This window comes from Myodes glareolus, chromosome 10, assembly GCF_982192425.1.
Source record: "Myodes glareolus chromosome 10, mMyoGla1.1, whole genome shotgun sequence".
Taxonomy (NCBI): Eukaryota; Metazoa; Chordata; class Mammalia; order Rodentia; family Cricetidae; genus Myodes; species Myodes glareolus.
This window is the reverse complement of record NC_142035.1, coordinates 8,540,278-8,683,992: the sequence shown is the minus strand read 5'-3', so window position 1 is coordinate 8,683,992 and position 143,715 is coordinate 8,540,278. Positions and strand designations below refer to the sequence as shown.

Below are 143,715 nucleotides of genomic sequence, written 5' to 3'. Positions count from 1 at the left end.
TCTTGTTTGTATTTTAGCCTGGAGACGGCAGGAGGGAAAGACAATTTGGCAACTGTGTAATGATAAAGGAGACATTTGGTTTAAACACTCTCACCAACCAGCTTCTCATTGTTCTCAACTTCCAGACCCTCACTGCTTTGGGGGGCGGGTACAAATGGGGGAGGGGTGTATGGGGGGAGACCTTTTGAGTTTTAGAGATAGAAAAGAAATAAAAAAGCAATAAGTTTCTGCCTTTGAGTTAGGAACTATCTTTAAAAGGCATCCAAAGAAAGTTGGCTCTGTCTGAATTGGGAGAGGAAAGGAGCCAGGGAAAGTTTGATTTGACTCTCTCTACCCTTTACAGCCAGCGTTGGAGCAGAAGGGTTCGGAGGCAGAGCCCTCCGTGATCCACTTCCTGAAAGCAGGGGCAGTCTCAGATGCGCGCGGGTGTCGAATTCACCGCGTGTAAGCGACCAGCAAAAATTCTGAGCGATCCGGGCCCAGAGGAAGTTTCTCAATTCGGTTAAGATCTGACAAGAGAGCCAAGTACTCCCCCGCCCTTTCCCCGTGGCCACAGAGAGGTCCGATGGGGGTGGACAGGGCAGTGGGTCCAGCCTGTTGCCATGGAGGCGGCTTAATCCAAAGACAGTGGATTCAAAGGCTGCAGCAGAAAGGATGGGATAGCATTGAAATGATGACCGTTTACTTAGAAGAATGCCCAAGTTGCAGCTCGCAGAGATAAGCTGCCGCTGACTTCTCTCCAGCCTGCAGGAGCAGCCAAACCGGTTGGGCAACTTTGTTTCTTTCGCTTGTTTCTTTTTTCTTTTTTTTGGTCAGGCCAATACTGAACAGTAAGCAGCAACTTGGGACTTTAGGAAAAGGATTCCCCCCACCCACCTAGGTTCTCCTGGGCAGAATGCCTGTAGTAGCTTTTCACGGTTTAAAAAACAAACGTGTGTGTGTGTGTGTGTGTGTGTGTGTGTGTGTGTGTGTGTGTGACAGAGAGAGAGAGAGAGAGAGAGAGAGAGAGAGAGAGAGAGAGAGAGAGAGAGAGAGAGAGAGAAGAACTGATTAGTGCTCCTGGTGTTTGGAGCGGGAGAAAGGGGAGGCCTAGGGATTTAAGTAGTAATTTAAAAAATCTGACTTCTCCCCTAGCTAGTTCGCCAGCCTTGCTGTTTTCAGCTTGGCTTTGGTATTTTCTTATTTCTGACAAAGCTCTCCATCCACTCGGTGTCTGCCATGGCGGTTTGTTGAGGAGAGGACTGAGGTTGGTGGGTAGAAGGGCCAAGGAAGAGAAAAATACAGTGCAGCAGAGAATTCATTAGCTTCCTCAGGGAGACACTCAGCTGGCCCCGGAACACCAGAGGGGATTGGGCAGGGTTGAGATAGATTGCGAGATAGATATGCCAGGGTCAGAACGGAGAGATAAAGGGAACTGGGGTGGGGGGTGGAGCTTGATTCTCTTTCTTCCTTGGGTACCTCTGTTTGATACCAAAGCCCTCTTGTGTTTGTATACCAACCGCCATGGCAGTTCAGAGTCTGGGGAAAGAGGAGAAACAGTAGAATAAACCCAGAGGCCATTTGAAGGGGTGTAGGGTAGCATGCGGGAACCCCAAACTTCCCAGGTGAGCATCTGACGCGCTGCTAACTTGGAGATCAGGGTGCTATCAATTCTCTTGCCTATCACCTGCTTCCTGCCAGGCTGTGTGCCCTTGGTGTTTTGCAGAAGAAATCGGGATTTGAATGCTTCAAACCCTCAGTGTTCAGTTAACTCTCCTTTGAATCTGCCCCGATGGTGGCTGAAAAAAATGACCCCCAAAAAATCATGGTTCATGTTGGGTGGAAGTGACGCTGGGGCCAGGCAACCGTCTGCAGGGATAAGAAGCCGAGCAGCGATGTTCCTGGAAGACTCAGGAATTGCGAGGTATCCGGCCCTTCCCTCTTCGATTCTGTTTTACAGAGAGATGAACATTTAAAAACACAAAGGCCTATTTTATAAAGAGGATATTTGGCTAGTCTTCATAAAATCTCTCTTGTACTTTTACAGAATGCTTAAAGGGTTCCTAAGTGTGCGTTTCCGTCACTGTACATTTTAAATGACCCATCTTCTATTTGAGAAGCAACGGGACTGCTTCAATGGGGCAGGCCTCGCCTTTGTTTCCCATTGATCTGGAAAGAAAAGGTTCAGGGGAGAAGTTTACTTTGTTCCTGAATGCTATATGCAGATGAGCCTCCTGCTAATAAATTAAGTCAAGGATTTGAGGCCTTTCCAAGTCTTACATTCTTGGGGTTGTGCATCAAGGTTGAGCCGGCTTCCAGCTTCCCTGGATCTCATTGTGCAGTGGTATGAGGTGGGGCTGCTGAAGTCACACCCCCAGAATTAAAGAGCCATAGAGAGTAACAATAGCTGAGGGCTGGCATCAACATGTACATGTCATCATGATGCTTCTAGGTAGTAGGAACCCACAGACATTTTAGACACATAAGAAATGCGCTTAAGCCGGGTGGTGCTGGTACATGCCTTTAATTTCAGAACTCAGGGAAGCAGAGGCAGGTGGATCTCTGTGAGTTGGAAACCCTGTCTCAAAAAACAAAACCAAAAAAAAAAAATCAAACAAAAAAAAGAAATGTCCTTAATACTCCTCTTCCTTCTCCATTTCTACCAATTCTTCTACACCCAGGATTCTCACTGTTGGTAGCGTAAATATCATGGGGTTGACAGTTCTTTTGGTGGTGGGGAGCAGCGCCCATCTCTGCATTGATCAGTATACTCCCTACTCGCACTAGGCATCAGTAGTTGTTGTAACAATAATCAGAACAATTAAAAAAAAATGACTCTCAGCACAGCCAAACATCCCTGAGAATGTCAGCTGACAGGTCGCCACCTGAGGCTGAACACCTGTGATCTAGAACATTCTGCCCTCAGGTCCCTTAAAAAGAAAGAAGACATTCTTCTGGTGTTCAGTCAGGCATGGGGGGAGGGGGAATGGCCTGCTCTAAAACAGGTATTTTAAGCAGAATCCGTAGGGTGTGAACTGAAAACGTGAAAGTCAAGGGGGAGGCAGAATGAGGTTGCAGGGGCAGTTTAGCCAGCAGCCCCTCAGGTTCCAGGCCGGAGGTTCAGAGCTGTCTGGGGAGCCAACATACACGGTGATTTTTTCCCCTTCCTGATCCTATGTTCTTCCTTAGCACAGTGCGCCCCCTACTGGTGACTGTTTTAGAGGCAGCGGGAAAATTAGTCGCAATGTCTTCCTGGTCTTCCTCGAACTCCGTTTACTTACTAATTTCCAACCGACTAAAGTGATTGCACACCACAGTAGCATCAATATGTATTTCACGAGGCACTTTTAGAACCATAAATACAATTTCTGTAATGACTGAATATACCTCTCTAAGAATTTACTTTTACATTTTATTTTATTTCTTGGTGCTGAGGCTTATGTAAACAAAACTCATTTTCTCCCACTACCTATACCCCAGGTGCCCCCCTCCTGCTTTTTGATATGTAAAAAAAAAATTCTGTGTTTGGGAGGCCGGGGATATCTTGGACAATAAACGTAAGCACAAGGATTAGAGTTTGATCCCCAGAAGTCACATAAAAAAAGCGGGGCTTGGTGGTGTGTGTTTTAAACGGCAGTGCTGGAGAGGAGACAGGCAGGTATTCCCTTGCGCTCACTGGTCACCCAGGCTAGCCAATCCAGCCAGCATAGCCAATCCAGGGGTTCAAGGGCAAGTGAGAGACTCTACCTCATAAAACTAGAGAAACCTCACCTAAAGAAGGACCTCAGTTACGCATGTACCAGCATTTGTGTGCACACATACCCCTGCACACATATAATCTATGGCCTATGATCAGAAAGATAATCAATCAGTAGTGATTTGATTGATTGATTTGTTGATTGATTTCAGTACTGGGCATGGAACCCAACGCCTTTTGCATACCAGGAAAACCTTCTGTATGTATTGAACTTTTAAACTGTGAAGTGTTTGGAACCATGGGAGGAGTGGACTGGCAAGTCTAAAAAGCTGTGCAGGGCTCAGGGATCTTGCTGTTCTGCTGATGGGGAATGTTCTTAGCTCCTGTGCCTGCCTGACTTCTTCCTTCCTTCCTGGAGACTGACGCTGAGTCAGTTCCTCTGCAGGGTTCTCTGTGAATGTCTAAAATAGAGACTGTGTAGCCAAAACAAAGCCAACAGAGAGGGCTCAGCCATCTCTCCGGATCATTCTCCGTGGCACTTGCTAAAGATTTCCAGAGAAGAAATATTATACATTTGCTTTATTATTTATGTAAATAAAAGTTTTAAATCCTATTATTTTGCTTGAGAGCTTTATTTTAACTACCAGTTCCCAGAACACTGCCTGGTATACTGCCGGCAGTTAATAAATGCCCGCTGAAGGGAAGCATTGCTCTTGTCAAAGTGTGCGGGAGGGAAGGCTGGCAACAATTAGCAAGGCGTCAGGAATTCTTTTACTACTGTAAACGGTCTTCTGTCTTCTCGAGTTTAAGCTTATATTTAATATTTAATTAGCTCAGCCTGACAAGTATTTCCAACGGACAATCATTTGTTTACGTTAACTGACAGGTTTTTTGTTCACAGTAAGGAAAGTTCTTTGAAAATAACAATGGCCTCTCGGTTCACAGTCAGGAAAAGCCAGGGTGACATTTAAGACACTTAGGAAGCACACGCTTCTCTTAGCGACCTCTGATTTCACACGGTCCCACGAAGTTGACTGTGGCGGCCTTTCCTGTGCCTGTTCCCCGTTCATATCACACGTGAAACCTCTGCAACCAAGCTTTCACAGAGTGTTACAGAATAAAATTCAGTGCCCCTATGCATGACTCTACCAGCAATAAATATATATTCTCTTCGATTGCATCACACACACACACACACACACACACACACACACACACTTACTTCTGAGGTGCCTTGCGCAACTGACATGACCTGCAATCACGTGTCTATCTGCATAGTCATGTATGGAATATCTGGCTCTCTCCAGCCTGACTCACCCTGCCAGTCCACAGTTCCGTCTTGTCGACACAGCAAACCTTGCCACCTCTCCATGGAGGGCATAAACAAATGGTGCTCATTTTTCTAGCTGCTAGCACCGGGCTTTTCTTTATGCACATCAACGGTAACATAATTCTTATGCCGCCAGAGAAGTTCTTCAAGACTCATGGTCGACGAACATTTACAGTTGTCTGCTTTTAACTGAGTGTGTTTCAGGGGGCTTGTCTGTGAAGTAATCCGCCCCCCCCGCCCCAGCTAATCTCCTAAAGTGGTCATTTTAATTCCTGTTCTTCAAGTGAGGAAGCAGAGACTCAAAGATGTTAAAGCCGAAGGCCACACTATGATTTTAATGTCTAGAGGAAACTGTGGCCGTCTTTACCCAGTACTGAGGTTCCTTTAATCAACTGCAAGGCAGACGGCCGTGGAAGTGTGAGCCTAGCTCTCAACAGCAGACACTGCCCTGCCTGTTGCTCTGCCACCGCCTGTACCGTTCACATCTCTCAAATCAGCCCAGATGATGAAGTCACAAACTGAAGGCACCAAATAAACACTCACAAAACCCTGGGCCAAATCCACCGCCACCACCACCACCACCACCACCACCAACAACAACAAAAATGCCAACACATAGGAGAAAAAAAACCCACAAAAAACCTGGCTGCCAGGGAAACTGACCCATTGGCTTCTAAGAACCTACTTAGAATCACAGCACAGGAAGCAAGCTGTCAATAGCAAGCGTTGAACACAGCTGCGATTTGGTGGAGGTGGTGGCGGTTGTGAAACAGAAACTGATTATTATAGGTCTCTTTGCAAAGTAGATGGAGGGCTGGGGTTACAGTGCTCACCCTGTGGCCCCATTTACAAAAAGAAATAGCTAGGGAAAATTTTTCTTTTAAATTAAAAGTCACTGAATTGCACAGTTAAAGTGGTGTGTAAATTGAGAGAGAGAATATGAAATGCTAGTCTGTATTTTGCTGGAAGGCAGCCAGTATACATGGAGAGAGACAAAGAGAGAGAGGCAGAGACAGAGAGAGTAAAACAAACCAGATACCTCTGCCAGGATGTGGGAGACTCGGGTTATCAGCCCGGTGTTACTATAGAAAGCCTGTGTCTAGTAGAGCTTAAAGGGAAAAGACCACAGGCGGGGATTTAGGCTGAGAGCTGAGAAGGAAGCCTTTTGTCCCTCAGGCCTGGAGAGGCCTTCCTTACCTGTACCTTGTTCTATTCATTTAGCCTGGCAGCTGGGTTCCAGCTACGTGGGGCTTGGGGATTCACAGAGCTTGTGTGACAAGGGGAATATTACGAGAGAAATACTCCTGGGAACGGGTGTGGAGGGGATGGGGGTCAGGACTGCTTGTTTTCGGAGAGAATAAAGCTGACCGTGCCTCATCCAATAGCAAGGCTGAACACCAGGAAAGTTATAAATGGAACTGAAAAAGTGTCCTGAGAGAGGGTGGCAGGGATGGACAAGGAGAGACCTTGCTTCCGAGAGGAGCAGGGTGTAGCGGGGATTTTCCCCACATCAGTGAGAGGTAGCTCCATTTGGAAGAACTGGGAAGGCTTTTAACTGAGGATGGCTTCAGGCCCTAGAACTGGAAACACGTGGGTTCTGAGCCTTTATGCGGCTCTCCAGGACCCTCAGGAGATTTGAGAGGTTTTAAAGATGTTTCTATTAGCAATATTAATTTATACATACTAATGGGCTTCATTATGACATTCTACACATGCATATAAACTATTTGGACTCTATTCACCCCATTAGCCTCTCTTGTCCCTTCCCATGTCCACTGGTTCTTTCCCTTTCCCCAATTAGACCTTCTAGTTTCATGTCTCCCTTTGAATTCCCTAGGTGTGGTGGTTTGAATGCAAATGGCATCCGCAGGCTCATGTGTTTGACTGTCTGGTGCCCAGCTGGTGGGACTGTTTGGGAGGGATTAGGAGGTGTGGCCTTGTAGGAGAAGGTGCGTCACTGGAGGTGGGCTCTGAGGCTTAAAAAGCCTCCCATCTTCCGCAGTAAATTCTCTGTTTCCTGTTTATGGAGCAAGGGGTGAGCTCTCAGCTGTTCCTCCACCTTGCCTGTATGTCACCATCATGGACTCTAACCCTCTGGCACTGTGAGCCCCAAATAAACCATTTCTTCCATAAGTCTCCTTGGCCCTGGTGTTTTGTCACAGCATTAGAAACTAATACACTAGGGCTGCTTACAGGAGCGTGGGCCATACCACTGAAGAAACTGTCTCTGCTTCCCCAGCAGCTATTAACGCTGACAGTGTCTCAGGGAGGGGTAGGGCTTCACGAGTCCTTTTCCTTGCCAAGCATCACCTGCCTATAATTTCTTAAGGAGAGGTGGGGCTTCATGATTCCCCCTCCTCCCACACACACTATATCTGTTTTCTGGCGGTCCCTATTATTTAACTTCATTTTTTTAGCTGCTGGTGGAATGCTGAGGATGAGTCTGAGTCGTTCTCGAGGAGACAGGACATGGTTCCATTTCAGCATCCTGGGCCAACCTTGTGGACCGCAGAGTTCCTGCAGCCTGTGGTGCAACTTTACGTCAATGCCGTTGTTTTCCTTTCTTTGGAGTCCTTGATCTGGTGAGTCAATAAAATTTATAGCTCGTCATGGGCTAAGTGGACCATTTCCTGGAAAACAGCTGGTTAAACATCTTCCAAGTAAACATCTTCTCCAGAGAAGGTCTTCTTCAGAACCACCCGGCTCAGCAGCATCGTTTCTGCAATCCATCGTCCTGTCTGTTGCTCAGAAGATTCTGGAAGAATCAGGAGTGAAATGAGAGCCAAGCTTTATCCTGCGAGTTCTGGGAGGTTCTTTTAGGACCCTCTGTTCATCTAGGAGGTGGGGTCTCAATATATTCCACATCAGTCAGTAACTTAAACAACGACAGAGATGGGTTTAAGCCAGGCTGCCTGATTCAAGAGCACATGGGTTTTAGGCACAGAGCCATCAGGTCTCCTTGACCCCAAAGTCAAAAGTCTCCCTTTAATTTCAATCTCTGTAGCTGTTATCCAAGGATACTGAGTCCAGTATTCCAATACAGGTAGTATGTAGATTCCAAACTTGTGTTTTCTTCTGTAAAGTGATCTGTGTTATCATCTATCTATCTATCTATCTATCTATCTATCTATCTATCTATCTATCTATCTATCTATCCATCTATCTATCATCTATCTATATCTATCTATCTATCGTCTATATATTTCTTCCTGAATGGGTATAATGGAGTGATATTGATTCACAGATTGAGAAAGAAAGACAAAGAAAGAAAAAGACAAATAGAGAAATAGGAAGAGACAGGAAGGGAAACAAATGAACTGAAGAACTCAGCCATTCACGGGGAGTGAGAAGACTCAAGAATCTTCTTCAGCTGAAGAGACATGAGACAGGCAGACAGGTCCCACAAGATCTGACTCACATGTGGGAACTGGGAAAGTTGAGAACAGTGGTCGCCAGCTGCTGGGAAGGGAGCCAGTGGGACTCGAGAACCACTGCTTTTGGGTGCAAAGCTGCAATTAGGCAGGAATAAGTCTAAGGGCTCTGGAATGCCCGAGGGTGACTCACAGTGATTTGTAGTTTATTTCAAAACAGCTAGAAGGAAGGATTTTGGACCTCTTCAATAGAAGGAATGGCCATGCTCTCAGGTGGCCACATGGTAACTCACTGCCCCATCTGATAAAAACGTGCTGTGCACATGCATCTGTTTCACATCCTACTCTGTGTGTAATTATTATACGTCAATTAAATTCAAGAATGACACGGGCTGGAGAGATAGGTGTCTCAGTGGTTAAGAGCATTTATTGATCTTGCAGAGGACCTGGGTTTGGTTCCCAGCACGATCAGGTGGTTCACAAGTAACTAACTCCAGTTCAAAGCAATCTGACCTCCCTTTGGTCTTCATGGGGTCCTGCATTCATTCGGTGTACATAAATTCACTTGGACACACACATGTGTACAAATAAATAATAGTAAGTGAAACCTAAGAAAACAATAATAGCTCAGTTGGTAGAGTGCTTGCCCTCCGTGCACAGACCCTGGGTTCCATCGTGAGCCTAGCATAAACTGCTTATGGTAATGATATGTCTAATATGGATCCAGGATGGACCTAACTGGGGGTGATGAGGGAAAGAAGAAAATACAGACAGATGTAGTGTGGGACAATTCTGTATTCTGTCAATTGTGTTTTAAATAAACACTGATTGGCCAGTAGCCAGGCAGGAAGTATAGGCAGGACAATCAGACAGGAAGTAGAGATGGGTCAATGAGAACAGGAGTATTCTGGGAAGAAAGAAGCTCTTTCCCCAGTCCTGCCCAGATACAGAAGAAGGAAGATGTGACCTGCCCCGCTGAAAAAGGTACCGAGCCATGTGGCTAACATATACTAGAATAATGGGCTAATATACATTATAAGAGCTAATATGAAGCCTGAGCTAATGGGCCAATCAGTTTATATCTAATGTAGACCTCTATGTGATTTTCTTTGGAACATAACAACTGCATGAACCAGAAAGGACAGAAACCTCAACAAGCAGGCCCTCATGTTTCACAGATGGACATACATAAAAGCCGGGGCTGGGCGCACTAGGCTCTCTACTGGAGAAACCCCAGCCCAGCATATTGGTTACATAGAGATGAAGTCGGGGAGGTATTTTGTACAGCCCAAAGAGGAGGCAGTAGGATGGCTGCAATCAGATAAACAAGGAGGCAGGGTTTAGGGCGTACAGCTGGATCATGCAGACAGGTTCATCTAAACTCTGTGGAGCAGTCGCTATAGGGGAGCAGACTCTAGGCCATAGACATCCTGGGGTAGAAAGCTATGGTGAACATTTCCTGTACTTGCTATTCTGTCAGCATTCACACTCAGACCTGAGGAAGGATTTGTCATCTCTCTGGGTCTGTGACACAGTGGTGGCCATGACATGGTAGTACCTGTGACAACAGTACACATTCACTCAGGACTACACTCATTCAAGGCGGAGATTCAGACAGTACAGAGTTCAAGGCCACCCTAAGATGCACAGTGAATTCACGGCCAGCCTGAGTCACTTGAAACTGTGTTTAAATAAGAAAGTGACACAAATCAAAGTAAGGTGAAAGGAAAAGGAAGAGAATCCCACTGCGGTGGATGAGCCGTAGTTATTTTTAATCACTTGTGGACTCACCATCCCACACACCTGGAGTCACGTGGTGTATTCCAGCTGTAAGCTCATCTCTCAACAAGGGGAAAGGGTAGCTCAGCTGGAGCCCCACTAAAATAGCTCCTAACAGTTTGTGCAGGGTGCTTCCAAGAAAAACCCTGCAGATGCACCTGCCAACAATAGAGCATGCAAGGGACACGTTCTTTCTGAGCATGCAAGGGGCATGCGATAGAGCGTCCATTTACCAACCAGACAGATTGCCCCTCCTCTCCCAGCATGCTGTTGGTGATGGACAGAATGAGGCCAGGTGTAGACAGAAGCTTCTGTCCTGCCCAGTCCTGCAACTGTTCAGTCCCAAATAAACACACAGAGGCTTATATTAATTACAAAATGTTTAGCATCCTCTTAGTTCAGGCTTATTATTAACTGGCTCTTACAATTTAAATTAACCCCTAATTCTTATCTATGTACACATGACTTGGTACCTTTTTTCAGTTAGGCATTCTCATCTTGCTTCCTCTACATCTGGCTGGTGACTACATCACTGTCTTTCCTCTTCCCAGAAAAGACTTCTCCTAGTCTGGTCGCCCTGCCTATACTTCCTGCCTGGCTACTGGCCAATCTGCATTTTATTAAACCAATAAGTGCAACAAATCTTTACAGTGTACAAGAGCATTATTCCACAGCAGCCAGGGCTTTGGAGGTTGGGCTGACACTTGGGGCAGGAGACACGAGAGTGTGGGTGACACCTTTCCTTGCCTCCAGCCTGGACCTGTGGGGTCTGGGGACAAGGAGAGGAAGCATTGGCCCTTCACTGACTGTGTGTTCTTCGACTGTCTACCAATTCCTTTTCACTGCTTGAGATTAGAAAGTTTTCCATCACTTGAGACACGATGGCAAAACTGCTGGTTCTGAAAACTGGGAAATTTTGCCAAAGAACTGTTAGTCCAGTAAATAGAAAACCTAAAAACTTTCAGGAAAGTGAGGTTCAATGATAATTATGATGGCATCCTCCATGACAGGCCTGGTCGCTGTGGCTGTGATTCATCAGAACAGTTCTTAGTTCCAGAGTCCCAGACTGACCTCGAACCTCTACTCCTTCCCTGTAGGCTGTGTGCACGGAGGCTTTCAGAGATCCCCATGCAGCAATCACCATGGGCAATCGATGTGTTCAGTCAATGCTCTTCAAAGTCATGGGCCAGACTCTGGCCAATGGGAGCTCATCTTACATGTTAGTAAATTGTTAGGCTTCCTGTCATTGGTGGTGTGGTCTTTGGCGCAACAAGAAATATAGACCGCTCGCTTGTATTAAGTTCTGGCCTTCCATTTGCTAATGCCCTGTAGAAGAAGCCCTTGGGGAAGAATCTGGGAGGCTCAAGGTCAATCCAGCTTTGGCACAGTTTGGCTTTATGGTAGTAATTGACTAAGTCACTATGCCTCTCTGAGCTTCAGGTTCATCACAGTGGAAAGAGGTAACAGCAAAACTCAAGTGTGGTCCAAGCATGGACTTGGGCTCCTTGGAGCATTCTTTCTCCACCTGACACCTTGTAGAGTGAGTCACCGTTCAGATTGGGATCTCAGGCCTCAGGTGTCTGCAGGGGAGCCTCTCCCTCAAGCACATTACATATTTCACACGTGTCCCATAATTTGATGGGCAGTTTTCTCAGCACACAGCTTTCTAAGTGGGCATGATGTGCAAATAAACATGGTCTTGGGTGTAGGCAGACTTTTCTGTCCCGCCAGCCCCTCCCCAAATAACCATACAGAGACTTTATATTAATTAAAAATGCTCGGCCAACAGTTTCAGCTTGTTTTTAGCTAGCTCTTATAACTTAAATCAACCCATTTCTATTAATCTATGTGCTGCCTGAGGTTTGTTTACCTCACGTAGGTTCTTCCCATCCCGCCTGCTCTGCATCTCATGGCATTTCCTACATGTCTTCCCATCGTTCTCTTTGCCCCAGAAATCCTGCCCAGTCAGCTCTTTATTAACTAATGAGAGTAAATACATATTTGAAGTGAACAACAGGGTTATTACACAGCCCTTGGGTGTTCAGAATTAGAGGAAAATTCCAAAGGATTTAACCACAATCTCGTGCCCCAGGGACCCTTCCCCTCAGGCCTTTGATAGTCTGTAGCCCTTGTGATTTATTAATATTTGCTCCCCTGCCCTAACAAAACAGGAATGGAGCCAAAGCAACCCAAGTGGACAAGTCCCTTCCTTCCTTCCTCAGCTGCCTATGGCAGAAGGTAAGGAGCTGGTCCCCTGCAGGCAGCTGGCGCCTCCTCTGCTCGGATGGGCTGGTGGCGTTTAGCCCACAAGATGAGATGAGAACATTGACTGTCGCACCCAGGGCACGGTGTTCAACCGATCATCGCTATTAGGACGCATGTCATCTTCTTACACAGAAAAAAGGCTGGTGACTTTGGGCAAAAACACGTGGCTAAGAAAATGGACGGACTCTGTGACCCTTCCCCTGACCCCATCTCCAGCGCACATGACCTGTTCCTGGCATTTTCCTGGTAGAGGCTCAAGTGTCACTCCACCACAGTGGCTTGAAAGCACATTGGAAACACACAGCAGCTTTTCCTAGCGCTGAGGCTGCCTTCATTATTGTTGCCTTAACATGAAGACTTTAAACGCTCCTCAAATATTCTAGCCTTTGGCTGGTGATGAAAAATCCCTGTTTTTGTCAGTGATGGGTGAAGGGTGAGTGATGGGAAAGAGAGACGAGGTCTTATGCGCCTTGCTAAATTGCTGAGGACGGTCTCGAACTTCTGATCCTCTGGCCTCCTCCACCTGAGTGTTGACATTACAGGCCTGCACACTTCCTCTGGTCTATACAGCTCTGGGGATCGAAACCAGGTCTAGACTGCTAGCCCAGAATCTCTATTTACAGGCGGGGCCACACGTGAGTCAGGTGGCTGTTTGTTCATTTGTTTTTTGGAGAGCTTGGAGGTGGAATCTAGGGCCTCAGGCATGCCCAGTAAGTTCCCCTACTGCTGAGCCACATCTCCAGCCTCAGAATGTAATCCTATGATTTATTAGTCGAGTGACTTTGGGTAAGATAGGAAACACTTGTGCCTCAGTTTCCTCATTTGTAAGATGGGTACAAAGAAAGCTGACCTCATAGTCTCATGAGCCTTAGCTGAGGCTGGTCTCACCATTATTTATCTACTGAGCCATCTCACTGGCCCAGTGTTTGTGAATCAGTTTTAACAGTGGCTGCACCATTTTCTATTCCCATGAGCAATACACAAATGTTCCAACTCTTCCACAGTCACCCCAGTAGTTATTTTCTGTTTTCCAGCCTCCTCCTGTCTTGCTAGCAGCCATCCTAACGGATGTGAGGTGGGTGTTGATTCCTTTTGATCCCGGCCATGGCAGATCACCACTGTCTGTTCTTCTCTTCCTCACAGAACACACTCTTTACTCTCCTGCTGTTCTCACAGCTTGTCCTTATGTTTGTTGAATGTAGCTCAGGAGTTGGTCACTGTCGGCCTGAGGCTTCCGGTCAAATCTGTCCGCTGCTTGTTTTTTTGCATGCTCCACAAAGCTAAAAATTGTGGCTACAATTTTAATGGCTTTAAAAAAAAATCAGAAAAAAAATTCCCTGAAATGTAAAAAAAAAAAAAAGACACAATTCAAATTTCATTGCTCATGAGTAGTCACTATGGAACTGGTCCATCCTCGCTCATGTATGCAAGGCCCGTGGCTGTTTTTAAACGGGAAGGCAAAGGGAAGTGATTGCAACAAGAACCATATGGCCAGTCAGACCTAAAGTGTTCCCGGTAGGCTTTGCAGGAGAGGGCTGCTGAGTGCTACACTAGACCCTGACCTGCAGGACAGTCACCCTGCCGGTCCACAGTCCCCTGGCAGGTGACTCCTCAGTGCTTGGTGCATCTGGTCATCTTCTCAGGCTAATTCTAGAGTCAGTTAAAACTTGAGATGGACCAGAGAACTGAATGCAAAACTTCCAGCTAGCATTTTCTAGAAGAGAAGATGGAAGACCGTCATCACGGGCTTGGGGTAGCCCGAAATATCAGCTAATTCATCTGATAGTGTTGTTTATCCTTCACTGTTGATGATGTGGAATCCTGGCTGGCCCGGAACTCCTGACGCTGAGGTTTCAGCCTCCTGAGTGCTAGCATCACAAGAGTATGCTAGCTGTATTCCTAGCTCTGAAACATTAAAAAGCTAATATTTCTGCTCATCAAAGATAATATTGACGAAATCAGTGATGAGATAAGAACAGGAAGAAATAATTTTGCAACATGTCTGTGGTATAACTTGAATCTAAATATGCAAAGAATTACAAGTACAAGTTAGAATGACTCACTCCGAGAACATATTATTTATTAATTCAGTATTTTGAGATAGGGTCTTAGGTAGATCAAGCTGGCCTCAAACTTGCCACGTAGCCCAGGTTGGCCTTGAAGTTTCAATCCTCTTCCCTTTATCTCCCAAGGGCGAGGATTATTGGTGTAAACCACCATGCCTGCTGCAATTATTTTTATGGGCAAATAGACTTGAGAATACATTTAAGCCAACAAAGAGCCTGGTGTGGTACGGTACCTTTAGTTCCAGCTTTAGGGAAGTTGAGGCAGGAGGATTGCAAGACTAAAACCAGCCTGGACTGTGTCGTGAGATCCTTTCGAATTAATGCATAACTACTGACCGGTGGATCCCGATTACAACCCAAGGGACCTGACAGCAGTCTATGTCCCCACGCTGGATAAAGTCATTACACAGATGGCACGTAGGCTTGTGTCCTCCACTGCTGACAGTTTCAACTCTAACTGCACTTTTATCAGCCTGCCTCAGGCTCTTATCTAATCCTTGCCTCGCCCTACCTCCTCCATTTCCTGTCTAAAATAGGCTGCAGGTGACCTTGGCATTCCAAGAAACAGGCTGAAAGCCAGGAAGATGCTCACCCAGTCACCTTGCTTCCAGTGCGGTGGCTGAGCCAGCAGTGGCTGTAGCTGACTGCTACTGTCCCAGAAGTGAGTGTAGCTCCCTGTGGCTAAAACAGGAACATCGTATAGTGGGGGCGAGGTCAAAGCGCCTCCAGCACCCGCAGATTCCAACCCCCCTCAGAATTTGTTTCTTCCTTTGTAAAACAAGACCACCATGTTGTTCGTAACCTCCCTCACTCATAGAGGATTTTCTGGATGGAGGATGACTGTTCAGTACTGTGTCTTGAATTCGAGGGGTCCCACACAGGCTCCTGTGTTTGAACACTTGGTGTCCAGCAGGGGGCTCTGTTTTGGTGGTTGTGGAGCCTTTAGGAGGTGGAGCCTTGTTGGAGGAAGTACATCATTGGTAGTGAGCCTGCTTCCCACCTGCCCTGTGCATTCTCTGTTCCACCAAGATGTGCCTTGAGGAGGTCCCAGTTGCACAGGCCTGCCACCCTGGAGTAGCCTGCTGCTGTGGCTTCCCATCCCATGATGGATTTTATCCCTTCAAACTATAAGCCCTAATCACTTCCATCCCCCTAAGGTGCTTCTTGTCAAACGTCACAGGCATAGACAGGAAAAGGAGCCAATATGCTGTTTAGATTTTGTTAATGGTCTTCTGTCCAGTAGCAGAGAGTCAGTACAGTTCTCACATCCTCTAGCTGGACAAGCAACAACCCAAGACCTATGTGGGAAACACATTTTAAAAAGACTAACCACCTGTCCCCTGATTTTAGATGGATTTTGTTTAAAACAAAGGCCAAATAACGTGTTGCCACTTCATTGGCGAAATTGGTGGATGCTCCCGGCAACTGATGTCGGGAAGGGTTGTGTTTGAACTTCAGATGTTGCTGCCAAGTGAACGTTATGGATTTTAGAACCATGCTGGGGGACTGCGGACGGGACTTCTGTACGCTCAAGTGCCCATGGTGGAGAACCTGGAAGAGCAAAGTGAAGGAGTGAAAGAAAGAACCACGGAGAGAATGGAGTTCTCACTTCGGAACCTCCTGTCTCGTTGATTGTGGAATTAGCCAACGCCATCGCTGAACGCTTACCGGTTGTTCTAGGCCACTGGTTTCCAACCAGGCCCGCTTTGTCCCCCAGGAGACATTTGGTGGTCTCTGAAAACAGTTTGCTAGTCACACTGGTGCCAGCTGCTACTGTCATCTGGGATTAGAGCAACCACACAAGACAGTTCCGTGACGGAGAATGTCCTCCCTCAAATGTCTGTTAGAGCCATAGTTAGGAGACCCCGGCCCAGGTTCCAGACACATAGCTGCAAACAAAACCATAAATATTAACCACTTGCTGTACCTTTATACAAAATATGCTCTCTATGGGAAAAAGGACATTTCCACAAATGTGGAATTTCTCAGTATGTGCTTCTTGCTTGGCAAGGCTTCATGACTATTTTACACGATTAGAAATTCTTCAAACATATTGTTTTTTTATGTCAATTGAGGTTTAAATATATATATATATATGTATATATATATATACACACACAATCCTCACAATGACTATTTTAGTCATTCTTAGATGAGAACTGATTATTACTTAAAATAATACAATGTTGGATGCTCTCACATTCTCTTGGTGGATGGGTTCCAAGCCTTGAAGTTTATTCCAAAAGCTATCAAGTCAAAATATACAAACATCATGAAAGCCTTTAATATGTATGATGCCTTATTTCCCATTCCCTTTGTTCAGGTGTTAGTTTATAGTAAACAAACTCAAAGAACAAAGTCGAACAGCAAACACTGCTAGCTCAGGCTATGAATGACTTCCCTAGTGAGTTCTGGGGTTTAAAAAAAAAACCGTTTATTTTATTTTCAAAATTATGTCTATGTGTCTGTGCCTGTGATCAGGAGCCCATGAAAGCCAAGAATGTCAGATGCCACTGGGGCTGGAGTTGTGGGCAGTGTACAACACTGCATGCTGGGCATCGAGTTCTGAGGGAGCGGTGGCTCTCTCCTGACGGGAGCCACCTTTCCAGTCTCCTTGGTTTCTAAGAAAGAGGAGAATGACTTGGGCTCAAGCCGATTGTCCGTCGGATCTGTCCTAGCTGGGGCTCTCTGCCTCTCTGCTGCCGTGATGAGACAGTTGTCCCAAAGCCACTCTGGAAGGGAAGGGTTTCTCTGTCTCACACATCCCCATCACGGGTCATCATGGAAGGAAGTCAGGGCAGGAACTCAAGCAGAGGCATGCAGGAGCGCTCTTTACTGGTGTGCTCTTGACGGCTTGCTAAGTTTGCTTTCTTATACACCCCAGGTCCACCTGCCCAGGGGTGGCACCGCCCACATCAACCATCAAGCAAGAAAATGTCCCACAGACACACCCACAGGTTAGCCCGATGGAGGCGATTCCTTCACAGAGGCTCCCTCTTCCAAGGCGATTTCTAGCTCTTGTCAAGTTGACAAAAATTAACCAGCATAGGATTCTATTCTAGATGCACAGAGTGTACTTCCTTTCCAGCAGTCCCAGGGTGCACGTCCTGTAAACATCCTAGTGTACACACAGCAAGGCTGGAACCAGTTCAAAGAACTGGCAGTAAAGCACCAGCAAGAGTGATTAGCTTATGGGAACGGAGGAGAGCGCTCGGAGTCTGAAAGCTGTGGGCAGAAAGCCCTGTGAGGAGGGGATCTCCATCGCCAAGCCCTGAGATGCAGCAAATAAAGGGACCAGAGGAACTCACAGGGGTGGGGTGGGGGTGTGCCAGCTGCTTGCTAACAGTGGGGATTCCAGACGGAAGTCTCAAGAGGGAACTTCCTTACCATGGCTCTCACAGAACAGTCCACAAAGAAAACGGTGAGATTTCTTTTAAAAAAAACAAACCTGGGGACTTCTGAGAGGCTCAGGAGGTGAGGACTCCTGCTACCAGACTTGACTGCCTGATTTTGATCTTTGGTAAAAACCACACAGCAGAAGAGAGAACTGACTTCTACAGGTCGTCCTCTGGTCCTACATGTGCACACCCCTCCCCAACACGCAAAATGAGTAAATAGAAAAATTAATTTGAAACAGTTTTAGGGAATGACAAGATGTTCTAGTGGTTTAAGATATAGGCTGCCAAGCCTGGTGACTTGAATTTGATCTTTGGAACTCACATAGGGGAAGGAGAGAATTCACTTATACAAGTCAAGTTGACTTCTGACCTCCACATGTGCTCTGTGGTATGAGCATGTGGTATGTTGTGGAGGTCAGAAAACAGTTTGTGGACTTGGTTTTCTGCATACACCTTCGCTTGGGTTCTGAGGATTGTGGGGAGGCCAATGCTTTTCCCCACTGTGACCATAGAATTCTGTTTACAGTGTGTGTAGACGAAACAGCAATAGGCATACAGGCTGACCAGCCAGCATGACCTCAGTGCATACAAGAACTTGATAGGACAATCGTGTCCCTTCTGTAGAGGAGGAGCCAGAAACCAGCCTCTGCTGTGACCCACAGTTGGGTCGAGAGTCTTCTTTTGGAGAAAGAAAATGCACATTTTTCTCTAGGGCTATAAGAGAATAAAAAGTTTCTTGTGTCTTCTACTGCAGCCACAGATGACAGAGAGTAAATTTGTTTTTATACAAGGACAGATAGTAAAGAGTTTTGGCCTTACAGGCCTCGAGGCTCCATGCCAGTGACTCAGCTCTGACCTTGTGAACCAAAACAATTATAAACCTTTGGTGAGAATGGGTGTGGATATATTTCAATAAAACTCAGCGACAAGGCCTGATATCAACAAGGGGCATAGTTCGCTGACTTTCATACTCAAGGATTGGGGCAGAGGTGTCAGAGTGACTCTCAGGTGATTGGTCTCTGGCCCTACATTAGTCACGTTCTGTTGCTGTGGAAAATGCACGACTCAGAGCAGTTTAAACCCATGTATTTGCTGGGCGGTGGTGACGCACGCTTTTAATCCCAGCACTTGGGAGGCAGAGGCAAGTGGATCTCTGAGTTTGAGGCCAGCCTGGTTTACAGAGTGAGTTCCTGGATGGCCAGGACCACACAGAGGGAACCTGCCTCAAAAAATAAGCAAACAAACAAAATTAAAGAAAAAAGTTTATTTGGGCTTATGGTTCCAGAGGTGAGTCCATGATGTTGGGAATGGCAATAGAATAGTTGCTGTCGTAGGAGGCTGGCTGACCACATCTTCATCCACACGTAGGAAGCAGAGAGAGCGAGAACAGGAAGTGGGATAAGTATGTGAACTTTCAAAGCCTCTTCCTAGTGCTCCACTTCCGAGAGTGTCTATAACTGCCCAAGCAGCACCACCAACTGGGGATCCACTATTTGTGTACTCGAGCGTGTGTGTGTGAGTGTGTGTGTGTGTGTGTGACAACAGAGTTTCTCCAGTCACACATTTTTGTAGTAGCAGTCAAGCTTAGAAAGTGTTTGGTTGGGGCTGGAGAGATGGCTCAGCGGTTAAGAACTCTGACGGTTCTTCCAGAGGACCCCGGTTTAATTCCCAGCAACCACATGGCAGCTTACCACTGTCTGAAAACCCAGTTCCAGGGGATCTGACACCTTCATACCGATTCACATAAATAAATCATAAAATAAATAAATAAAATAAATCATAAAAAAACTATTCTTTGAAAAAAGAAAAAAGAAAGTGTTTGATCTGGCCTAGCACCTGCTTAAGATTGCACACGACAGCTACGTTGTGTTTTACTGCTGTGTGTGTGTGTGTGTGTGTGTGTGTGTGTGTGTGTGTGTGGCCTATGCCTGTGTGTACAGAGCCTGCCACGGTGCAGATGTCTCCCTTAATCATTTCTCCACCTTTTCTCCAAAGACTGGATCTTTATTGAATTCAGAGCTCACTGACTGGAGCTATTTGGGCAGTGAGCCCCAGGGATCCTCCTGCCTCTGGCACCCAGCCCTGGGGTTACCATGGCCGACATCTTTATAGGATGGCTGGGGATCTGAACTCAGATCCTCACTCTTGCGCAGCAAGCGCTTTGCCCAGAGAGCCACCCGCCCTGCAGCCCTCTGCTTGCCTTTTATTTACTTCCTCTGCTGCGGTTGTTTCCTTTGCGAAACTGGCATGGTTTCTCAACTGTCATTTGCCTGCTACCTTGGATTTCTGCCAAAGCTGTCGCCACCTGTACGGTGACTTATTTGGTGTACATTAATTGACGGTTAAGTCATTTACACACAGTACAATAAACTTGCAAATAAGACCATTGAGATAATGGTTTGCATAGGCCACTGCTTGACACTCTGTTCACTGGGACAGGTGACAGGGTCATCGCCAAGGGCACTGTCGGGCCTGTGGTCCAACTTGCATTCCTCTCTGCTCAGTCAGGTCGTGGCTTTGTCCTGTTTGAACTTAAGCGATACTCTCCTGTGAATGGCTTGGCTGGGGATTTTATTCATAAAGTCAGGTTTCTTCTTCTTCTTCTTCTTCTTCTTCTTCTTCTTCTTCTTCTTCTTCTTCTTCTTCTTCTTCTTCTTCTGTTAAATAACTTGGACTCTGACGGATTACAAGGAAGTGGTCTCTTAGAGCTGAGCTCTCAGAGTTTCAGGGAGGGCGGGAGCTGTGGAAATTCCCCTTCCCCGCCTGAAATAACTGGCACAGGAGCCCAACAGTGTGAGCTTTGTCCAGGCTTGAAACAATATCCCTTCCAAGTGCACTTTGTACGGAAATACTTATCATTGTATGATGGTAGTGCTTACTGACAGGCTAAAAACATGTTAGTCATTCTGTGTTCCGTAGCTAAAAGGGCCATTGTTCCTTACAATGAGTCCCACAGGGTGAAATTTAAGTCTGTGGGCATAGCTGTGTTGCCCCCACCTGGCTTCGCCTTGCTCCTTCTATTTGATTGCTTGGCTATCACAAGAATCTAATTCTGGAAGTGGATAGGTCCTCTATGTATTTGGTTATTTCTGCTACATGCCCATCTGTGACAGTTCATCTCCCAGACACTCCCAAGCAGGTTCTGAGGAGACTGAAAGTTCAGAGGAGCTGTCCCAGCCGAAAGGCTGTGGGCTCAGGTTCCAAGGCAGCCTGTAATCCTGTGCTTGGAGCGGGTCGGAAGTTGGCTAACTGGAGGGTGTAGGCTTCGGCAGACTGGGGCTTGTCTGGATGAAACGACATTGAAGTGACTGTTGTAGACTATAAAAAGCGAACAGACCGGGGAAGGTCCCATAAAGCGCTTCATGCTCAGTTTTTAAAAACTATTTTATTTATCACCCAAAAGAACATTTGAGGCCAAGATGAGGAGACAGGGATAAAATTGGGAAGCCGTGAGTTGACTTTTTTGGGAACATGGTGCTACAGTTTAGATCTTCGATGCTTTCTGAAGGCCCATGTGTTAAAAGGCTGAGTGTGCATGAACCCAGGTGGGGGAGGGTATTGATCAGTGGCTACAGCACAGAACAACACACCTTCCCTTCCCTCAGACACCATTAACTCAACCACATCTCCCCAGGGAGGGGTGGGGCCTCCTGAGCCTCTCCCTCCTTCATGGAGGAATGTTTGCAGGTCTGGTCTTGTGCAGGTATCATGCAGGTAACCAACTACTCATGCAGGTAGTCAACTAACCACTCATGCAGGTAACCCAACCACCCATACAGATAACCAACCACCCATACAGATAACCATAGCTGCCCTGAGGTCATGAGAGCACCGGCTTGGTCCTGTCCAAAGGGAGTGGTGCACAGCACTTCCTCCCACTCCGGCTCTTCTGTTCTCTCTGAACCCCCTTCCTTAATGTCCCCTCCACCTCGGAGGCAGGGTTACAGATGCCATTTAGGGTTGAACACTGAGCAGTTATTCTCAGCGCTTTGAGCCGTTATGAATCTCTACACTCACATCCCCTCTCTCTGCCCAAGGCTGAGAACGGTGCCGTTCCATGATCTGAACGGGATCACTTAGAAGGCAGTTTGACAGCACCACCGTTTGGTTCCCTCAAGGATCCGGCCGTTGACCATGTTCTCTTGTTATTTGCCTCCAGTGAGGCAGTAATCCCCAGTGTGGACACACGAGCAAAGTCACTCGCCTCCAGCCAGGAGCAAAAAAAGAGGAGGTCACTGAAAATACCTGGCGCCAGTGAGAAGGAAACACGGAACACGCAACAAACCCGCTTAGGAGTTTATTAAGGGGGCGGGTGTGTAGGTCTAGTGAGGTCGGTGTGCAGAGAGAGAGAAAGAGAAAGAGAGAGAGAGAGAGAGAGAGAGAGAGAGAGAGAGAGGAAGAGAGAGAGAAAGAGAGAGAGAGAGAGAGAGAGAGAGAGAGAGAGAGAGAGGTGTCACAGGTAACGCCAAGAACACCAAGAATGTCCAGAATGCCCCCCTAGCGTGTCCCAGGGCAGCTTATAAAGGGCTCTTCCTTGGCTAATGGCCACGCCCCAGCTCTCAGGATTTTTCAGCTGCAAGTCCACCAGAAACCACTCCTCCGCCTTCAGGGAGGGTCTTGTACTCAGAGCAGCTGCAACCACAGGAAAACAAGTTGTCTACTCCTGCAGGCAGGGGGTCCACAGTCCCCAACAGTAATAGGTGTCTCTAGTAGCTGATTGCTTTGCTTTTTGATCTTCAGGTTGAACCCCAACATCTGTCTCTGGATTTTTATTATTCGCGCTACTGCCTTCTAGATAAGGGAACTTGATTGGCAAAGGCCATGGCTGCTCCACCCTGTCAGGGAGGAGACGTCTTCGGCTCCCTCAAGGAGGAAGTTCTCTCTTGCTTCTCAAAGTGCAAGCCTGTGTACAAATTCAGTTTTTCTCATATCCTGGCACCTAACTGAAAGCCAGCAGTGGCATCTAGTGTCCAGGGAACTAGTCTCCTCTTCTCCACAGATGCTCATTAATTTAGATAAGCTGACTGGGGAGCCTAAATTCAGGGAGAGACTCGGCTACAAAGTATGAGGTGGTGAAGCAATTGGATAAGACACTTGACCTCTGACCTCTCTGTGTGTGACACATGCACACATATGCACACACACACACAGCTGTGTGTGGCGTACCTTGAGATAAAGCGACTCTTCAGGCTGTAATGATTGGAAATGGCTTTTTATAGAACTAACTCCCTCTGAGTCCCTGATTGCTTGACAGCTCTCTTCCTACTTTGGATGGTTCTTCACCCATATTTTGAGTTCACAACACACACTCCCAAATGCCTGTCTTGAATAAACCTACATGTAACGTTCCGTCATGTGGGATGTCACCTCATCAGCCAACAGCTCAGGTATGATCAGGTACCCACTCCCCTGGCTGTCCACAGGGTGAGTGGTGATTTTGCCGTCAGTGACTCTTGTTTTTCCTACAGGTATGATGCTCCGTGCCAAATCATCCACAGAAGGATGCACAGTCAGGGACAGGGCTGAGCTGTTGAGAGAAGCTAAAGAAAAAATTGTAAGCTGGGTGCAGAGCTGTCTTGTTCCGTTCCAGTTTGTGCCCCTGAAGACTGTCTTCCCCTTCAGCTTCCCAGAGAGGAGCAAGGAACATGGGATCAGCTTCCGGGAAGATGGACGCTAAGCAGGGCCAGCAGGGTCCTGGCTACACAGATATTGGCAGGGCTCACAGCACACCTACTTTGGGAGGATTCTGGTGTTAAAGGAACAGTTACGAAGGGATGCCAAAACAAGGGCTGAGAAGAGTCAGAAAGTGTTTTCAGTGTTTAAATCGAACAGAACAGGGAGCTGGGAATGTCGCTCAGTTGGTAGTGTCATTACCTGGCCTGCACAAAGCCCAGGTTCAGTCCCCAGCATTGCGTACCCCAGGCAGGATGACATACACTTGTTATGTGTCCTCAGGAGGCTGAGGCAGAAGGATACAAAATTTAAGATGCTCTCCAGCTACACAACACATTCAAACTAGCCTGCGTTCCCCACAAGAGAAGGTGTCTCAAGATAAATGAGTAAGGGGGCTGGAGAGAAAGCTCAGCAGTTGAGAGCACTGGCTGTTCTTCCAAAGACCTGGGTTCAAGTCCCAGCGCCCACATGGCAGCTCACAAATGTTTGTAACTCCAGTTCCAGGGAATCTGACACCCTTGCACCAATGCATATAAAATAAGGTTAAATAAATTATTAAAATAAATGAATGAATAAATAAGAGTTGGAACACAGGTGGCAGACAGATGTACACACATACACAGTTACTACTCACTGCAATGACATATATTAAATCTGGAACCATAGACTTTACAGTAAGCTGGAGGTGGCACAGTCTGTGGATGCGACACTTTTATGCGTCTCTTTGGAAATGACATCATGTTAATGATGTCACTTACCTGATGGGGACCCACAGGAGTGCAGTGCTTGCTTTGTGGCTTTATCCCGACTAGCCACGTGACCCTGTGGACAGCATTTGCCCTCTCTGTCCTCGGTCCTCTCTGGGTTTCCTCATCCATAAGGCGGCAAGCGTTGGGCCTCAGGCCCCTGCAAGCTCCCTCTAACTGAGGATATCAGTTGCGCGGGTGTCATCTCAGTCCTGGGGATACAGATCTTCCTTGCAGGGAGCCCACATTCTATGCCCAGGTGAGGAGGGGAGAAGACAGGAATGTGGGGAGAGGAAGGGGTGTCTATCAGGCATATGATGGGACACAGTTGTCTACATAGTTCACAATCAAGTCACAAAAGAAAGCTCTTAATGGTTTAAGTGTATGATTTTGAGTTGCTCTGCATGCAGACACGGGCAGGCACCACGGGCTGCAGAGAGTAACTCAGTAATGGAAAAGGAGTGTGGCCCACAGAGGCTCCAGCCATTGGTTCTTCCCACATGCTTTTAGTAAGATATTCCTAAGGGATGTGCCATAGAGATCATGGAGGACTCAGGGGCCAGAGAGGCCACTGGAGGACCTAGTGAAGAGAGGAAGTGACTTTCTGCTGAATAAGAACCGGGAAAGAGGAGGCTCCAGGAGCAATCCTGAGCATGTCTTCAGTAGGGTCTGGACAGAAATCTCTGCTCCAGTCAGTTAGCCACTGTGTATCCTTAAGTCTTATCATCTCTCTGACCTTCCACCTCTTCAGCAACGAGAGAGATAAAACTAACAGGCCCACTGTGAGTGGGTGGCTGGCGTGGAACAGCCTAGAGTTGTCTGTCCCAGGCAGGCCAGACTCATAACTGCAATAGAGCTTACTAAGGTTGACAGGGTATCAGCCAAGGAAGGTCCGTCTCAGCAGGCCTGTCTGTCCCTTCCTTTCACCCTGCCCTGACAAGCCCAGGGGGTGGGTACTCCCATGATCCCATTTCATGGCTGAGGTAAGTTGATTTCGTCAGGGCATCAACGTTAGTCATTGTTATGTCCTCTGGTGACATCATGGGAGGTTAAGGTGACCCAGCTGCTTTAGCAAGAATGCCAGCGGAGACAGGCTACAGCTGCTGAGTGGCTCTGTTTGCTTGGAGGAGAAAATGAAAGGGATCCAGATAGGAATGCAGGTCACCACCCAGGATGGGTGTGTTTTATTGTCCCAGTGTGTCAGCGCTAAGCCTGGTTTTGAGTTCTGAGGGACACACAGTCATTGAAGCCATCCCACTACTGTGACAATGACCCATTTGCTCTGTCATAATGCTTTTGTCTTTTCTAGGACTTCCTGTAAATGGGTTCACAGAATCCTGCCTGGCAATTGCTGAGCAATATCCCCTGTCCCTCGGACCTGTGCTTTATTGAGCCATAGGATGCACATTGCACTTTTGCTTCTTGTTCACTGTGAAGGAAGCAGTTGAGGACAATCGAGTCCAAGTGTTGATGGACATATGTCGTTAGTTTTTTGGGTGACACACAGGAGTGAGGTGGTCGGGTCACACACTGAGTATGAGTCTCACTGTATAAAACTGATTTTTAGACAAAAAATAGTTGCACTATTTTGTGTTCTCATTGGCGTGGTAGGAGGCTCCGATGTTCCCATGTCTTTCCTAAGAGTTGGTGCCATCAATAAAGGTTAACTATCCTACAGTGTGTGTGGCATTTCATTGTGGGTTCTAATTTGCATTTCTGTAGTGACTGGTGACAATGAATAATTGTACTCAATGCTTAGTTGATAATCTAATGTCTCTTTGTTAAATGTATCCGTTCTGATATTTTGCTTAGTTAAAAATGCTGTCTTCTTTTATAGGTGTTTTAGGATTTTTATTTTATTTTGTTCTGTTCTGAGACAACATTGTCCTATGTAGCCTGAATTGGCCTTAGACTCTTGATCCTTCTGTCTTAGACTCCTATGTCTCTGGATTGCAGGTGTGTTTTTAATTTCGTAAGCATGTTTTTTTTTTTTAAAAAAAACCCTTTTCTCTAGTCTATGGTTTTTCTTTTCTTTTCTGTTTTTTCCTCCCTTCCTCCCTCCCTCCCTCCCTCCTTCCCTCCCTCCCTCCCTCCCTCCTTCCCTTGCTCCCTTCCTGTGTACCAGGGTTTTGCTAATACAGCTTAGGATGACCTCCAGTCCCCATTTTTTTTTCCAGTCCCCATTTTTGAGTACCAATTACAGGCCTGTATAACACCCAACCCCTTCTATTTCCTTAATGGAGACCCTTGAAGATGTAAACGTCAATTTTTATGATGGCTAAGTGTCTATTAAATTTTTTTAAGGATTTGGAACTATAGGAAAAATTGGACCAATCCAAGATCACAGGGTTCTTTTCCTGTGGTTTCTCTCATCGGTTTTTATAAATGTACCTTTCCCATTTAGGTCTGTCAGATCTGCCGCCATTTCAAGTTAATATTTTACTTTCAGAGCCAAGTCTGTCTTTGCACGTGGATATTCAATTGTTTCAGTGTCTTTCGTTGGGAAGGCTCACTGACTTAAAAACATTAAATGAGCAGGACCCTTGACTGTATTTGAATGCGTGTCTTTCTGATGTCCCATGATCTGCCCTGTACCAGTAGCACACTGTCAGTCCCTTGTAGCTTTGTGCTAGATCTTGAGCGCAGGCAGTTGAAATCTGCCATTTTCAGTCTTGGAGAACCCATGTGTTTATTGAAGCGTCACCCCAGCCCCTGGCATCCAAATATCCAGGGAGTCTGGGATGTTTGGTGGAACACTCCATTTCAAGCCCCCCACCCCTGGGAGTTGCTGCAGTCCAGTCTTCACCTCCAAGAAAGACGGCCAAAGGGTGACTCCCCTCCCCAGAGAGGGTCAAGACCACTCCCACAGGCTATTTAAACTGTCCCCCAGAGAATGAACACATGGTCTTTCCCGTTCTCCTTTCCCATGTTTTCCCAGAGGGCCACCTGGGAGTGCTGGCATTCATTAAACCTGGGCCTTTTCTAAATTGGTTTGATTTGGTCTGATTTGGATTATTGCATCGGTGGAGAGGCTTATCGGGACAAAAAAACTTTACACCATGTTTTTGAGGACAAAGCATCCATAGGGAAATTGTAGTTAGTGTTTCATTCCATTAGTACAGTCACTAGAGAGAGAGAGCTGAGGGACCCTGAGCCCCAAATATACTGACAGGCGGCCATGAAAGCCCAGACAAGCATTGAGAGGCCTCAGAACAGCAGCTGTGAGGGGTCAGGGACCCCTCAGAGCAGCAAGTGGGAGAGGGCTTCCAGGTGAAGTCGCAGGAACTGAGACCCACTGGATGGCCTCAGAGCCTTGTCCACCAGGGCAAGCCTGGATCTTGTTCTAAGGGACCAGGGACACCGCTGGGTGACGAGGCTGATCTCAGTTTTTTAAAAGGGTCTATGTTATATAATCAGTTCTATCAGTCAGCTACTTTGCAATACAAATGAGTACTTGGTCTGTATTTCAGAAACTTCTGGAATCCTGAGGAAACACACCACTCTGGCTGCACCACCTGGAAGCTCCCAGTCAGCCTCGGACCTGAGGTGATTTATGCAAATACTCAGGGACAGATATTCCTCACTCGGTACTGATGAGCTGTCTCTGATGCAAATACGGGCTCTTCATTTTACTGCAAGTCACGGTGAGTCAGGAGGTCCTGTTTGCACAGGGTGACTAAGATGCAATGCTGATTGCTGCCCTATCTTGGCCCCAGCTCAGGAGAGCCTTTTAAACTGAAAGTCAGCTTAAACTTAGCACGAAGTCACGCGTAGATAGCCATGTGAAGAGTCTGTGCACAGCCTTCCTTCACCTGCTCCCTTCCGGTGATCAGGTTTGGGTTGCTCTGTGCTCCTGGACCCTGGATGTCCCTACCACTGTCCACTCACTTTGACGATACTGACATTTTTAATAAATTTAATGGCTCCCCCTCTACTCTGTGCCTCGCTATACCTTGATACTGGGCATTTTGGTTTCTCTGCGACTCTGTTACATCCTTCGATGACACGGAGGCTGTCCCTCTGGAGACATGTGATGACTCCATCACTAGTGGACTCAGATGCCCCCAAACATTTCCAGCATTTGGGAAAGCGACACAATGCAGAGGAAGAGAAAGAGGGGTGGAAAGCAAGATGCACCTGCGCATCTGACAGCTGTCTGAGCCGACCATGCTGCTCACTTCACACCGCAGAGTGAGGGAGGGCTGTGGTGAGCACACATACACACACACACACACACACGCTATGTTCACCATGCACACACTATACACATACACACCATGCATACATATCACACATACCCCTCCACATATCACACACATACCATACCCCTACCCTCCCATGGCTAGTCACACATCTCCACCACATCATACACACATACACACACACACACACATCACATCATACACATACCACACACCCCATAGGCACACAGACACACACTACACACATACATTTGTATATGCACACATGCATATGTATACACACATGAATACACACACATTGGTAGATACACACTCACACACACACACAGTTCTACTTCGCATTGTCTAGCTGTCAGAGTTCTACTTAGCTTGGAGCACACTGCTAGAAATCCCGTGGGAAGACTCAGTTTCTTCATTGCGGTTCACACCAACTTAGCAGTTCCTGGTGATCCTGTGGAACTTGGAGGATTGCTGCCACTGTGAGAAGCAGAAGCATTGGCCTGAGCCCTGGCTGCACATCAACCTCACCCAGACGAACTAGGTTTAAAAATGAGAGGGCCAGGGCTGGAGAGATGGCTCACTGGTTAAGAGCATTGTCTGCTCTCCCAAAGGTCCTGAGTTCAATTCCCAGCAACCGCATGGTGGCTCACAGCCATCCATAGTGAGGTCTGGTGCCCTCTTCTGGCCCGCAGACATACACACAGACAGAATGTTGTATACATAATAATAAAATAAATAAATATTTTAAAAAGATTAAAAAAAAAGACGTTTTAAAAAAAATGAGAGGACCTCAGTGTGAAACCGGCAGGGGCCAGTTCACCTGAGTGTGAAGACGAGGGATGTATCCAGCTGTGCTTGATGTTGTCTTACTATATCTTTATTATATATTATTTTAGTTTTATGTGTATGACTATCTTGCTTGCATATATGTATGTGCACCATATGTGTTCCTGGTGCCTGTGGAGGCCAGAAGAGGGATCTCTTTAGCTGGAGTTAAGGAGACAGTTGCGACCCACAGTGTGGGTTCTGGGATGTGAACCTCTGCAAGAGCAGCCAGTGCTCTTAACCTCTGAGCTCTCTCTCCAGCTCCAAGGAGCCTTATTTCCTTAGGATATCAGGCATGGAATCCAGGACCGTAGGCTTGTTTGTTCAGCAAACACTCTTTCTGTGTATTTTAAGTTCTATTTTATTTTACTTTTTTGAGATAGAATCACATTTTGTAGCTCAGGCCCAGCCTGAACTCATGGGAATCCTCCTGTCTCAGTCTACCAGATGATTAGATTACAGATGTGAGCCTGGCTTTGACAAGTACTTTTAAGTCCCCAACCCTTCTGGATACTTGTTTAAGGATATCAGATATATATCCTTGATTTACTTTTAATTTAAATAAAAAAATGATTAGCTACATGTCACCTGTGTATGTATGTGTCATCTATATTCCCTCCCTCCCTCCCTCCCTCCCTCCCTCCCTCCCTCCCTCCCTCTCTCTCTCCCTCCCTCCCCCCTTCCTTCTCTCTCTCTCTTTTTCTCACCCCCAAGTATCTATTTTCACCTCCTGTGCTTAGGAGATGTCGACAGTCTTGTTGGGGGAGATGATGAGGAAGAGGGAGATACTGGGAAAAGGGAGATTGACTGGTGTGGGTCTTTGAAGAGTTCATGCAAAGTGCAGTGTTCTTCCGTGGTTCCTGGAGTCACCTGTCTTACAGCCACCACCATTTTGTGGCCTGGCAGAAGAGAATGAGTTGTCGAGTTGGCGACAGGTGGGCCATCCAACCCCAATCTGGTCCCAAGAAAGGGCACCTATGTCTGCCTCTGGGGTTCCAGGTGCTGCCCTGGTCGTCTCCAGCTAGACTTGAAAAGATAAAAGTCCTTGATAAAGAGTTCTGCAGAAACAGTGCCTGCCGAGTCACAGCGCCAGGTTCCCGTGCTTTCCTGAAATGCCAGGCATGAGTTCCCTGTGAAGCAGGGCCTTGCTCGCCAAGCTCCCACAGCTTGCCCTTCAAATGGCCTGAATTATTTGGCACTCTGCATTGCCACTGAAATGAAAAGAAAAAAGTTTCATTGGAAGCGAGCGTGCTCACCCAAATCCGCAATGATTGTGTAAGCATTCTGCCGTGAGAATCTGGTGTGCAGCTGCCCTCTGCTGGGGAGACCAAGGCGGCTGGTGGGAGCGAGGAGCGTGCTAGCATCTTTCCGCGGTGCACGCTGGCTGTGGTGCATGACGGGAACCGAAACGCGGAACTAAAAAAGTCAATCTTGCACTAGCGGAACTGACAATCAACGAATTCACATAGACTGTTTTTTCCCTTCTTACTGGCACTGTTGGAGTTGATAGACGGGAGAGGATCGGAGGGGGAGGGGAGAGTAGATGGGAGAGGATCGGAAGAGGAGGGCGGGAGTGGGAAGACGGCAGGGGAGGAGGATAAGGCATTAACTTTTCTAATCCAACGAGACAAGGATTTGGAGAAAGTACGCTAAGAGTGACCCGCCAGAAGGAATCCAGGAATGCCCCCCAGCCCAAATCAGACTATTGGTTCCAGCACCATGCTGAGCGAGAATCTGCTAGACTGATAAGGGTATTCTGTGCCCATCCTATCCAAGACAATAACTATAGCCCACACGGAAGAGAGGCTATACAATTGAAGAAATAAAAATTTCACTTTATTTCATTTTTGTGTCTGTGTTCACGTTTAGAGAGCCACTCGTGCCTAGGTCCGTTAGAAACTGGAACAAACCGAAACTCCCACCACAGCAGTGAAACTCTGGGTACAGCTTGCAGGGAGAGGAGCGTGATATGATTTCTTTACATATTTATTTAGAGACAAGGTCTCTGAGTGGAGTTCAAGCTAGCCTCAAACTCATGGCAATTCTCCTGTTCCAGTTCCCTAAGTACTGGAATTATGAGTGGTGTTAATGAACAGCTAAGAATTTGTTGATTGAAGAAAAACTCAAGCAGGTTTGACTAATCCTAGGACCCCAGAGGCTGAGACAGAAGGAATGCAAGTTCAAGGCTTGCCTGGGTTACAGAATGAGCTCAGTTTTGAGACTTGTGTCAGGATAATAATAGTAATAACAATAAAGGCTAGGGTGTGGTTCAGTGGTAGAACAGTTGATTCGACATGCTTGAGGTCTCATGGTCCATCTGAAGCCCTGCAACAGGAAGGAAGGAGAGAATGAGAAAGGAAGGAGAGAAAGAAAAAAATAGGGGACGAGAGAGGAAGGAAAAGAAGACATTCAGATTCCCGAGAAAGACATATCTTTGTCTTCCCAAGTTCAGCTGACACCTGGTGGTATCTATCCTCTGGACACCATTCAAGACAGGCTCTGTCTTAAAGGTGGCCTCTGCGTGTCACTGGCCTGGGTCATTAGGAAAGGCATTTTCAGCTTGTTTGCAGAACTGCCTTGGTAGCACGCTGAGTCCGCAAATGTTTCTGCCCATTAAGGAGAAGTCTCTCCTACTCGTGACCTCACCAGTGAAAATTTCTTTAATTGTCTCCTGGTGTTCCGGGCTTTGCATTTTTGTTTCTAAGGATACATTCCTGGGTGATGTCATGAAGTCCCCAAAGACACAGAGGGGCTGTGTTGGATTGGGAAAGACACTATGCTGGGGACTTATCTGTGAGTGTCAAAAGGAAAAGAAGGGGAACAGGCACTTGGGGAAATGTCCTCCCTCCAGGACATTTGGCTTAGCAACTGTGGTGGAGGAGATAAAAAACACATGGAAGTTAGAAGAGGCATCAGGGTCCCAGGAGGACTGGAGCTGAAAGAGAGAGCTGGGCTGGCAGCGTGCAGGCATCGCACAGACTCAGAAAGGAGATTACAGCGTGGCTGAGTTTTCAGGGATCCAACAGGGACCAGGGTAGAGATTCTGTGGGTTCTGAGACAACTTGACTTCAGCCAGATGGTATTTGAATAATCTGCAAGAGAGAAAACAGAGATAGCAAACACGGCCAGATTTAGCGGCGAAGCTCTCACTTTGAGTCATGTGCTGCTGTGCCCAGAGGTCAGGCTGACACTCAGCTCAAAAACAAGTGAGGAATTGAGGCCATTACTCAGATCATCCATAGCCATAGCGACTGCAAGGGCCACATCCCTGGAAACAGCGGGGTTGTTAGAAGCTGTTGGGGATTGGCACAGTTGTCTTGAATGTATGGAGCAGAGGAGATTACAGAAAAATCTAGAATGTTAATGAGGATACATTCGAGTTGAGTCATCGGTGTGGGAAACTGAGAAGCTCCCATCCCCTAAAAGGAACATCTCGCTCTCAGCCAAAAAGGAAATAAAAACTGGGGCTTAAATCTGGCAAATGACTTAGAACTCTGTGTCGGTATTTCACACACACCGTGGATGATTTTCATGTTGGAGTTTATTTGGGCTAAAAGGTAGAAAATGACAAAGCAAAACAAAACAAAACCACACCTGAAAAATTTTGAGATACTGTGGATAAAAGTAGTGTTACTTACAGCTGTTTCTTAGGTAATTAGTCCTTCCTTCTACCTGAGGTGATTAGTCCTTCCTTCTACCTGAGGTGATTAGTCCTTCCTTCTACCTGAGGTGATTAGCTGGGCTACTCAATGGAGAAAAGATCTCTCCTCCTCTTCTCCTCCTTTTTCTCCTCCTCTTCTTTCCCCTCTCCTCCCCTCTCCCCCTTCTCTCTCTCCCTCCCTCCCTTCCCTTCTCCTTCCCTTCCTCCTCCTCTTCTCCTTCTTCTCTCCTTCCTTCTTTCTTTCCTCCTTCTCCTCTGCCCCCTTCTCCCTTTCTTCTTCATTTATCCAAGGTAGCTCTTAACAGCATTCAGTTTACCTGTGTATAATGGAAAGACAGTTTCACACAGCTTAGGGAAGATTTATCTGTGTTCTCCAGTGTGGAATTCAGAGGTGGGTAACAATGAAAGGTCAGGATTTGAGGATGTTCCTTTATTTGGCTTGGCACTTAGGAAGTGGGACGGACGAGCCTAATCTACCAGTTTGCACCCCTAGACATAAGACCAGCCTTTAAGGGGCTGTTTGGGAAGCTCTCCACCAACCGCTTCTGGCATCTCATTGGCTGGAGGCCTCTTAAATGACACTTTTAGTTGTAAAGGAGTTTGTGATTTGTAGTTTTAAAAGTCCCTCCCGACAGTTGCTACTCTCTTACTAAGGGCTAAGGATATGGCTAGGTGTCTAGTAGACGTTCCCACTTTGAAAAGCCTTAATACAAATCTGAATCTATTTTTAAGCTAGTGTCAAAAAATAATCTTCACATTTATTTGTGTGTGTGTGTGTGTGTCTGTTTGCCTGTATGTGCCCCACATGTAGCTGGTGCTGGAGGAGGCCAGAAGAGGGCACCAGAGCTCCTGGAGTTGAAACTACACATGCTTATGAGCTGCCTGATGTGGGTGCTGGGAACTGAGCTCCGGTGTTCCGCAGGAGCAGCAAGTATTCTCTTAACTGATGAGCCATCTCTCCAGCCCCCTAAAATAATTTTAATTGTTTGTTTTAGCAAGTTCTATTCACAATCAATTATCACAGTATAAAACAGTGATTTTATACATCCTATATGCATAGCAAGGATAATAGTTGAGAGTGTGTGTGTGTTCTTTCTGGGTGTGTGTGTGCTTTCTAAGAGCGTCAGCAGTGTTCCTATGCTCACGGTCACTGCAGTTCTCTGGGGGATTTCCCAGGAATGAGGCATGCCTGTCTGCCAGGAGCTCTGTCTTCCTCTGTTGGAGTCTGAGCTGAATGATGGGCTCTGAAGAACGACGCGAAGAGCTCAGGTAGCAGTGTTTTAAACTCAAATGTGCTGTCTAGAAAAAGTTCGACTTCATTAGCGACCCGAGGAGAGATCCACTGAGCCGAAGGCAAACCCTCTCAGGATGGAGCACATCCACTTTGATTCAAGTGACTCAGACAGCCACGGCAATGGAGTGGAGCTTGTGTTCAGGTCTGAAGCAATATCTTTGCTAGCCAGCTTTGGCGAGCGGTGGAAGAAAGGATGGAGATGGAGGAAGGGTTGGGAGCAGGGCTTACGGTTCAGACTGGAGGACACAAACACACCAGCTTGTTGACTTGTGGCCTGTGGTTCAGGGGTTGTCAATGCCCGCAGGGCAAGGCAGTCATGTTGCTTGAAGCTGAATGGGTGAGAAAACCCAGAGAATGCAAAAGGTCTCTTTCTGGTTATAGCTGAGACTGCAGACAGCATGCTACTAGCTGCTTAGATCTTTCAGGGAAATCTTGATGTCTGCATGTTGCTATGAAATCTGATGTGATAAATCTGGATAAAATTTATAATGCTGGGTCAGTCAAGCGTTGGACAAAGGAGATCACGATTGGTACATTGGCTTCGGGGGCTACATGACATTGACTTATAGGCAGACTTTTCTTTCCTGTCCACCAGTTCCCAAATAACTGACATGGAGACTTAATATGAATTATAAATGCTCAGTCAATAGCTCAGGCTTATTACTAGATGCCTCTTACAACTTAAATTTTTTTTGTTTTTTTTTTCTTGCTCCTTCAAGGTTATTTTTTTGTTTTTTTTCAAAGTTTATTAAATTATAAGAGTTTCCATTTCTGCCCCTCCTCCCAACACCCTCCCACTCCCCCCACTCCCTCTCCTCCTCCCTCTCCATCCCTAAGAGCACTCAGAGTTTCCTGCCCTGTGGGAAGTTCAAGTTCCTCCCCCCTCCCTCCAGGTTCAGGAAGGTGAGTATCCAAACAGACTAGATCCCAAAAATCCAGTATATGCAGAGGAAACAAGTCCCAGTGTCGTTGTCAATGGCTTTTCAGAAAGTCTCCGGGCCAGCCACATTCAGAGAATCTGGTTGGATCACGTGCTCGTTCAGTCCCAGTCCAACTGGACTTGGTGAACTCTCATTAGATCAGTCCCCTTGTATCAGTGGGTGATTGCACCCCTCGTGGTCCTGATTTCCTTTTTCATGTTCTTCCTCCTTCTGCTTCTCATTTGGATCTTGGGGAGCTCAGTCCGGTGCTCCAATGTGGGTCTCCGTCTGAATCGCCATCCATCGTCGGATGAAGGTTCCCTCTGGTCTTGCCTTCTTTGCTCACATTCTCTTTCCTTCTGCTTCTCGTTTGGACTCCTCTGCTAGAAGTCAGGGCCCCTTGCTGGTCAGGAATGTCGCTGAGCTGACACCAGGCCTACCTGTCCTCAGGGAGGCTTTTAAGACACAGGAACTGCCTCCTGCCGGGATGCGCCTACAGCCCAGGCCCAGTGCGCAAGGCAGCTGAGCTGGGGAAATTTTATGGCCCCAGGGGGAAGGGAGAAATATAGGAATTTGTACCTGGATGGAAGCTGGGATGGCAGGCCTTACAACTTAAATTAACCCAATTCTATTCATCTACATTCTGTCACTTGGCATTACCTTGCACCTCCTGTTTTGTCTCCGTGTCTGGCTGATGACTCCTCTGACTCCACCCTTCTTCTTCTCAATGTCCTTGGTCTGATTCTCCCACCTAAACTTATCCTGTCCAGCTACTGACTGAGCATTTATAATTAATATTAAATCTCTTAGTAAGACTCTTATCAGGGGAGGTCTTGGGGACTTCTCTCTCCTCATTATCTTCCATTTCTTCCTCTTCCTTCTCCTCCATCTTCTTCCTTCACAAATCTTTACTGACTTCCCTCCTCCTCGTCTTCCTGTTCTTCCTCCTCTTCCACCCCTCCTTTCACCGTGTGGATGGCAAGGGTGTTTGAGAATGGAGGAGTGTCCCATAGGCATGCAAAGAAACCAGTTGGGATGCTCTGTGCTGGCTTGTGATTGGTGAGTGAGGACACAGTCCAGGCAATGGAGTGAGGATGGATGGAAGGGTGTGTTGCATTCTGGAGCAACTTCTCAGGTGGAAGCCCAGGATGGGTTTCTGGCTTGAAGGGCACAGTTCAGAAGAGGAAGGCCTGAGGAAGGAAGCACATTTGTCTGAGGTAGAAGCTACGGTCTAGCTCCTTGCTAGCAGCTTTATTAATCATGTGGGATTAAATTCTCTTCTAAATCTATGTTCAACTCTTAGGAAAGTGTTAACTTTCGTGATAAAATTTAGGTTTGCAGCTCTTTTTTTGGGGGGGGGGGGAGAGCACCCTTAAGAATATGGATTCCCGGGTTCTCAGAAAGCCCCAGCAACTGGAGCTATGCGCGGTGCTAGAGGAGCAGAGGTGCATGATGAAACCCAAGGAGTTTTACTTATTATCTGTTTTTTCATTGTTATTTTGAGAGCAGGTCTTATGTTGTCCAGGCTGGCCTCGAACTCCTGTTCTTCCTGCTTCTACCTCTTAAGTCCTGGAACTACTTGGCTGGTAAAACTACTTTTTTCAGGCTCCCTGAAGTTATTTATGGTTGTGCAAACCACGGAGTCAATACACTCCCTTGGGCAGAGAGAGAAGGTCTAAATCCCAGACAATGGCTGCGTCTCGGGACAGGTAGAGCAGAGGACAATGGCAGGAGGACTTCGGAAAGAGAGACCAGAGAGTGAAAAAGCCATAGAAACAGGGAAGCAAAACAGGAAGCTCGCTATCCAGAGCCACTCAGGAGTCCAGTGGAAGGATGGAAGCAGGCTGAATGTATTCAGGGTGAATACATTTGTGCTACTGCATGTATGTGTGTTCAATACCTATCAATGTTGAAGAAGAAATGCGTATACCACAGTAGCTTCACGAGCAATTCTTAGATTCTGGCCTAGAGAAAGGAATGGCCCCTACAGAGAGACAGAGCAAATGGTGCCCCCTGTACTTTATTGTGTGTTAAAGTGAAGGAGAAATAAATATTTTCCCACAGAGTCTCAGGTAGATGAACCACAGTTCATCTGTGCTGTGGAGACCTGGGCAACAGTTAAAAAGATTCAACACCGACAAATGTCCAAAGGCAGCAAGCGACGCCCAGCACACATAGGAAGAGGAGAGCTACCCCACTCTCTTCGTAACTTTCCTCAAGGGGAAGATGATTCAAGATGTCAATAAACCGTCAAAGGGAGAGCTGTGCACTCTTGTCTTTAAATTGCATGTTATTTTAATTAGGGAAACGATTTTCAGTATTACTTGTGAAACCAGAAGTTGATTTGGGGTGCAGGACAATAGATTTGGTGTTCTGCAAGGGCTGGCTGTTTCAGAACAGAGAAAGGCAAGAGAGGAGTGAGGAGTGGGGGTGGGGTGAGGAGGGAGGGAGAGAAGCGGAAGCTGACAACAAGGGAAGAAGAACGGAAGACCACAGACAGGCTGGCATTTGGCTGCGAGGAGTCAGTGGGAACTTGGTTAGCATGTGCCGCCGTAAGCATGGATGTACAAGTGTCTTCGTGGTGTGTGACCAGGAGTGGGATAGCCGGCTTGTTTGGTCCTTCTAATCCCAGTTTTTGAGGAATTCATACTGTTCCATAGTGGCTGCACATTCCCATCAGAGAGCACGGGGGTTGGTGGGGCTTCTCTTACCACATCCTCGCCAGCATGCGTGGTAGTTTCCGTGGTGACAGTGGCTGAGATGAGGTCTCTCTGTGGGTTGGCTTTTAACAGGGGTGACAAAAAAGCTCAACCTAAGGGCATTTTTGCCTTCTTCTTCGACGGCAATGCTTCTGTATAGAACAGGGACCCATTTCTCAGTGGAAGTCAGTCTTGCTGTTACACCCAGCCCTTCCGAGGCAGGAAGGAAGCTGGTGGGAAAACAAGACTGCATCTTGAGATGAACACATTCTCCACATGAAGGCTCCCGAGGGACGAAGGCTGCCTGGTGTTCAGTGCTCAGGATGGCCCCTGATGGAGCTGTGGTTAGTGATCTCCATCGGCGGAGCAGACATGGAGTTATTAAAAATCAATGTTTTCAAATTGTTAAATCTTTAAGGTAAAGTCATTGACTTAGCAGTGCTGGGCCAGACACAGAGTGAGCGCTCTGCTACCGGACCAAGTCCCCAACTCTGGTTTCTTGAGATGGAGTCTTATTTTGTGCACTAGAATGGCCTAGAACGCAAGGTCCTCCTGTTCCAGGCCCCAGATGCTGGAATGAGCCACTACAGCAGCCTGTCTGCCTTCTGAAATTTTAATTCATGAAGAGTAAGGGAGAATACACTTGTCTTAGGGTTTTTATTGCTGTGAAGAGACTCCATAGTCATGGCAACTCTTACAAAGAAAACATTTAGGGGGCTGGAGAGATGGCTCAGTGGTTAAGAACATTGCCTGTTCTTCCAAAGGTCCTGAGTTCAATTCCCGGCAACCACATGGTGGCTCACAACCATCTGTAATGAGGTCTGGTGCCCTCTTCTGGTCTGCAGACAGAATATTGTATACATAATAAGTAAATAAATAAATATTAAAAAAAGAAAACATTTAATTGAGGCGGTTGCTTACAGTTTCAGAGGTTCAGTCCATTATCACCAGGGCGGGGAGCATGGCAGCGTGCAGGCAGATATGGTGCTGGAGAAGTAGCTGAGAGTCCTACATCTTGCAGGCAACAAGAAGTCAACTGAGACACTGGGCATAAGAAGCCTCAGAGCCCATCCCCACAGTGACACACTTCCTCTAACAAGGTCATACCCACCTCAACAAAGCCACCTCCTAATAGCGCCACTCCCTATGAAATTATGGGGGCCAGTTACATTCAAATCACCACAGCACTTTAAAGTGTTTTGCTTTTATTATTTTGACTTAAGTATGCAGTTGGGTGGCAGTAGCACATGTTTTTAATCCTAGCACTTGAGAGGCAGAGGCAGGCAGAGCTCTGTGAGTTCGAGGTCAGCCTGATCTACAAAAGCCAGTACCAAGACAGCTAAAGGTACACATAGAAACCCTGTCTTGAAAATACAAAACAAAACAAAAATCGCACTGGGATCGTTTTCTGCTTTTGCTGTTTCCCATTTTCCCAGAGCTGGACTCTTGGTCCATAGTGAATCAGCTGAAAAATAAGCTACCAAATTCCCCTTTTGGCACAGGAGCCAGAAACCAGGCTGTCCACTTTGTCTGCTTACAGGATGGCCGTAGGCTTTCTGTGTGCTCACCATTCCAGACTGAAGGGGAGGATGGCAGTGGCAGAGACTGGGAAGGCTGCAGTGAAAACAGGAAGCTCTTGCACCCTGGGAAGGATCTGGAAATGAGGTTTCAAAACTTGTTCAAGCTCAGTTGGCCACAGTCTCCCTCCCAGGTTGACTGACTCACACATGTAAATACTCATGACTACATCTGGACGGCCTCTCTCTGCCTCTCTCTCTCTCTCCTTTCCAAAATGCCAGTGTACAATGTGAACGAGTCACTTTTGGATTCAGAGCCCAGGGCCGTTCCCCTCAACCTGGTCTCTGACACCCCACCCTGCATTTCCTTTATCAGAAGGTCTGAGCAGAGTTGTGGTATGCTTGCCCTCTGATCCATTCCTTGTTTCCCTGAAGATCTGACTTCTGACCTAGAAAGGTAATTAAAGGTAGTGAAGTGTTCAACATGAGGACATGAATTTGGTCTTAAGAACTGGAGCAGGGTGGGGGAGAAAAACGTCAGATGTGGCAGTGTGTACTTGTGATTCCAGGGTCAGGGAGGTAGAGACGGGTGGGTACCCGGGGCTCATTGGTTGGTCAGCCAGCCTAACTGAATTGATGAATTCCAAGTCCTAAGGAAAAACCTTTATCAAACAAACAAATTAAAAAAAAAAGCCACACAAAGTGGGTGGCTCTTGGCTCTTGAGGAATGACTCACCCAAATCCAACGCTTGACAAAGTTTTCTCTGGCCTAAATGAGAAAGAGAAAGAGAGAGAGACACACACACACACACACACACACACACACACACACACACACAGAGAGAGAGAGAGAGAGAGAGAGAGAGAGAGAGAAAGGCTGAGACTCTCTGTGTGTATGTGAGACAGACACTGTGTATAGCACAGAGAGAAAGAGAGAGAGACAGAGAGAGAGAAAGAGAGAAAGGCTGAGACTCTCTGTGTGTATGTGAGACAGAGACACTGTGTATAGCACAGAGAGAAAGAGAGAGAGACAGAGAGAGAGAGAGAGAGAGAGAGAGAGAGAGAGAGAGAGAGAGAGAGAGACGGGGGGGGGGGCGGGCTAAGACATGACTATCTGTGACTACCTGTACTGTGAGTTCTAGGCCCTCAGGAACTCACCTGTCTTGCTCGTTGGCACAGTTCCGGTTATTGGAACAGCACCAGCACCCAGCAGGTGCACCTCCCTCTGTGGTTCCTGAACAAACACAGGTGCATGCGTTTGTCTATTGTCCTGCAGCGAGGTCTTACAGACGGATGCCTGGAAACAGCACTGTCCTGGGTTTCCTGCTACTGCTGTGATAGAGACTGTGGGCAGAAGCCACGGGGGAAGAAAGAGTTGATTTCATCTTAGTATTCAGGTAACCATCTGTCACTGAGGGAAACAGCTGAAGCAGAGGCCGGTGCAGGAATGCTGCCTCCTGGCTTGCTCCCCATGGCTTGCTGAACCTGCTTTCTGCAAGCCCTTATGCCTGACTTAACCCACTCATTTGAAACTCTCTCAAATGTAGCTTTCAAAGAAGGCTTCTTTGATCTCGCTAACTAAATTGGACCACGTTTCACTGTGCATTACCTTTCTGCTATCTGCCTTTCTTTCTCTCTCTCTCTTTCTTTCATCTATCTTCCATCTATTTATGTACCTATCTTTCAATCATTTATTACCTAACTAGCTATCATCTATCATTTATTTATTTGTTTGTTTGTTTGTTTGTTTAATTATTATTTTTTGAGACAGGGCTTCTCTGTGTAACAGCCTTGGCTGTACTGGAACGCACTCTGTAGACCAGGCTGGCCTTGAACTCAGAGATCCACCTGCCCCCGCCTCCCAAATAGGCATGCACTACCACTGTCTGGCAAAAACTTGCTTTTAAGTATGTCTTTAGGTGAATCTTTGTTTTAGTATGGCAAAGGTTCACTCAGTCAGAATGCTTGTGTGTGTGCAACATAGTTTATGTATGGAGGTCAAAGGACCGTCTCAGGTGTTGGCCCTTGACTTCACCTTGTTTGAGACGGGGGTCTCATTGCAGCTGCGTACACCAGGCTAGCTGGCCTGCGTGCTGCTGGCAGTTGTTCAGGCAGGTCTTCTGGGAAGGTAATCACGTACCAGAAAAGCCTGCACCACTCAGACCTACGCTTAGCCTGACTCGGGTGGAAATGTGCTAGAACCTTTTCCACAATCCCAAGACTTGTCTCCCCATGTCCCCCCCAAGATGACTGATCTGTCAATTTTCTTCAGTTAAGGCAGCTTTGGTGTGGTCCTGTCTGTCTCCCATCCCCTGTAGGAGTGTTGGGATTGCAGACTCACACTAGTTCATGTGCGCTCTGGGGTTTGCACATCAAAGGTGTTATCCGTTCAGCCACATCCCACGCGCAGGAAATGGTTTCTTCTTTTCCGTTGGAATTTGATTTTGAAGCTGTGAGTTTTCAGAATCCTTTCACTCCGTTTCCAACTACACAGACAAGTTCTCCTCTGCTTTGGTTTCCAGCTAATTCTGCTATGGTCAGGATGCATACCGAGTGTGTGTTTATTTTGTGAAGTTTCTTGAGGCCAAGCATATACAGTATTGAACAAAGTTCTTCTTTTTTGGCTTTTGCCTTCTTATCAGTGACAGTCTTGAAGGTTCTGCCACTGTGTGTGGAATTCTTGATTTTACCTTTTTAGGCTTGGCAACTTCTGTTTCTTGCATCTTGAGGCTGTGCTTCTAGGTACGTATAGACAGAGTTGATTTGTCTTTCCAGAGGGCTTGATGAACTTTTTTTTTGCTATTATAAAATATCACTTTCTATTTATATTCCTTCTTTCCTTAAAATCTACCTCATTTAGTACCAAAGTTGCTAAAGCAGCTTTCTTTAGGTCAGTGCATTCACGCAATGTGTTTCCACATTAAAAAAAACCCACTTATTTTATTGTTTATGTGTGTGTGTAGGGGTACATATATGCTATATACTCATGTGGACATCGGAGGACAGTTTGCAGGAATTGGTTTTCTCCTTCTACCACGTGGATCTCAGGGGTCAAGCTAAGGTCCTCAGGCTTCGTAGCAAGTTCCTTAATTAACTGGATCATTTTGCAGGCTTGGGCTAGCCTCAGACTCTCTCTCTTTCTCTTTTTAATTAATTAATTTTTTTTACCAACATTGATATTTTAGCCTGCATGTTTGTCTGTGCAAGATCACAGTGCCAGATCACGGACAGGTACGAGCTGCCATGGGGGTGCTGGGAATTGAACCTGGGTCCTCTGGAATAGCAGCCAGTGCTGAGCCATCGCTCCAGCCCCCTGGCCGAAGACTCTTCATCATCTTGCCGTCACCTTGTTAGCATATCTTACTGACACACGTCAACTCCACTGCACAACTGCCAAGGATAGCCTCATCTTTTAACTTTTATCCTTTCTGAGTGTTTGTATTCATATACCTCATAGAATATAGTTGTCTTTTCTTCCCCCACTTAGTATGAAATCTCTTCTATTGGTCGATCAATTGATTTTTCAAGATAAGGTTTTCTTCTGTGTAACAGTTCTGATTATCATGGAATTTGCTCTGTAGACCAGGCTGATGATGTGGGATGTCCCTCTGTCTGCTGTGAATATGTTTTATTACCATTGGTTAATAAAAAAGCTGCTTTGGCCTATGGCAGGGCAGAATATAGCTAGGTGGGAAAGCCAAACTGAATATAGAGAGAAAGAAGGGAGAGTAGGGGAGATGCCAGCAGTTGCTCGGGAAACAAGATGTGAGGTAACAAGCCATGAGCCTTGTAGTAAAATATCGAATAACAGAAATGGGTTAGTTTAAGTTGTAAGAGCTAGTTAATAATAAGTCTGAGATAGTAGGTCAAGCAGTTTATAAATAATATTAAGCCTCAGAGTGGTTATTTGGGAACTGGTAGGCAGGAGAGAAACCTCCAGTTACAGACTGACCTCAAACACATAGGGATCTGCCTGATTCTGCCATTCAAATGCCTCAGGATTAAAAGTATATGCCACAACATTAAAGGCATGTGCCACTACCACCTGGTTTCTTCTTCTTCTTCTTCTTCTTCTTCTTCTTCTTCTTCTTCTTCTTCTTCTTCTTCTTCTTCTTCTTCTTCTTCTCCTTCTCCTTCTCCTTCTCCTTCTCCTTCTCCTTCTCCTCCTTCTCCTTCTCCTTCTCCTTCTCTTTCTCCTCCTCCTCCCCTCCTCCTCCTCCTCCTCTCCTCCTCCTCCTCCTCTCCTCCTCCTCCTCCTCTTCTCCTCCTCCTCCTTCTCCTCCTCTTCTTCTCCTCCTCTTCCTCCTCCTCCTCCTGCTGCTCCTCCTTCTCCTTCTTCTTCCTTGCCTTTTTTTAAAAATAAATTTGTGTGTGTGTGTGTGTGTATGAGGAAGTGGAGTCTGTGCATACAAGTGCAGATGTCTGAAGAAGCCAGTGATGTGAGTTCCCCTTGAAACTGGAATCACAGGCAGTCACGAACCACAGGCTGTGCCGTGGGAAGAGAGCCCAGGTCCTCCACAGCAGCAGCATGTCCTCTCAACCGCTGAGCCACCTCACCAGCCCCTGGGATGAAAGCTTTTAGCTGAAGTATTTAGTTAGCTTATAACTAATGTAATTATTAATATATTAGTAACACAATGCTAATATATTATTAGCTGTTTTCAATTCATTTTCCTCTTATGAATCTAAGCCCCCTTTTTGGATACAGAGCTTCCCTATGTAGCCCAGGCTGGCCTCCAATGTTAAATCCTCTGTCTTAGCCAAGTGTTTGGGTTGCAAGTGAGGGCTGCTGTGCTCAGCACAATCCCTCTTTGTTCTTCTCTCGCTTCTTAAGTTAAGGAGATCTTTGTTATCTTTTTTCTTTTGTGTGTGTGTGTGTGTTTAGATCACTCCATGTCTCCATTTATCTTGCTATTGCTACATTCTCTTGTCTTTCTTATCACCTCATGGACTGTGGTGATTATCCCTGATCATCAGAAATAAATAAAATCAGTGCACTTACTTTCCTAGATCATGCAACGGGAGAGCACATTTCATTCCTTTCTTGTCTTTCCTACCATGCATGTGATGGCCGCGCCGTACATTAAAACTGTACATATTGCCGGGCGGTGGTGTCAAATGCCTTTAATCCCAGCACTCAGGAGGCAGAGGCAGGTGGATCTCTGTGAGTTAGAAGCCAGCCTGGTTTACAAGAACTAGTTCTAGGACTGGGTCCATAGCTACTGAGAAACCCTGTTTTGAAAAACCAAAACTAAAACAACAACAAAAACCCTGTACATATCTTTTGACGTTCATGAGACATTATTATCTCTAACCCAATTAGTTTCATTTAAATTTTGTAATGCTTTAATCTTGTTGCTCTTTATCTTTTCTGCATTTATAGTCATCTCTCCAAGATCATTCTCTGAGAGAACTTGCACGCGTGTGCATACACACAAACATACATATAACACACACACACACACACACTCCTTTGTTGGTAGTATGTTGATTTTGCTTTTGTTTTTCTGAAAGCCTAGAAGGCTGATTTCTTAGGCAATATTTTCCAGAAGTGCCATGCAAAGCTCTTCCGCTGCAGACAGAGTAAATAAAGCTGCCCCCACACGCTAGACGTCCTGTCTTGTGGTTGACTTCAACCACGCTGCCACTGGCTCAGCTCTTTCTCATCAAGTCTCCTGTTTGGCTCAAGAGACCAAACGTTTGCAACGCACGCCATTAAACAATTCTGAGACCTTGGCATGGGACCTGGTTTTTTTCAAGGCCCTAATTGAGAGAAACTGAAGAACTCTGTCCCTCAGAAGGATTTTGCACTTTAGGTTTTCAGCCCTGTCTGGGCTGAGGGCCTAATGTCCTGTTTTGGTCTTCTCAGAATCGCTGCATACTTGTGAGGACTGGCCAGCAAAGCTACCTAGGCAGGGTGGCCGAGTGGGTTTGGCGCGTGAAGGCGGACCCCCAGAGCGTGACTGTGGGCCAAGCTGGAGGAGCAGGGCGCTGGAGCTCCAGCTGGGGCTTAACTTCTGAAAAGGAGATGTTTTCATAAGAGTTTGAAGGAAAGTCTGGAGGCAGATCCTAGATGAGTAGTAAACAGGAGAAAAGAGACATTTTAGCTGGTTAGTATGTATGTGTGAATTCGGGTGGATGCGTGTGTATGAAGTACGCGCGCATGTGTGGCGGTCAGAGGTGAACATTGAGTGTCAGCCTCAACTGAGGCAAGGTCTCTCATTGAACCTCAAGTTCACCTATTCGGTTAGACTGGGTGGCCAGCAAATCCCAGGGATGTGTCTTTGCCTGTCCAGCTCTGGGTGCCCCTATATGTGGATTTTTATGTGCATGCTGGTCATCAAACTGCAGTCCTGGTCCTTAACGCTTGAGCCGCAGGCGATTTCCCCACTGAGTTTTCCCCCACCCGGGAAGGGATTTCAGGGCCTGACCGACCCTTTCACTTCCATTTTCATTCCCCTTCCAAACAGCTGACTTTTGTCGCCAGTGTTTCCCTGGGAACGAACACTTAGTAGGCGCCAACCCATACTTAATAGTTCCACAATCACTCCTCACCTGCTAAGCATCGCCAAATCTCCATCAGTTTGGTGAGGGGACTTTGCCCATCTCCTCCGTGGCGTAAAAGCAAGGCTTGGAGACCTTAAACAGCTTGCTCAAGACCACACAGCTAGGGAGTAGCAGAACCCAGTTCCGGCTGAGGCTCTGCGCACTCGGGGTCTAAGCTCTGACTGTAACCATCATTCTGTTCTTTTTTAAAAAAAATGTGTTTATTTAATCTTTAAAATTAACTTTAAGTTAGTGTACACAATAACGGGGTTCATCCTGACGCTCTCATACCCTGCCCGCTGCCCTTCCTCCCTCCTCTCCGTATCTCGCCCGTCCCCACAATAGACCCCCTTTGGCTTTCATAGCCAGCTCTTCCCCTCTTTCCCTGTAGATCCTCCCCCCACAGTTCGTCTTTCCAAGCCCCACATTACACTTATTACACTGATTACAGTGTTCTCCAGACCCAGCCATTTTCTTGAAAATGTCATGATCCCATTTTTCTTTACAAACGAAATTACAGAGGCTATTATGTATAGACAGCGCCTCCTCTTTATGCATCCACCTGCCGATGGGCATCTCTGCCGCTTCCATAGCTTGGCGCTTGTGAATAATGTAGCAACAAGTATGGGCGCCCAGGCGTCTCTGTGGCGTGCTGACGTGGATGGCCGGGGCATGTTCTCAACACTAACTTTGTTTGTTCTGAAGATAAAGCCATCGCGACCATTCCACACTGCCATTTACTCAGACCCACATAAGGGCTGGGATCCTCACCCCAGCTGCAACCAGGTCTCCGACCACGCTGTGATGTCTCTCTAGTCATCTTTCCAACCTCCTATTCAATCTGCCTCTCCCAGGTTTTATTCCTGACAGTTTCTGGGTCTGGTGTGTGTGTGTGTGTGTGTGTGTGTGTGTGTGTGTGTGTGTGTTGTGTACTTTCAAGGGCACCCTGGCTCCAGTTGTCCTCAACAACATCCTAGCTCTTTTTCTCACAGTGACACAGCAACCACACTGACACCTCCTCTAGCTTCCTTCTCTGAACCTCTCTGCTGCAGGCTAGCCTTCTCTCAACCCTCCAGCACGTCAAAACCACTGCCCATACCCAGTTCTCGCTGCTGAACTATGGGCATGGTCCCAGCCTTCCTGAGACGCCCAGTATAGACACAGCCCCTGCTGCAGAGTAGAGAGATGCAAGCAGTTTACAAGCAAAGTGATGGGTGGCAAAGTGGAGCCATGAGCACACCACTCACTACTGTGGCTGCCTGTTCTGCAGGAATTGTGAAGAGGACCCCTCCAAGCTGCTGCACAGAGAGACAGGAGGTTTCTGTGCCATCTGGGGACAAATTCGCAAAGATTTCCAGAATACTCCGAAGGTAGGTTGACCAAGCTCTGACTGTATCTGCAGAAGACCACCAAGAAGAGGAGCAGAGAATGAGGGACTTCTGAGGTGGGAAGCCGTTAGTACTTCCTGGGCTGAAGATGGGGCATCTGCAGAATCTGTTGCCATGGAAACCTTATATTGTTGCAACTAAGGGAAGTCAAAGGCAGATTGATTTATTCTCCCCAGAAAAACGGATGTACTTCAGAATGGGACGCGAACCCAGAGCTCCCCCGCCCTCTCTAATGAGCCAGTAAGGGGATAGGATGGGACAAGGCATCCCAAAGACCAAATGCCTTCACACTAGAGGACACCCGTGCTCTCCCCAGGCTAGATGCTGTCTGCAGTCAGTAACTCTTGCTGTGCACTGGTACCTGGCCACTGAGCTCGCAACCCTCGGTGGCTTCTTGTTTGCTCTACTCCCAACCACCCAGCCATTACTGCGCAGGCTCAACAGAACAAATGGGCTCCGACTTGAGCCCTGCGTTGTGGCTATGGATCACCTGGGTGGATGGCTGGGCCCGAGTCCAGTCACCACTGACACTTAGAAGTGAATGTTTCGGTGGGTGTCTTTCTAACGGCTAAAGCCATTGATAGGTTTTATCTAAGTGGACATTTTTTATATAAAAAGATTTTATTTTTAATTATGTGTGTATGTGTTTGTATCTGTGTATGGGAGTGCAGTGTCCCCAGGGGACAGAAGGGGGAGCACAATGCCTTGGAGCTGTAGTTACAGGCATTTGTGATCTGCCCCGCGTGGGTGCTGGAAACCAGACTCCTGTCCTCTGCAAGAAGAGTATATACTCTTAGCCGCTGAGCCGTCTCTCCAGCCCCTAAGTGGATACTTCTTACAGTCATTACCTACGCTTAAAAAGAAATGATATATTTTGTAATTAATATCTGACGGACAGTTAGTCACGTGGTAAATACTGGCTGGATTGTTTGTATTAGGTACTACTGGAAACCAAAATGAAGACATTTTAATTATGTTACCCCTCTAATTCATTTCTCTTGTATGGGGGGCAATCAGAGTCCTGCTCACACTCAGCACATTGTCTGGCACAGAAACTATACTCCCAGCTTATAGATAGCTTCAGGTCTTTATAGCGGACTCCTACACATTCTGGAAGATCAGTTCTGTGCTGCCTCCTGGCCTCTGGCCTCTCCAAGGCGTGCTATCCAGCCAGCCGGCCAGCTGTATTGAACTACTTACGCTCGCTCTGCAGAGTCTACAGTTCGGCACCTCCTGTTCCTCTGGGAACCCTTGGCCAAGCCTTCTTCATTCTTCTTGAATTAGCTCAGCTGTCCCCTCTGTAAAAGGCCACGCTCCATTCAAGTGTCCTCGTCGCCGTGTTTTGTCTCAGTCCCACAATGTCACATCCTCAGACCTTCGTCACTCTCCTTGTCCTTCCCAAGGCTTCCGCAGGCCCACAAGAGTTGCTGCTGGCCACGCCGGGGTGGTAGCTCAGTTAGTGGAGGACTTTCCTGCCACATACAAAGTCCCATGTTTGATCCTCAGTGCCACACGAACTAGGTGCAGTGGCACACACTTGCTCATCCCAGAATCAGAAGGCAGAGCCCGGAACATCAGAAGTTTAAACCCATCCTTGGCTACATAATGAGTTCAAGGGCAGCCCAGCACACATGAGACCCTGTCTCTAAAACATACAAATAAAACTTTAGGTTGGGTTTCAGCCTTGGGCAACACTGCTTTTACTCTGTGTAGACTTGAGAGGTTTTTTTCCCCCATCTGTAAAATGGGAAGTAACAAGACCATAGGCGTGCTGCATACTAGCTGGCGTCAAACGATGTTCAGAGCTGGCTTTTATAACCTGCATCTTCAGGGCCGGTCTTCGGACCACGTACTCAGAGAGGGGGCTTCAGGATGTGGCCCCTCTCTGTGGTTTTCAGATTTTCTTCTACACTGGAACCATCTGAAGGCTCCATAAGGGCATGGGTTGGCTGGGTCCTCCTCTGGGAAGTTTAGGTCAGAGTCCGGATTAGCGTGTGAAGACCCTTTACCCCTGCTAAGCTCTCAGTCAATGCTGCGGCTGCTGGTCCACGGCCGTCCACTGAGAGCCACCGAGCCGGTCATCTGGCAGGTCTGATATGATCAGAACGAGCAAACGTTTGGAGCTACGTGAAGCTCACTCTAGAGCATATGGTGAGTTGTTCTCAGGGCTGGTGCCTGTGGAGTTTATCAGTCTAGTGGTCCACGTGACATTTACTGAGTATCTGCCATGCCCAGGCATCGTGCGAGGCTGCCTGACAGTGACCATGAGAGACTAAAAAGTCCTGATCTGGAGAAGCCCACAACCCAGGGACCACATTTGGGGGACACTAAGCTTCCCCCCACTCTGTGGCTAACGGAGACTTTCTAGGGGTGGTTGGTTTGAGGACCGCTCTTAACTACTGCAGTCATGGTAGCCGCCTTCCGAGGTCGAGTTCCCTCAAACGCTCAGGTGAAACTGATTAAAATGATCCCATAATCCCCTTGCCTACAGTGGCACTCATCACCTGTTGCTAGTTTTAGTCCAAAGTTAACCCATAGAACGAGGCAGAGCAAAGCCTCTTGGGACCAGAGCCAAGCCGTGGCACACCTGTTATATGTAAGGGTGTATTTCATTATCAGCCGGAAGTCTCCGAGAACCAAAGCACACTGTGTGTGCTGTGATAAATATCGTAATGCTAGTATTAGTAGCCGATGTGAGCCTGGGGAGCGGGGAGGGCTTCTGTTACTGCTAACGGGTTCCTATGCTGGAATGGCTGTTGTTTACTGATTATTGATTGTGGGATAGCCACTGCGCTGTTAGCTGTGACCACTGTGATCCTCACCTTCATTGCGGGAGGAAGTAGAGATGGGAATTCATTTGATCTCCAATTGAGTGTGTTGGGGAGGGGAGTCAGGGAGAGGTACGGTCAGACCACGGAACATGGTAGAAGCAGCAAGGTTGCTTGGACGCTTGGCAGTCCCATATTCCCCCCCCCCCCCCCCTCAAAGCTTTCTGCAGGGTGGAACAAAAAGGAACAGAAGACCTACCCAGCTTATTTTTGCTCAGAGGGCTGTGGGGATCATAGGCAGTAACTGGCCAATTTGTCTTAATTCTTCCAGTTCTCCTAATGAAATCCGACTGTATTCTAGAAGTTAACAGCAAACTCTTAAATCTTTCTTGGGTCCGTAGAAGAAAGCCATAGAAGAAAGCGCCTTGGTCAGTCTGCAGAACTCAGGTCCTGGAGCGCACCCATGTGGTCGGATTAGGCAAAAGGCTTTTGAATGACAGACTCTCCTAAGAGCTCGCCTCAAAGGCAACCGTTGCCAGATGTGCAGCTGGGGCCATTTTGTCAGGAAGCACCCATTTGGAAATCTGAAACAAACCCATACAGGTTCCCGCCGATCGGTTCCTAAGAAAACGTAACTGAAGCAGTTAAATTTAGTGTGGGGGGCGTGGGGGAGTGGGGGTTGGAGTCGGGCGGACACTGCTGTACGTTAGAGACTGCCTTCCTAAGAAGGCTGGGTGTGAGAGCCAGTCAAGCAGCAGGGGCCGCTACCCCTGTTTCTGTTAAATCACGTGGTTCGCTTCTGCCACGCAACTTGGAGGCTCCAGGATGCAGAGGGGCCAGGGGTAGCTTTATGGGTGGCGCTGCTGAGGTCAAAAAATGTCCAACTTCCTGAACCACAATTTCTAGCCCTGGCCTGTGTGTCTGCCGTCACAAAGACCCCAGTAACCAATGTCTGTAAGTTGTTTGCTATCGTTTTGTTTTCCTCTTGCTAATGGGCAGTCATCTGCTGCTCTGTTTTCTACAGACCCAACACAGTCCTGACCAGGGAAGAACCCGACTCTATTCGCTGTGCCAAACTGCTTCCTTAAAGAGCTCTGAAGAGGACATGGAGGGGGTGGGTAAAGCGAGCCCCAACAGCGCCCATCGCTAATCTAGAGGTTTGCACCGTGGGAAAGTGGGTAACTGGTGCCCTTTCCCTTTCCTTCTATTTGGTTAATTACCATGTCACTACTCCCTCCAACCCCACAACACGGAGAATGGAACACGAGGCCTCATTTGTGCCGGTACCAGTGCTGTACCACTGAGCTGCATGCACCCCAAGCTCTGATTTGACTGCTTCAGGCCCAAGACTAGCTTGGGGCTATGGGACGAAGAGACCACGCCTGCGACCTAGCCTTCCTCTATATCTTTGAGGAGGAGGCAGAGGGGCCCACTCCGGTCTTGGTAAATTTAATGAGATCCCCACTGCCCAGTTTATCTGGACTGTTTGTACAGTGCTTGGGGTGGGAGTGGGAAGGGAGAGACCTGTGTTTAAAGAGCAAAGGGCTACCACCAAAACCAGCACCCTTTCTCTTCACTCCTATTTTTGGCAGCTCCTTAGGTTTGTGGCTCTTTCACCAAGAGGATGAATCCAAGGGCTGCTGGGAACTACTGCTCCTTTGAGTGAATTCTTTTATCCATGTCAGTCAAAAAGTTTCTGTTATCAGGAACTGGAAGGCATCGTTGAGAGTGTGCGTGCATGTGTGTACACACGAGTGTGTGTGTGTGTGTGTGTGTGTGTACACTTCTTGCACGCACAGTGATGGACATCTCATCTCACTAGCTCCATTCTTGGAAAAGCCACGTCTTCTTGGCAAGGAAGAGGAGACACTTCCCTGTGCACCTACAAACAAATCAGTAAATCATTAAATGACTCATCGCGACAAACCCGGCACCTTTGCCCCCTCTCCTCCCGAGAACGTCTTAATTTTGTTGTCTTTGGGGGAGAGGATCCTGGAACACTTGCTGCCTGCCAGGTTTGCCTCCCACTCCACCTGCCCGAGCTTGGCTTGGCTCCGTGGGGTCGAGTTTGCGGCCCCTTAGCCCTCTGACTCCCGTGGTCTTTCTGTGCGCATTTGTGGAGTGCCTGTTCTTTTTCACACTCCAGCAGCGCGAGGTGTGGCAGTTAGTGCCGGCTGTGAATTCATCAGAAATGGGATTACACCTCAAAGCGCACAACTTTCACGCGGAACAGCAAACTTCCGTCTTCAGCTACTGGGGGTTTAGGGTCCTGGCAGGAAAATCATTGTTTGAGTTTGTGGCTTAAATTTCCTGACCTTCATAAAAACGAAACAAAAAACCCCTCAATTTCATTTAAGAGTTCCCTCTTCTTTGGCCTAGGAGAAGGGAGGGACCAGGGATAAAAAGCCAGGGAGGGGCTCTGCAAGGCTTTGCCACAGAGAGCCCCTCCCCCACCGCAGCTTGGGTTTGGTTTCCAGGAAGTGGGAGGGTGCTATAGCCGGGTGGCCCGAGTCACTCTTCCCTGCTTCTGAACCTCCCTATCCTGCCTGGAAACCGTTCTCAGCTGAGCCCAGAGCGCTAGTGCCCTGTAAGGTGAAGAGGACTGTCACCTTCCTCTGTGGGCTGCGCTAGCTCAGAGGCTGGCCAAAGGTCACAGCAGGCAACGCCCTCAGGGTTTTGCAGACAAAGGAGCAGAGAGCTGGTTGGTTTCATTGATGGCCACTTGGAGGGACTGGGAGGTGTGGCCACTTCCTCCCCTCTTCCAACTTTCCCAAGGTGTTTGTAGTTGCCCCCATCCCCACCCACAACCCGCCCAGGAACCAACAGGATTTCTAACTCAGGTCGGGAGGACCCAGGAAGTAATTTAGCTTCCAGAAAACCATTGCTGGACCATATTTGAAGCCCAGAATCCAGTCAGTCTGTTAGCAGCCTACAGGCCATGTTACTCTCTCCACATCTGGGGCTTACAGACGCGGCTCTTCTTGGGAGCATCTACCAATTTCCTAGTCTGTTTTATTATGGCCCCTGTGCTCTCGTCCTTGCCAGGACAGGATATTCCTTGCTGACAGGATATTCCTTGATTCCTGTAGTTTGTGTGAGCCAGTGTGTGAATATGAGTGTGGATGTGTGTGTGTGTGTGTGTGAAACCTGTGTGCTTGGCAGAAATGAATATATCTAGAGGGACACCTGTGGCCCTTGTGAAACAAATTAGAATTTCTCCCTGAGTCCCCAGATGGGAAAGGAAGAGGCTGAAGCCCCAGGGCTGCCAGAGGAGGTGTTTGTTTACTGGAGAAAGTTTTATAGCTTGTGGGGGCAGACTTGGAGCTGAGATAAAGGTGTCCTGGGATCACAGCAGGACTGGGTGGCTTGGTTATGTGGCTCTATCATCTTCTATTTAAACCTTACCCTTTTGTCAGGACTCTGAAGATGGGCAGCAGCGGTGGGAGAGGCTCACTGGATCTCTATCCCTCTTCCCAGTGTGGCCACATGGAACAAATCTCCCTTTTCTGGTTTTCATTACTAATTTGGCTCTTTAAATTGGCGTACGGAGGACTGGTGGCAGAACCCGGTTTGCTGGGGCAGCGGCTGCAACCGTTAGGCCCAGTCACACATGTGCACCAGTCTAGTCCTGAGTTTATCAGTTTTTCTAAAAAGGTTTATTTATTTCACATATGCGTGCTCTACCTGCATGACTTTATGCCAGAAGAGGACGTCAGATCCCACCAGAGATGGTTGTGAGAGCCATCATCTGGTTGCTGGGAATTGAACTCAGGACCTATGGAAGAACAGTCAGTGCTCTTAACCACTGAGCCATCTCTCCAGCCCTGTATCTACCAGTCTGCACAAGCACACAAAGGTGTGTGGGAAGGGATCTCTGAATATGTATGTGGGCATTGTTTATCATCTGCTTAAGAAGACTCGGCTCTTGTGGAGAGCACTAGAGAGCCGCATTTAACGTTTAGAATGAGAAGATTTTCTAAAATCCGATAGTTTTTTTTTTAATTAAATCAGAAAAAGAAAGGTACAATATACATGAGCATCAGTCAGTCATAGGCTGCTTTGCACTCCACCTTGATGGAGTCATGCTCCAATTTAGTTCCCTATACAAGAATTAAAAAAAAAAAACACCTCGAGTATTTAAATAATCTTCTGTAAATTTTTATTAACCAGGTTAGGGGAAGGTTTTTTAATCAGAGAACATCCTGAACACATTAGGAAATTACAGACAGGTGTGAGATAAGCGTCAGATGGAAAAGATGAAGCAAGCCCCTCCACCATCTGAGAAGCATTAATAACAAAACGTTGCAGAGACAGTCTTTGTTAGGGGTACCAGCTGCAAAGGGAAAAGTGGAGGTCTTGGCGCCCCTTTGTGTGGCAAAACAAACCTGCAACTTTTTTCCTTCTACTCTTGGGTTTTCTTTTGGAGTTGGTAATCCATGCCCTTGTCCCTACACTTCAGAAATAATTGTTCCCCCAAATCACTGCAATCCCTCTCCAGATAATCACTTCCCTTCACCGATAACTTTCAAGGACCCTATTTGAAAACCAACTCTTACCCATTCCTCTTTACTCCCCACACGTTCCATTGCAGAAAGCTGGCAGATGCCCAAGGCAGAGCCTGCCTAGAGTCCTCCTTCCTCCAAGTGTGAATTGAAACAAACAGATCTTCCCTTCCCCTTTGAAGCTTAGGGGACGAGTCAGCATTTATTTTAATGCAGAATATTTTTTCTCATTTCTCTGTTTTCCCTCTGCTTACTGGTTACTGCTCTCTTTTCATCACCTAACACAGATGCCTTTATCTACCTCCTCCATCCCACACCTGCACTCACCAGCTCTCCTGAACTACCTAGTTAACCTGCTAACCCATTTTTACAGCTGCATTGCCAAGAAAGACCAGACTAGAGACGTAAATAATACACCTCGATCTACAATTCAGGTTGAAGTTGTAGGCAGAATTTCATTGGTTGGCCAGGAGAAAAACAGATATATACACAGAGTGAGTCTGGACGGGAGGTGGAGTGGGAAGAGGGCCTGGTGAGAACGGAGTGATTTGTTTACTTGGATTTTCCAACTGGTCCGATGGATACGGGGTCTGTCTGCACTTGAGCATCCAACATCCGCTTTGGTCCCTGGAGAAAAAACATGAAGCGGTCAGTAAAAAAAAAAAAAAAAAAACCAACAGCAGCAAGGACGACATACTTATTCTGAGCTAGGTAGTGTGTTAAGTCAATATGTCCTATTTATGGGTAGGTGTCCAGCTTCAACACCTAGTGACACTGCTTTCTGGTTTTGTGAAATCTTAGACACATTATGGTTTGATTTTTTTGCCTTTAAGATGAGAATGTTCAAATATCTCGGAGGATTGTTCCTGAGATGAAGCAGGCTCATACTGCGACACACTTGGAGTTGTCCTAGGGTGGGGAACGCCCTCTTCTTGCTCATTCTAGACACCTCATGTCTAGCCACTGTCAAACAACTCATTCGTCCACTGCCTCACAAAGCGGTGATCCGATTTATCCCTCGTCACTAATTGAAGGGACCTCACTACCTTTTATCTGGCATCTTCCTCCTCTGTGGATTCTGCCTGCCGCATCCTCAGGGCCATGCATGTGGCTGGCGTGTGGAGGCTGTACCTTACTGCTGTCCCAGTGTGGCAGGTGGATATGTGCAGGTGTGCAGGTGTGCAGGTGGTTATTATTATACTTCATGTCAGTATAACTTAGACACGGTCAAGCTAGCCCTTTCTGCGTAGTTCTATGAGCTCGGATTAATAGAAATACAATTATGTTAGCATCACCTAAATCAAAATACATATACCCCCCCCCCTTGACTCTGCCCGTCTCCCAACTAACAGGCCCACTTTACAGACCCTAACAATGTCGGGCCTTTCCCCATTCTACATTTTTTCTTTTTCTAAGATTCTTCTTTTTGGTTTTATTTTTCAGACAGCATCTCATTGGGTAGCCCAGGCTGTTCTAGAACTCACCATTTAGCCCAAGTTAGCCCTGCTCTCACAGCAATCCTGAGAGTTAGGATTATAGGCGTGCACCATTATGCCTGTTTTTCAGGATGTCATGACAAGAAATGATAGAATCCTTAGCCTTTGAGCACAGTTTATTTCCTGCCACACGTGAGCTGAGATTTATACATGTCACATGGATTGGAGGTGGTTACCGGCAGCTCTTTCTTCAGTATAAAGTAGAACCCTACAGCACAGGATTGTGCACAGAGCACATAAAGGTATACAGAGCACAGTTTAGTACTATAGTCAGAACTTAGGTAGGCGGGGACAACGGAACTGAATGCCAGTAGAAGGAAGGGAGAGAGAGAGAGAGAGAGAGAGAGAGAGAGAGAGAGAGAGAGAGAGAGAGAGAGAGAGATCCTCTGGAGACAGACGCTGGGAATTTTACCTGGTAAGCCATTGCCATGTGGCAATACACAGATTACTAGAAATAGGTTAAATAAGATATAAAAGTTAGCCAATAAGAAGCTAGAGCTGATGGGCCAAGCAGTGATTTAATTAATACAGTTTCTGTGTGGTTATTTTGGGGCTAAGCTGACCAGTCAGCCGGGACGAACGAGCAGCCCCTCCTTGCAACAAAGAGGAACATCAAAGGGGAACACCGAGAAAGCATTGGAGAGAGCACTGGAGAGAGCACAGGGAGAATGAATGGGACATGTTAAAAAGACACGTGAGTTAGTTTATTTACCCTCAGACCATTTTAGTCAGTTTTCGCTTGCTATAGCCATTCTTCTGAATCCTGAGAGGTTTGGGGGGGCTGACACCCCAACATAAACCTCGATAAATCTGAATATTTTGGCTACTCTGCCTAAAACTGCAATCACAAAAGGAATTCTGCTCCCAGCAATCTCAGCTGCTTCTTCAGTGAAGAAGTAACTCCACCAAGCATTTATATCTCCGGCAGATTAAAGATGCAGGGGCCATCAGCCCGAGGCTGATTCTTTGAGTTCTGTCACAGAGTACAGTGTGGCTGAGGGACTAAACACACCGAAACCTAACAGAAGAATGTATTTTGTGTAGCAAATAGCTGGGCTTCCAGTCAATCACAAACTGTCTAGCTTTGGCCAGTCACAAGCAGGCAATATATCATACCATGGCAAAACAGGATAAACAGTGCTCTGCACAACACTGATGCTTCTTGTAGCCAATCAGCGACTACGCTGTCCAGCCTGCAAGCTGGCAGCTAGTAGGGCTGGGTGCTAGGATCCTCCTCTGGTTCAGAGCTCTGCCTGATCCATGCATGGCCCCTTCCTCAAATACTCCATATTAACCCTGTCGACTATAGAGAAGACGGAGTGTCAACGGAGGAATTACCTCCATCAGACTGGGCAGTGGGTGAGTCTATGGTGGCATTTTCTGGATTGTTAAGTGCTGTGTGTGTTGGGGGGGGCAGCTCACTGTGGGCAGAGCCATCCCCTGGGCAGATCGTCCTAGGTTGTGTAAGAAAGCAGACTGAGCCAGCCATGGAGAGTAAGCCACGAAGTAGCACTCGTTCAGGTCTCTGCTTCAGTTCCGGCCTTCAGGTTCCTGCCCTGATTTCCCTCCATGGTGGAAATAAACCCTGTCCTCCCCACGTTGCTTTAGGTCACGGGGTGTATCACAGCAACAGGAAGCAAACCGAAATAGAACTACAGCTGTTACCATGACCTAGATTTTACAAAGGGGGAAACTGAGGCACCGTGGGGCTGTCTCAGCCAGGACACACAGCTAGGAGGCAGGCAGAGCGGGACTGCAGACAAGCAGGGTGGAGAGGCTTGGGTGCATAGGCTTTTGGTCTCACTCCCGCCTACCACCCCCATTCTACTTCGATCTTCCCGTCCCCACCATCCAGCATCCTCATCCTTCCTGCCTCTAACCTCAAACTCGTCTGTTACTCTCTGTGCCTAGTGCAGTGCCTGACGCCCAGTAGGTGCACACAAATCTTCTTTCCCCTATTTTTTTGTCTGTTATTCTCTGTGCCTAGTGCAGTGCCTGACGCCCAGTAGGTGCACACAAATCTTCTTTCCCCTATTTTTTTGTCTGTTATTCTCTGTGCCTAGTGCAGTGCCTGACGCCCAGTAGGTGCACACAAATCTTCTTTCCCCTGTTTTTTTGTCTGTTACTCTCTGTACCTAGTGCAGTGCCTGACGCCCAGTAGGTGTACACAAATCTCCCCCGCCCCCTTTTCTTTTTGCCAGCTTTCCAGCTAGCCCCCACTTTGGAGATTAATACCTCGTCCTTTAGCTAAGAAATGAGAAAGAAGACTACATCTACTTACCAGCCCCTTCAGAAAGCCCCCGAGGGACTGTCGCCGCTTCTCGGACTTCTTTTGGGTCTGCTCCCCGTTCTGCAGTGCGCTGGCCTCCACCGCGGGAGGTTGCACACACTGCACAGGTTCTCTGGCTTCCTGTTTGCTGCTCTTCTGCTTGTTGGTCTCGGCCGCGGACTTCTTGTCCACTGACTTCCTGTCCTTTGAGGAGTTCTCCTTGCTTTTCTGGGCTGTTCCCGCAGGCTCCGGCTCTGGGGGCGAGGGCGTCTTCTCTGTGGAGTTCGATGTCTACATAATTTCAAACAAAGCCCCTGTTTAGTGTCTGAAAGTCCATTCTTAACAGCAGGGGGTAAATATGTTAAAGCAGTGATGTTCAGATGTTGGAAAAGAGTTTGGATAAAATGGGGGGGGGAATCATCATGGTGTGTGTAGCAGGGGGCATTTATTTATGTGTTTATCTTTGTAATAATCCATTATTCATTTATGCTTTCCCTGCAAATACTCTCTCTCCATTCTTTGTAAAACTATAGAAATGACTTTGACCAAGACACTTAACTCCCTGGAGCTGCAGCTTCCCCACCTGTAAGCTGGGGTAGCAATAACAGTTACCCCTACGAAATCTAGGCAAACTAATTCTACTCCTGGATGTGGCATGTCGCCCAGACCTGGCCAGTTACAACAGTGTATGTGATGGGGCATATACAGCTCTGATTGGTTCAGAATAATCTAAAGACAACTTTGATTGGTTCAGGATACTCTAAAGACAGCTCTGATTGGTTCAGAATAACCTAAAGACAACTCTGATTGGTTCAGGATACTCTAAAGACAGCTCTGATTGGTTCACGACAGCTGAAGATAACTCTGATTGGTTCAGAATACTCTAAAGACAGCTCTAATTGGTTCACAATAGTTGAAGACAGCTCTGATTGGTTTAGGATAACTGAAGACAGAAGCTGATCTGATATTAAAGCTTTGCTAAAATAATCAAGAGGTCTGATTTTATTCCACTGGATTTGAAGCTATGAAAATATAAGCCTGGACCTTTGGGAGTTCATTTCAGGAGAAAAAATGTGACCCAATAGGAAGTCGATACAGTAAAAAAGCAGAACCAAGAACACTTGAAGGAAACCAGTATGGATGTCAGTATGTGTGATCTCGGATCCAGCCTTTCATGAAGCCTTTGCATGTGTAGGCCAGTGTTGAGAGGGTGTCCCATAATTAGTCTGTGACTTACTTCTTGATGGTGCTCATTTTGAAATTCATAATTATAATGCCTTATAGTTTTATGTGAAACTGTCCTTTTGTGACATGGCAGTTAAAAAAAAAACCTAATGGTTATTTTTAGTTTTGAATGGACATTTTTCAGCATCAAAATGAGACATTCTACATGGCACGTACAATGTAGAGGCTGTCAAAACCCCAGTCCTATAAGATTCTGGGAAAACTGTAACTACATGTAGCAATTAAATAAATAAATAAATGAAAGTAAAGATAAAAACAAATAAAATCTGGCAGAAAGTTGATATCTTTTTCTCATCATATTTTGACCTCAATTGACTACCAGTACAGACAATATAAAAGCAGAACAGAGGGAGACCGAACAGCCCCAGAGAAATCTTACTCCCCAGCAGAAAGCAACCAGAGGCCCAAGCAAGCTCTTACAGACATACATGGGTCTCAGCAACTCTGGCTTTGGTGCAGCAGAGGTAAATGGGAGGGCCAAGAGAAGTCTGATGAACTCAGTGTCACACACACCATCCCATGGACTAGTGACTGCTGAGCTCCTAGCTGGGAGACATCATGTCTTTACATGCCAACACGGGCCTCAAACGTGTGATCCTCCTGCCTCTGCCTCCCAAGCGCTGGTGGTCCCATGCCTCCACGCAAGGCTTCTGAGACCTTGACAATGAACTCTTGTGAAATGCCATCAGTGCTGGCTTTAAACCAGCAGCTTTGAAAGTCACAGCAAACAATAGAAGTTAACTACTATCCCATGGGGCCGCATTTGACCCCTTAATTCAGGTCTTCAAACTCTGGTTCATGAAGTCCTGCCATGGACCCAGGAGGGAAGTCTCCCAGCAGAACTGCAGTGATATAAAAGCTGGCATTGTGCATCAGTGAACCCAGCAGAGCTCTGAGAAAGAAGCCAGAAGACAAGCGGACCGGCCTCTCTGAGCCTGAGCTCCTGGGGGCTGCAGCTCTCCAGGAAGTAAATGTCCTTGGAGGTGGCCAACACCCTTCAAACTATCCTGCAGCCACGTGTCCCTAGTCCTTTCCTAGCAGCCAAAGCTGTGGCAGCGGCTAAGAAGACATGGAGGAGAATCCCTGAGTAGCACAGGAAGCCGGAGCAACTGTCGCCTTGGGATGAAGGGGCCTCCCACCATGGTGGTCCTTGGGAAGGCCAGGAACCTGCAATGCTGTGCAAACCCCGGAACTTCCACAAATTGTGTGGAAGAAGCCAGCATCTGGCAGTGACTCAAAACCTCCCAGTGGGTCGGCGACCTAGCTCGAGGACAGTTCTATCATGTCCTTGCTGTGTGACCAGGCACCGAGAGTCTCTTCAGGTCCTCAGCTGTGCAGTGTCACCTGAGGGTCAAAGGACCACATCCGGCCCATGTGGAATGCCAAAGCCAGGGTAGAGAGCATCTTGGTTTTCCTTGGAGGGAGGTGGCTCTGGGGCACAGAACGGACAGCCTGACGTTCAGGGAAGTTCCTAGCTGACAGGCCAACAGAAATGCTGGTCCCCCTCTTAACCGTGCCCGCAGTTCCTCATTTTATGAACCCACAAGGCTCTGCGTGCACCGTGCAGATGAGGTGCTAGGAAACAGTGACGCGGGGTGACACACTAGTTGCTCACCGCTCACACAGCCCAGTTGTAGTGACTCCCCTCCCTTCTCCGGAGAAACTCCATCTGGGCACTGAGATTTTCCTTGTTCCTCCTGCCCATATATACAGAAGTTTTCTAATCATTACTAGTAGACACTTTACACTCTATTCTAAATGATGCTGTAGATTCACATGGTATGAATATAGGATGGTCATTCCCTACCAGCAGTTTAATGGAAATGATTCCCTTTTGTATTTGGAGTAAAGTAATAATTCAATGTTAAATAAGGCCTTACTGATGGGGCTCTGATTCCAAAGGTCTAGCGTCCTTATAGGAAGAGACACTAGGGGGCACTCTTCTTCCCTTGCCACCCCTGCACCCAGCCAAGGCAGAAGCAACGGAGAGAGCCTCACTAGAGACTGAACTATGTCAATTCTTTGACTTTAGCCTTTCCAGCAACAGAAGTGTGGGAGGAGAAACCTCTATGGTTTAAGCCACTCAGTGTATGGTGTTTTGTTATGGCAGCCTATGCTGATATTAAGTCACGTATTGAGCCTTCCATGCCAGGAATGTTCTCAATGCTTTCCTGGTACTGATTCATCCAGGCAGGAAGACCCTATGGAGTCTACTTCCCCTACATCCTCCTAAGTGTGGAAACTGAGGGACTGGGAGATTGGTAATCTGTCAAAATACTTACAGAAAAAAAAATCCACACACAAAACAAAAACAAAAACATAAAAAGACCTTGGCTAAGCCAGGATCAGATCCAGGCCCTTTGAGTCTAAAATCCAGGCTTGTAGAGCACTTCTTCATATTATTAAAATCAATACAAGAGTATCTGATGTTTTTATAGAGATATCTACTTAAATTAAAAGAAGTGCCAGATTATAAACTAGGGGGTCATTAGATGGTGTTGAACACCAATTTTCTTCCCTCTGGCTCCCAAGTGTTGGGACTGCAGGCATGTGCTACCGTGCTTGGTCTTCCGCGGTGCTGGGATGGAATCCAGGAGTTTGAGTGTGTCAGGCAAGCTTTCTCTAAGCAAGTTATATCCCCAGCACAGTGATCCCATTTTTAGAAGAAGGATCCCAGGTGGATATAAAACACTCTGTTAAGAATAAAGTAACTGAGGAAATGAGTTCTAGGATAGTTCCTAATGTGCGCCGGGCACCACATGCAGTGAGAGAAAAACGGAAACGCCTGCTTGCTCCATAATGTTCCTGGCATGGGTGAGAAGCGGCAGGAGACAGGCAGGAGAATCATCACAGCATCACAAAGTGAGCAAGCAAGATGGCGGTGATGCCTGAAGGGCCTAGGTAGGACCTCTTTGAGGAGGTGACGTTTCTGCTTAAGCTTGAAGGCTGGAAAGAAATTTTCCATAAGAAGAGAGAAGAGGTGTGACACAGCTGAAGACTGTGTACCGTGTCTGCAGAGCCCAACAGCGTGGGGCACACAGTGGGTGCTGGGTCAGGAAACACAAATGGCTGAGAATTGCACAGAAAAGGCGTCTGGAGAGACGTGAGAAGACACCGGCCAAACCCGCCACCAGACTGAGTTCAAGGTCACTTACTTGGCAACTGGAGTCTTTCCCAGTACTTTCTTCCGAGCGGGTGATCCCTCCATCCCCTTTCACTGACTACAACAACAAACAGACAGTGGCCTCTCAGTGACCGCAACACAGCAATGAAGGACAGATGCAACCACGCTTCCGAAACCGATGACCCCCGCCATCTACTCTTGAGATTTAGGATCAAGACACTAGAAGAGCAACCAGGAAGGGGTCCCTCCCAAAGATGTGGACCTTTGTGGCCGTCGCAGTCCGACGGAATTCAAGTATCAGCTTCCCAAAGGAGCAGCAGAAGTCCCAAGCCTCTAGGATTATATAATTCTGGGATGAATAGACATTAGCCAAGCGCCAGTGTTGAGGCTGACTCTGGCGGACACACCTGCTGATGCAGAACACGGTCCCCTGGGCATAACAGCCGCTGTCAGGGAACAGCAGTGACAGCCACAAGGAGACCCTCCAAATCAGCTTTCTGACTGTCCCGCACAGAAAGGGAGGAGTCGTTTGACTCTCACCTGAGATTCCAGCCACTCTTTTCTGCCCACCCTTCCCAACTGTATGGGATTCTGCCCTAGTGCTTGTGGTCTCAGGAGTACTAAGACACATAGAAGGCTAATTGGGGGAGAAGGGTGTGGTTCCATCTAGCTAGTTATGAGGATGTCATTGTCCAGGCTCGGGTAAGACCTTCCAGTGCCACAGCTGCTTTGGCGTCGTCTGAGCTTCTATAACATACCCATCATTCATGCCCTGGAAGTGAGCCCAATAAACTCATTGGTTACCATGTATGACCTCGTGGGAGTTGGCACTCTACTCAGTCACTGGCCCCCCTATCTGGGGTGAATAGATATTTGCTTTTTGTCTTCCCAGGAAAATATATATAATCCCAACACTTATGGGCTGAGGCAGCAGGATCACAAGATAGCCTGGGCTAAATGAGATCCTTTTTAAGAAGGGGAAGGAGGAGAAGGAAGTAGTCTTGGAAGGAGGAGGTGATCAAGTGTGAATGGATGAAAGAACGCACAGCTGGGCTCTGTAGCCTCCACTGCATCACCTGGCTGCTCACTCTTTCTGCTTTTCCCCAGTGGGCATTCCATTTTTATCCTTTAGCGCCCCCTAGAGCCAGTGGCTTCCTTGATGCGGCTGAATCTGCATCTTTGATTCCTTCAACCAAGTGAGCTGAGCCAGTGGTTCCAATTGTGTGGCCACAGGCACAGAGGCCTCAGACTCACCTGGGGACCTGTTATAGGATGCAAATTCTTCACACCTGCTTAGATGCAGATCCACTGACTCAAAGTCTGGGGCTAGGGTTCAGCCACCTGTGCTTAACAAGTTCCTTGGGGGTACTGAGCGCATTAATGCCCCAACTGGCCACAGACTCACTCAGACTGACCCTGAGCTCGGTAGCTTTAACTGTGCACACAGTGATGCCCAGTGCTCGACGCAATCAAATACACACTGGATGTGATCAGTGCTCAGGTCTCAACGACAACACCAACTCAGGTCGAATCTCTTGAATAGCTTAGTTATTAATTCCCATCATCCTTCCCAGCTGTGCAGGGGCTGGGGCAGATGCAGCGTGGGCTGAAGAGGAGACCCCCACCTGCACTGTTGTCAGCTGGGCTATTCTCTTAGCAGATAGCATGCGCTCACAACGCACAGCCAAGAACAGTTAATCCTAAGAACACTAGAGCGGGCAGGCAGGGAGCTGGCTTGGCACCTTCTGTGAAAGAAGTCAGCTGATGTGAGGACAGAGTTTAGACCCCGGGAAGCTGGGTGGGCAGGGGACCATTTGTCATCCCAGAGGAAGAAACAGGATTCCGGGAGTATCGGGCTAGTTAGACCAGTCCTATCTGACAGCACCCGGTTCAACCAAGAGACCCTGCCTTAACATAAGGAGGACTCCCAAGATCAGCCTCAGGCACACATGCACACATGTGCATGTATACCCCCACAAATGTATACCCATGTACAAGCAAACATTCATGTAAGCACACAAGCCATAACCACATGAAAAAGAAAACCGTGCGGGTCCTGTATTTTGACCGGTTAGTGTTACCTGCTTCAGCTGTCAGAGACACGATGCTCAAGGCATCGGAGACGAGCACAAGGCTAACTTAGGTGGTTCAGCTGAGCGCAGGTGCTGCGCTAACAGCTGAGCGCAGGCGCTGCGCTAACAGCTGAGGCAGGCGCTGCGCTAACAGCTGAGTGCAGGCGCTGTGCTAAAGGAGAAACACATGCACGACTTGCTCACCACAGCAGAACCTCAGCAGAGGGGAATCGTCATTTTTCGCATTTTAAGAGCAAACGAAATGAAAGCCCAGAGATAGTAGGCTGGGCTGTGGACCTAGCTGGTTAGAGACCCACGCGGTGACAGCAGGCAGTGAGTCCAGGCTCCATACTCTAAGCCACCTCTGCATTCTACCTGCCCAACGAGGAGCAGGCACCACTCAGTCAACTAGCAATGGTTGAACGTTTACTTGAAGTTAGATTATCTGAATTAGATACATTGAAATTAGATTAAGCAAAATAATGCGGGCTCGGAGAAGATAGAGGCTGATGAACCTCAAGTACAGATGTTTGTGGGACACGCCCGTTCTCAAGGTAGACCTTGAGCTTCTTCAATATTACCTGGTGTTGCTCTCCAAACTTCAGAAGCACTGATTAGGACTATCAATGGTTTGAACTTCCCCTTTCTTTTTTTTTTCTGAGACAGAATCTGCTACATTGTTCTGGCAGGCCTTGAACCTGTCATCTTTCTGCCCCGGTCTCCCGAGCAAGCAGGATTTACCAGCACGCACCGCTGTGGTGGTCTGGATGAGAAGGACCCCTGTCGGCTCATATTTGAATGCTTAATCCATAGGGAGTGGACCTGTTTGAGAAAGATTAGAAGGTTTGGGGGTGTGGCATTGTTGGAGGAAGTGTGTGTCACTGGGGATGGCTTTGAGGTGTCAAAACCCCATGCTAGGCCCATTGTCTGTCTGTCTGTCTGTCTGCTGTCTGTGGATCAGAATGTAACTCTCAGCTCCTTCTCCAGTACCATGCCCGCCAGCGTGCCACCACGCTCCCCGCCGTAATGAGCTTAGAACCTGACTAAAACAGCCACTGTCCCTGTCTTCCATGCACTTTTCTCAGAGAACTCATTGTTGTGGGATTCACCAAGGATCAGTGTGTCCTTGACATGGAATTTAGATGCCGGGTCATGGAGAGTGGCTCTTCCTTCCTCCGGGTCTCCTGAACTGTTCAAAGAGGCTAAACCTTTCCTAAGCGTGTTGAGAAAAGGGAATCGACTCCTTTGGCTATTGTGGCCAGTTCTCCTACCGTCTGCTGAAGTTTCGGCACTTTGGGATCTCACTTTGGGACCCCCGGCTTCAGTAGAAAGAGCCGCTTCTACTGGTTTGCATTTCAGGGTGCCCTGCAGAATGTGGCTTCTGGCCACATCGGTTAGCCTCTGCCGGACTGTGTATGGCCGTCTGTGTGGGTGAGTGGGGAGGTGTTCTTGTGTGACTGTGTGTGTGTACATGGGGAGGCCACAGGTCATCACTGAGTGACATTCCCCTGGAAGCTTCATCTGTTATTGTTGAAGCCGAGTCTCTCACTAGAGAGGCTGACCAGCGAATCCCAGAGAGCTCCTGTTTCTGCTTCCGTGGTCCTGGGATTACAAGCATGCGCTACCATACCTGGCCTTTGAACTATGGGATCTGGGGGTGAAATTTAGGTTCTCACACATGGAAACCAAACAGTTTACCAAAGGATACATACACCCATTCCCCTCCCAGGGAAATGTTGAGCTGCAAAATACAAACACATGTGTGGTGTGTTGAATAAGAATGCTCCCTCTAGACGCCGGCATTTGGGCACTTGTTCCCAGCTGCTGACACTGTTTGAGGGGCTTGGGAAGTGTGGGCTTGTGGGAGGAAGTGCGCCATTACAGGCGGGCTTTGAGGGTTTAAAGATTCTCACCATTCATTGCTATTTCCTTGCTTTCTCCTTTCTGTTCAAGACACGAACTCTCAGCTTCCAGCTCCAACCACCATAACCCCCCCCCCCTTTATAAGTTGCCATGGTCATGATGTTTTATCCCAGCAACAGAAAAGGAACCACTGTAACATGCATGTACAAAACAGCTTTCAAGCAAAAACAACCAACAACCAAGACAATGGTCCTTCCACAACTTCTTGACAATCACGTTTTTTTGTGTTCCAAGAGAGTGCTGTTGAACTTGACTTTCCTTATTTCAAGCTGGCACTCCACAGATGCCTTTTCAGGTCTAGGGTTGGATGTGCTTTCTTTCTCTTGTCTCTGTGATAGTCTTGGAGAACTGGGTCAGCTCAGTACCATGCTGTGTTGGCAGTGTGAGAGCAGACCTCCAGGACCTCAGGAAGACCGCAGCCAATCCACCCTTTTAAAGGAAAACTGGGAGACAGTCCCTTAAGCCTTCCCATGGCTTTTCTCTGTTCACTGTAGGCGCAAGCAGCTGTGTGTATGCCAAGCTAACTGGCGTCAGACAACGATGTCATTAAGTTCATCTGAGGCCACTTTCTTAACCATCCCTATCATGCGTGACAACGTCTCCCGCCTCCCTCTCTCAGAACCTAACTCTGCAGAGTCCTCTTTCAGCAATGACTCAGATAATCCATGCTGGGCTTTGCTGTCCAAACAGTCGTAACTACTGAGACTTTATTTTCTCCAGCTGTCAAAGATAACAAAGTTATGGTTTGAGGATACTGAGATTCTTTCAGAAACGATTTAGTGCCACGTAGGAAAGATTAGAGGCTCGGAAGCAATTTCGGAGATGTTCTTACTCTCGGTCGAGTAACTTGACTCATCCATGGTTTTATTCATAAGATTTAAGGTGAAGCATCTCGGGACTCCAGCCTGCAATTTAGAGACAGAATCTAGTTGTGGTGTCTGAGCCTTGCATGCTAACGATGATGGCTTTTACTGCTTGCACGGTGCCAAGCATTTTGGTAACCTGATGCTCTGAGGAACACTGGAGATGCTTCCGACATGGGTCACTCAGATGGCCAACATTCGAGCAGAAACATTTGGTGGTCGGTTCACATTTTGTTTGGAAAGGAATGCAAATGGATTTTGACTCTGCAGCTAAAACTGGCAGTTAAAAGACGTGGGATGGGTATGGTGGCTCAAGGCTTTAATCCCAGCACTGGGAGGCAAGGGCATGGTGGATGTATTAGTCAGGGTTCTTGGGAGTAGCAGAATTTATAGACTGAAGCTCTCTCTCTCCTCTCTCTCTCTCTCTCTCTCTCTCTCTCTCTCTCTCTCTCTCTCTCTCTCGTAGACTTCCAGCAGTAGGTGTGGCCCAGATCAAAGGCTTGTGTCTTCCCACCTCGAGCTCAAGATCAAAGTCATGTATCTTCCTACCTCAAAGATCTGAACTAGAAGTAGATGCCCCCAAGCAAAAATAATCTCTCGCAGGTGGTGTCCCCCTTTCTGTATCATAGTTAATTCAAGACATAGTCAAGTTGACAACTAAGAATAGACATCATACTGGATCTCTGTGAGTTCAAAGTCAGCCTGATCTACATAGTGAGTTCCAGAACAACCAGGGCTACATGGAGATACCCTATGTCAAAAAACTAATAAACAAATAAATAAAACACCATCTCCAAGCTAAAAAAGAAGTAGTGTGATTATTTCTTAATATTTTATTTATTTATTTATTTGTTTTGAATACAGGGTCTCACGTAGCCCAGGTTGGCCTCAAACTTAATATGTACCCAAAGGTGGCCTTGAACTTCTGATCCTCCTGCCTCCCAGTCCTGATGTTGGGATTACAGATGTGGGTTACCACTCTCAGTTTGGAGGTAAATTTTAATACAGTGTGAGAGTATTAGCAATAATGTTTCCTGACTCAGCTTGTATTAACTTGGAGCCAAGGAAATGGATCTTCATTAAATGTCCAGGTCCACAGAGGTAACACAACCCAGGGTTTTGCTTTACTGAGATGTTCATCTGAAGTAAGGTTGGGTTAGTCACGTAAATGATCTACCTGAAATGACTTTCACTGTAAGAACGAAGATACTCAAGGACCCTATACCCAAGCTCAACATAAGCCAAGCATTCATTTTCCTCTTTTGCACTGTAAATTTAAGTAGACAGTAGCCCCACATCTAAAGACAATGTTTGCAGAGAACCCCCAGATGGGGCTCAGCTTTATCCTGTCTCCACAAACTCCAGAAACCAACTGCACAGGAAGCAGCAGTAACAGCCGGGTCAAAGGGCGACTTCAGAAACAACAGAAACAGAATACACTTGACTTGAAACTCCAAGTCTGCTCCAGGGCCGGGGGTGAATTGTTCAGACCCGTTCCAGGCACTGAATCCTGATGCTCACTTGGAAGAAGGAAGAGCAGTTATTACAGCTGGGGCAGAAATATTTATTCTACTTTTACTTAGCTATTTGTGTGCATGTGTGTATGTGTGTGTGTGTGTGTGTAGGTATCCACAGAGGCCCGAGAAGGCATTAGAGCCCCTGGGGCATGAGCTGCCTGACATTCATGCTAAGAATCAACCTGTCTTAGTACTCTGAACACTGAGCCATATCTTAACCACTCCGTTATTAGTATCTTAATACCCAAAAGGGAATTTGAGATCCAGAACTTTGGCCTAAAAGACTTCTGTATTTTGTTTTATGATTTCCCTTTCAAATCATCTTCCTTTCCTCGGCGAACAGCAATTTTTGAGGTTTTATTAGTCCATTAGACTGAACTAACAGAGAACTAGCTTTCTTGGCTGTCTCCGCATTTGGGCCTTTAGCTGGCCCAATATTAAGCCTCAAAGTCTTTCCCTCAGCTTGAGGATGTCACAAGGGCTGGGGAAAGACTCCCAAGGAGGATTAAATGGAATAATGTACTTAAAACTAGTGTGGAGGAAAAGTGGGGTTTTCAAAAGCAGGGAGTTAATATCCTGACAGATTAGAAATCTGAAATCTACATATTTCTACATATTTCTATCTCCCACCTTCCTGGTTTTGAACCTGCCTACCTGGTGATTAGGTACAGGAACACAGCCCTCTGCCTACTCGTGGTATAAAAATATACTCGCAATTCAGTCAGTTTCCTGACACCAGTTGATTAGTATGAGAATCTGTTTCTCTTTTCTGACAGGCTGATGTCTTAGGCGTGCCTTGCGATTATTTTGGAGTCCTGTAGGAGCCTGTGGGACTTTGGTGCTTTAGTCCAGCTATGTGTGTCTAATGCTGTCTTAGGATTTATGTCACTCTACTTTCTTTGACCTGAAATATAATTACACTAGAAATGAAATTCTTCCAATCTGTGAGAGGTTGATGTCTGGAAAGAAAACGGTTTTTTAAGAAATGAACTTGGCCAGGTGGGACGCGGAGGTGCAAATCTGTAATCCCAGCACTTGGTCAGGTGAGACAGGAGGATTGCCGTGAGTTTGAGGCCAGGTCGGGCCACATCATGAATTTTAAGCATTACAGTAAAAAGTCTGTCTCAAAAAGCCAAAGAAACATTTTTTTTAAAAAGCAATTAAATGAACAGAGCAGTGCATTCCTTTGAAAAAAATATTTCATAAAAATTCTTTTGCCACAAAACACTAAGATGTGCCATCAAGAAGGAAGAGACATGAGACGGAGGCTGGCGGTCAACTCTCTGGTTGCTGGAGTTGGCTACAAACAAGAGGTTTTGCTACTGGGCTTTCCATTAAATCAATTATTTAAAATAACATCATAATTTTCTAATTATATGAATGTGTTAGAGGCATTCAGCTATTTGGCTTTAAAAGGTTGCCCTAACCTTCAGAAGGGGTTGCATGGTCTATTTTCAATCCCTGAGGGTGGGCTCCCTGCCTTGATCCCATGTGTAAATTCAAAGATTTTAAGTCAGCTTAGAGGCTATGAATACACTACAAAAAAAGAGAATGTTTCCTGAAAGAAATCATGGGGCCCACCTTCCAGGGGTCTCCCCATCAGGGACATTAATACGCATACATAAAAATGAGTGTGAAGTCCGGAGCATGGCTCAGCGGGTAAGATGCCTGCCACCTGGTTTGAAAACCCGAGTTTGATTCCTATGACCCCACAGGATGGGAGGAGAGAACTGACTCCTGCGGGTTGCCTTCAGACCTCCACATATGTGCATCCCCAGCCCCAGCATATATAATAAATGAATGTAGAAGAAAAAGATATTTTTTGGGTTCATGTACGTCCCTCAAACAAGCAAAAAAAAAAGGGATTAAGGCTGCCTGGAGGTACTGATGCCTACTCATTGAGTGTGAACAGAGTTAAAACTGAAGGTCTTCCCCTCTGTCACTGGGTTTTATTCCCCAAGGGGAAGGAACTCCTTAAATGAACTGTTTTCTCCCTTGTGCCGGGGCCATCCCTGTACGCTCAGTGCTCTTTGCTGAGCAGAATGAATTAAATGGAAAAGCTGGCTTAACAATCATTATCCACAGGGTGATGGCCACGCTGAGGGTGATGCTTTCATGAACTCTAAATCAAGGAAGCCATGAAAGCAGTGAGGTGGGATCGTCTAGGGCTGTGAACTCCAACACCCACAGGGACAGGGATGTAATGGGAGTGAGCCACATTGGCTGGGCCACAGCAAGGCGTCGCGGGGAACACTGCTGATGCCAGGAAACCTTGTCTTAGGGATCAGAATCGACAATGCTGAGAGCATGCTTTAAGGAAAACAAAACAGGAAGACAATGATCAGGGTGTCGGGAGTTTTGGGGTTGGTGGTATGAACCCAACAATCACTGAAGCTTTGGACCGGGTTTAGACCACAGGAACAGTTCAGGTTTGCAGGAGATGAGAGCGATGATCACCAGTCACTAAGGGTAACCTGGGCAGGGCGAGCCTCGGCCTCCCTGTCCTTGGAGGACCAGCTCCAAAGGCTCCTCTGCCTCCAGTTTTTACTAGCCTTTCAGATGACCTGATTCTTACAGCAAGAAACCAGCATGTAGCAGACAGCATTGGAGGCATGGAGTCACACGGCTTGAGCCTCCCCCAGGTTAAGGCTTTGCTGGAGATGGACTCTGGCTTTTGTTTTTGTTTGGTTTGGAATTTGTTTTTTCTCCCCTCTTCAGTGAAATGAGCCACACGGGTGATTTGGAAGAAGTGCTAATTCCAATTGCCGATTCTTCTGTGTTTCCTCACTTTACCCAGAAACAAGAAAACTGGACCCCCATCCATACCACAGTGAAGAATTTGGGAACCCATCCCATTTATCATTTAGATCAGTTATCAGAAATGGGTCAAACATGTTTACTGGGAAAACAACTGTAAAAGTCTCATTTTTCTTTTCTTTCAAAATTAGTATTTATTTACTTTTGTGTGTGTGCCTGTGTGTGCATATGTGTGCATGCATGTATGTGTGTGTGTGTGTGTGTGTGTGTGTGCGTGCATGTGGCAGCAGGCTCACTCATGCAATGGCACACATGTGAGGCCAGAGGACAAAATCAGTCCTCTCCTTCCACCATGTGGGTCTGGAAGATCAAACTCCAGTTGCCATGCTTGATAGCTGGTGCCCTGACTTGCTGAGTCATCCTCACTGGCCTATAAATCTCAAATCTTCACCCCATTTTTAGAACAAATGGGTGATGATGGGGTGGGGTTCAGCCTCAGCCTGCCCACCGCTTCTACACCCTCCATATCAGGAACCAACGAGCAGGGCACGACCCCTGCCAATCCCATCTCAGTCTCGGTCCCACCTGCAACAGTTTGGCTGCCTTTTATTTTGTCTGCACTTTTGTTAATAGGCTTCTGAAACTCAGGAGTTCTTTTCCCAAGTGGATTAGACTCCCAGATATGAAAATAGAGGCTCCCAAGGGTGACAGTCTTATTCTTCATTAAAAGAGAGTTAAACCGATGACCTCTCTCTCCGGCTTTGCCACTGCTACCTGGCTGGCTTTAGTTTTCTTGTTGTCACAGGGACCCAGAGGTGTCTGCCCACACTGTTTCTGTTCCACACATATTAGGAGAGTGGAAAATTCACCAATACAGCCACACGTACTCACTGTAAGAATATCAGGCAACCAATACTGCATTTGAATGGCCTTGGCTATTCATATCTCATATGTCACCTTCAGAACTTCTGGACTTCAATCCATAGCTTTGGCCTTTTTTGTTTTGCAGACTGAGTTTCACAGGGTAGCACAGTTTGACTTTGAACTTGGAATCTACTCCAGCCTCTTGAGTGCTAGGATTAGAGGTGTAAACCTCTATGCCTGGCTATAAGTTATATTATTCAGTATTTAATCTAGAAATGTCTTATATTTTTTTGGGGGAGGGGCTGTTTTAACTGACTTACATATTCTTTAAGAAATTATTTTTTAAAATGTGTATGTGCGTGTATGCTTGCTTTGCATGTGCACCCTATGTGTGCAGTACCCTAAGAGGCCAGAGAGGGCACTAGATCTCTTGGAGCTGGAGATGGCTTTGAGTCACTTGATGTGGACACTGGGAACAGAACCCTGGTCCTTCACAAGAGCAGCATGGGCTCTTAGTCAGCAAGCCATGACTCCAGCCCCACCTTCACATATTCTTATGCTTGTTATATAAACAATTCATTTGAATAAAAGGAACATTTGCCCCAGGGTCATAACGAGAAAGCAGTATCATATACCAACAACTGAAGCAAACATCAAACATACAAGGCAAAACCAGCAATGAAATTACTTCTGGGGGGGTACTGCTGTCAACATTTACAAAAGTCTCTTACTTTACTAAAAAGGGAATTAGCTGAAGTTAAAGAACAGTAGCAAGAAGCAGGCCTTAGGACCAAGGGAATGAGAGGGACCTACTCACTGAACCCATTCATAGTGCCCATGTCTCACCACATCTCACACCAGGGCAGGACCCGCCCCCAACCGTGAGAAGATGAGCGACAGGTTTGTATAGATGGATGGAGGACGGAAGGTGGCTTACCATTTGTCTGAGAAATGCCATCAGAGGGGTCCTCCGGGGTTTGTTTTCTTCTTTAACCTTTACATCTGTGGGCTCGGGCCGGGCCTCTTCTTCATTGAGATGCACGGTTTGTAAGGTAGAGTCTACTTCCTCAAGCCTTACAGTCTCTACCGGTGGCTCACACACTGCCTGGATTGTTTTGCCAGGTAATAAGAAGGTAAAACAAAACAAAACAACCCCTTCCACCTAAATATTCCCCCAAAACATGTTTTAAGAAGGAATCTTGGTTCTCCCATCCACAGAGTAGCTGTAGGTTTGAACCTGTGACTAGTTTCTGTGTAGGCAAGTCTTCAAGAGGCAATATTCAGGATGAATTTAATGAGCTCACAGACAGATGATTGCTGATCACTGGACAGACAGAGACAGGCAGACAGACAGATATGAGCGGAGTTGGCAAATTGTTTTCCCATGAAGGTGTGAGTCTCTTCCACCTTTCTAGTCTAGTAAGTCTCTCTTTGGTCTGCTCCCAGAACAATCATACCTAGCCCGTGTAGAGAGCCTGTGCTACTTTGAATGAGAATGGACCCAGAGGCTCATATGTTTGAATGCTTGGCCCCCAGTTGGTAAAATTATTTGTGAAGGATCAGGAAGTTTGACTTTGTTGGAGGAGGTGTTTCACTAGGGGTGGGCTTTGAGGCACCCCATTCTAGTTAGCTCTCTCTCTGCCTCTCTGAGAGCTTGTGAATCGAATGTGAGCTCTTGGCTACTGCTCCACCACCATGCCTGCCCGCCTGCTGCCACGCTTCCCACCACCATGGTCATGTCCTAATCCATTGAAACGATAAACTAGCTCACAATCAATGCTTTCTTTCATAAGCCGCCTTGGCCATGGTGTTGTGCTACAGCGGTAGAACAGTGACTAAGACAGATCAGGCAGGAGATGCAAGTTCTTCGGCCTGCCAATGACCCTGAGCATCCAGCGGCCTACGGGTCCATTCAGAGATGGCTGTATCAGTTACTACTTCTTTGCACGCCTGTTGTACAAGGCTCTTCTTATCTATGACCTTGGGACATAGCTATAAAGGTGATGTTATTCCAATTTTATAATGAGAATTATGAACAATCGACTAACTTGGCTGAAGCCACATGAGAGGGCGGCGGCCACCTTGAAAAGAATGGGGTTTCCGACTGGTAAGTGAAACAGATCTGGCAGCAAGATGTCCTCACACCCATTCGAGGGTCTGCCACCCCCTAAGAGCTTGTGCCCTTTCCATCCATTGTGGGCCCTTCTGTCCCTGGTCTGTGGGGATCTCCTCCTCATATTTGCTACCTCGTGGCCATCAAAGAGCTGCCGTACAGAGGGTGGGAGAGTCGGAGATGGCTCCTGAGTAGGTAAGGACAGACTTTGACCTCTTGACCCTGAATTCAGAATGATCCTTCTGTAAAGTATTTCGATCCTTCGTATACAAGCACCTGGGGGAGAACTCACTCCTAATAAAATAATCTGTGTCACTGATGTGAGCTTTGCCGTAAGGACAGATCGTGAGTGGGTGTGCCGTAAACCACGACCTAGCGGATGCTTCAGGAGTGCTGCGGGAGAATCTTCCGCTGCCTCAGCCAATAGTCGCTGAAGCACGAGCCCACAGTGCGGTGGGGAGCACCTTCCTCTCCGTCAGCCAATAGCTGCTGAAATACCAGCCCACTGGGGCGTGGTATATTTCTCTTTTAAAAAGAGACATAGATCCCGGATCAGGCCCTCTTGGTTCCGGCGCTTGGTCCCTGCTCCTGGCTCCTGCTCCCGGCTCCTGCTCCAGCGATTAGGCTCCCTTCCTGACGGTTTATGGTGTATGTAAGTTTTACCCCCCAAAATAAATAACCCCTTAAAACATAACTGGTGTGGGATTGATTCACCGATACTTGATATAGATCAATAGTCATCTAAGTTTGTCATTTATAATTAGACTAATCAGGTTCTTTAGATACATAGAAATTATATTCAGTATAGATAGATAATCTTCAACCTCTTCAAAGAGCTGTAGAAAATGGCCTTTAATCTAATTCAGAGTTCTATGATAGGGAGACACAATCGCTTCTGGCAACACCAGTCTATTCCCGAGAAAATGTTGAGCACCAAAGACACTCCACCTGGAGCCTTTCTTCTTGGCAGAACTGGCCTTTGGGTAAAGAAATGCCCATACCTCAACTACTGACAGAGTTACAAAATATCCATAAATGAATAAAACAGGACTGTCATATCCTGCCAAGACAGGATAAGATAGTTTTAAAAAGTTCCTTGCCTTTAAAAATGGTATGTCAGTTACATTAGGCCTTAGCCAAAATTGGTTGCTTCAACGCTGCAAACATGACTTTGAATGTTTGCCCAGGTTGCCAGTTGTCTCTGTGATTTGTTACATGTTCTGGAAGTTTGATTGCACTTCCTAATTACTCAGGTAACATTATTTCCCTTCTCAGATCTTTGATGGGATTAAAGATTATATAAACGTAGTTACTTTCCTTTCATAACTTGGCCAAGTTATTTATTATACAAGACTTTAGCTAGTTAGAATAGGATATTTGTACTTATTATATATAATTATATAGGTTTGTACTTACTGTATATAATTTTATAGTAGGCTTAAAACTCTCTTACTTAAACAAAAGGGGGAGGTGCTGCGGGAGTATCTTCCGCTGCCTCAGCCAATAGTCGCTGAAGCACGAGCCCACAGTGCGGCAGGGAGTGCCTTCTGCTCCGTCAGCCAATAGCCACTGAAATACCAGCCCACTGGGGCGTGGTATATTTCTCTTTTAAAAAGAGACACAGATCCTGGATCAGGCCCTCTTGGTTCCGGCTCTTGGTCCCTGCTCCCGGCTCCTGCTCCCGGCTCCTGCTCCAGCGACTAGGCTCCCTTCCTGACAGTTTATGGTGTATGCAAGTTTTACCCCCCCAAATAAATAACCCCTTAAAACATAACTGGTGTGGGATTGATTCGCCGATACAGGAGCATGGCTCACCTTAGCACTGTTAGCGATGGCAGCAGAATATGTTTTACTTTTTCATCCAGGTGCGTTTTTTGTTTTTCACTTTTTTTTTTTTTTGATATTTTTCTTCAGGTGAAACTGACAGGTCCCTTACTGAGAAGTACCTGTAGCTTTGATTTTACACATTGTTAGCAGGGAAGATTCATCAGTTCTAGTAATTTAACCAACCAAGGTCAAAACATTTTTGTGTTACACCTGAGCTAGTCCGTAACTGCTATAGTCAAGACAGATTTTTTTTTCAACTTTCTTTTCTTTTTTTGGGTCAGGGTCTCTCTAATTACTGCTGGCTGTCCTGGACTCTTTGTAGACCAAGCTGGCCTTTAACTCACAGAGATCTGCCTGTCTCTGCCTCCCAAGTGCTGGGATTAAAGGTGAGTATCACTATAGTTGACTATTTTTCAGCCTTGCAAATGTTTATTTACGTGTGTGTGTATGTGTGTGTGTACATGTGTGTGTATGTGTGTACGTGTGTGTACGTGTGTGCGTGTGTGTGTACACAACAGACACTCTCAGGAGTCGGTTCTCTCCTTCCACCAGATGACTCTCAGGGATCAAACTCACACTGTCAGGCACAGCAGCAAGTACCTTTACCTGCTGAGCCATCTTGCTGGCTCAGATTTTATTTCCTACGGGATTCGAATCAAATTTAAGAAGAAGTTCTAAACTTTCAAGGTCTCAAAGGCCCCACGTTTCTTTTCATGAAAATTTGATGGTGATGTCATTCCCACTGTCAGCTCAGGGTATCACAGTGAGCTGTGCATGGGCTGACAGATCGCTTTTGGAAAGGTATGGGTGGAGGGATTCGATGAAGCCAGGCAGTTCAGCACATTCCCTCAGAAGTCACAAGTCACAAGGCTCTTATATCAAGGTGAACGGCTTCTAGCTGTCCTGCAGGGAGGGTTTGGAGCACTGGGCCCTGCAGCTGTCCTACAGCGAGGGTTTGGAGCACTGGGCCCTGCCGCGATTAATGCTGCTGCTTCTCCAGCGATGACGAAAAGAACTGCTTTGCATACTCCTGCACTCCCCCTGAATGCCACGTTAGCTGGAAAAGCATAATCTCCCCGGGAACTGGCCCACTGATGGTAGGAACAGCACTCCCTATGCCACCTGCCACTCACTAGCAGTTGCTACTGGGGGCCACCCAGCTTTCCCTGCAAAAGGTGTTCTTGTCTTGGTCCACTGGCCAAAGCATTCAGAGACAATGCAAAAAGGGACATGTGACTGTGTTCTAACAAAACTTTGTCAACACTGACATTTGAATTTACATGATTTTCATACGTCATGATATTATTTTTCTTTCATTCTTTTCAGCCATTTAAAAATACAGAAACCACTTTTGACTGGTGGGCCAGATTAAAAGTAGATAGTGGACTAGGTTTGGTCTGTGAACTGTAGTTTACTGATACCTATATTATCTTATCATTCAATTCTCACCAGAGCCACAAACTGGCTCCATCGGTATCCCCATGTAACAGATAAGTAAACTGAGGTTTGGGGGAAGCGTGACCTGGAGATAATGGTGCCTGGGTCGCAGCTGTTTACGTTCATTCTCTCCAAGTGATGGGAAGCTAGATGGCAAATGTGGAGCCTTAAAATTGGAAGCATAAACAAGAAAAAAAACAATATATAAACCATTTCTTTATTTCATTAAAAATGTCTTGCTTTCCGTCACATCCCTGTTTGCTTTGTGTTACTTTCTGAAGTTAGGAATGCATCTATTAATTCAGCCAGATTCCTGTTTTAGGCATATGGTACAAAGTCAAATGTGCTTGGCTGTTTCAGATCAACTCCAGATTTTAAACCCTGAGTTGCAGGGAATGCAGGGATCCTAGGATAAATGGAAACACTGTTTCTCCCCACTACAAAAAATTCTCTTCAGAGAACTTAGAATCTCCAAGCTGACTTAAGCTTTTCAGGTTGACAGGAGAGAAGATTTTGGGTTCTTAGAAAATATTGGGTAAATTCACAAGAACTTTCTAGAATCAAGAGAGGCCTGAGCTTTTCTGAGCTATTAACTTTGAGTCAAGAAATAAAAGAAGAAAGGATAGAAAGGAAGAGTGAAGGAATGGACAGAAGAATGCATGAAGGAACAGAGGGAACAACAGGGAACAAAACTCACAGACTGTCAAGATGTTTCTCCTAATAAGAGTAATAGCACACTTAGAAGAACAATGGGAACTAACTGGACAGGGGCTGGGAAGAAAGAGGAGGGACAGGAGTACGAGGGTGGCACTCTCAAAGTATGATGTATACTTGTATGAAAATGTCCTTATGTAGTTGAATACCATGTGAAGTGAATATATGCCGATGAAAATAAAACAATATACACAAGGACTCATACACAGCCATTCCAGTGTTCACCCCTTATCATGACTAACATTTTAGGGGAAATGTTTGGATTTCCAACATCCATTTGTTTCCAGTAACTAAAAAAAAAAACGAAAGCACGCACACTGTTGATGGTAAGTGGACAGGAGACCCTGGAGGGTCCAAGCACATTCTGCTTTGGCAAAGTGATCACATCCTTTTGTCATTTTGAGAAGCGATGCATTCACTATCCCAGTAATATAAGTGTCCAAAGTCTGTACTGCTTTCCGCATTGAGAGCTGCTGTTTTGGGCCTGAAGCTACCAAAGTCCCATTTATTAATCTCTCAGAAGGAGATTTTCAAAAGATACATTGTGTGTGTGTGTGTGTGTGTGTGTGAGAGAGAGAGAGAGAGAGAGAGAGAGAGAGAGAAAGAGAGAGAGAGAGAGAGAGAGAGAGAGAGAGAGAAGAGAGAGAGAGAGAGCTCAAACAACATCATCCCTTTACACATGAATAAACTGTTTTAAAATTTTGACTATCTCTAGAAGATTAAAGGCCAGAACAGCAGAAATGTCTGGCCATCATTCCATCAGGTGCAGACCTCTATGATCAGCTCTCTAGTGGAGACACCAGTCTGGATTATTGCCATAAGACATTCTCATGCCTGATACAAATGGCTGGACCTGAGTACCACTCAAAGTTAGTGAGAATCTGGATAACCATGGAAACAAAGATGAAGGGGCAATCAAGGCAGAATGAAGCAGAAGATGCAGCCCCATCCTTTAAGGATGTGCAAAGCCATTACTATGTGTAGTAGACTCGTTCAGCCCCTAAAGGATGACAAGTTAGATAAGGAAATGCTCTGATTTTGGATCTACTTTTACAGAGATTCAATGGGAATGGTAAAGAATCGATTCAGCGTTGGCCCCCCACCTTAGTCCATGTTCACGGGAAGGGATGAATGAGTCTACAGAGTCTACAGTGGATGCATAACACAGGACATGCAAAACGAGGGATCCCTGAGCTGAACACCCGATGGCCCAATGCACCGAAGATGACAATGGGATGATTTAAGATGGCACTGGGTCACTTACATTCTCCTCTGCACCTGTGGAAAGCGAATCTTCTTTAACTGACTAGAGGAAGATAAAAACAAAAACAAGAGTCAAGATGTTACCAAAATAAGTCATGTGAAATCAAAGGGCTATCTGGTCGACCAGCCCAGAAGGGTAGTCCTCAGATACTGGATTGCTAATGTGGGCCTTGTTCAAGCAAGAATTTGAAGGAGGCTTCCACAAAGGCAAATGGTAGAGAAAGATAATTCAAGTTCTGTATTTCAAAATGCAACGAACCAAGACTAGAAACATAGTCACAAGTAGAATATGTGTGGAATAGGAATGGTTGTCAGAGAAAACACCAGGTCAGGGTGCTGGCTGCAGAAAAGAACATTGGCTTCACATTTTCTCACAGCCAATAGAAACAGAACAATAATAACAACCATATAATATTATATGACACTAGTAAAATTAATATATAACAACAGTTATTATTATTATTGCTGAATATCATGAATTTCCGGCTAGCTTTAGATTTACTCTACAGTCAAGGATGACTCCTGTGTCCACTTTCCGGGACTGTGATTCCCAGTGTGCACCTGGCACATGTACTACTCATGTATGTGATGCTGGGGAGCAGATCCAGGGCTTCCTGCAAGCTGGACCAGCATCCTCTAAGTTACATTCCTAGCCCATGAGGGAAATAATAACCCTTTAACACACAGCTGCTGTTAGGCAAACACAGGTATTTTCCCAGAGAAATTCTAGAAGAGAACCAGAGAAATGCACCCCGTGTTTCTATGGAGAAAGCAGGCACCCCCACCTCTTAAGAGGATCCCCAGCCTTATCTGATTGCAGTCCTTGGTCAGCACTGGGGGCTGCTCCCTACACTGGCCCTCAATCTGGGCCGACTCCATTCTGCTCAAGTTCAGTCTGGACAGAAGAGTCCATGGAAGGCCAGGGCCTGGGTTCCACACTATCCAAACACTGTTTTACCCCCTGGGGTCACCTGGCTCTAGAGTCCTGTCCCAAACAAGAGGAGGCATCCCACTTTTTCCAAAGGCCAATGCTATGCTATCTTGATATCTTTCCTTTAGTGATTCTTAAACCTTGGCATGTGGGGCGTTTGTGGACACAGACCACCTTGAGAACTCCCCAGAAACAAAATCCTCTGGAAATGATACCAGGACACTCGCGGACCTTCTATGACTTTTCCCCTATACACATTTTAGTCCTGCTTAGTAACAGGGGGAAAAGAGACACTTACATATGCATCTCTCAGGAGCCTGCTATGCCTTATCTCCTTTAACATGTCTCAAACAATAAGCACATGACCACCATTACTAGTATAAGACATGACACAGAGAGGCCAAGACACTTGCTCAGGTTAAATCCTCGAGAGCGGCAGATACTGTTCTGAAAGTTAAGTCCCTTGTTTGGTGACAGTGAGCTTGCTGTCTTCCTAGCTAAGACTGGATGGTCTGTTTCTGCTCATCTAATTTCCTTATCAGCAGCACCCCAACATTCCTGAAAGCTTCTGTTGATGAGGAAATGATGCCGCCCTCAGAACAATTTACAAGGACTGCTGCTTTTCTGGGGTGTGTGCAAGTTGGGGTTCTGTAGCGACTTTTCATTTGCATTTTTAATAAAAATTTTCCCGAGGATCAGAAAAGTAAAACAGCCCCACTGGCCAGGCAGCAGGAACACACACCTTTAATCCTAGTAGCCACAATGACACACACTTTTAATCCTAGTAGCCATAATGACACACACCTTTAATTCCCGTAACCACATTAGCTTGCCATAGAAACCAGGTGGTAGTGGTGCAAGCCTTTAATCCAGCCCTAGAGAGGATTATAAAACGGGAGGAGACAGCTCTCAGACACAGTCTCATTCTGAGATTCCTGGAGGTAGGATTACCATTTCGGACTGAGGTTGAGGTAAGAGCCAGTGGCTGGCTGTTTTGCTTTCCTGATCTTCAGGTTGAACCCCAATTTCTGTCTCTGGGTTTTTATTAATCACGCTTCAGGGTTCGTCAACTTGACAAAAGCCTAGGCACTGTCTGGGAAGAGGGAATGTTATCTAGGAGAATGCCTCGACTCAGCCCAGCTCAGCTGCCCATAAATCACCTGTGTTCTCTGGAGAGAGGAGTCTTCATGGGTGCTGAGGATAAACCGTATTAAATGATGCACTCAAGAGTTCAAGAAGTGACCTTGAATGCACACCCCCAACCAGAGCTGAGCCAGGTAGGCGACTTCCTTTCTGTGACATTATAAGTGTCAGATAAACTATGCTGGAGTCCAAGAGTTGGGACAGGCAGAGCGAGTGAGCTGGGTCTCCCTCTCAATGACTTTGGTGACAGTTCTCTGGTTCGGGGTGATCCTAGAGAGATAGGGAAGCCGGGAACAATTGACAATCGCCTGTCTTAGCTTCCTAGAGCCACACAGACAGGTCAAGTGGGGGCGGGGCATGGCTGCCAAGGGGACTGATGCAGTTCATTTGCATACGTGGATCATTTCCATAGCGAGGAGCCAATGATGGACAGGACCTCATCTTGACCAACACAGCCCAGCTATGTGTATCTTTTGCTCTCTGTTTAGCCAGAAAACTCGCCAGGGCCCCAAAGATGGAGTCAGAGGTCAGTGGGCCTCTTTATTTGTTCCTCTTTTAAACGTGGCCATATTAAATACTCACCCCTTTTCACTATTGGCTGATTGAGGATGAGTGGCTGAACCTAGCTTTTAAGAGTTACCAGGGCCCAGGCTCTGACCCTACAAACTCCAGTAACAAAGAGACATTGTAAACACTGCTTCAATTACACTGGCTCCAGAACTGGGTAGGCCGGGTGTGACGTGAGGCTCCCTTAAAATCTTAATGGCTCATTCTCTGTGGCCAAGGGGCGCGCTGACTTCTGTAGAACAGAGTTCTAGGTCGGATCAACCCCAGCTTGTCGCGCCAGCTCCTTGAGGTCTTTACTGCCCACTGTTCGGACTGCGTTAATGAACTCATCCAGCTGGAGAGCTTGATGAGTGTGCTCTGACGTCATTGCTCTCCTTTTACAGATAAACAAATAAAGTAAACAAGACCGAGACCAGATTCTAGAGACTTCCCCCACATGCAACCATGCGGGATGGTTTGCATTCTTCCACTGTATTCAAACACATGAGATGCAGTTACAGAGCTCAAAATAAATAAAACCACTACGGATGAAGATCAAACCTGCGGTAACAACCCACACCACTGGGCTGCCCAGCAGGCTGTTAAGCGCTTCCCTTGTCTGCGTCCTGTTTGTCAAAGTCTAAGCATTGGTTTCACCATTGAGAACTTTGTTGTTACACAAAAGTCTGTCTTTCTATGGAGGAGGGGAATGTGTCTCTGCTTTTCTCTGGAAGCATGGCATTGCCCATGATGAACCCAGTCTAGATCTTGTGTTTCATCTGTATTTGCCCCTGGCCTGCTTTCCCAGCTCAGTACACAGGAGCAGATGAGAGCCTTAGGCGGCCCCCTGCCCCTCTTCTCTATCCTTAGCAGAAGTCTATGGCAGGGAGACTGGGAGGACCAGACTGCAGTTTGGTGCCTTCCACAGCCAAGGAGCAGACGTGTCGGGTAACATGTGAAGACAGGTGGAGAAGGCTTGACTACTCAGCCTGGGAATGTGTTCCATGAGCGTGTTGCAGAGGCAAGAGGAAACCTGGGCAGAGTGGCCAAGAAAAAAAGCTCACTTGGGAGCAAATGAAGAGAGTTCAGTGTTTTAAAGGAAAGGCTCAAGACGGTCCGACTGAAAATGGAATAGACAGGACTGAGATTAGACTCCACAGACTTCCCGAAAGGGAACAGACTAGTGATTTAATGCCCCACTACATCTGAATTTCAGATCAGCAGCTAGTAATCTTACTAGCATAAGTCTGTCCCAAATATTGCACGGAACACACTTAACCTATACTAAAATGACCCCTTTTTATTAATAATTTTTAATAACGTGTGAGTGCTTTCCAGTTTTTCAATTTCTTTTTGATAGTCTGGGAATGTCTAGTATGAGAAAATCATTCAGACCTCAAAACCAGAATCACAGCGGTCTCTTCCAGTGACACTTGGCTCCTAATTGGCTAATCTAAAGCCTGGCCCTATTAACCACAGTGAGCACCCTGATGAAAACATTGGCGGGATCCCATTGAAGATTTGTATGTTGCTAAGAGCAAGCAGCTACGAGCCAGACCAAATTCCAGCATGGACAGGAGAGGTGGACAGGAAGTCCCACCCCTAACCAGGGTACTGTTGGCAACTGACAGATGCTAGGAGAGTGGGAGTCGGTTTTCTCTACAAGAGCAGCTCCTGGTAAACTGGCCACACTCCAGCAGAAGACACACATGTGAGAATAAACGGGCCGCACAAATCGAACTTGGGTGAACAAGTTTTTTGTTTTTTGTTTTTTTAAAAAAAAGAGGAGGACATACTGTTGGGTGGCAAAGGGAGGGAGCAAATCTGGGAGGAGCTGGGGCCAGATGAATGCGACCAAACACATTGCACGGGATTCTCAGAGATCTAATGGAAACATTAAAAACATAGAGAGCTGCATAGCAAGTAACTTACCCACGTCAGCTCCATTTACAGGGCTCTCTTGTTTAAAAGAACGTGGACCGCTCTTAAAAGAGATTTCTATTTTCTTTAAGATCAGAGATGGCCCATTTTGACCATGGGATAGCTGGTCTGAGCACTCAGGTGTCACATGTCATGGGACATCACAGATGGCAGACCCTTTCCACAGATCCTGGACTTTTCATTTCATCTCCAGCTCTCTGGGAGTGTCTGGCCTTTGTCGGGGCTTCCTTACCTAGTCCCCACGCGGAGACAGAAAAGCCTGCCAGCGAGCCGACAGCCCAGATGGCTCAGCATGAGATGTCTTGGAGGTGCGTCCTGTGGGGACCAGGCCCACCTGTCACCCCCTCAGCGCTCTACTGTGCTTTCCCTGAGGACTCTGTCACTGGCAGAGCATGGAGGGGTCCTGGGTCACGTTCTCTTGTCCTACGTGGGGCTCTCACCATGAGCAATCTTGTGCTGTAGCAATCCCTCTGCTTCTGCCAGCACCACCTGCAAGCCAACCTCTTCTTGCCTTCCTCCTCCTCTCTCTCTGTCTCTGTCTCCCCCTACACAGCCTACAACAACCTCTCACTGTGGCCTCGGCACTGATTTCCGGCCCCCACTCCTTTGCCATTCATAGGAATCCCGCCCTCTTGCCCCAAACACTCACACATCACTTCTGTTTGGTGTGTGCTTCTTAGAGAATCCAAATTTGCCATCACATCAGGACCACTTTTTATGGATTCCTTTCTAAACTCAGTGCACTTGGCCTCACCTTCAGCAATAAATCTGCTTTCAAAAAATATTTATTTAGCTGGGGGTGGTGGTAGCATGCACCTTTAATCCCAGGACTAGGGAGGCAGAGGCAGGTGAATCTCTGAGAGTTCAAGACCAGCCTGGTCTACAAGAGCTAGTTCCAGGACAGGCTTCAAAGTTATAGAGAAACCCTGTCTCGAAAAACAAAACAATAAATTTATTTGTGTGTGTGTGTGTGTGTGTGTGTGTGTGCATGCCACAGAAGCCAGAGGAATCAGATTCCCTGGAGTTGAAATTGCAAGCAGTTGTGAGCCCCCTAGTGTGGGCACTGGAACTGGACCTGGGTACTCCACAAGAGCAGTCCTTGCCCTGAACCACTGAGCTATCTCTCTAGCCTGAAAAAGTCTACATTGATCTCAAGTTGAATGTGTTAATAAGCTTTGAAGAAATGTACAATTCTGGTTTGTTTTTGTTTGTTTTTGAGACCAGGTCTCTCTATTTAGTCCTGCTGTCCTGGAAATTGCTGTACAGACCAGGCTGGTTGCGAAATCACAGAGATCCTCTTGCCTCTGCCTCATGAATGGCAGGATTAAAGACATGGACCACCAAGCCTGCCTGTTATACTATCATGTATACTTGCTTGTATGGTATACAGTTATATAGATGATAAATATGTATACATAATACATGTAAATCTCATACATATATGAATATATGGTCATTTTAAATGTGAATATTCAAATATGGGTCACTGAAGTTTTTTCCTGTGCCCCCAATATGTGCACATAAATCATTTGGAAATTGTTTCCTATACTATACTGTTGGCAAAGAGTTCTAAATTAGTAGGCAAAAAGAAGATTAAAATAGTATCAGTTGACATGTTCCAATGCGTCCTGAATGATTAGAAACAGTGTCCTGGAAAAAATCTAAAAGAAAAACATTCCGTACAACAAGAAATAGATCAGAAAGTGGCTCAGAGGTCCAGCTGGAATCTCAACAAGAGCGTGTAACTGGCGAGGCGTTTGCCACTGTTCTGTGCAGCGTGCCACGTGGCAGGGGTTTGGAGGAAGCCGCTGAGATAGTGCTTCCAGCTGTGTGAATCCAGCCTGGCTTCTTATTCACGTTTTAGAGAAATTTAAACCAGATCAGTGTTCTGAACATGCGTCCCGTGGGGTTTGCTCTGCACGGCCATGGAAAGCCCCACTCTTGACCACCTCAGCCTGGTCTCCATGTGCATGCTGCACCTCGGCCACCTTTGTTGTAGACCACAGACCACGCTCCACTGCTGGCGATCTGGTGGACACCCTTACTTTCTAAGCTAGGGATGAAGAATCAGCTCACCAGGGTTGCATCTGGACTGGGAGAGGTGAAGATAAAGAGGGGGTCCTCTCCTCAGAGAGGGTGTGTGCTGAAGAAGCAGGGTTATTGACCTCTGCAGAGGGACAATATAGTCACGACACACCACAGTCCTCTGCCACTAGCCTAGTCATCAAAGAATGACAACTCTTACTTGTTCACAGCCTTTTCTCCCCACCGAGCACCCGTGTATAGAGAGCATGGCCAGCATTTCATTCTGCCCAGGCGTGCATTAGGACGTCATCACGCAATGGCAAGCTAATCACGCAGCAAGACAATAACCTCAGAATCATCAACATCTCCTGGCTCTCTGGAGATCATCCCCAGGACCCTGCAAAGGCCTCACGACCAGACTCACCTTCTTCCAAAAGAGCTTTCCCAGAGGCAGCGAGGTGGGCCCCGACTTCTCCTTGCTGCCTTCTTTTACTGTGTCGCTGGCTGTCGCAGGTGGCACGTGACTTGGTGGGCTGCAGCCTTTGGAACTCTTGGTCGCCCCCTGGGTCTCCTGGGGTGTGAAGTTGGCTTTCTCTGACGTGAGATTGGCTGAAGTAGTGGGTGTATTTTCAGTATCCTGTAAGGTTTTGTTTGCGAAAAGAAAAGTGAAAAATTCAAAATAATTTCACTGTCTCAAAAGTAAAAGTTTCTCTGTTAAAATAAGCAATGGGCTGGGGTCATGCATGATGTTAATTTTTTTTCCTTTCTAATTTTCTGATTTATGCAAATATTTACTGTGAATATAGCTTTGTGTTTATATAACTTTCCTTTTGAGAAAGATCAAAGGGGGAGACTTGTTAGTAGTGAGCTCATGTAAGTAACTTAGTGTGGGTAGGTTTGGGGTGTGTTATTAGAAAGTGGAGTTCTGGGCTCTCTCTTGGCTCAGCAGGTAAAGGAACTTGCCTTCAAGCCTGATGACCTGAGTTCAATCCCTGAAACCCGCATAGTGGAAGGAGAGAATTGATTCCTGCAAGTTGTTCTGTGACCTGCACATGTGTGTTTTGGCTCACGTGTGTCTATATATACATGTGCGCGCACACACACACACACACACACACACACACACACACACACAAGCACAATCAATCAATATAAAAAAGAAGAAAGGAAGGAAGGGAAGAAAGAAGGAAAGAAGACAGAGAAAAAGAGGGTCTTTGTTTCTGTTTGTTTTTTGTCAAGGCCCTTTGTTTTCAAATAGTTTTGGCCAGGCTCCCATCCACGGAGATATCCTGAATGTACACATACAACCGTACACAATGACTCAGGTTTATTTTATGAACATGATTACTTTACTAAGCCAAACTGGAGACTAAGGAAGGGTGGCGATAAACATGGCGGTCGTAGGAGTTCTGAAACTTCTCTCCCACAATCCCACTTTGGAGAAGGCAGAGAGCAGGCTGCAAATTGATGGAGATCCACAGAACCTGCTCCTATACTTCAGATGCAACCGCCACACTCCACACATAACCTCTTCAAAAGGTAGCCACCTGTTCCCACTCCCGCTTCCTTCCTGTTTTTCCGTCCGACCCCTTCTCACACACCCCCTCACAACAGGCTGTGCTGAAGTCCAAATCCAAGGTGTCTGAGATTTCTTACCTCTCCACCACCCCCGCCACATTCCTTTCTTTTCTCTTTTCTTTCCCCCCTGTTTTTTCTCTTTCCCTACCCCCAAAGGGCCTTATGTAGCCCAGGCTGGCCTCAGCTCCCTTTGCAGCCAAGGATGTCCTTGAACTCCTGATCATCCTGCTTCTACCCACTCTACCCATGCCTTCTCTTGCCCAAGTGCTGGGAACATAGGTGTGCACCAACCCACTTACATTAGAACATCATTTACGTATTCAATGAGTTCCTGTTAGCTTCTACTCTCTGCCTTCCCCGAGCCACTGGATAAAGACTTGTGAGCCCCAAATATGTCCAGGCAAGCGTGAACATGGATCTTAAAGTTTAAACATCAGGCTCTCTGACCTGACTTCATTATCGTAAGCATCTTCATTTTATGACTTTTCCTCTCTAACTTAATGACACAATCCCTTTAAACTCCCAGACGATGATTTCTGCCCAAAAGGGGGAAAAAACCTAGACAATAAAAATGGAGTTTAGACTAAAATATTAAAAACATGTATTAGGATTTTAAAATAGTTTTGGTTCTGGATTCTGCATGGTTGCTGGTTTGTTTGAAAAGGCCTCCGACAGTAGCTCTGGCCCAGCCTCCAGAGTCCTGGGATTACAGGTGTGCACCCCGACACTGTAGATGTTCAGAGTCTTAAGCCGTCTTTCCAAAGTTTACCTTCCCAGATAAGGAAATTGGGGCCTGTGAGCTGCCTACTCCTAAACTGAGAGGGGGTGGAGAAAGAGCGAGAGAGGAGGAGGGACCAAATCCCGCCATGGCCAGTTTCTGTCCACCCCGGACTTCTGGGACAGACTCCAGCAAAACCTCATTCGCACCTTCCTCCCCTGCCGGCTCACCTCAGTTCCCAGAGAAAGTCCCCCAAATGATATTCTCCCACCAGTAGATAACCTAATATCCTTCCTCTGGGCTCTGTAGGAGACAGTAAAGATTCATCCCGGATGACCCAGAACCGAGCTGCTATCAGACATGGCAAGGGCGAAGGATGGTTCCGTGGTTAGGGAAGCATCCCGCTCTTGCAAAGGATCCAAGGTTGGCACCCGGCATCCGCATGAGGATGTTCACAGCCGCCTGTGACTCCAGCTCCAGGGGACCTGATGTGCTTTCTCTGGACTCCTTGGGCCCCTGCACTAACACCTGTACATACCCACACAGACATACACACATATATGTAATTTTTAAAAAAGGAATGTCCCATGAAGTTTGAATTTCAAATCAGCAAATAATATTTTTTAGCGTAAGTCTGTCCTAAATATTGCATGAAATATACTTAATTTTATAGTAAAATTATTTCCTTTTCTTAATAATTTTAAGTCACTATATAAAGAATGGGTTTCAAGACAACATAAAATTATTTCTTGGGTACCTAAAGTCTGAATTTTACTGTGCGTGCTATATTCTACCTGGTGACGCTACCCATGGGATTCTAACAGCTCTGGGGACTATCTTCTTAATGAATAAGTCATCCCCTTGATTTTGCTTCTGGATGTGGAACACAGGAGGTCTCTGTAAGGTACTACCATCAGAATAAGAACCCAAAACAATGGCTATGTGGAATGGCAAGAGTCTACTGACTGGCTTCTAACAAAAAACTGCTGCTACCTCACTGAGGGGGTGGGCGTTGTCCAACCCCTTTAAAGCAATGCCTGGCCCTCGGGTATGGCTAAGCTGTCACTGAACATTGGAGGACATGGGGCAAAGCTTGATTCTGAAGCTGCTTATGTCCTAACTCAAGAGACAAAGATTCAGGGCGGGAAGGGAAAGTGACACGCTTGCTTCTTCCCACGGTAGCCTTGGTGGGGCCAGAGCTCAGGGGCAGAACACTTGCCTTGCACGAAGGATGCCCTAGCTACAGCCCCCAAACTTGCTGCTTTTATGCATCCCAGTCTTCGTTGTTTAAAAACAGTACATGTTAGGGTGTCTATTGCTGCAATGAAACACCATGAGCAGAAAGCAAGTTGGGGAGGAAAGGGTTTATCTGGCTCACACTTCTCTATTGCTGTTCCTCATCAAAGGAAGTCAGGACAGGAACTCAAGCAGGGCAGGAACCTGGAGGCAGGAGCTGATGCAGAGGCCACGGAGGAGAGTTGCTTACTAGCTTGCTCCCTATGATTAGCTCAACCTGCTTTCGTAAAGGACCCAGGACCACCAGTGGGGGTGAGGTCACACTCACAATGGGCTGGGCCCGCCCCTATCTGTCATTAAGAAGATGCCTTACAGCTGGATCTTATAGAGGCATTTTCTCAACTGAGGGTCCCTCTTTGCGGATGACATGAAACTAGCCAGAACAATACATTTATTTTTTATGTGTGTATGCCCTACTTCTGTGTGTGTCCGGGTGCACATGCAGGTGTGTGTGTGTATGTGCGTGTGCACGTGCAGGTGTGAGGGTGCACATATAAGCCAGAAGAACGCATCAGATCTGCTGGAGCTGAAGTTCCTGTCTGCTGTGGGTTCTGATGGACAAACTCTGGCCCTTTAAAAAAGCAGCAAGTTTTCTTAGTTGCTGGACCTTCTCTCAGAGAGCCCATTCTTTTGTTGGTTTTGTTTTGTTTGTTTGTTTGTTTTTCAAGACAGTTTTTTTTTCTTCTGTGTAACAGCCCTAGCTGTCCTGTGGAACTAGCGCTTGTAAACCAGGCTGGCCTCGAACTCACAGAGATCCACTTGCCTCTGCCTCCCAAGTGCTGGGATTAAAGGCATGCGCCACCACTGCTCCATTCTTTTTTTTTTTTAAACTAAAAAAACCTACTTATCTATCTATTGGCTTTAAGAAAGGGTCTAGTTGTGCCTTTGAGGTCTCATCTATGTTCACGTCACCTCAGTGTCTCAGTCCACTTCCTGCTGTTTTTTTTTTAAAAACAAGATGTAGCCAGAGCCACATTTGCCTGAATGCCACCATGCTCCCTGCCATGATTACATAGGACTAATCCTCTGAACATGTAAGCCACCCCAATTAAATGTTTTTCCTTATAAGAGTTGCTGTGGTCATGGTGTCTCTTCACAGCAGCAGAAGCCCTGACTAAGACAGAGACACTTCTCGACACAGAGGTAAAAGCCAATGACCTATATGCAGCAACCACAGAAACGGGAATTGGGGATGTTTGGGATTGTCCTCCTAGTTTACGGAAAGTACACTGAATGCCAATCAAGGCATGACCCTAAAACTCGTGTGTCTGGGTTCCAGAATCCCAGAAGACACTTCCTTTAATATCGTAAGAGACCAGATCTCAGCTGGACAGTACTGGCGTATGCCTTTAATCCCAGCACTGGGGGGGAGGGCGCAGAGGCTAGGTGGATCTCTGTGAGTTTGAGGCCAGCCTGGTCTACAGAGTGAGTTCCAGGACAGCCATGGTTACCCAGATAAACCCTGTCTCAAAAAAATAAAAATAAAAACAAAAACAAAAGAGGAGTCCAGATTCCATCCTTCTTCCAAATGTGCCTCACTGCTAGGTAAGAGCCATTGTTATTAGGAAGTCCTAGAAATAACACGAACCTTGGCTGGGCCGTCGTGGTGGGCTGGACTGCTACAGAGGTGACACATGAAAGGAATATCATAAAGAAGGGCAGGCGTGGTGTGCAGGGAGTCACACACTTCATTCAAGGACACCCCTCCTCATGTAATTCCCAAAGTGGGAGTTAAGCCCAATTCCTTTGCATAAAGGTCTATGATATGTCTCATTAGCTGTTACCAAACTGTGTTTCATAGACCCAAGTGGCCATACACTTATTATTTATGTATTTATTGGTCGTTTTGGAGCCTGTGGCTTGTGAACCCCTGCCTATCCCAGAACTTGATAAATAGTCCAGGATGTTTCAAACTTGGGTTAACCCTCCTGACTCCGCTTCCTAAGTTCTGGGATTATAAGCACGCACTGTGTTCATCTGCCTGTACCACTTTTTTTAAAAAAAAATGTGTGTGTGCGCGCGTGCAAGCACATGTGAGTGCAGTGCCCTCCAAGACCAGAAGAGGGTGTCGAATCCCCTGGAGCTGGAGCTACAGGCACCTGTGAACTATCCCACATGAGTGCTGGGAACTGAACTCAGGCCCTCTGCAAGTGCTGCAAGTGCTCACAACCACTGAGCCATCTCTCCGGCCCCCGAGACCACCTTCTGCCGTTCCTTTCCTTCTTACTGCAGTATAATCCTCTCTTTACAGAACAAAATGAGCCTTCTTGGAAATTGAAGGTGACCTCACGTGATTTGCATGAGCATAGGTATGTGCACACTGCTACTTGAGTGTGCTGTGGGGACTTTCAATTGCACACATAATCCTAGGACTATAAAATGGAGCTGGGAACTTTTTTTTAAAAAAAACAGATTCACTAAATTTGGTGGACAATGGTTAATAATTAAAAAGGACATTCCAAGTATTTGACCCAACCCAGAGCTCCTTGGAGTCGGTGGTTTCAGGTGTGCACTGGTTTTCCTTCATGTGTGAAGAGTCTGTCTCCAAAGCCGAGCTCATGTCGCTCACTGTGATTGGCTCTGCCAGCCTTCACCGCTTTCTTCTGCTTGGCATCTATGTGGGCTCAGGCTGAACTCAGTCAGCAGAGGGAACTGGGGAAGCAGGTGACAGTAAGGTAATATTGTTATCCTGAGGTTAGAAGAGAATTTCCCAAGGAGAGGGTGGCATACTACAAGTTTACAATCAGGATACGAAATGAAACTCAAATAGCGTTCTTTTCCTTCTCTACTGCTTGAGTCATTTGACAACATTCTGTGGAAAAGTCTGTCTGTGCTGGGAGGGCTTTATCAGTCTCTGCCACCAGCCAACTCCTTCCTAAGGAAAGCCTGAAGGACACTGGATTCTAAACTCTACAGAAATGAGCAAGAACATTACTTTAATTAGTCGCATACATGGTCATTTTTCTGTTAGGAAAAATGATTCTGGTTTCCACGTATGATGGAATGTGAAGGCATTTTTGAAAGGCACATTTAAATAGGAACAGTCAATTTTAGTATAAAAATATCAAATGATTAATAGTATATTTAAGTAAAGTGGTGAAGGTGTATGCCAACGACTGACATTTGGGAAAAAGTGGGCGAGGATTTTAGAACCCTGCTCTACACTTGGAAGGAACCAATCTGAGATTATATAGCTATCAGGACTTAAATGCCTGAAGTTCAGGCCTCAGTGCCTTCAAATCCCCATCAGTGACTACAGTCACCCAGGGCTCGGGATTCCCGACTTGGGGCTGGTAAGTACTGGATCCTAAGCATCAGAGGTGAAGAGCAGGGTCCTTTATCCTCCTAGTCTGAGGAGATACAGACCTTGTGCCTAAAGAACTTTCTAAAGGCCAGTGCTAGCCTGGGGCTGTCCAGGCGTTTCTTCTTGCTCTTCGCCTGCGTCTCCAACATCTTCTGGTCAGCGTGTCCATCGCAGACACTGTCTGCCTTGGTTGTCTTCTGGACAACAGCAGGTACAGCTTACACGTTTCCTCTTACACAAACCCACTTGCTCTTCTCTGTTTCAGAGTACACTCAGACACTCTGACAATTAACTACGGGTGTGTCACATACATTTCCCAACCAGAAAGCACCCTGGGAATACTTACCTTCTTAAAGTTCTCAAGAAGGAACCACTAAACAGGATGTTCACACACTGGTTTTTAACAGGGTCACCTATGCAAATGACCCAAATCAACACATCCCAGAACCCCACCCCAATTCACCCCCAAACAACTCCCCTCGTCCCTCTTTTCTTTAGACAGTGACAGGCCATTGAAGCTGTGACTATGTGACCTAAAACATCAGATGATACACAACCAAATCCAAAAAGATAACGCCACAGTCTTGACTATCAGCATTAAATATGCAGATGCCGCTGTCACCTGGGAAAGGAAAATGATAAACCACCTGCTGACAAACGATGTTCTGTGTCTTGATTTTGTTCTCATGGCTAAATGTTACCACCCCATGTTTCATGGAAATAGCTATCACTCACAGCGGTTCCAGTGACTTCTACATGGGCAGATTTCCCAGGCAAAGCAAGTGTCTGGTGTGATCCAACTCACTGAGCCAAAATGGAAGGAGACAGGAACCAAAATAACTCAGGTCCAATCACTACCAACTGTTGACTCAGGTCACAAATGCTGTGAGGTTTGTTATGAGGCGTGTAGTGCATGCAGCATGATGCATGTAGCGACCGTCCAGGGGGCCGGAGAGGTGGCTCAGCAGCTGAGAGCACTGGCAGCTCTTCCAGAGGATCGGGGTTCAGTTCCCAGCACCCACATGGCAGCTGATGACCTCTGTAGCTCATGTTCCAGAGGATCAAATGACCTTGTCTGACCTCCATGGGCACTGCACACATGTGGTCCTTTTACATACATGTAGACAAAGCACCCATAAACATAAAATAAATATATAAAAGAAGGAAATAAAGGTATATATAAAAAAGGCTCAGGGTTGGGGACTGGAGAGATGGCTCAGGGGTTAAGAGCACTGGTTGATCTTTCAGAGGTCCTGAGTTCAATTCCCAGCAACCATATGGGGGCTTACAACCATCCGTAATGAGATCTAGTGTTTTCTTCTGGCCAGCAGGCAGGGCAGTTATACAGACAGAACACGATACATTTCAAAAAAAAAAAAAGGATTCAGGGTCAAGTGTGACAGAGATGGAGACTTTTCAAAAACACTTTGGGAACTTCAGAAGAAAAAGATGCCCCAAAGATAAATCTAGAAGAAGAGACATCAGCTCCTGGGCATCCCAAACACTGTATACATAATCCCTCAGCTAAAATACTGGTTCCCAGCAGGGACTTCTCAGCCCACTGGATGGAACAATGAGATTTTATCAACAAGGTATGCTCAGTGGGGACCACATCCGCACTGTGGATAGGTTTTGATATATGGGCCAGCTAAATAGAGAGAGCAAATCGGGTCATTTGGGAAGCCACCCAACACACCCACATCCTCCACTGTTGACAGCCCAGTATGCTGAGCATGGGCCCCACGAATTGAAAAGCACAGAAACGAACATCTTGACCCAACCATTCATTAAATTTGACCTTAGCTGCCTTGTAGCAAACGAGTCGTTTTTAAGAAATCCGTTTTTCAATGGGAGGAGAAATTTATGGAGGAATCGATCAGTCCACTAAATGTTTGTAGAAATTGGGGTGACTACATTCAAACAGAGCTCCACAGTTTGCAAGGCATGGCAGCCCCTTCCCTCAACCCTGGGCCAGTTTTACAGATGTGGAGACTAGGTGAGGATCACATGGCCCCTACATCAGTGACCTGGAGCGCAAACATAAGCTCTTTGGGTTGAAATAAAGGGGGCTTCCCCACCGCTGCTCAGCAGCAGATGAATGGGACTGGGTGAGCCATCTACTGTCTCCCACCCCCCGCCAAAGCTCTTCCAGCGGGCACTTGTCTCTCTCCAGTTTAAGCTGTCTCACGGGTTCCATGAAATTTAAACCATGTGTTCCATTACAGACCGTCTGCCCGGTCACATGGAAGGAAAAACATCCAGAAGAAGGTGGCTACTTTACCCCAAGTTTACTTGGGGAGGAACGTCCTCCACTTCTAGCCTGTAAACCTCCAGGCTCAAGCAGGGTCCACGCCCTACCTAGTCTTTCACTGGGCAGGTGTCCTGTGGCAGCTATTTTAGTTCAACATTGCTGTGCAGTAGATATCTGCTTTTCAAATGATATGAAAATAGAAAACAGATTAACACCCCCAGAGCTGCAGCTTCTGCCTTCTACTTCAGAGGAAGTCTTTAAAAAAACAAAACAAAACAACAACAACAAAAAATGAAACAAAACAATTGCTTCATTTTCTTCTCTACAAACAATGAAAAAAATAGATGCTGATGGTGTAGTTATTATTAATTTGTATCCATTGTATATTTAGCGCCTGGGTACTGTGACATTCTTTAGCCAGAGCTAGTCTATTACCTTTCAAGTGTTCCACTGAAATGTTTAATAAAATATCGTTAACCAGGGCAGAGGACTGTAGCTAAGGTAGCAGGCTTGCCTACCAGGCAAGAAGCCCTGGATCTAATGCTGAGTACTGCAGAATCCAAACAAACAGAACCAATCTTAACCTAAACCAAATACAACGCCATTAAGTTTCTAAGTAGATTCATATATGTGCCTCATGAAATATTTGTGATATGTACATCACCCAAGACACATATGCAAATTGAAACCCAATTCTTTGTATCAACTCAGACATACGTGCACATCAGGACACCTACCGAGTCTTCTGGGTCCCTTTTGGTCTCGGTTTTGTTAGGCGAAACCTGGAAAGTGGGAGAAATGCAACTGTTAGGAATCAGCTCTAGAGGCTGACTGATTTCACAGGTCTCCAGGGCAGTCTACTTTATCACACCGAAAACTGAGAAACAAAAACACCCTTGACCCAATGGAGACATGAGCAGCTCTAGGTAATAAACAGTTTACAGAATCAACATTTTATTCTGAAATATATTAGATCTTACACATCCACCAAGAGTTCGATCTCATTCAAAAATCACCTCCCCGAAGGCCATCAGGTGTCCCCTCGATTCTCTGATCACTACTTGAGACACAGTACAACATACATCCTGTTGATTTTTTTTTTTCATTTTACCTGGTGAAGTCAGACTGATATTGGCATCCAACTCAATCACAGTTGGGACCAGCTACTGCTGGACTCTATAACACCGCAGCTCACATCCCACAGTTAAGACCCCTGCCCATTGTTACTATGGCTTCCTGTCCTAAAGCTTTGTCACTGAAGGCCAGGCCAACGCAGCCTCTGGAGAAGGAACATTTACATGACCCTGATGCTAATCTTGATACCACAACATTCAAGCATCCCTGATTCCTAGAATTAGACACGGGGCCAATGACATTAAGGAAGCAAACCAGAGACGTCTACTTACGAGGGTCTTGAAGAAGCTCATAATGGAGTTGCTATTCTCTATGGTTTCTACCTCCTGGGGGTCCTCCTTCTTGGTCCCCAGCGCCTCTGGATCCCCAGGGACAGAGTAACTCGGAGTGTCAACTTCGCGTCCTCTCCCCTCACCGTGGACTATGTCCTGGGAACAAAGCAGAGTTTTCACAGTTGCAGCCCCTTGGATGCGGACTCTCAGAGTCGGCCTTTGATTCCACACCCCTCTCTTCCTCATCCCCTAATTCCTGCCATAGCTCTGCTGCCCACGGCCATGCAGGACAATCGACAGTTTATGAGAGCCCTCCTCGCCTCCCTTCCCCCTCCTGCTAACACATTCATCGCACTTGGTAGGAGGGACATTGTTTGGGGCCAGAAGGTAACAAACTGAGCAGTGCATATCACACCCCAAACAAAACCCCTTTTCTCTCAAGTCTGCAAAAGGAGGTGGTCAGAGAAGCCAAGGTCTCCATCTCTGTGGTCTCTGTGTCTGATGGTCTGTGTGTTAGGCTAGAGATGTCCCTGATTTGGCAATTCCCAGAGCCAAATCATATCGATAGCAATAACAATAGCAAGTCTTTCCCCAATAACTACTCTGGGAGTCTGTTGGTAACCGGGATGTGGTTTGGGAACTGATTCCTCTCCTTGTCCTGTTTTTTACCATGATCCTGAGCCAAGGCACTGTCACTGCTCCACTCCAAGTCGGTCATGACTCTTGCCCTGTTTACTCGTGTCCTGGCAGCCTCCCTCACTCCACAGATTTATGCCTCACATCTTACCAGCTTCCAGTGCCCTCTCATGCTTTGGAGTCAGGCCCACACTCTGACAAGGCTTCCTCAGGGTCATTCTTTCTGAGAGAGAGGTGTGGCTCTCTCCGCAGTCTCTCACCTCTCTCTGATTCCTCTCTCTCTGTTTTTTTCTGGTCTGATTTCTTGGAGTTTCTCAAGCACTCTACACTACAAAGTATTTCTAACTCCATGGCTCTGAAATCTGCCCCTCTGATGAAGATCCTCCACATCTTCTTTTAGAGTGTCTGAAAAATTAGGGGTGGCGGTGTGTGTGTCTCTGTGTGTGTGCATGTGTATATGTCTGTGTGTGTGTGCGTGCACGCATGTGAGTGCAGGTGCCCGTGGAGGTCAGAAGAGGGCGTCAGATCACCTGGAGCTGGAGTTCCACAGGTGAACGGCCTGATGCTGACTGCTGAGCACCCAGCTGGGGGCCGCTCGAAGAGCAGTCTGAGCTGTGAAGGTCCTAGTCCTCTTTCCAGCCCCCACCCTCTGTCTTACGCGGTGCCTCCTCCAGGAGCCCATCCCCAAAACTCCAGCTAAAGCTCTCCTGCCACACCTCTCTCCTTTCTCCCTGCAGTGTCCCAACACCTTCACTAACCTCATCCATCTCAGACTTTGTCCTTACCCGCCCACAGACCAGCATCTCCACAAAGACAGAAGCTGTGTTTATTTTGTCCAAAACAGTTTCTTATGTATCATGGGCAGTGTCTTAATTATGGTTTCTATTGCTGTGAAGAGACCCATGGCTATAGCAACTCTTATAAACATTTTACTGTGGTGGCTTACAGTTCAGAGGTTCAGTCCGTTATCACGATAGTAGGACATGCTGGCATGCAGGCATATAGGGTGGCAGAGAGGTGTCAGGAAGTCTGAGACACTGGGTGGTACCTTGAGCATATGAGGCTACAAAGCCCACCTCCACAGTGACACATTTCCTCCAACAAGACCACACCTACTATAATAAGGCCACACCTCCTAATAGTGCCACGTCTTTTGGGGGGCATTTTCTTTCAAACCACCCCAGTCAGTGAGGCCACAAAAGACATCTTATAACTCTGTACTGCTTAAATGCTTAGCAGATGAATAGAGGGATTAAAAGTTTCAAATAGGGGCTGGAGAGAAGGATCAACATCAAAAATGCTCATTGATCTGGCAAAGGACCTTGGTTCAGTTCCCAGCACACACATCAGGTGTCTCACAACAGCCTTTGACTTTAGTTCCAGGGGATCCAACACCCATTTTCTGTGGGCACCTACATGCATGCATACTGTGTTTGTGGTTTTACATTTTGTCCATTATAAGCATCTTGTAGCTTTATTCAGAGTGTGTGTGTGGGGGTGTGGGGATGGTGGTGAGTGTGTGCATGTGCCTAGGTGTGCATGTGGAGGTCAGAGGACAACTCTTCATACTCCACCTTGTCTTTGAGGCAGGGTCTCTCTCGCTGTTGCTGTGGCTGCATACCCCAGGCTAGCTGGCCTAGAACTTCTGTGCAGCTCTCTTGTCCACCTCTCTTATTTCACATAGAATGTGCGATTACAGATGCACACTACAAAATTCAGCTTTTACACGGATCAGTTGAGTTAGGGTCATTAGGCGCCTGTGAAAAGCACTTTTACCCCTGAGCTAGCTCCTCGGCCCACACTTTAATTTATTAAGTCCTTACATGTTGCTCTACTTCCTTTGGCAAATTACCAGGGTGAAATTTATAGGTCAAGAGTTAAGCAAATTTTATAAATGGATATTCCTGCCAGACAGCAGGGGTGACAGTCCAGACAGCAGGGGTGACAGTCCGGACAGCAGGGGTGACAGTCCAGACAGGAGGGGTGACAGTCCAGACAGCGAGGGTGACAGTCCAGACAGCAGGGGTGACAGTCCAGACAGCAGGGGTGACAGTAGGTTCCCTGCAGTTCTGACCATGCAGGCAGCTCTGTGTCTCTGCCAAGTAGGTTGGTAGAGCATGCAACACCTGTAACACACCCAGGACAGGTAGGGGAAGAGGATGTGACCAGGGACTGTCAGCCAGGAGCTTCAGGTGCGGCGGCAGAAGAGGATAAGTCTGGCTCCATGCTTTCCTGGCCCTTCATCACCACACACACACACACACACACACACACACACATACACACACGCATGTGCGCACGCACGTGCATACAGTCTTTTCCCTTATCTCAAGGGTTGGGGTCATTCTTGAATTCCCCATCTGTTCTTCCACTGCTGCCAACTCCCCAGGGGAAGGATGGGAGGGTGGCAGGGAGCCCTTTTCCCTTCCTCACACCACTCAGGGCATGAGCTTCCAGGAGCCCACAGAGACTCTGCATTTCTAACTATTTTGATCACTTCCCCCAACAGAGGAGGGTGAAATACAACAACCTTGCTCTTAGGTCAGATTTTGGCCTTCTTCCCTTGGTAGTTTCTAGAAACCCAGGACAAACTAATCTTGGTCTGAATGTCTCAAACCAGAAAAGCATTTCCGTTAGAGGAATGGAATGCTTTTTGATTTTTGTGAGCGATTATAACCCAGACAAGATTATTAGTCATAATACATCATTATTCATTATGAAAATAATAAAATGGCCAGTTTTTACAAAGATCTATTTATATGTATGAGTGTTTCTTCTGAATGTATTCATGTGTACTATATGCCTGATTTAAGGGAGGTCAGAAGAGTGTGTCAGGTCCCCTGGGGCTCGAGTTACAAACAGCTGTGGGCTGCCATGTGGGTTCTGGGAATTGAACCCTCATCTTCTGGAAAAACACGTGCTCTTAAGAACTGAACTATTTCTCTAACCCCTCAAGGTTAGTTTTGAAAGTCAACTGGACATACCTAGAATCACATGGGAAAGAGAGTGTCAGATGAGAGACTGTCTAGATTAGCTTGGCCTGGGGTCATGTCTGTGCAGATTACCTTATTAGTGGAAGGCCTGCCCATTGTGGGTAGCACCATTCCCCGGGCATGGAATCCTTGATTGTATAAGGGGGAGAGTGCAAACTGGGCCTAAGTGTGTATGCATGTTTAACTCATGTTAATTCACTTCACTGCTTTCTTCCCTTAACTGCGGCTATAATTAGACCAGTTCCTGATGATATCACCTGTACAGTGCTGACGTCACCTCTATAGTGACAGGCTATAACCTGGCTGAATTCCCGCTGACATCACCTCCACAGTGCTGGTGCCACCTCCACAGTGCTGATGCCACCTCCACAGTGACCAGCTGCAACCGGGCTACGTGACCTGTTGTAGGAGGCTGCTTGTTTGTTCCCTGGCCACCTGGCAGCTCAGACTCAAAATAACCATACAGAAACTGTATTAATTAAATCACTGCTTGGCCCATTAGCTCTAATTTCTTAGTGGCTAGCTCTGACATATCAATTTAATCCATCTCCATTAGTCTGTGTATTGCCACAAGGCTACGGGCTTACTGGGTAAAGTTCTGGTGTCTATCTCTGGCAGGGCGACATGGCTTCTCTCTGACTGTGCCTTCTTTTTCCCAGCATTCAGTTTAATTTTCCCTGCCTACTCTATTCTTCCCTGCACAGGTCATAGACAGTTTCTTTATTAACCAGTGGTATTCACAGCATACAGAGGGGAATCCCACACGAGTGACCAAAACAAACCCTCACTCCCTTTAGCTGTTTTTTTTGGGTTTTTTTTGTTTGTTTGTTTGTTTTTGGGTTTTGTTTGTTTGTCTTTTTTTGGGTTTTTTTTGCGAGACAGGGTTTCTCTGTAGCTTTGGAACCTGTCCTGGAACTAGCTCTTGTAGACCAGGCTGGCCTTGAACTCACAGAGATCTACCTGCCTCTGCCTCTCGAGTGCTGGGATTAAAGAAGTGCGCCACCACCGCCCTGGCTCCCTTTAATTGTTCTTGTCCTTGTCCGGGTGCTTTTTCAGGGCCACAGGAAACAAAACTGAGACAAACGCACACCGTCCAATATTGTGGGTTTACAGAACACAAACCACCGTATACATACAAGTGCACTGTCATTTGATCTCACTGATAATAGCCTGCCACCGGGTTACAATCTGTAGTTGTTCAGACAATGACACGGTGATGTGGGACTCCCCTCTGCATGCTGTGGACATGTTTTGTCACCACTGGCTAACAAAGAAGCTATTTTGGCCTATGGCAGGGCAGACTAGAGCTAGGCGGTAATACTAGGCAGAGAGAAAGGAAGAGAGAAGGCCAAGGCAGGCAGATGGTAGGTAACTGCCCACGAAGCAAGAGGTAACAAACCACGAGCCTCTTGGTAAAATATAAAACAACACAAATGGATTAATTTAAAATGAATGAGTTAGTTAATAGGAAGCCTGACCTAAGAGACCAAAAGTGTTATAATTAATATAGTTTCTCTATGATTATTTGGGTCTGGGCAGCCGGGAAAATAAAGCGTCGTCTCCTTTTACAACACGGGTGGTGAGGTTGCTGGCCCAGAGTTTACAGATGTCAGGACTCCACCACCTTTGACACTACAGACCTTCATCACCATCAGCTCAGCTCAACTGAGCAGTAAAATTCAGCACCATGTAAATGAAACGCGGGGTCTGAGAAGCCAATAGCTTCAGAAAGCGTGCCTGTACACATATACTAAATTCCGAAATTTTCCAATACCTCCTACAGCTTAAATCCTTAGGCCCCGCCCTTAGAATTTGCCTAAACCACATCACTTTTATTTCTTAGACACGCCTTTGTAATGATGTATATAGTGTGTCTCCGTTATCAGGACTTTCCCAAACCCTTCATCTCAGTCTCGCAGAAATAGTCCAAAGCATTTTACACTTGATGTTTGAGGCCACACGGTGTCCAAGGATTATCAATAGCCCATTTCGTCTGTCCAGTCTTTATGCCTAATTGTGATGAAGAGTCCCAAATACCCATCATGCATCCTATTCTCAGTTCTCTTCTGCCACTTCTGCGTTTGAATATTTTCCCTTTAAGAGTCTCCATTATGGCCTCAGCAGTCTTTCTGGAGTTCTTGGAACGCGTTGGTTAGATTCCTGCCCCAGGTTGTTGCATGAGCTCTTGCCAGGGAATAATATTCCGTCTTCCTTCCTTCAAGTCTTCGCCAACTGTTACATTTTCATTGAACTCCTTCCTGACCACCCCACTTTCAATTGCTACAACTCGCGCAGTCCAGCCTGTGTTCTGGGGCATTCACTCTAACATAGGCTTCCTCCTCCCACCAGCGACCTGCAGTAGTGATTGCTGAGACAGCTTTGATTTTCACAACGGAGGGTCCCACTGACATCTGGTAGGCAGACTCCGGGAATACTGCCAAGCAGATCCTGCAATACATAGGGCAGGGAATTTTCCAGCCTGGGCATCAAGCTAGAGCAAGGAGCTGGAGAAATCCCTCGTTGGATTAAAAATATCAGCCATTCATTCCTTTGTGCCTCTTTTCCCCCTACAATGGGAAGCTGTGTTCTTCTTCACCAATGTCCACCACTTACACCTGGACTTGTGCCCGTAGCAGATGCTCCAAAAGAATGGATGAATGAACAAATGAATGATTTGATCCAAGTCAGACTGGTGTCATTCATTTTTATTAAGGAGTGTGCTGACGAGTTTCCAAAATCACAGCCTATACATTAGGCTTCTCCAAATTTAAAAGAGTTCACCTTCATTGCTTTTCCTGTACCTGTGATAAAATGTTCTGACTTGAAGCAACTGAAGGGGACAGGACCCCCTTAGCTCCTGGCCAAAGTCCATCACAGCAGGGCAGTCAAGGCACCAGAAGTCTGCAGAAGCTGATCCCATTAAATATGAAGTCAGAAGAAGGGAGCAACGAATACATACATGCTGGAGCTCGCCTGGCTCACCTGCCTAGGGAATGGTGTCGCCCACACTGGGCAGGTCTCCCCACGTCAGTTAACACAATGAAGGTTTTTTCTATCAGGCGTGCCCAGAGGCTGATCTCCCAAGAGACTCTAACTTTTGTTACTGTAACAACGCTTTCTTAGCCATCATTCTTTTGCTGTGAAGAGACACATGACCACATCAACTCTTATAAAAGGACACATTTAACTGGGACTCACTTACAGCTTCAGGGGTTAGTCCATTATCATCACGGTGGGGAGCATGGCAGCATGCAGGCATACACAGTACTGGAGAATGAGCTCAGAGTTCTGCATCCAGATCCACAGGCAGTAGAAAGGGAGAGAATGCCTGGGCCTGACATGGGCGTTTGAAACCTCAAAGCCTACCTGTAGCAGGTTTTTTCTTTTGGGCCACCAACCAGCTCCCAAATCGTGCCACAGAGACTTATTGTTAGTTAGGAATGCTCTGTCTTAGCTTATGCTTGTCCCACTGGCTCTTATAATTTAAAGTAACCCGTTACTCTTTATCTCTGTTTGGTCTCAGGGCTTTTTACCTTTCTGTATGTCCTGGTTTCACTGCTTCCTCTGTGTCTGTCTGTCTGGCAGACCCCAGGCAGTGCCCTCTTTTGCTCCCTCGTTCTCTCCCCTTTCTCTTCTGGAGCCCGGATTCCTCCTCCTACTTTTTCTCTCTGCTTGCCAACCTACCTGTCCCTCTCCTGCCTAGCTATTGGATGTTCAGTTTTTTATTAGAGTGATCAGGTGCCTTAATCAGGCAAGGTGAAGAAAATGTAACACAACTTTACATAGCTAAAGTAATATTCCACAACAGCCACACCTAATGACATACTTTCTCCAACGAAGCCACACCTACTTTTACAAGGCCACGCCTCCTAATCCTTATAATCCTTTCAAACAGTTCCACTCCCTGGTAACCAAGATTTCAAATACATGCATCTACGGGGAGCATTCTTATTCAAACCACCACAAACAGGACCATAACTTTGTCCTGTGAAGTACCTTGAATATATAAGAAACTCAACACAGTTAAGAGCTATGGCTGTTTTTCCAGAGGACCTGGATTTGGTTCCCAGCACCCACATCTTTAACTCCAGTTCCAGGGGATTTGATGTCCGTATCTGGCCTCTGAGGCAAAACCCTCACATGCATGAAATAAAAATATGAGTCAAACAAACAGAGATGCTTCAGCAGGTGAAAGAACTTGCCGCTAAGCCCGATGACGTAAGTTCCATCCCTGGGATCCACACGGTAGGAGAGAAAGGACTCCCACGAGTTGTCCTCTGACCTCCACACACATGTGTGTGAGCACTTGCATACACATAAGTAAGTGCAGCTTTAAAACAATACCTTTTATTTATTCTTTGACAGCTTCATACATCCATACAGAGTATTTTGAATATAACCAACCCAGGGCCCCACTCACCCCAGACCCCCAATACAGGCTCCCTTCCATCTTCATGCCCTCTCATTTTATTTTGTAATCCGCGTAGTCCAGCTGCCTGCTGGGTAGTCACTGATCACGTTGGCTTGACATTCGGAAGGTCTGCTGCAAGTGATCAGAGCTTCAGCGAGCTTGTGCTGGTGAGAGTCCAGAGCACAGCACGCCACAACTCTCCCGCCATCCTCCAGCTCTCCAGCTTTCTCTCTCTGTCCCTCTTCTCCGGCGTCCTCTGTGACTTGGGGCGGGAGTGATATAAGAGTTGAGTTAGGGTTAATCTTGCAACAGTCACTCTCAGCGTTCGGCTCAGTTGTGGGTCTCCACGTTGACTGCTGGATGCTGCAGAAATGAACTTCTCTGACTAAGGTCGAGGGTGGCGTTAGCTACACTCCTGAGCATTGCTTCTAGAGAAACAAATCTCATATTCACAAAACCCCATAGATCAATGTCTCTCATATCTCTATTAATAACCACTCCAAATGGGGGAAATATCAAATGATTAAACACATTTTAAAAATAATTCAACAAACTGGTAACTCCACAGCATGGAGTATTCCTCAGCAATAAGACCTACGGGCACAGGCAACGGTCTGGATCAATGCATAGCAAAGCCCATTGGGGGAAAATGTCTATCCAAAATAGTCATAGCATATGTCCCTGCTTATATAACAGCCTTGAAATGGGAAATCAGGAATGGGGGACACATTGATCCATGGCTGCTAGGAGTGAGGAATGGAGGGGGCCTGAGGCACAGGCCAGCAATCCCAACCTGATGGAGGCTGAGCCAGGAGGTTTGTGGTTTGAAGGCAGCCTGAGCTACATAGTAATCTACCCTGAGCTCTGTGTCCACATCGGTGCCAGCACCCGACTGTGACCAAACACTGCCACCTTGTAAGGTGCCACTGTGGGGTAGTACTAGGTTAGAGGATTTCTCCGACTAATCCTTTCACTGCCTGTGAGACTGCTTCAAGAGTCAGAAGAGAAAGAAGCCCCATGGGATAGTGCTGGAGGTGTGACAAAGAGCCCCTCCAGCATCCCGATGAGCCCAGAAAAATCAAATAAATTAGCATGTGGTGTTAGCATGTCAAGTTAGACTACAGCCATATGGTGGCTATTCTGTAGCCATAGATTTTACTGAGGAATGTGTGACAAGGAGGAACAATGCCCTCTATCGTTCTAGGAGCCACCAAACACACTATGTCATACTTGTCTGGCTCTATGCCACACTGGTTCTCATGAGGATTGATGAAGGAGAGTCTGCTTACAATTCCAATTTTGCAGATGAAGAAACTGATGTATGAAAAGAATAAATACTTGCCTACGGTCAAAGAGCAGAGTTGAGATTGAACCCTGACCTCTGCAATTCCTTAGCGAAAGGCTTGCAGGCACCACCCTGCCTTCACCGGCTCATCTCCCCACTCCTGGTTTACCCAAATATCCACCCAGCAATGGATTTGATCTTAAGTTCCCTCCTCCCTATTCTTCTTCACTGATGGATATTTTCCCACGTTCCCAAAAGTTATGTGATCTCGTTGATCCTAAAGATGTGTGGGGCTCTAGTCTAAGACGGGAATGGTACTGCAGGCCCAGGAAGATGAAGGAGGACATCCTGAGGAAAAGCGTAGGGACAAACAACAACAGTCAGCTCCGTGTGTGTGTGTGTGTGTGTGTGTGTGTGTGTGTGTGTGTATGTGACATTTAGTTTGTTGTCACAGCCCCACCCCAGCTCAGAATAATCTAAATGGGCAAAGGCACTACTGGAAGAAAACATGAGGGAAATGTGCGATTCTAGACTTAAAGGTTTTTGTGTCTATGAAATGAAACCTGGAAGTCACGAAGAGAAAGAGTGCAAAGCAAAGAATCCGAACGTCTGTACAAAACCTTCATGGAGCAGGTGTGCTAACAGGCACCCAGGCATTGCTGGTCGAAGCAGAAATTAAGAGGGCAAGTTTGGGCAATTTTTAGTAAATATTTGGTAATTTTTTGTAAGTACTTTCCAAATATTAAAGAAAATTGCCTAACAATTTCATTTGTAAGAGTTTATTCTAAACCTGACATCACACGGGCTAAATGACAGAAGGAAAAGGGTGTCTGCTGTAGGAAGGTTGACAAAAACAGTTGGGGAGACAGGAAAGACCATGAATAGGACATGGCTGAAGACTTGATGGCCTGTCTATCTTTATGTAGACTGCTTCTTAGGCACGAGGAATGAGGAAGTCTCTATGTGCAGACCAGGAAAACACGACCTGAGCAAACAGCGTGGAGCAGACAGTGGGTAATTCTAGATTACCATATCTAAAGGGAGAAATGGGAAATCAGATTTTATTTCTGCCCAAAGAAACGATAGAAAGATACACTAACATACAAATGATGTTCAGCCAGTGACATGGTAGACACATGTATCGATTGTAAATTCTTGTTTTGAGTCAGGAGAGTGCATTACCATGTTGGTTTTAAGTTTTAGGGACAGGCAGGGATGTGATTTCCTGCCTTCTCCCTCTAAGGAAAACTGCGGCTTCCTCTGCAGCAGGGTCTTGGGAACAGGACCATAGTTGCTGAAAGCTGGGCTAGCGGTGACTTCATTTGGAATCTTTACACCAAGAACGGGGCAAAAGCACAGGAGCTCCAACCGAAGGAAGAGGAGGAGGCACGAAAGGGACCTCGGCTCATGTTCATGCCTTGACTCCCCTAGAAATTGGAGCTGAGCCGGGTGCTGCCTGGGATCAAAGGAAAGCGAGGGACCGGCTCTCCTCTCCCCTGGGATGCTGGGACAGCAGCGAGGGTTTCATCTGCCAGGCAACCCGTGCCTCCCACTCTCTTTCTGGAGCAGAGGCACCTCCGTGGAGCCATTAGAATCCAGGAAGAAAAAGATGCTAATTTGCCTAAAAAGGAAGTAAATCAGCTACTGGGAGGAAGATACCCAAAGCATTTTGGGTGACTTCATTAGGGAATTGTGATTTTTCCAAACACAATATATTTTTTTTTCTTACTACGAAGCTCACAGTTACTGAGGAAAATCAAAGATGTATTATCAGTGTAGGAAAATGTTGCTTTTATTTTTCTCACAATTCCTACTTCAATTTTCACTGATTGATAAAAATGAGTTCTCATGCTTTAAGCACAGGGCCAGGCAGGGAAAGAATGCAAATGAAGCAACCTAGGAACAGTCCATCAGGAAAGGGCATTTCTACTGCCACTGTCGGACGCGCTGAAGACAGGTTTCTTTGAAACGCCAGCGTTGTTTCAGAGCAAGGAATTGTCACCCAAGGTCTGGATCGCTGAGTTTGGGAACTGAGGAGAGAGAGAGAAACCATCTCTGGGCACCCCGTGACCAGCAAGAGAGGGATCTAGATGTCCAGTGTGACTTGGGATGGTCCAGCCTCATAGCGCCACCTACTGGAAGAATCGGGGAAATGTTGGGTTGTGGATTTTGGTTTGTATTTTGCTTGGGGGATTCACTCCATGGCTCATTTTGGGAAACAGACAAACAGGGCTTGCTAACTCATACTTGTAATCCCAGTACTTGAGAGGCTGAAGCAGGAGGATTGCCTCGAGCTTGGAGCCAATTTAGGTTATATTACAATACTCTGTCTCAATCTCCCTCCCCAAATTAAAACAAACAGCCTAAAAATAATGGAAAATATAAAGAAACAAATAGGAAAACTACGTTCATTAAGCCATCATGGAAAAGAAATCACTACTAATAATTTCAGTATTTTTCATTCTATTTTTCTCTGTGGAAGAGTTGGTGCATGCAGAGGCTGGCGGAGAATTAAGATATAGTGGGTTTTTCTCACTCTGAACTTTTCTTGCAAAGGACCCTAGAATTGAAAAAAAAATCCCGGTACTGGGGATTGGAAAAATCAAACACTCAATTGGAAGAGTGTTTATCCAGCATCCACAAAGCCCTGTTCCCATTCCCAGCACTGCGATAAATAAAAAGCAAATAAATAATCTTGTGGATAAAATGATGCTAAATGCCTCAGAAAATAAATTTAACTCTAAAGGTGAGTGTGCTTGGAAAAAAATAGCTTAAGTGTGTGTTGTCACCATACAGGATGGAAACAAGCTACATAGAGATCCATGTCGACCAGACTTTGAAAGGAAATAAAATTAACCTGAAAATATAAAACCCTAAGAGCTGGAGAGATGGCTCTGCAGTTAGAAGCATTTGTTGCTATTAAGGCAAGTATAGCACCCACGCAGTGGTTCACAGATATCTCCTCTGTAATTCCCACTATAGGGGTTCTGACGCCCCCTTCGGGCCACTGAGGACACTGCATGCATATGGCACACAGATAATCAAGCAGGAAAAATACATATGTAAAACAGAATGATATATGTATATATGTACATACGTATGTATGTACATACATGATACATACATACATATCCTCTGCCATGTTTTCTGAAAGAGATCTAAGAATTCTTACTTTCCCTCTGCCTTCCTCTATGGGGGAAGAAAGAGGCAATTCTGCCAACTTTATTTGCTTTTTCTAATTGAGCCCAGTAACTGAGGCATTGCGGAGGTGCCACACTGAAAACGACCATCCGTCTTTGTTCCTCTGCAGACAAACCTTAGCTTGTGTAAAGCTGTCTGTGTCTCCCCAGAGAAGTCGATCAAGGGCTCCAGACACTGGATTTACATCACCCAAAGCCATGGGCTCACTGGGGAACGTAATTCTTCTATTAACCATACTGATTGTTTGTGACTAACTGGTGATGGAGGGGGTAGAAAAAGCATCGAAGAAGGCCAATGGTTCCCCCTTGCTTCCTGTCCCAAGAGTCTCCTTCCTCCTCCCTCCCTCCCTTCCTTCCTGTGTCTCAGTGGCTCTTCTTGACCCGAAGGCTAGCGGTTTATTAGCTTCATTCCCATCAGCACAGACAAGTGAACAGAGATTTTTAGTTTAGTGGAATGTTCTTGCTTGTGTTTTTGTTTTGGAACAGGGTCTCATGCAGTCCAGGCTGGACCCAAACTCACTGTATAGCAGAGGACAACTGTGAATTTCGGATCCTCCTACCTTCCATCTTCCTGATGCTGGGCTTCCCGGCTTGGGCCACCATGCCTAGTTTACGCAATGCTGGGACTGGAACCCGGGGTCTCAGGCACACTAGACAGACACTTTGCCAGCGGAGTTACAACCCTAGCTTTCGGCTTTTGTTTTTGGCATTAGTAATTACTTTGGGGCTGCACCTAGGGACACATGCGTGAGCTCACTCTTACTTAGGGCATGAAATGGAATATGAGTTTTGCGGTTGGCAAGGTGTGGAGGACACACATGTTAACAGGGGAGAGGGCAACGCGGGCTTGCAGGGGGCACCTCTGCCACCTGCGTCCCTCTAGACTGATAACTGAATTCACAGTTATTAGTGGGGTAAAACCTCAGCATTAATAACAGACTCAGACTAATACAAACTCATAACCCACTGTTCATAACAGATAGTTTGTGGGCTTAACAAACTTTCCCAACAGTGTGAAGGGTTTTCAGTGCTGCCGAAATAGGGCAGTAGACTCTCTAAGCACTGTTTGGTGTTGTGGAAAGAAAGAAAGAAAGAAAGAAAGAAAGAAAGAAAGAAAGAAAGAAAGAAAGAAAGAAAGAAAGCAAGCACATACACACACATGCACGCATACACACACGTACACGCGCGCGTACCCCCCCCCACATACACTCTTTTCCTTGTCATTTGAGATAACACTTTCCGCATTGCCCTCCCATCCATTTTAATGGCCACTCTTCTATTCCCAACCCCAATCCACCTACAGCTTAGACCCTCAGGAGCTGATTGCTCACTCATTCGCTGTTTCCTTTGTGGTTGTTTGTTTGTGTTGCTTTTTTGAGACAGGATCTTGTGCAGCTGAGGCTGGCCTCTCGCTCACTGCCTAGCAGAGGATAACCTTGAACATCCCAGTCTTCTGCCTCTCTGCCTCTCAAGTGCTGGGATTACAGACAGGCACCATCACATCCAGCTTCTTTCTCATTTCAGAGCTTGGTGAGCGCTTCTGAGGGCCTTGCTGTACGAAAGGAGAGCAGGAAGCAAAAACAGCAAGCTCGCTCGCTCTTCAGATGTGGGGCCCCAGTGACTGAAGCCATCCCTTAAGAAAATCTACGAGGACTGAGGAGATGGATCAGCGAATAAAGATGCTTGCTGCCAAACCTGACGACCAGTGATTGATTCAGGGACCCCATGAGATGGGAAGAGAAAATCATTCCCACAGGTTGTCCTCTGACCTATGTGCATGCGTGGACACAGAATAAATAAATAAATGTAACAATGAGAAACTTGGGAGAGGGTCAAGGAAACTCATTAGATGAGACACTAGGACTAGGGAAGCCAAACAACTTTCTCTTGTACAAGGGTCGTGTTTAAATAATCAGTACAGAACTTGAATACATTTAAAAGCAAAGAGAAGCATTTTGAGATCTTAAGGTCTCGTCCCTGGCACCCGTCACTCACCCTGGCACCCCCCCCCCCCCACCACCACCACAAAGATAGCCCTGGAAGGACCACGGGGGAAACAGAAACCCAGTGTTTCCTTTTATAACCAGGAAGGCCTGATTTCCATCATAGGATCATTTTGTGCACGTGCGAGGAAATCTATTAAATGTTTATCTTGGAAGCTCGGTTCAGCTGGGGAGAGAGAGGGTAAGAAAGCCACGTCCCTGCCAACCAGTTGGTCCGTGTGAATCACAGCTCAGTCAGACTTTCAGGTCTATAATTTATCTTTTCTTTGGCCTCTGGGGTAAATGCTCCATTTGTGTGTGAATTCTGGCCTTGTTTTAATTATGCTATGGTCTGAATGTAGTTTTATAAGGCACACAAATGAGATTGTCATTCCGAAAACACAGATTTGTGTGTTCCCCTCCCCTCCCCCAGGATGAGATGGGGGCTGGTTATCTCGGCCCTAATTCAGGACTCGGTGGGTCAGTGGCTGGAATTCCAAACCCAGCATGTGGTGACAGTGGGGGGTGGAGGCACAGAACTGTGGGGGATGGGAGCCGGGGAGGGAAAGCTGACATGGCAGAACCCAGCGCATAATTCACCCTAAGAATTCTGAATCCAGTGTTTAATCCAGTGTTTAACTTTGCGTTGTGGTGGTACTAGCTGCGAGAATGGAATTAATTGGGACGTTTTATTCGTGTTATTTTCTGAGGGCTGTATTTTCTCACTACACTTAAAAAAAAAACAAATTGGTTTTCCTCAAAACACAGAAGTAGGCCACAGGGACCAGATAAGAAATCTGTACAAATTAGAAGGCTACGGAATTTTTTTTTTTTGCCGTTCAATTCTTAAAAAACTTTGTACATATATGTATTCAAATATCTGCGCTTGTGGGCTGAAGGAGAAATGGTTATCTTATACTTTGCAATAAAAATACTTTACATGAGCAAAGTACACAATGGACACTCAATATTTCCGATTTCAGCGATATCGCCAACCCCCCAAAAATGCAAATTTGAAGTGTAACGCAATTAGCCACACACAGTTCCTTGGCAAATATAAGTAGGAGAGGTCTTTTCTCCAGGAAAGAAAGTATGCTTGTAATTGGGGGCGGACTTGCTCTGAAAGATGATTTCAACCTCAACCCCCCTGGGCCGGACTCCTCCACACTTGCTGTGTCGCCCCCACAGATCACATCTCGAAGCCAATCTCACCTGGGAACCACAACTAAGTCCAGCTGCCGTGTGGGAGGGTGTCCCTCGTCCCAGCCCAACAGAGGAGGCCAATTTCACAAAGCACCACCTCAAAACCGTTGGCCATCAAGAGAGTCAGGGTGGACTGAGTATGCCTGGGGTTTGTGTCTGAACACCTTCAAGATCTGGCTGGCGGATGCTGGTTTGATTTGTTTAATTGAGGGGGATTTGGTCCAGTCACTAGGCCGCCAGGCACAACGGGTAGAGCGCAGTTCTTCTCTATCTCCTTACGAATAGCTTGATTTTTTTTCCCTCACTCTGGTGACGGCCTGGCTTCGAATCCCTACACCTTATAAACCTAGGGCTGTTCCAAAGCCACCACCCCTGAGTGGCTCTCGGAGCCCACGAGCAACGGTGCAAACCCAGCCAGAGCTTCTCTACCCGGGCGATGGGGATGAACAGTTGCCCTCCATTGTGAATCACGGATATGGGTGACCAGCTCATAGCCCTCAGAGGAGCAGCGCAGGGCTCTTGGCTTGTGCACATGGCGAGGCGCTTTCTGCAGCAAGGCTGACGCCGCAGCGAGTCCAGACCCCTCCTGCACGCTGCTCAATGAACTGTCAAACTAGTACAGTTGTTTGGGAGTGGACGCGTGGCAGGGCATTTGAAAATAAACCCTGAGTCCAAATCTGTGGGCGCAGTGAGAGTGTTGCTAGCAAGAGGCATCAATGCGTTGGTCTAATTGGTTTTTTTTTTTTTTTCAACTTCAACTGCCCGGACATTTTGTCTGGAGTCTTATAGTCATGGCATAATTAATTCTTTGGGGGTTTGTTTGTTTGTTTTTTGTTTTTGAGACGCGGCCTTATGTATCTCAGGCTGGCTTTAAGTAGCCAAGGATGACCTTGAATGTCAGATTTTCTTGCTTCCACCTCCCAAGCGATGGGATTAAGAGCCTGAGTCTCCATACCTGGTGTATCCAGGACTGGAGATCAAATCCAGGGCTTCAAATACGCCAGGCGAGCACTCACACGGGGATGTAGAGCACCCCCAGCCTGGTACTTAAGCTTGTTAGAAGTAATTTCCGTTACTCTAGGTACCTTTCTGTCTGGGCTCATGAACATGGCCCCGTACCCCCAGGCTTGGATAAGGAGGCCAGGTTTATCTCTCTGGACGTCACCTGCCACCTCTTTTTTTCCATAAAACAGAGGTTACAGATACTTAGCTCTTTGGATGTTCTGCCTACACAAACACAGAGAAGAAGCTAAACTTACCTTGTCTAGGACCTCGGAGACCATGGGGTGACATGCGTAGTAGTCTCATGCGGTCAGTGTCCCCCCACAGAAGCACCCATTGGAGAGGAAGTAGGTAAGCTTTCACACACTTACCTCCCCAGCAAGGACACCATGGGGATTCCCTGGCAAAGCAGGAGTCTCCGCAGCCTGGTCTTGGTCCCTCACCTCCTTGGCTTCTTCGGGCTGGCTGTCGACTGGTGTACTTTCTCTTCCCCTGTCCAGTTTAAACAATCGGTCGAAAAAGCTGAAGTCTTTGGGCTTGGAGGGGCTTTCTGCCTGGGATTCAGGTGGTGAAGGTGCGGGCGGACAGGTGGCAGGGAAGGCCTGCTGCTTGGCCTCAGTGCACCCTGGCCTTTTATCCGCAGCCGGCTCGGTTGCAGCTGCCACCGGAAGTGCTCCGTGCTCACTTGGGTCTTTGTTCGCCGGCGCTGTGCCGGGGCTGACATCAAGCCTGCCCGATGCAGCCGATGAATCCGTGCCTTGGTCCCCGGGACGTCCTGGTACAGGCCGAGAGAGTGTCAAGAAAAAACGCGATCTAGCAGCTGGTGCTGCGGGCTTGGCTTCTCTCCCAAGATTCTTTCCGCTGGCATCGGCCACAGCTTGGGCCTCCATTGTCTTGGGGGAAGAAGCAGCCACATTATCCTTGGAGATGCTTATTCCCAAATCGACTGTAAACACAAACATAAACAGAGGGCATTCATCAAGCCGGGAAATTCAAGGGTGAATGATGGACTCCAGCTTTTAATACACAAAGTCTTCTCCGCAGACAGAAGGCCTTGTCCTCTGCTGCTAGCCCCATGGGCATCTTCTGATCCTACTCTTCCCAGGAGAGAGAACCCAGAGGCTGATGAGGTAGAAAAGCCCGTGCCTGAGAAGGCACTACCTGCCGGGCACCATATGAGTGAGACCCAACGTCTGCTGTCACCGTGTATCTCCCTGGAACCCAGAGAAGTGTTAAGATTTTCCAGTAGGAAATCACAGTAGGTTAGAGTTTGGGTTCAGGAGCTGGGAGGTTGGTCCTTCAACCCCTCCACACTCTAGACGTCTGGCCTGGGCCTTTCTTTATCATGGGACCCTGTCCTGTGTATCTGCCTAGCTCTTCCATTGGTCCCAGCCCCTTCAATGCCTCCCACACCCCATGGCTGTGGTCATCAAACATGTCTTATAAATGTCCCCTCCCATTTGAGGACTGCCTCTAGCAGGGAGCCCCTTAGTCCCAGCATTATGCAGGCAGATGCAGGCAGATGTCTGTGAGTCCCAGGCCAATCAGAGCAACACAGTGAGACCTTGTCTAGAAAACGAACAAATAAACAACAACAGCAGCAACAACAACAACAACAACAACAAAACCCTTTTTGACTCCAAGCCATTTAATTTTTCTCTGCTTTACTCTCTGGTAAACATGAAGAAGCAGTAGCCTGCCCTCACCCTTGTCTCAGGAAATGACACTAGTTAGTATGTTAAAGTGTACGGAAGCACGGCTGGAATACGCTCACTGCTCAGTACACGTCATGAACCTTGGCTGCTGCCACTGTTGATGAGGGAGAGTACTGCTACCCTGCTGAAGGGACCGTCCCTCTGGTCCCTGGTGACAGAGCTCCAGCCACCTTCCCTCTGGTCTCCAGCGAGAGCGGAAACCAACTCCCGAGTTCGTGTTCTCTCTGTCTCAATGTAAGCCATCTATTAGTGTAGACCCTGGGATCGATTAAACAGTAGTACTCAGGTCGACACTGCGTAGTCATGAAGAGCAGGTGCATCCAGGAAGGTCGGGACGGCTACCAACGTGTTGAGCTCACGCATTCTGGGTGTGTAGGAGGCAGCTTTCCAAATCTCCCGGGAGCTGCACTCCCAAACAGCCACCCTTCCTGCCTTGAACCAACTGAATTGCCTGCTTTTCAAGGCCCCTTGGTAAGAAGGCAGTGGGGAAGAATTTTAGAATCTTATTTGATTCTAAAGATCTTTTTCTACAAGCTTTGAGATTCTGGGAAAATCCCTAACCAGCTTGAATTTTCCTTATTTATAAAATGGCGATGTTGGCCTAAGGAGGTGGTTCATTCAGTCAAGGACTTGCCTCACAAACATTAGGACCTGAGGACCTGTCTCTGGCAGTGTGTGGTGTCCCTGCTGCCACAACCCAGGTAGAAAAAGCTGGGTGTGGTATTCCAACCCTTGGGAGGTGAAGACAAAGGAATCCCTGGGACACAGGGACCAGCCAGTCTAGCCTGATTGGTGAGTTCCAGGCTGATTAGACAGTGAAAATCCCTGTCTCAGAAAGAAAGAGACTGTTATAGCCCCTGAAGAGCAATGCTTGAGGTTGTCCCCTGGCCTCCACCTCACACATCCATGTGCACACGTGCACCCGAACCCACATGAACACTGCATACACACAAGCATGTGTGACTGCACACACATACACACAGGAAATAGACTAAAAGACATAAAACAAGTGGGAGCATGGTTAGCTCTGTGGACCGCCCGTTGCGATACTTGTGGAGAAGCTCATCTCACCCGGGTCCAGGCTGCTGCCCCTCACCCCCCCAGCAGGGACTTAATGACTGCAGATTCTATGGTAATGATGCTGTTGAAGGCATCTCTCCACCCTTGCCAGCACTGCATTTTCTTCAGTATACACTTAGACAGACATGTCCTGGTATGTTTGCAAGAAGCCAAGGGGCAAGATAAAGGGGTGGTGGGGAAACGATCGGAGAGTTCTTCATTATATTTCCATTACACGTTAACATGGAATGATAAACACATGCCCAGACACGCATACATTCATTCACAGCGGCTCTGCCAGATTCTAGTATCTTACAGTGTCTGGAATCAGGAAGCTGAGGAGAGTCTTCTTTCTGCGTGACTCAGTGACCTCTTAGTACACAGAAGACAGAGAAGTGGCATAAGACAGGTCAGTGACAGACTGAGGGAGGCTCACGAGAAGGCCCCCAGTCAGCTGATGAGACAGAGGGAGGCTCACGAGGAGGTCCCCAGGCCATCAATGCATTAGCTAACCAGGCGAGCTCTTTTTCAATGTCCTCCTGTGCTCCAGGCACTCCAGGTACCGAGCTCTTTTTCAATGTCCTCCTGTGCTCCAGGCACTCCAGGTACCGGAGGCAAAGGCACTGCAGGAGGGAGGGAAAGAGAGAGGGAGAGGAGAGAGAAGCAAGCAGAGCAGGGACCAAAGGAGCAAGGAGGCCTTTAACTTGTCAGAAGGAGCAAAATGGATTGTGGGTCTGGTCTGGAGGGAGAGGAAACTGTTCACAGAAAGGAGAGCCTGGGACTGAAGGCAAGGGGAGGCTTTTGCAAACCCCTGAGTGCATGGACTGGCTTCCCTGCTTCATGTCCTAGCTGGCAATCAAAGGAGCCAAAAGGTGAAAATAACACAAGACAACACTCTCCATGGCATAATAATAATAATAATAATAATAATAATAATAATAAATAAAGCCAGTATTTTGCTTTGAAAGGTTCAATACCAAATAGGACACAACACAACACATGTAGAGTCAACACAACACATGTAGAGTCAACAGCCGAAAGAAACAAGGGACCTTGCCAGAGATCAGGTAAAGCTACTCGGTGGCTTGGCCGAACTTGGAGAGCTCTGATTGGCTCTCTTCATAACAGCTGAAGCTCTGCACTGTAGGCTGGGTAGTTCTTTCTGTTAGTGGAGTTTTAGGGAGAGCCTGGGCTCTGGAAGCCTTGACAAGTGGGGCTTGGCCACCCATCTCAACAGGTGAATGAAAAGCCCACAAATATCAAAAAGCAGAGAAAGGAGATGTAGTCAACATTTCACATTGGGAAGAAGAACAAATAAAGAGGTCTAGTGAGTGACCCCTCCCCCTCCCCAAGTCCATCTTAGGGGTTCAGTGACACCCACCCCTCCCCAAGTTCATCTTAGGGGTCCAAACTCTCGTGATCACTAGTGTTTGTTTTATGAAATTGGTGCATGTATATTATATCTTCTTGGTGAATTGACTTGTCTTTTTTACTAATATGGTCTTTTAAAACCTCTTCTGACTATGTTTGGTTTAGAGTCCTCTTTAACAGATACCAGATAATAGATGGAAGCTCATTTGTCTGGTTCTCGTTTGCTGTATAGATTATTTTTCATCCTTTGCCTCTCAGCTTGTGGGGAGCCCTTTGCCAGCACAGCGTCTTTCTTTTTCCTTCCTATAATGGCACCAATGTGGACAACTCCATCCACATAAAACCTGAGAGAACTTGGGAAGTAATTCTAGATCAAAAAAGAACAGAGTTCAGCACGGCTTCTTGATAGCGGCATTTTCTCAGGTGGGCTCTGTTTGCTAGAGGCAAACATGTCTCATTTAAGATAGGCTTCCTGACTCAGCTTTAGCTGCAAAAACCTTGCAGCTCTTTTAAGAGGACCCACCAGCAAACACTTAAATGGTGTTTATGAGTAGTGACAGCATGCTTCTTGGTGGTGGCAGGGACCTTAAAACTCCATAGAGTTGTGACAATGAACATGGGCCCCGCCAGTACCTCCACCATGAGGCTAGACTCTCAGAAAGCTAAGGATGGGGTGGATCCAGCCGTCAAAGCCACAGCTTTCATCCTAGACATATTGTTTAGCAAATTAAAGACTCGTGTGTCAAACAAAACAAGATATACAGTAAAGATATACTAAGACAAAAAAAAAAAACCCTCTAAACGGTTTAAGTGTGTTTAAAAATATATGTCGGATCGAGAGAAAAAAAGTATAAAGTTCTGAGAGAGAGAGAGAGAGAGAGAGAGAGAGAGAGAGAGAGAGAGAAGTAGGCGTGGTGACACACACCTTTAATCCCAGCACCTGGGAGGCAGAGGCAGCAAATCTCTGTGAGTTCAAGGACAGCCTGATCTACAGAGTGAGTGTTCCAGGACAGCCAAAGATACACAGAGAAACCCTATCTCAAAAAACCAAAAATTAAAAATTAAAAAGAAAAAAAAATAAAGTTTAAAATAAAGCCATGTAAAGATGGAAAACACACAAAGAGTCTGGATACTGTGTGTTATTGTGTTGTCTTTGAATTGCTAGAATGCTGAAGAAGGAGCAACAGCTGCTAAAAGACTTATGATTATAAATGCTGCTGGATTAATCCAACATATATACTTTGAAAATGTCTTGACTTCAAAATATATAGTCAAAAGATATGTTACTTTGGAGAAGAGGTTTTATTTTGTTTTCACAGGAAATAAGAGGTTGTGGATTCATTCTGGGGTAATAAAAATCAGGTTTGATTAAGGAAGACCCCCTGAGAAATCTCCAATAGGAGCAGATGGCCCAGATGTTTGAGTTTTACATCCAGAACAGCCTTAAGACTGTTGGCTGAGATGATCAAACCTCACAGAATATTCCATTTGACCATAATTCAAAATTTTCTTTAGGTTCCTGTAAGATTATCAGCACCCCCAATTAGCAGGAAGTAGCCTGAAAAACTACATTCACATTCCTAAAAAATAGATTATGGATGTTGGTCTTTGTTTAGAGTGTTGGTTTCAAGTTGTTATGGATAATGGTCTGGAAGAAAGCTATGCAAAGGAGATTAGATTCAGAATTCTTGTTTTGGAAAAAAAATGGGGGGAGTACTGTGGGACCATGGTCTTGTATGCTTTAATGATTTGTCACTTGTATTAGTTTAATAGAATGCTGATTGGCCAGTAGTCAGGCAGGAAGTATAGGTGGGGCGACCAGAACAGGAGAATTCTGGGAAGAGGAAAGGCTAAGTCTGCAGTTGTTACCCAGACCAAGAGGAAGATGAGATAACACAGACAAGAATTATGGGCTAATTAAAGATGTAAGAAAGAGTTAGTAAGAAGTTAAAATTCAACCAGTTTATAGTTAATGTAGGCCTCTGTGTGTTTTGTGGGACTGAACGGCTGCAGGACTGAAATCTCTGTCACCTTCCTTCTTTCCTTTTTCCCTTCCTTCCTTCCTTCTTTCTTTCCTTCCTTTCTATTGTTTTTTTGAGACAGGGTTTCTTTTCATAGCCCTGACTGTCCTGGAACTCTCTCTATAGACCAGGCTGACCTGGAATTCACAGAGATCCATCTGCCTCTACCTCTGCCTTCCAAGTGCTGGAATTAAAGGTGCGTGCCCCCACTGTCCTGCTGTACAGTGTCTTTCTTGGAGACAATACACAGGTGGTTCTAGCTGTGTAACCCAGCCTGTCTCTTCCTGGATAGAGACCATTTACACTTAAGGTGATCACTAACCTTATTCTCTACCTCTGCATTTCTTTCTTCTGCTTGGTGGACTCTATTGAGGATTCTTTCCACTGTGTGTGGGTATTTATTTATTTTCTTAAATATGATCCATCATTTTTTTTACTTCCAACATATCTATTTAATTTTTTAAAGTTTCATCTCCTTTGCTGCTTGTTTTCCTATGCTGCTGACTTTTTCTCTCATATTGCTGGTTTTTTCATCCATTTTGCTAACTGTCCCTCTGTGTAGTTGATTTCCCTCTCCTGGTCCTTGATTGAATTCAGTGGCTTCTTTGTGTGCAGTTTCAGGTCATTAATCATTTTAAAAGAAAACTTTTGAAATCTTCCTGGCATTATACCCGAGTCAGAGCCTTGAGTTTGGGAGTTGGGAGTTCTGGCATTTGTAGAGGTTCTGTTGCCTTTCTTTTCTTTCTCTTTTTCTTTCTTTCTTTCTTTCTTTCTTTCTTTCTTTCTTTCTTTCTTTTCTTTCTTTTTAAACAGTGTTTTGTATTTCTGTGTCACGGTTTGTACATCTGTTGGTTTGGATTTTTCTTCTGGTTTTGGGGGGGCTACTTGTTTATTATGGATGTGGGGATGAGGTCAGGTGCCATGACACATGTGTAGAGGTCAGAGAACACCCCAAAGGACTCTCCCTCCACCACGTGAGATCGAGGCTTTGCACCTAGGTCATCAGCACAGTGACAAGCGCTTTCACCTGCTCTGCCGTCTTGCTGGACTGCAAACACCACCACAGGTATATATGGATAAAAAAACAACTTAGTCTGCCCCAAACTTAGTACTGTCAAGTGTTTTAGGCAACCACTGGGGGTAGGGGTCCTAGAGTATGTCCTCCGTAAAATAACTTTGGAACTTTGGAAATGCCTTGTTTCTTCTGCACTGTCTATGAGCCCCATGTGAACAGTCTTAGGATGTCTAATTACAATCCCAGGTGTCTTTAGGAGTACCCGGTGGTAGGGCTAAGTCAGGTGACACAGGTAAGTCAGAGTCAAGCCCTGGGTGAAGCCTTGCATACCCTCAGAGGAAGAAGCTGATGGTTGCAGCAGAACAGCCACCCTGTAAAGGGCTGCTGGGGACAGGCTCCTCTGATTCCGAGATTTACTGTCCTGGTTCTAGAAGTTTTCCAAGGGAAAGCTGAGGCTACTCATCTTAGCTCTCCCAATGAAGCGTTCATTTCTGAATTCCTATTCTGTTGATTCATGTGCTAGTTCCCCCCCCAGAACCTCACTTTTGTGTATGTGGTGTGTGTACAAGGGCACATGTGTCGGGGGTACATGCAAATGTGTGTGCACCTGCATATGGAGGCCAGAGGTCAACTTCAATTGACTTTGTCGATCATTCCACCTCATTTTCTTACTGTCTGAGGCAGGTCTCTCACTGAACCTGGAGCAGACTGGTTTGGCTTGACTGATGGCTCCCCAAGTCACAGAGATCCTCCTGTCTCAACCACTGGGATTCTAGATGTGCGGCTGGGCTTTTTGTGTTCTGTGATGTAAGCGCTGGGGACCCAAACACAGGTCCTCCTGTTCCCAAGGCAAGCACTTTACCATCTCTGCCGCACCTCCAACATCACGTCCTATGCAACCCTGTCTCACACACGGATATTCTGATCTCTCAGGCTAAGCCACAGAGTGGACATAGGATGCTCAGTAATCTCGAAGGGGCGCTGGTACAAATCCTGCAGCTGCTGCGGGAGTTTGTAGAATTATGGGCCAACATGGATAAAACACATGGATCAGACATAGAGCTATCGTGTCAGGATCCAAACGCAGACACAGGGCAAAGCAGTTCATTGCAGAGGGAGGGAAGGAGCTGCTGATTTCTTCAAAAGAGAATTCTATTTAAATATCAAAGGTCTATGGGAAGCCCTTGGGAGAAGAAAAGCGATGTTGAGGACCTCTGAGAGTATGCAAAAATGACCCTCTGCGGGTCGCATTGCAAGAGTCAAATGACACTTCAAACAACTGCGGTTTCCAGTCCCAGGCTGATGCATTTGTTGTTCTGAAGTGTCAGAGTCAGGCTTCGTGGGAGCGATGCTTACGGCTTGGAGGAAGATGGTAGATTTGGAAATTTCACTAGCGATCACATTTCAGGCTTCTCATCTCAGTTCTGAAGAGCCAGGATGTCTTGGCAGGAAATCCTAGCACAAATAACAGAGAGGGCTTTTGGACTTGGGAATGGAGTCTTGATTATCAGCTTGATTTGCCTGGACAGTGAGTGACGTCACCGATCCGAAAGCACTGTTAACCCCGTGCTGCCCAGAGGACATTTTCAAGAGTGACTTTCAGTTTCAGAGGACGAGATGGCAGCGAAACCACTTTTCACTCTTGTCTTTCCCCAGCGTCTTCCAATGCTCATATGCTTTGCGAAAATGTGGAATATGCAGGGTTACTTCAGATGCAAAGTCAATTGTTCCAACAGGAGCAAATGCAGTGGATGTTTGAGCTGGTCTTGTGGGGCTTTGTTTGGTTTTCCTTCTTAAATCAGTGATAGTATGCATTTGACGTGCCTTTATTCCCCAAACTGACCCCTCTCTCTTAGTCTTTTTCCTTTCTACCTGCCTTCCATCCTTTTCGCAACCAATATCTGCAGCCTGAATGTGTCTTCTCAAGAATTCTGCATATTTGTATATGGTGGTTGCATTTGTCATTGTGAGTGGGTATGGAGGTCAGAAGAGGACAATGTCAGGTATTGTTGCCCTGGCCATTGAGCCACAGGGACCAGCCGTTTCTGTCTCCAGCATGCTAGGATTACAAATATGCCCCTACTCCAGGATTTGGTTTGCTTTTAAAGACAGGGTCTCACTGTTTAGCTCTGGTGAGCCTAGAACTGGCTGTGTAGACCAGATTAGACTTGAACTCACAGAGATCTACCTGCCTTTGGCTCTTGAGTGCTGGGGTTAAAGTGATACACCACCATACCCGTTTTTTTTTTTTTAAATAAAGTTTTCTGGGTATCAAACCCAGATGCTAACGCTCTTGCAACACAAGCACTTTACAACTGAGCTATCTTTCCAACTCTATATTAGACATATTTTTAATTTTTATTTAATGATTTTTATATAAAAATGTTGTCCCTCATAGCCAAAATATCCAAATCTGTCTTCTCTCTTTTTTAGACATCACATAATATTTCTTAATATCAATGCTGCAAAAGCTGTGTAAGCTATTGTCTGTTCCACGAACATTCCAGTAGTTTCCATATTGTTTCTTTCATCTCCCCTACTAACAATTCCAGAGTAAACATCGTGTTTAACAATCCGAAGCCAACGTTTTTCCTTCTTCTGTAAACTACAAGAGCAAATGTAGAGTTGCTGCCCCCCAAACCAATGAATATGCAATTAAAAAAAAAAAAAGATGGTGCCAGATTGCTTTCCAGAAACAGTCTGGAGATTCAGAGCAGCAGGTGAACCAGAAATGTCCCCCTCACCAACTGAAGATGTCTCCTGGCCAACCGGAAATGCCCCCCTTACCTGTTGTTGAGGGAAGCTGATCAGGTGCTATGTTGAGCATATTTTAACTGTTAAGTAGCTTGACAAAAGGTGGCGCCTCGCTCTCCTTGTGCACACAGCTGTTAGGGTGGGCTCTGGAGATGGAGGTCCGGTAAAAAGTCAAGTTCTTGGCACACAGGAAACGGCTGAAGGCTAACTAGTGTTAATCTGGGATTCTAGGAAAATCACTGAGCAGATAGTAGGAGGCAAGGGACCCAGGGGAGCAGGAGGTAGGAAAGCCGTCAGGTTAGGATGGCGGCACTGTTCCAAACATAGATAAGCAAACAGTCACCGGGGACATCCGAAGATGCTTAGTATCATTGTCACTGAGGGAATGCAGTCTAAAAGAGAGCGCAGCTTTGCTCTGCACCCACTGGGATGGCTGTAACAGAAAGGTAGCCAGCAGCCAGCTGGGTGAGAACGCTGAGCAACTGGAATCTATGTACATTACTGGGCAGTTGCTTTGGAAAGCGGTGACAAAGTCCTCAGAAGGGTGGACATTGAGCCAACCTATGACCCCCAGTTCTGTTCCTAGATAGAATGTCCAAGAGAATCGAAATCTGTATCTACTCAAAACTGAGCTCATAAATGCACAGGGATATGCTATCTATAAGCAATAGAGTTTTAAATAACCACCACCAAAATGTCCGTTCACTTGTGAATGAATCAAGAAAACAAGGCCTTTGTGCAGTGGAACACTATTTACCTTAGAGGAGAGCTATGCTGTTCAGATGCCTGCCATGACCTAGGTGAACTCCAGGCACTTTGAAGGGGATCTGGGATGGGGTCCAATAATCCATGAAATTAGAATGGAGACATCATCTACCAACACAATCTTGACCTTGTTACATACACTGTTCGAAATGTCTACTGTGTCTATGAACTAGAGTCACTAACCTTATGCCGCTAAAATGTACAGAGAGGTTTCGGGATTCAAAAGCACTTGACTGAAAGCAAGAGGACTTGATGCAGGTCCTGAGAACCCACATAAGTGCTGGGTGAGCATGGCAGCCTGCCTGTAACTCAGTCCCAGCCTTGGATGGTAGAGACCCGGGGTCTCCAGAGCAAGATGGCTAACCATACTAGCCATATGGGTGAGGTCAGGGTTTGAGAGACCCTGCCTTGAAGAATAACATAGAAGAGAAATGAAGGATGATTGCTGACATCAACCCTGAGCCTCCACATGCATGTGCGCATGTGCACACACACACACGTGCCAACATACATGCAAACATGTATGTTATATATACATGAAAAGAAGAAAAAGCAAAAAAAAAGTACAGATAATGAAAAAGAAAATGAAAGGAAAAGAGGGGTGTAGAAAAGAGATACAGGACTCAAAGCAGAAGAAAGAAATATTGATAATGGTGATTCTTATGATGACGATGATGATGGTGATGATGTTGGCTGATAACGGTGGTGATGATGATTATGATAATGATGGTTGATGATGACAGTGGCTGCTGCTGCTGGTAATGGTTGATGATTATAGTGATGATAACGGTCATAATTAGGATGAGTTACAATTTTCTGAAAACAATCTTCTAAGAAGTTTGAAGTAGTGAGTCAAATGTAATGACAGGTTCTGCAGTGTAGTGTGTTTGGCCAGAATACTGTTGCAGATGTCTTGAGTTGGGGGATCCTAAATGAAAACCCTAACCTCAGGCTGTCCCTGAAGCACCTCAGATCTCTTACTGACCTCCTCCCAGGGTCACACATGGGGCTGTGAAGACAGGACTCATTTCTAGCTCCTTGCAGCTCCTATGCCTCACAGAGCCTCAAACTGCTCCTTGGCCATCCTCACCTTCCTTCCCACGGCATCAGAATCTCCCAGGAGGTTGGAGAAGCTGTGCTGGTCTAGGCCTTGAGTATGTTGTGTGTGCAGAGTTCTGATATGTTATACCAGATGATAAGAAACCCTTTGCTCTCAGGAGCTTCTAAAATTTAAATTAATTGATTAGTCCTGTGTGCATACTCACATGTATCCAGGTGTATGTGAGGTGGTGCATGCATAAGGGTATGCGTGTGCATGCATGCATGTGGGTGTGTACATGCATGCATGCATACAGGTGTGCACGTGCATGTAAACTAGAGGATAGCCTGGGGTATCATTTCCCTAGCATTACCTATTGTGCTATTTTGAGACAAGATCTCCCTTGCTGAGTAGGCTTGGCTGACTGGCCAGTGAGCCCCAGGGACCTGTCTCTCCACCTTCCCAGTACTGGGATTATAAGTACATGACACCATGCCAGCCTTAAAAAAAATAAACAAAAAAAAATAAAAACAAACGTGGATATTGGGGATCAGCTCAGGTCCCTGGTACTTTACTGACTGAGCCCCAATCTCCTACCAGAATTTTATCCAACTCATTCAAGCATTTTTAAAATTATAGTAGTCGCTTGGCACTGTGTTAAAGCCTATAACCCCAGCTACTGTAGGGTAACATAGGGGAATTGTGACTTCAAGGTCAAAATGAGCCACAACAACAGCAAAACCCAAAGCAAACACAGAGCAGTTGGGAATGGCAGCTGCCAAGAGAATACATAGATTAGCTTCTGCCCAGGCCCAGTAATTTTTCCACTGTCAGGCGGCTGTGATTTGGGGCATTGTCTGGGGAGAATTCCTTAAGGATCAAAACTGGCAAATTCTCACTCATTGTCTTATCAGCAGAAACCTTTTTTACTTGAGTCTTGAATTTTCCCTTCACTAAACTGATCCCATCTGTGTATGTCTAGATACACACATGTATTTAAAGATACAAAACTAGACAGTTCCTCCTTTAAGGACAACTGACGAGGGATGGAAAAGAAGATATTAATTCTAAGAAATGCCTTAGCCATGTGTGACAGAGACAGGTATCAGCTTCTGAGAAATGACACACTCTGGCAGATCAGTCACGTGTTGGGGTCTGCCATCCCTCAGCTGTGAGGACAGACACTTTTTCCTTTTAAAGAGGATAAATTCACTAGAATAGATTCAAAGAAAGAGAGAAATGGGGCGTTTTCATTTTCCCCAAAGATCTGTGAAGTTTTGGGAATAAATACCCAAGAGGGAAGATCTGGCCAGGTAAGATTGATTCATCCAGGCTGGGGAGGTGGCTCAGCGGTTCAGAGCCCTGGCTATTCCAGAGGACCTGGGTTCAGTTTCCAGCAACTTACACCTGTCTGTAATTCCAGTTCTAGGGTATCTGACACCCTCACACAAATGCATATAAAATAAAATTAATTTTTTTTTTATAAAAGATAGACTCATCGGGGGTAGCCAGTGACAAAGGTTGGCGCTGCAGACTACGTTGCCTGTAGTTGGCCTCCCCTCCTCTGTCTCAAGTTCATCCTTCATAGCTGCCATCCTTGCAGCCCTCTTATGGCTGGAGAGAATGGCATGACTCCTGTCTTACAGGTCAGTCTTGGACAGTGACAATTCCACCCACCATTATACGGCTAACACCCCGCAGAGCTGACACCCCAGGTCCCGAGTAAAGTTAGTTAGACTACAATGCTTGCGTACACTGTGGCTACAAAGTTTGGGTCTTCACACAACACAGGTATCTTAGAGTTCAGAAGGTCACACTTTAAAAGTGGGCCAGCGTCTAGAAATTTTCAAACCTGTTCTGAGGCTGTTTACTGCTTAGCGTATGGTCTCCTTCTCCACAGTCAAATCTATCAGCACCCATTTTTAAGTCTCTCTCTCCCTCTTTCCTTCCTCCCCCCTTCTCTCCCTCCCTTTAACACCTGCTCCCAATGTCACGTCTTCTTTTCCAGCTCTGTGCCTCTTGCTTCTTTCTTTATAATGGCCATCAGATGACATTAGACCTCTCCGAATAGCTCAGGACCACCATTTCCACCTTGCCCACTCAGCGAGCCTTCTTTTGGTCCCCCACAGGTAAGGTACCATGCTCACAGGGCGCAGGGTGACACCATTTGGGAGAGGAAGAACGCTGATGTATGTGCACCTTACTGGCCCTCCCCTGCAGTGCCCGTGACTTCATAAGTACATATACCCTGCAGATGTGCATTGCACCCCAGTGCATACATTCTTAGTGAGGATACTGCGGTCCCAGGTGAGGGGATAAAAACCTTATTCTTTTCACACGAACCCAGACACAAGTCACACACTCGTCTGAGTCAACCTCTCTATGATCTGACAACATAGAAGATGGGTTCCTGTGTGTCCAGTGCATCCTCCCCACCCACCCCACTCCTTCGTTGTCCCCGGTGCTCACTCCCTGTCTCCTTTGGCTTCTGCCCCAACCTTCAAGCCTGTTTCAGTGTGAAGGTGACTCAGGAGCCTCTCTGGAGAACAGATGTGTCTTTTTAAAGCACATTTTTGTGATTAAGGAACAAAATGTTAATTAAACAGCATCAGCATTCGCTCTGCTCATACAGTGTGGCTTTATGTGAATCCCTACCTTACAGTCTCCGAGGGGACATGTGCCCTGGCTTTTGCAGAAACAAAACAGAACGGAAGTAAACCAATTATCATCCACGCTGGTTAAAGCCCCTTTGACAAACCCGAGAACAATTATCTTCCACAACGGTTAAAAGCCCCCGTGACTTTCCTTCCTCGAATCTCTGGGCTTAGTGCCATCTTATCTTTCTTGCTTTTAGTGACAAGGTAAGCTGGGGAGCTGACGTCCTCCAGCCTTACCAGGTGGGAAGGACTGTCAAATATCAGCGGGACTGTGGCGTTTCTGTAGTCAACAACTTATGAAGCGGAAAGTACAATACTTCATCTTTTTAAATGTGTCTGTGTGTGTCTGTGTGAACATGTACACTACAGGCATGCTGGAGCCTGTGGAGGCCAGAAGAAGGGATCAGAATCTTGGAACTAGCATTATAGATGGTTGTGAACCATCATGTGGGTGTTGGACAGCGAACCCATATCCTATGAAAGGACAGCAGGTGCTCTTAACCACCGAGCCATCTCTCTAGCTCCAGAACAGCTCATCTTCCTACAAGGACTATTGATTCGGTCAGTCCGGAAGTATGTGGGAGGGTTGAGGTTCATCCCCTGTAACTCTGATCTCCACAGTCACACAGGGAAGGAAGCCCTGTCTGCAGCAGGAAGGTGAGGCCGAATCAGCCATCAGATGGTCATAAACCGCAGTAGATTCACACCTTGCTGTATCACGTGACACAGTCAATGAGCTGCCAAGTGGGCCTTCTAAGTCAGGTACCCTTGGGGCTCCCACTCTATTGTGGGTTCTTATCTGCTGGAAAGCCATGCCCAGCTGCCACATATATTTAGAGATGTCGTGGCGATCCAGGGAGAAGTCAGCCATTAGAGTCAGAATGGCCTGAATTAGGTCCTCAGTGGACAACAGACTAGGGGCTGGAGAGATGGCTTTGTGGTTAAGAGCACTGCTTGCTCTTCCAAAGGTCCTGAGTTCAACAGACTAATGATAACTAGATTCTGGCTCTAATACCCTCAGGCAGGCAGTTTCCCATGGGTAAGCACCCAGCATGGGCCCAGGGTTCTGTCATCTCAGGAAATGAACATGTGAGCTTTTGAGGAGAAGCTGTGGATCCACCCTTGTTCTGTCCACTGTAAATAGGGCCACAGGTGACCTCACACCCCGGCAGAGCCATTTCCCACACGGCACTGACCTTCGTCATAGTGTTGGGTCACATGGGTGGACACCATCACCGGGTTCCCATTCTGAACGCACTCATTGTCCGAAATCACCTGCAACAGAAGAGTTGGTTTTGTGGTCAGGTCTTGGAAGGGGGAAACTCACAGAAGACCCTCAAGGCTACAGGAGTACCTTCTAACAGCAAACTTAAAGGCTGTGTTTGTAGAAACTGCTAGCCTTCTATCCAACCTTGGAGTAGCAAAAGGACTCACTGAGGCTGGATTCCTGTCATGGGAAGAGCATCCCTGGTTCACGCTTCACCTCATCAGTCTCACACAGGATGGTAAGCCCCACAGCACGCGTAGGGTGCCGAGGCCCAAAAGACACCCTGTCTAATAGGGAACCGAGAAAGACTCTATGGCGATTCAGTGACCTGCAGGCTAAGTTCACCCATCTGTCTTGGCCACACAAATGCAAACATTAGCCATGCCTTCAATGTACACACCAATCAAATATAGGAAATTCACTGTGTGTGTATGTTTACGTGTGTATGTAGATGCACATGTGCGTGTGTGCACGTGTATGTGTGTGCATGGTTGAGGACAGGACAGCTTCATTGTTGTTGCTCTGGTCACATCCACTGTTTTGAGACAGTGGCTTAGTGACTGGAGCTCACCGAGTCATCTACATGAGCAGGCCCACAAGGCCCATGGATCTGTCTGTCTCCACCTCCTCAGAATTGCTATGTACAAGTCTGTTTTTTTTTTTTTTTTTTTTTTTTTTTGTGGGCTCTAGGAATCAGACTCAAGTCCTTGTGTTTGTAAGGTAAACACATGACCAACTGATCTAACTCCCTAGTGCTTTGGCCTCAGCTCTTGACAGGCATCTTTTGGGGAGAGCCCTAACTATTCAGTACTGTGTGGGCCATTATCAAGGAGTTTTGAAACTACTCCCATCCACTCTGGTTTCCACACAATTTTGGTTAAATCGCTCTATGGAGGAAGTCAGATGCTGTAATTTCAGGTGTTTCCTAGAGATCAGTCTTGAACCACTAAAATACGTCCAGGGTTGCTCACCTCATCACTATGGGCATTTGGGCTAGATAATCCGTGTGTGTGTGTGTGTGTGTGTGTGTGTCTTGTGTAGGACAGTCGGTGGCAATTGTGGCCTGTATGCATATGCACCAAATGTCAGAAACAACCACTTCCTGAGTTGACTATTAAAACCATCTTCAGATACTGTCCAGTGTCCCTAGGGGAGTGCTGAGAAACAAGTCTGCTTTTGTAAACCAACTGGCATTGAAGTAGCTACTAACTTGGCTTCCTGGCCATCACCCATGGCCACCAGTGTCATAGATGACCATTTCTTCGAATTGCTTGTTTTATATGGAGTTTCAGAGTCTGTGTTTTGTGGTGGATGTGTGCTCATACATGTGTGTGTGTGTGTGTGTGTGTGTGTGTGTGTGTGTGTGTGTGTGTAGGTCAGAGATCACACTGGGACCCTCATATCTCTGTGCTGCCACACTCAACTTTTCCCATGGGTACCGGGGGTCAGAACTCAGGGTCTCAATGCTTGCACGGCAAGCGCTTTACCCACTAAGCAACCTCTCCCCCAGACACCAACCCCACACACACTGGACCTGCAGTTTCCCCCAGCTCCTTGGTAGACTCTAGGACTTGGGCTACCACGGACCAACAGTGAGCAGGGGCCCTCACACCTTATCTCCTCAGTGAGCCCTGGGAAGGCAGAGTAGAGTCCTTTGGACTCTGCTTTCTAGTACCCATGTGCCAGTGACCGAGAGTGTTACCTTATAAGTGTCTGTTTCCGGTTCCTTCTCCTGGATGTCTGTTCTCAGCGGGACACTCATTTGGTTTCCCATTGTTCCTTCAATAGACAAAAAAGAGGAAAAAAAATCAAAACACAAACCTAAGTCTGAACACTTGCTTGCGAAGCCAAGCTGTAGAGACAAGCTCCCTTTATGGACTGCAATCTAGCACCAGGCTTCAGTCTTTTTTTTCCACAATGAAATTCTTGGGGAAAAATCCCCATTTCTTGGGTACCATTTTAAAAATTATTTTTTATTTTATTTTATTTTTTTTAATATAATTTATTTTTATTTTATTTGCATTGGTGTTTTGCTACATGTATGCCTGTGTGAGGATGTCAGATCTTGGAGTTACAGACAGTTGTGAACTGCCATGTGGGTACTAGGACTTGAAACCAGGTCCTCTGGAAGAGCAGTCAGTGCTCTTAACCACTGAGCCATCTCTCCAGCCCTAAAAATTATTTTTTAAAGAAAGATTTATTAATTTGTATTTTACGTGTATGGGTGTGTTTTGCCTGCACACACGATGTCTGTGCGTCATGTGCAAGCAGTGTCCTCAGGGACCAGAAGAGGGCTCAGGAGCCCCTAGAATGGGAGTTATAGAGTTGGGAGCCACCATGTGGGTGCCGGGAATCGAACCCAGGTCGCTTGGAAGAGCAAAGGGAGGAGCCTAGTGTCTCCAGAGCATCTTTATTCCTGACAGGGCAGGATGGAGCTCAGGCAAGCACAGTCATGAAAAAATGCTGACAGCGGTAGCATTTGCTGAGGCCGATCCCTGTGGAGACCCCAACGAGAAACTCCGAGGATAACTCATTGACTCCTTGCAACACATCAGCAGGACCGTAAGAATATTGTCCTGAATTTTCAGATGGGGAAACTGAGGCATGTGGGTTGAATATCTTGGAAGAGATCATGCATAAACATATTCACACACACAAAATATGTTGATACACAGGACATATATAACGGCTCTATCCAAATTCCAAATTTAGCTTTGTACAAGTTTAAACACTGTTTGTTATTTAACCATACAACAATGGGGTTTGTAAACTTATCAGCTCACTTGTTCAATCTAAGCTAGATCTTACTAGGTGGCTATTGTGGGGGCCTTTCTGTGTGTGTGTGTGTGTGTGTATATGTGTCAAAGGTCAGAGGTTCACATCTGGGTGACTTTCTCAGTTGTCTCCACCTCATTTTTGAGACAGAGTCTGACCTGAACCTGGACTCCCCAGATCAGCTGGACTGGAGAACAGACCTCAGCAATCGTTCTGAGGTTATCGCTCAGTGCCGGGATGCCCTCACACAGGACTTTTTGCTTGGGTGTGAGAATGAACTCAAATCCTCACGCTTGTGTGAGAGCACTTGGCCAATGAGCCATCTCCCCAGCCCCTTGGCAACTGCTTTCAGTACACGGTTAAGGTTAGGAAATATCTTGGCTGGGAGATGTGTGATCCCCACAATCAGGGGACACGCCTTTTCATCTCACAGAGTTGAGCTGTAGTCTTTCTGCAACCTCAGGGCCATGGAGAGCAAACAGTGGGAAATGCAGGACTTTTTTCTGAGATCACCTGGAATCAGATAACACGTTTTTTCTCCAGCAATCAGAATGTTCCCATCTAAAGCTATCCTAGCCTGTCCATCAACTGTTTTATACAGCAGCAGTTAAATCAAACCAAAACACAAGGTTTACTGCCACCTACTGGCAGATATAAGTACAACAGAAACAAAGACCTGAAGGTTGAAGGGAGTCTTTGGATGGTTGGAAATAACATCTGCTAACAGCTGGCAGGAGGGTGGCAAGGCTTCCAGGGCACAACATGGCTGTGACTGATAAAGCAAGAATGACAGCCATGCCTGATGGAACTAGAGAGCTCATACAGAGGCCGCAGATGGCTCTGGACGAATGCAGAGGAACATGGGATTGCAAAGTGGGCGCGAGAGTATACAGTCAGCTCCTGCTCACCACGCACTGAAAACCTTCACTCTGGACCATTTCCTAAGCCTCCTCAACTATATGATGTGGGGTTCCCCTCTGTACACTGTGAATGCTTCAGCCTATGGCAGGACAGAATAAAGTCAGGTAGGAAATTACAACAGATGGAAAGGGAGAGAGTAGGTGGAGTCAAGGAGACGCTATGTAGCTGCCCAAGAAGCAAGAGGTAACAAACCACAAGCCTTGTGGTTTAAACTTCGTGGAGTCTTATCTGGTAATTCTTGGGGCTATTTCCTGTGCGATTGGAGCCCAGTTCAGGAAGTTCTTGCTTACAGCATAGAAGCAGACAGGGAGCTACTGGGTGCGGAAGAGTTTGAGGGGTAACAGGACTGGTGGGGAGAAGAAAAGGCAGGAGAATTAACAACAAAAAGTTCAATGATGTCATACTGAAACCTAATACATTTATGCTAATTTAAAATGTAATTAATTAAGAACGATATGCCCCATCTCAAGAGATTCCTGTGAGAATTAAGAGAGTTAATATAGCCAGGGGGCTCTGCACAGAGGCTGGCACATGACAGTGTCACCCAAACGCTCGCCACAAACAGGTCATCGTTGTTCCTGTCCTTTATATTTCTGGCCAGTTTCCCTCAGAGTTGCCTAGTGATGAGCCTCCACGGAGGAATCTGTGTTTGGATCCCAGCCACGTGACCCGAGACAAAACAGGTATCTGCCATTAAGGCCCCTGACTCCTGTCTGGGACGTTTTTGTTTTTGCAGCCTGAGCAGACTAAAGGGTTTGTGGATGGTTCTGGAGGTGAAATGCTTGCCACACAAGCATGAGTCCTGCGTTCAATCTCCAGTAGTTCCATATGTAGCCAGCTGCAGTGATGTGACCCCCCCCTAATGCCAGCACTGAGGAGGGGAAGACAGGGATATACCTGGGCATGTATCCCAACACTGAATATGGGAAGAAACACACACACACACACACACGCACACACACACACACTCATAAAGTCTCCATGTGGGTCTTGACCTCCACGGGACTTGGGTGTATAAATAAAAAAGTCAGTTATTACCAATGCCATGAACATTACTAATGCGAGCTAGTTATCACGAATAATCTCTATTTCTCATCATGATGCATTGAGCTCAGCCGCTCTGGGTTCTGATTCATGGAACGTACCACTCTGAGTATTGCTAAGGAAACCTCTTGATTGACAGCCATGGCTGTACCCTTGCTCCCCATTTCAGCTGTGGATTAGCAGTGATCCCCACCACTCAAGTCTGCCACAGCAAAGGAGTATTTCTGAGAACTTCCTCCCAGCAGGCAGTTAAATGACTGTGGGTGCGAGGGGAGGGCCTGGAAGGGTGGAATGGTGACAGAATTAGTCACCGGGCAAGCAGGAAACCACCTTTGATCAATGCACTGGAATGCAGACAAACCACAAGCCACCCACCATTCCGCCGAGAGTGGGGCCAACATGGCCAGGCTGGCATTCCGGGTAGCACCAGCCTCTTTCCCAGTCCCCAAAGCAAGGTCAGTATGGCTGGTGAACCACGAGAGTGGACCCCCCCGTGTCCAGCCCCATCATTTAGATCCACCTTCCTGGGTGCCTGGCACAGTGCTGGGGCTTCGGCGGCTACCTTCAGGGGGCCGTGCACAGTGGTGCAGGTTGTTTCCTGTATGGGGCTCAGGATAGAAAGGCTCCCTCTCTGAATTCCTCACCCCCAGCCCTGCATGGGATGCTTGGAGTCCAGGGGAGGGGCTTCTTGCTGGGTGTCTAGGAATGTTCCGTGACACGTGTGCCGCTTCTGGGACACACCACTGTTTCTGCCTATACAGTGACTGCTTCTAGAGGGCGGACAGCTTCCTGGTCTTTTCTTTTGTTCTGTCTCTCTCCTTAGTACTGGGGCCTCAAGCATATTAGGCAAGCCCTCTATCACTGAGCTACATCCCAGTCCCCAGGTTGATTTTACAGAGAGAATCTCACTAGGTTGCCTAGGCTACCCTTGGGATTACTCTGTAACCCAGGCAGGCCTTGAATTTGCACCCCCTGCCTTAGACATCCCAGAGTAGCCGAGAGAACAGGTCTGTACTACGAGGTCCAGATTAGATTATTTGATTATTCTTGTTCTGAGGACTGACCCAAACATCTTTAAGTGAAGGATGGGGCAGTGCCATGAACTGGAAGCATTTGGTGCTCTGTGCAGGGCCAGTACTAGCCTACCTGGGCACCTGGGCATGCGGATATCTTTCTTAGAGCCTGGGCAGTCACAACATGAGTGAAGAAGGGAGTGGCTCCCTGCAGATCACTGCAGGTGTCTGCTCACCTCACATAGTCTGCTCCCAATTCTGGATGTTTGCTTTCCTTCCAAAAGCGTTGGTTCCCTGTTCTGTAGAAGAAGAAACCGAGACTTGGTCCTATATGCAGCCACTGCCGCCCCCCATAAGCAGTGGTCACTAAGAAGACTGTACCTTGTCTGTCCTTCCTGCATCCTTCCTTCCTGCATCCCTTCCTGTATCCATCCTGCTTGCTCGTTAAATGGAGAAGGAAGAAGAAGGCTACAGAGGGGCAGAGATTGGGTTCGAACCTAGGTCTGTGAGAACTCAGCAGACTTCAGTCACTTGTCTGCACAGGGTTGGGTTGAAGTAGAGAAGCCACCGCCACTGCCAGGCACTGTGTAGGACACCAGCAAGAGCAGAGTCTGAGAGGTAGTCCCCCTAAGAGCTGTCTGTCTGTCCCCCTGCAGCGAGCATCAGCCTTCGCATCCCCACTGCTGCCTAGAACACATACCCACTTCCTTAAAGAGAACATAACCAGGAGGCCTGACTCTGTGATGTAGGCCTATAAACCCAGCATTCAGGAAGCTACGGCAGGAGAATTCTGAGTTTGGAAACTGCCTGGGCTTCATAGTGAGGCTGTCAAGACACTCAAACCAAACCAGAAATGCTCCTGGGGGTCTCGGAGTTCTTTCAGAAAAGTAAAGTCTAAAAGAAATTGCTGTGGTTGAGAGCTGGACTCTTCCTTCCACTCCGCCTGGGTTGAAACCAATGCAGAGTACACACCTTCTCTTGTTAGGGAAGGAAAATACACGCCCCAGGGCTGAGGGCAGCTGACTCAGATCCCAGCGGGGCTGGAAGCGGGGTGAGCCAGTGAAGTGGCTTCTGGTGTGGAGACAGGCAGGAACCCCAGGCATCAGGATGAACCAGGGTTCCCAGGCATCGGGAAGAACCAGGGTTCCCAGGCGGGACCCAACAGCATCACCCCTATGGCTTTAGGACCATCTCCCTCCTCTCTCCACTGTCTGTCCTTCTCTCCCTTGGGAAGCAGACGCGAGGCTGACACCAAGAGCAGACCCATGGATGAGGCTAGCCATGGGTGTTCATGTACATTTATCCTCTGAGTTCAGAGTTGTGGTGATGCCCATTTTACAGAGAAGAAAACTGAGGCCCACAAGGCTGAAGGAACCTGCTCTCAGGGCACCTGGCCAGCTTGTGATAGGGCTGAGACCACCCTCTAAGCATCATTTTTCTTCAGTGTAGGGGAGTGATTCAGAGGGTGACGTAAATACCCAGGGATTTGAACCCAGTACCTGCCTCACTGTGTGTCACCATGAAAGTCACCACGATCATAGAAAGAGTCAAATTCACATATAACATTTAGAGAGTCTCTTTCCCTGTCTTCTCAGGTCCTTAGACAATGTCCTTAGCCGCAGATTTGAAGTCTGCTTGGCTGTGAGAGTCTTGCTTTGACCCTGGTCCCCAATCTTCGATGACCCTCCAGGGTCCTACAGACAGGAGTGACTTATGTTGTTCCCTATCCAGCATAGCCTGCCTGGCTACAGAAACTTTTAGGAAGCACAATCTCTAAGCCCATTTCCCAGATTGTAAAACCAAAGGTCTTGCAAACCAAGACTGCACAGCAAATGAGTGAGATGGGGGTGGGCGGCTCAGATTCAACCCTCGGGTCCCCAGCCTCTATCTCACCACCCCCCACAAGCAACAGACACCCCAGCAAAGCTTCAAGACCCTGGAAGGCGGTTACCTGCTGAGTTGCTGCTGAGAGTATCTTGTGTCCCCTGCTGTTTCCAGCAGTTGTCTCTGTTTAAGGTCCTGCTTCTCCAGCTGCTGCTGCCCAGTACCGGACTAAGTGCAGAGCCTGTCCCCTGCCCTTTGCTTCCTTGTAGGGCCTGCTGGCTGAATACACAGAGCAGGGCAAACACGCACCTGGGAGGAGTCCTCCCCTCCCCTGCCTGCCCCATGGAAAGGCGTCTCTTCCTGGATCCAGGTAAGATCTCCTCCCAGTAAAAAACAGAGCACCTGAATTCTCTTGCATTCATGCCTCCTGGGCACTTCAAGCATCTTGTGCAGTGTCCTTGACCCCGTGACCTGGGATGCAGCAACTCTCTGTGACAAGTGTACATCTCAGTAAGAGCAGGGAGATGATGCTCTGTGAGGGTCTGCAGCTCTGTATTCTTTTACCTGCACTGGTTCCAGGGTGCATCTCCCCCATAACCTGACCACCTCACTAGAGGATGCCCCCCTACTACACCCCCCACACACCCTGCATATACACCCCTGCACACACACACCACACACACCGCACATGGACACCACACACACATCCCCGCATACAAACACACATTGCACACACACATACACTGTACACACACACACACACTACAACATATCACACACACACTACAACACACCACACACACACCACACACACACACTGCACACATACTGCACACACATACTGCACACACTGTACTCACTGTACACACACCACACATTGCACACACACTGCACACACACCACACACACTGCACACACACCACACACACTGCGCACACACACCACACACACTGCACATACACATCACACATACATACGGCAAACTCGGCACACACACACACTGCACACATACACATGCCATACACACACGCACACACACATACCGCACACGCACACTGCACACACTGCACACACTGCACACACACTGCACACACACCACACATACACACACACTGCACAATACACTGCACACACACACACACATACACACACACACACACACACACACACACACACACACCACACAATACCTAGTCCTGTGAAAGATCTGAACACCAGAAGCCACTTAGACAAAGAGTGGCTAATTGCTGTAACAATGTGACATTGCTGGCCAGAAGGTCATGATAGGAATTTTTATTTGTTTGCTTGCTTGTTTGAAACAGGGTCTCATGTAGCCCAGACTGGCCTTGTTCAGCTTAAGGACATCATTTGATCCTCCCGCCTCTGCCTCCTCAGTGCTGGGACTCCAGGTATGCATACGCACCTTCACATGCAAGTTATGGGACTCAAGAGATGGAACTCAGGGCTTTGTGCAAACCAGACAAGCCGCTCTCCCAACGAGTTTCATCCTCAAGTCTAGACAGCTAGAGTGTGCACCAAGTTAAAGGGTCTCGCCAGGATGTACGCCATATACGTGAGTGTGCATGTGAGGAGGACACGAAAGGATGAGGAGGGACACAAAATGTAAGTGTACGTGTTATTTATAGGCTTGCTGTGGAGTCTTGCAGTCACGACTCTGAGCTTCCTGATGGCCAGGGCTAAAGGGAATGTGTTAAGGACACTCCTGGGAAAACATTCAAGAGAAATGCAAGCCAGTAATTACCGCAGCTTCAGTCAATAACACAGTCATGCAGGCGCTCATTGTGACTGTTTGCACAGCATCAGGCTGTATATATATATATAGGCTGGTGGGTGGGGCTTTCTCGCCTGCCTGGGCTTATTGTTACCGGACACAGAATCCTAACAACATAAACACTAAATTCACAGGACACAAGTCTTGCTGGCTAAGAACAGTTGGAGCCTTTGAGTGTTGAAGTCAGAGCCAGAAAACAGCAGAGATGTCACACAGGATTGACATAAACTTAATTTCCAATCGGGAGCACTCAGCTCGGGACTATGCCCCAGGCATACAAAAAACCCACTGCAGAGTGACCCTCGGGGTACACCGTGCCATGCAAGCCTCTACCCTGGTGCTGGCTCACCAGGACCAGGGTAGAGGCTTACGGACCAGCTGGGTGATTGTGAGTGAGTCACAAACTCCCCGAATATCCTCCTGGCTGTGAAAGCCCCACATTCCTTTTGAATCTGACTTCATAGTCCACTGGAAAGTGCCGGTGGTGAACAAGACTCCAGGGGCAAGGTACCAGAGCGGAGAGCTGCCCGGCTCTGTTCACCCCCATCTGCAGCTACCTACTGCCCGCCCTTCTCGTTGGGCCTCATTTGTGTTCAGGCTGGAGTGGGATTTTGGCTGAGGACGCTCACTGAGGCTCGCCTCCCAGTGCCAGCAGGTTGTAGGCTGGCCCTCAGTGCCCAGTGCTTCAGCCATCAGCTGTAGTGTGGGCTCCTGGTGTGTTACCAGCCCCGCATCCCTACAGCAGCTATAGTGTGGACTCCGGGTGTCCTGCATCACTACAGCAAAATGCCGGGGTGGGAGTTGTCTATAGAGAGAAAAGGTTCAGTTTGGATCACGACTTGGTTCCAGTTCATGATCAAATGGCCACAGTGCTTCGAGAAGTTTCATCGTGGGATGGAGTGGCTGAGCCAACTTGTTCACCTCCTGGGAGAAGGAAGTAAAGAAGAAGAGACAGGGAGGGATTCTTTAATCCCCCTTGCAGATGGGTTCCCAAAGATTGAAGGGCCAGTAAGGCCCCCCCCCCCAAGACCCTACTCGCTCAAGGCCAAGGCACTTAGGATAGCACCGGACTGGGGAACAAGCTTGTACCTTGGGGCTTTCTAGGGGTCCCTTATCCCAACCATAGCTGTCGGCTTTGGAATTTGCAGTATAAAGAGAAAACAAGGCAGGCCTGTTCCAAAAGCAGGGAGAAGCACCGCGGAAGGAGCGAGAACAGGATCTCCCCTTCCTTCTACATCCTCTACATCGGGTGCTCAAGTCGCAAGTTAAAGTGGAGTCAGAGGTTTTAGCCACGAGTAAGAATCCTCTCCTCCCTTCTCCTTTACACTGTGAAGATGGCTTGAAATACAAGGACCTCTGGCATGGAACACTAGAAACCTCACAATGGCTCTTTCAGCAGCTTGTATGTGTGTGTGTGTGTGTGTGTGCTCGCACACGCGCACCTATGTGCACATGTGTATGTATGTGTATATCCTTTGTGCGTGTGTGTCTGTGTATATGCAGGTGCACTTGTACATGTGTGTGCATGTATGTAGAGACCAGAGGTCAACCTTGGCTCCTGGTTCTCGAAAGCTGCTCACCTTCTCCTTTTGAGAGAGCCTTTTGCTAAATTGAAGTTCCCTGAGTAGACTGACCCCTGACCAGGTAACACAAGAACCCCAGGGATTCATTTGTCTTCCACCTCTGCAGTTCTGGGGACTACAAGTGTGTAGTACTGTGCTTGGCTGTTCCACATGGACTCCCGGGATTAGGTTCACTTTACCAGCTGAATTATCTCTCCAGCCCCTATCTGTGGTTCTTAGAACCTATTCTCTTCCCCTCCCCAGCCCCTGTGTTTGACATCATCCTGACTATGCTACAAGCAGGTTAACTGACAGGCTTGCACAGCACCCCCATGTGGATGGTAGTACCCTGAGTGGTTTGTGTGGAAGGGTGTAAGAGCAGCCATTGTGCATACACCCCATGCACACCCTTTATGCACCGTCAGCTTTACTTACACAACCTCAGCTCATAGATTACACTATTAAGAATACCAAGGGGGGGTGCCCGGGGAGACGATCAGTGGTTAAGCACACTTGGGACTCTTCCAAAGGACCCAAGTTCAGTTTCTATCACCCATGTTAGGAGGCTCAAACTGCCTGTAACTCCAGCTCCAGAGGATCTGATCCCATCTTCAACTTTTCTGGATACCTGTACTTAGGTGCACAAACTCACACAAACAAAAACATAGACACAATTAAAAATAAAATAAATAGCTTAAAAGAAAGAAGACTTTCGGCTAGGGAGGTGGTTCAGCCATGCAAAGGTGAGGACTGGGGTTGAGATCCCCACAACACTTGTGAAAGTCAGGTGGGTATGGTGGCCCACCTGCAATCCCAGTGTGTGGGGCCAGAGGCAGTGAGTAGCCAGAGCAAGCTGGGAGTCAGACCAGTCTGAAACAGTGAACTCTGGTTCAAATGAGAGACTCTGCCTCAATGTACAAAGTGGAGAGTGACCAAGGAAGATGCCCAGGGTCAGCCGTGGACCTTGTCTCAGGGTCACTATTGCTGTGATGAACTCCATGACCAAAGCACGTTGGGGAGGAAAGGGTTTATTGGGCTTCCACTGCCACATCATAGTCCATCACCCAGGGACGTCAGGACAGGAATGCAAATAAGGCCGGAGCTGATGCGGAGGCCATGGAGGGGTGCTGCTTACTGGCTTGCTCCCCATGACTTTCTCAGCCTGTTTTCTTACAGAACCCAGAACCACCAGCCTAGGGATGGCACCACAGTGGGCCGGGCACTCCTCCGTCAATTACTGGAGGGTTGTCTACAGCCAACTTTATGGTGGCATATTCTCAACTGAAGCTCCCTCCTCTCACATGACTAGAGCTCGTGATACTGACATAAAACTCGCCAGCACAGACCGCCACATGTATGCACACACATGTATGCATGCCCCTATGTATGTGTACCCATATACATGTGAATGCTCAAACATACACGTGTACACAGAACCCACACACACATATGGAAAGAAAGGAATTTCATGATGGTGACCATGGATGGTAAGCAGAGTAGAACACCCTGGGTGGAGACAGCAGTGAGCCTCCGGAGCGCAGACTTCCTGGCGAAGACAAGCCGGACACTGAGCAGAGCCACTCGGCATACAGACTTGAGGTGCTCACAACACACCCCTGAGATGATTCACGTTTTAATCTTCTCTCCCTAGGATCTCCACCCATCTTCAAATATTGACCGACCCACTCCGTTGTCAGCTCCTGTCTCCAGAATCTGGATGGAACTGGTTGCAGAAGAAAAGCCAGAAATCCAATACATCCTAGCTAGCACTGTTCTCCAAGGCAGTCACTAGCAGCCCAGCACAAAGCCATGCTCCCCCGTGTAGAGCTTTGCCTACGCTCACCTAGCTGCTGTCAGCTCTTCTCTCTCTCTCTATTTCTCTGTCTCTGTCTCTGTCTCTGTCTCTGTCTCTCTCTCTCTCTCTCTATCTCTCTGTGTGTGTGTGTGCGTGTGCACATGTATAGGCCAGAGAACAACCTTGATACAGGTCCTCAGGTGTCACTGTTTTTGTTGCTGTTGGGTGATGTGCGAGGAGATGGATGCTGTAAATATGTTTTATTGCCATTGGTTAATAAAGAAGTTGTTTTATTAATGGCTTAATAGAGTAAAGCCAGAGTGAAAGAGATAGAGAGAAAGAGTAGGTGGAGTCAGGAGACCGACGCAGAACACCAGATGGAATTTTACTCCATAAGCCACAACCACATGGTGAGACACAGATTAATGGAGATGGGTTAGTTTAGGACAGAATAGCTATTTAAAAATGTGCTTAAGCTAGTGGCCAAACAGTATTGCAAATAATATGGTTTCTGCATGATTATTTTGAGTCAGGACAGTCAGGAAACGAACTAGCAGCCTCCTCCAATAGTTGAGGCAGAGTCTCTGATTAGCCTGAGCTTGCCAAGTAGGCTAGGCTGCCAGCAAGCCCTAGCCTTAGGCACCCACTAGGCAGAATGTCCCTAGTGCTTGTTTTCCAAGTGTGGGCTATACTATCCCCAGATTGATTGATTGATTGATTGATTGATTTACTTACATGGTTCCCGGGGATCGAGCTCAGACCCTTAAGCTTGCAAAGCAAACACTCCACTGACCGAGCATCTCTCCAGCCTCTTTGCTCTGCTTTAAGGATCTGAACTGGAGGGTGGCATGAACCATTACAGGGTGGTCATGTGAACTGCTGATGACGTCATCCTTCTGCCTGGGTGAGCTGGTCAGTCTGCTCCAGCTGGGACAGTAAACCTGGTGTCACCTTTGTCTTTCTGTCCCACTCGTGGCCTGGTAGGTTCCTGGTCAGCTCCCCCACTGCATCTGATGCTCCCCTACTCCATCTGATGCTCCCCTACTCTATCTGATGCTCCCCCGCTCCATCTGATGCTCTCCCACTGCATCTGATGCTCCCCTACTCTATCTGATGCTCCCCCACTCCATCTGATGCTCCCCCGCTCCATCTGATGCTCCCCTGCTCCATCTGATGCTCCCCCGCTCCATCTAATGCTCCCCTACTCCTTCTGATGCTCCCCTACTCCATCTAATGCTCCCTTTTCCGTGATCATGTGGTGAATGTGGGAAGATGGGAATGGAAGCTCAGAGAAGATCGAGTGATGTCTTTATTTCCTTCTGTGGTCTGACACTGGATTCAGAACGCTCACAGCCAGATCCAGGG

At 46.9% G+C, this 143,715-nt stretch overlaps 1 protein-coding gene and 4 long non-coding RNA genes across 15 annotated transcripts; 2 read left to right on the top strand and 3 right to left on the bottom strand.

The window, feature by feature from the left end:
- Positions 1-38,548: 38,548 nt before the first annotated feature.
- Positions 38,549-38,918, bottom strand: LOC146892721 (uncharacterized). The gene is made up of 2 exons (XR_015003990.2): positions 38,827-38,918; positions 38,549-38,744 (listed from the first exon to the last, which is right to left on the bottom strand). It is a non-coding gene; the product is annotated as an uncharacterized LOC146892721 (long non-coding RNA).
- A 1,599-nt stretch (positions 38,919-40,517) lies between these two features.
- On the top strand, positions 40,518-51,285 carry LOC146892720 (uncharacterized). 2 transcript variants are annotated; one of them, XR_015004233.2, is made up of 3 exons: positions 40,518-40,819; positions 47,239-47,338; positions 51,149-51,285. It is a non-coding gene; the product is annotated as an uncharacterized LOC146892720 (long non-coding RNA). The 2 variants fall into 2 exon arrangements; XR_015739009.1 differs by lacking the exon at positions 51,149-51,285 and having other exon boundaries at positions 47,239-49,507.
- On the bottom strand, positions 46,181-52,258 carry LOC148120564 (uncharacterized). The gene is made up of 2 exons (XR_015739010.1): positions 52,158-52,258; positions 46,181-52,006 (listed from the first exon to the last, which is right to left on the bottom strand). It is a non-coding gene; the product is annotated as an uncharacterized LOC148120564 (long non-coding RNA).
- A 2,008-nt stretch (positions 52,259-54,266) lies between these two features.
- Bcas1 (brain enriched myelin associated protein 1) lies at positions 54,267-137,496 on the bottom strand. 10 transcript variants are annotated; one of them, XM_085696965.2, is made up of 14 exons: positions 137,329-137,473; positions 135,614-135,676; positions 131,327-131,403; positions 129,554-129,632; positions 114,333-114,907; positions 97,250-97,405; positions 96,581-96,625; positions 93,655-93,789; positions 87,121-87,333; positions 80,112-80,153; positions 73,694-73,861; positions 62,792-62,857; positions 58,404-58,682; positions 54,267-55,253 (listed from the first exon to the last, which is right to left on the bottom strand). In XM_085696965.2, the coding sequence occupies exons 3-14, from the start codon at positions 131,396-131,398 to the stop codon at positions 55,179-55,181; spliced, it is 1,905 nt and encodes a 634-aa protein (XP_085553091.2). In that variant the 5' UTR covers positions 131,399-131,403; positions 135,614-135,676; positions 137,329-137,473; the 3' UTR covers positions 54,267-55,178. The 10 variants fall into 10 exon arrangements, with proteins under 10 accessions (XP_085553091.2, XP_048297139.3, XP_048297138.3 ...); XM_048441182.3 differs by lacking the exon at positions 135,614-135,676 and having other exon boundaries at positions 93,655-93,786; positions 137,329-137,496; XM_048441181.3 differs by lacking the exon at positions 135,614-135,676 and having other exon boundaries at positions 137,329-137,495.
- On the top strand, positions 134,705-142,638 carry LOC146892719 (uncharacterized). The gene is made up of 3 exons (XR_015004234.2): positions 134,705-134,819; positions 137,471-137,571; positions 142,207-142,638. It is a non-coding gene; the product is annotated as an uncharacterized LOC146892719 (long non-coding RNA).
- The last annotated feature ends 1,077 nt before the right edge of the window (positions 142,639-143,715 follow it).

Excerpts from the sequence above, each read along its gene's own strand:
- Bcas1 (XM_048441181.3), bottom strand. The coding sequence starts at position 131,398 with ATGGGAAACCAAATGAGTGTCCCGCTGAGAACAGACATCCAGGAGAAG. Across the intron at positions 114,908-129,553 it reads GACCCAACACTATGACGAAG|TCGATTTGGGAATAAGCATC; the intron begins GTCAGTGCCGTG and ends TTGTGTTTACAG. Across the intron at positions 62,858-73,693 it reads TGGCATTTCTCAGACAAATG|TCAGTGAAAGGGGATGGAGG; the intron begins GTAAGCCACCTT and ends TTGTTGTTGTAG.